At 41.8% G+C, this 144179-nt stretch overlaps 1 protein-coding gene across 1 annotated transcript; it reads left to right on the top strand.

The window, feature by feature from the left end:
* Positions 1 to 29526: 29526 nt before the first annotated feature.
* Positions 29527 to 131676, top strand: CTDP1 (CTD phosphatase subunit 1). Its single transcript, XM_054985603.1, has 13 exons — positions 29527 to 29991; positions 43887 to 43970; positions 45011 to 45104; positions 46091 to 46219; positions 51986 to 52136; positions 69653 to 69743; positions 71974 to 72140; positions 73754 to 74824; positions 76033 to 76174; positions 82034 to 82264; positions 98396 to 98558; positions 116090 to 116259; positions 130676 to 131676. Exons 1-13 carry the CDS (start codon positions 29690 to 29692, stop codon positions 130815 to 130817), a joined length of 2937 nt encoding a protein of 978 aa, XP_054841578.1. The 5' UTR covers positions 29527 to 29689; the 3' UTR covers positions 130818 to 131676.
* Positions 131677 to 144179: the final 12503 nt, after the last annotated feature.

Genomic DNA, 144179 nt, shown 5'->3' with positions numbered 1-144179 from the left:
CAGCTCTGCTTATAATATTTATGATGACCTAGCTGTTAGCAAGATCTGTTGTCTGTGGGTGCACTCTAAGTTGTGGTTTCAGCTCTGAAATTGGTTGATTGTGTTTTTTAAAGAGAGAAGGAGGAGGGGAGAAAACACACATTTAATAGCAAGTTTTATGAACCGAAACATAAAAATGACAAACCATATTTGCACTGTTGTACATATACTTTCCTTAAGCACCAAATGTTCATTTTATTAATGATAATGTTTAGGAGTTACTTACATGCTTATGGTCTCTTCTCCTTAATTATAAAGCATTGCAGAATTGCAAGTTTCATTGATTCCGAACAAAGGAAATGCTTTTGTGCTGGACAAATTAGAGAAGACAATTCTGAGAAAGTCTATCCTAACCACATACTCACTCTTGGGCTAAACTGGAGCGGCTCAAGTCATAGTGTGAAGGCAGATGATCTGCACCTGGATGAATTAAGACCAGGTGTTATTTGCATTTCTGTCACTGCAAAAATAATTTTGAACACTTCATTATTGTCACTTTGCTAGGCATGCAGAGCCTTTAGGGTCCCACAGATGAAAATAAGGATGCAATTGTAACAGATCCAGAGGAGTTAGCCGTGTTAGTCTGTAGTAGCAAAATAGAAAAGAGTCCAGTAGCACCTTTAAGACTAACCAACTTTACTGTCGCATAAGCTTTCAAGAACCACAGTTCTCTTTGTCAGATGCATGGAGGGTATGAGGAACTAACAAAAGAACACCACTGGTTGTCACCTATAGTTCCCAGCTCAAGCCCATCTAACGTATCATCAGTGATCTACAACACGTCCTGGAAAACGATGCCTCTCTCTCACAAGCCCTGGGTGGAAGACCTCTCCTTGCCTACAGACAGCCCCCCGGCCTTAAACAATTTCTCACTAACAGCCATGAACCAGCTGACTGAGTCACCAACACAGGTACCAGACACTGCAACAGACCCAGATGCCAACTCTGCCCTCTTATCTACCCAGAAAATACTATTACAGGACCCAATGGCATCAACTACACTATCTCTGGCTCTTACAGCTCTCCAATGTGATATATGCCCTCATGTGCCAAAAATGTCCATCTACTCTGTACATTGGACAAACCAGCCAACCTCTGCGCAAAAGAATAAATGGACACAAACTTGACATTAAAAATGGCAACATCCAGAAACCAGTGGGAGAACACTTCAGTCTACTAGGACATTCCATCAAGGACTTAAAGGTCACCATAGTTCAACAGAAACCTTTCAAAAACAAAATCCAACTAGAAGCTGCTGAATTGGAATTCATATGTAAATTTGACTCAGTCAAACTTGGATTGAATAGAGACTATGAACGGTTATCTCATTATCAGAAGTAACTGATCCTATTATCAGAAGCTACTGATTGCATCTATTCCCCCTCCCCTCACCACCTATTATATCTGACGAAGAGAACAATGCAATTGTCCTACATTATAAAGAGCTTAAATTATACTTCAGGTGTTATTCACACGCTGCAATCCTAAAAACACTTTCCTGGGAGTCATGTTCCTGAAACTTACATCCAAGTGGACCTTCTTAAGATTGCTCTCACAACCCTCCGTCTTGTGGCAATGGTATTAGATTGCTGCCTGTGCTAGTTCCTTGCATGTGCTCAGCTGGTCCTATGAAGCCGCTACGTGTGAGACTGAGCTTTTGGCATGCCACAGAAAACAACCCAAAATCTAGAGAGCCAATGTGTGTTCTGTGCAGTGCTTTTGTGACAAACATACTAACAAAAAACAGCACCATTGTCTAATATGGTGCGCTCGAAGGTATTTTCCACTGATGCAATGGTTTTGAGATATTTTACAAAGCAGATCCACAAATGAATAGGAATCACTTGCCATTAATGTTAGAATAAAAAGTTATCAGCGTACTTTGCCAGTATATTTTGACCTTTTTACTTCATTTATGCCTAGGGTACACAATACAACTCAAACAGTAAGGTGGGCAATACATGAGCTTGACTGGAGCTCAGTGGGACACACTGTAAATTCATTTTGACGTTTTCAGCTATGAACCCCAAGGTGTATTTTTAAGACATGCTAATGCCTGGCTTTGCAAAAGAGATCTTTGTTTTTTGCTGTGACTTCTTCAGAAGAACGGGCCCATTTTGGTTCCCTAAGCAGCTGCGTCTTGTAGCTAGAGAGCTGTTCCCAAGGACCTCTTGCAATGTCACAGGAAAGCAACATCATGCTGGTTCAGTGGCACCTCTCAAAATATTGCTGCCACCAGGAAACTTCTTAGCTTGTTAGTGAAGCTGTGCTCGTTCTGCCCATCAATCTACTAATAGGCTACTTTCAGGAAAATTTGTTCTCCCAAATATCAGTAATTGTAATGTATTGTAAAGCTACTTTGGATTGAATTGTAAAGGTACTTTGCGGACCCAGGATGTTATATAAACTGTAAATCTGCATCTATATAAATAACTGGTTTCTCTCTGTGGCCCATATTTGATCAGGATTTCATCCAACAACTGGGATTTTCCTTTTCTGAAGCAGAAGTGTATTGCTTGGCTCTCTGGCTCCTTTTGTTTCATCTATTGAGACCCTAATTTCACAAATGGTGAGTGTAATTTCCAGGCCACAAGCAGGGACTTTCCTAGTCTGTGTGCGCTACGCATCTCTTACAATTTCTTTAAGAGGATGATATGCTTAAAAGTAGATGAAAATAAGCACAGCTGGATGGACCCTACTTCCCCCTTTTCAACTTAGAAATCCCCTCTCATATTTTTAAGTAGAACATGCATGACTATGGAATGCATATGTCCTTATTGTCTTCAAAAGGAAGACTCATTTTTTAAAAAATAATGGCAAACAGCAATGATCAACCTCTCCCATTAGTCACCGATACTGACTTCTTGTTTCTGATCTGGGCACAGTGACCAGTCTGGTGCTGACAGAGTGAGATTTCCACAAAATAAGGTGAATGACCAGGTTTTGTACTGTATTTAGTACTGAACATTTACAGCCCAGAAATGAGTAATAGCCGAGGAGGAGGGACCTCATCTGAGAGACACATCATCTGAGATTATAATAACCAGGGCTTTTTTTCAGGGGGAACGCAGGGGAACGGAGTTCCGGAACCTCTTGAAAATGGTCACATGGCTGGTGGCCCCGCCCCCTGATCTCCAGACAGAGGGGAGTTGAGATTGCCCTCCACGCCACTCAGCGGCATGGAGGGCAATCTCAACTCCCCTCTGTCTGGAGATCAGGGGGCGGGGCCACCAGTCATGTGACCATTTTCTCCGAGGGCAACCCACTGAGTTCCACCACCTCTTTTCCCAGAAAGAAAGCCCTGATAATAACGTTAGGGTACAATGTATGCTTCAGTGTCTTTTTCTACAGTAGAAATAATTTAAAGGTGGTTTTCAAAATTGGCCTGCCCCGTGCATCTGTTTATTGAACAGGAAAATACTGTGGCAAGAAATCTGCAGAATTTTAATAAATGTGCTAAGATTGTAGAAGCAGCGGGGGTGGGGTCTTCTCGGTTTCTCACTGTCACCAAAGAGGCAGCATTTTAAACCTCACAATACAGTTTCTCTTTCCTCTGGAAAAAGAGAGTGGAAACTACTTTAGCAAGGCAGAAGAGTACCAGGGATGCATTCACAGAATATCTACGGCAAGCAATAGACTATGGTAGATTAATTCAACTTGGTTTGGGATTGTTGTTACTGGGAATTGGAAAGATGCAGAGATTTCTTTTGTGCCTTGTTCATAAAGTTCAGGAGAACCTGAAGTTGAGTGACAACAGTGGGCAAATGACATGGTTTAATAGACAGTGGATAGATCCCCTGAAATGTTTGTTTGGTCCTTTGATTCTGATAAGAATCCTATAAGTTTTGCCCTAAGATCTCAGATCTTAGCATTTTACCTCCTCATTTTAAAGGATTTACTTGTTATTTTGAACATTTGGGGCTTAGCAATACCAGTGTTTAACCTAGCTGAGTTTAGTTGGAGCGATGGGCATTGTTGACTATAATCACAAAAATTCTGGCCTTGATAATGGCAAAATCTGTTAGCTTGGATACTGTCTTCTAACTTACCCTGTGTTGGCAATGTGGCCCTTTGCATGGAGCAAGAAAGCCTCAGAACAAGGGAACTGGTGGACAGAAATTTGGGGTTCTCTTTTCAGCTTTAGTGATTTGATTGGAGTAATATTCTTGGGAATACTAGGATCAGCCCACATTTTATGTTTTACAAAGTATGTTCACAATTTTTTTTGAAGTAAAACATAAAATGGAGTCTATCTTATCTAAATGGATCAGATCCACAAGTCTGCCAGATGTAGGAATAATTTCAGTGACTTCCCAAATATGTAAATAAAATGTACAACAGTCTGAGAGGAAATAGGCTTGGTAAATCCCACATCTATCAGAAAGTCAAAGCTGTACATTACCAATTCATACATTCATCTAACTCAGAGATCCACAGCAACTCCAGTGTTTTCACGGAAATTCTTCATAGACTAGATTTGTCCATGAAGTGTGTATGCACTTCTGTGAGGACAAAAAAAGGTATTATTTGGATCCAGGTATCTGGACTACCATATATATTTAGTATTCTGAATATCAGGATCCAAAACTACTGATTTAGTATTCAGATCTGGATTTTGTTTGGCAATCTGAATATATTTGGCTCCATTATTCCTTATGGAGGAAATTACCTGGGGGATGAGCAGGTGCTTTTTTGTGCAAGCTCCATGAAAATTGCAGACAACCTACTCTTTCCTGTCCACTAAAAATTACCAAAGTTTCAAAAAGATTGAGCCAATTCTATGGGACACTGAACAAACTACACCTACCATTCTCCATTGTTCTCTGTATTGGGAAATTTTAAGCTGGCTTTCTGGCAAAAAAAACCCATAACCAAACACACAGGGGCAAGCAATGGTCAAAGGTCTAGTCCCAATGCAAGCTTAACCAAGAAGGCCTGATCAAACCAACCTCAAACCAGAGAATCCCAGCAGAACCAAAGTGAAGCAAGGGACACTGTTACAAGCTAACAGAACTAGTGTCACTCACAGAAGCCAGGCAGAACCTAGGGCCAATGTGGTAACACCACAGAACAGAACCCAATACCAACATCAAACATACAGCAGAACCACCAACATAGCACAAACTCTGGCAATAGCAAGCAAACACACACAGTAGTATCTTAGTATAAGATCCCTCTCAAGGAACACCCGTCAGAGGGAGGGGTAACCTAAGTTCTCCTCTCTCTGCAGCCTGCAGCCTTACACTGTCACTCACTGTTTCCAGTTTGTGGTTGTGGATTATATTATTAAAATGATTCATTTTCTTGGGAAACATTATTGATAACCGATGAGAAGTACTATTGCAAAAATGTCAATATAATCATCAAACAAGTGACTTTGCTGATCCAGGCTGGGAATGGGATCCCATCACATTCTAGGCAGTAGGATTCCTGCCTTCATAGTGCAACATTTTTGCTTCCTCTTTCCAGCTGCAGCCCCAAATGCCTACCAAAATGCAGTACCTAGAAGATGGGGAACAAGCATGAGGAAAGAGCTGGAGATTTGCTGCAAGAGGGGGAAACTGGCAAAAGTCACACATACACTGCACTTGAGCTTGCAGATCTGTTTGATGGGATCCAATCCCCATAGTATCCAGAAAAAGTTAAGCATGCTTAAATCTCATAGACTTCAATGCAGTTTAAGGGCATTTAATTTACTATGCATTTCACTTACTGGCTGAAACACACAGTCCAGTTTATCATATTTAAGTCCATCTGTTTCTGAATAGACATTAACAAAGGTAACTGTGTGCAGGAATGTTGTTGTAATCTATTTTAAAGAAAAGGTCCGGTTCCATAACCCATGCTTGTAAATCATCTGTTTTCTTATTGAATGCAACATTATCGACAGGAGTCAGGGGTTAGTAAGCAAGACATGATTGGGGCACTGGATTTGGTTTTTAAAGAAAATGTTCCATCCTCTTCCCAGATGTAGAATATAACAGTACAGAATTTCACATCTAGACATTTGTAAGACAGCAAAAATTTACTTCTTCATTCACTGAATGTGAATATGTACATCTTATACCACACAGGAAACTGCATTCATTATATGGTTGGTTAGCTCTTGGCCATGCTGACTCAGACTGTATAAGAAAATAATGATTGCCCAAGGAGACAAAAATTTTAACTGCATTCTGCTAAATGGGTGGGGGAACCAGGTTCTTCCTATCTCATCTTATGTGATTTGAAATTTTTATTCCTGTAGTGTTTATTGGTCCTGACATGGATGGCCATAGCTAGTCTGATCTTGTTAGCTCTTGGAAGCTAAGTAGGGTTGGCGCTGGTTAGTACTTGGATAGGAGACCACCAAGGAAGGCCAGGATTACTATGCAGAGGCAGACAATGGCAAACCATCTCTGTTAGTCTCTTGCCTTGAAAACTCCAGCAGGGGTCACCATAAGTTGGCTGCAGATTGACTGCATTTTACACACACAGTGTTTATTGGGAAATGTAGAGAGTCCAGAAATACCAATATTTATGTGTTGACTGTTAAATAGCTGTGATTGCACCACAAATCAGAGATACCTTGTCCAGAATTTTGTGGCTTCATTAAAATCCTAAGTAACTCAAATGTCATCTTAAAAAAACACTTTTACATTGATATTCGTTAGGGCCATGTGAGACATTATAAGAGAACACAAGATTCACCGTTTTTCCTTCATAACAGTAACCAGGGATGCATTTGCATAGGATAATTAGTGGGAACGAGGGAGATATTTAACCTTTCCCTCACCTACTGTCTCCTGCAAATGTTTCCTCAAACAATTTTTTCCCTCAGTAGAGGTCCAATAGCAAACATGAGTCTGAGGAGACTTTGGCAAAGCTCTTCTGAAAGGATCTCAGGTTGCTCACTCAAATTTCCTCCTCTTTCAGTTTGTGTACTCAGGAGGAGGGAGTGTGATACATTGGCTTCGATCCCAATCTCCCTTTCTTCTTGTGGTAGGTACTTCCACTCACAGAAGAGAGGGAGGATGATTTTTACTGATTTCCCTCTTTCATAAAAGTTCCCTACTTCAACCTCCATGAAGTTCCTGGGGGTCTACTGACCCACGGAGGCAATTTTAGGGGTTCTAGAAGGCTGCAGGGAGAGATGAGAAAGTCGCTGTTTATGCTGAGCACATCTGTTCATGCTGCAGAGGATTAATTTGTTTGTGAAACCTATTTTTAATGTTTTAACAAATAAATCCTGTTTCTGATCCTTGCCTCCTTTTGCACAGAAGTCATGTTTGTGTATGATAATAGATGCACACTAGCCAAATGCACATAAATAGATTTAAAACAATGCTGACTTCCATAATGGGTGGCTGTTCAGGTAAGCCCCTTGTTTGGTCACAGCGGTATTCAAGATTTTTGCCTTTGGTGTGAAGATGATTATCAGGTTTCTTATGGCCCAGATCAGCCCAGTACTAACCCTATTCGTGTGTGTATAACTCCACCTAGTGCTGTGTAGCCATCAAATGAATTCCCAAAGTATTTCCTGGCCCATCAGCACTCCAGCATTCTCTTGCCATGCGTCAGGTGAACACACCCAAGGCAAGCTGCAGAGGACTTTGGACTCCATCTTGGACCTAGGCAACCGTGGCAGGAGTGGGGTGGTGATACAAGCCTCCTGTTGGACCCAGGCATATGATGCACAAGTCTAGAAGGCAAAGATGGGTGTAAGTACTGCCTCCTCCAACATACCACCATCTGCCAATTGGGCGCTACAAAAAGCTGCTTGGGCAGTGAACTGTCCCTGATTGTAACAAGATGACAGCAGCTCAGTATACCTGAGGCAGCATGCTGGGACAAGACAGCTGTGGTTTTCAAAAGCTTATGCTACAATAAAGTTGGTTAGTCTTAAAGGTGCTACTGAACACTTTACTATTTTGCAACTACAGACTAACACGGCTAACTCCTCTGGATCTATCAACATGAGATAGTGACCCATGCTGAGATTGCACTCTAGGATATCATATTATGTGGCCACGGTAAACAACAAGAAATGAATAGATCCTTCCAACCATGTGTAAGGCCCAGTAAGTGGAGTAACAACAGTACTGAACATTAAAAAGGGGGGTTGAAACTTCTGCTGTAACATTGGAAACTGGTTTAGCTACTTTTAAAGGAAGAGCCATGACATACACAATGGATATAGAATTTAATCCAACCCAATAAATACAGGTTTAAACTTCCAGGCATTTATTGTGGAAGGTCTACTCACTAGCCAATATATGCTGTGCCAAATACAGTTAGGTGTTCATTTATAACATAAATGAAACTAAACTATAAAAATCTATACAAGGATGTAATGGATTTCCACTTAGATTCTAAGCCTAAAACAAATGACAACTAAACAATCATTTACTTTGCTCTGCAGGTATGTTTGGAATTGAATGGTGATATAAAAAAATCAGATCTAGGAAGAAGACAAGGAAGATCTGCACATTGGGGCTGACTTATGCCTGTACATAAGAAGAAAGATGAGCCAATGATAGGGAAAGGGAATGAAGCTATTAGTGAATTGTCAAGGGAAAAGAAATACAGGATAATAGGTCATGGGAATGGGGACTAAAAGGTAATAGTTAAGACTAAGAAGAAATTGAAGCATTTCCTTCTAAAGATTTTTGGTGAAACCACTGGATAGAAAAGTTCACAATACATCAGAAGTGAAAACTCTTACTACATTGTGGGTTGCATAAGAAAGCAGCAGATAACCTTGACTGCCAGTTCCAAATATATATAATCAGGAGTCAATTCAATGCAACTCCCAATAGCCATGCTGACAACTTGGTGACAAACATGTTTGGCAGGTGACATACCATTTTCAACAGCCAAGGTCACTAGTTGTGAGCCAAGCCTTGGATCAGTTCATCTCTCTTTCCCTGTTCTTTCCCCAACACAAGCCCCATGCTCAGCAGCTTTGATTTGTGCAGGTGGTTTTATTTCCTTCTGCTTCTGGGCTACTCTCGCATCTACACATTCAATCTATTGCACCCCAAGACCATGGCTGGGTCAGGTTATGATGCTGGGGGTGCAGGCTGGAAGACTTTTAACTCCTGTGGAGTTGTGCAAACGCTCTAGAAAAATGATGTTTAAACTTTTTGACGACTGTCAGACAGACTCAGAAGAACACCAAATAGTAAAACTTTTTCAAACATACAGCGTTTGTCTGAATAATACATTTTTCCTTCATTGAAGCAACTGGCAATGGTAATGCAGAAGTAGTGGTTAATGTGCATTATATACAACCACCTGTCTAAGCAGGAAGTAACTCCAGCAGTCAGGTCTGAGCTGTTCATGAGCAACTTCAACTGCCCACCAAATAATAATCTCCCTGCTCACAATGGGTGAGTAGAACTTGACCAGAACCAACAGGTGCTGAAGCATTTTTATTACCAATCCACGAAACTAGTATTTGTTGCTGTTTAAATCTTCTTTGGTTGGACTCTTAGGAGCAGTTCTACAGGCTTAATGGTCCTTAACACTAGCAGAACAGAATACTAACAGAAGACCATAGGCGATTTTTGCCAATTTCACCCGTCCACTACAGTCCCTCCTTCTGGCCTTCATGCTTTTTGTGATAATCACCTGGCCCCTAAGAACAGACATTCAAAGGGCTTGAAGGGCTGCAGAGAGAAGGGGAAGGCAGGAAAGTCTCATTCCACAAGCTTCATTCCATTCGCAATACTTTAGATGCAACCCCTTGATGTTTCCATAAAATGCTGATGAAGGACTCAAAGGAGCATATTTCCTTTTTTCTCTCTGCATCATTCCAGTTAATAACGTGCGTTTTAAGCATCATGCAAAGTGAAACAAATTTATATAATCAGCATTGTACTCAAACTGCACACATCTGAGAAAAGCAAGATATAATGGGTACAAATGTAAAACTACTTAAGATGGCACTGCAAGAGTGGCCACTAATTAAGACACATTTGTACTCATGTAGCTATCTGTAGTTCATGTGCTGTGGCCTGTGGGGAACGTCATGGAACTTCATAAATAATTATTATTTCAGTGGTGGGGGAATTGTACAGATACCAGGATTTAAAACATATGCATATATAAAGTTTGCCAAACTTGAAGGAAGGTAAATGTAGTACAATATCAATAGCCATTTTCTCATCAGTTTGAATAGCTTTTCTTTCAGTCTGAACCACAGTCTGTTTAAGGTGAAGACTTAAACTGCTTTTCATTTCAAGTGTTTCTTGTCAAGACAGAGGCTTAATCTTGCATTGTGGGTGTGTAGGCTAGTAATAGCTGGTTGCAATCTGTTGCTAATTTTCACAGATGAAACTTAATTATACTCAGTAGGTATAGAAAGTTTTTTTTAAGCACTTCATATAAATTACATGAGTAATGAACCAGAGATTGTTTTCCACCACACAAAACCAGAACTCTCAATTGATTAAAATTCATCATGCTCTCTTAAAATTAGGCCAACATCAAGAGCATATTTCGGCTCTCCCTGAACTAACTTGCAGGTTTCTTATACTGCATATCTATGAAATTTAGCTTCTTCATTACATTCATCAGAAAGCTTAATACTGAGATTTCAAACATTCGCTGTGCTGGAGTCAATTGATGTATGACATCAGACAGCTCAGGGCTTAGCGTGCCCGAAGAGTAATCCTTGTCATCTCCATCAGCAAAGGGTCCTATGTCTGCAAATATTCCATACATATTTAGTCTATCTAGGATAAATATCTAGGATAGCAGCCTGCGGCTAAAATGTGACTGTATTTAACAATCTGATCCTATACATATTTCCTCGGAAGTAAATCCCACTGAAATAAGTGGAATAGTCCCAAGTTACGGTTCATAGGACTGCAGCCTTCAGAAGCAAATAGTATGCCCACTTAAGTTGGGTACAAGTTCCTTTGAGTTCAGTGGGGGTTACTTCTGAGTAAATACGCACAGGATCAAGATGATAGTCTCATTAATTTTAATGGGATTTAAGGATGATCATTGTTGTAGTCTGCCATACTTCTACATATGCTTAAGTTCCAGAGAACAGGAAGCACTTGTGATTAGGCCCTGGGTTGGAGCCAATATTTTTGTGGCTTTCAATTGTGCTTGTGCATGGTGTCATGCTCATCACCCTGGCCTAGCCATTGACCTGTATACATTTGAGTTTTTTTCAACCTCATCCTTTTTTTATAACATGCTTTCCCCTCATCACTTGGAAGATTTTTAAGAAAAATAAACTGCAACTTAAAAGTTGTTAAAAGAGTATTTAAAGTCTTCCTGTAATGGAAATACACCCTTACCGTTTTGAAACAGCTATCAGTGGTGGTGGTGATTTCACAGTTTACTTTTAAGAATGAATGGCATTTATTTGTATGTAACTCCAAATGGAAACCACTGGGAGAGATGTGCCCTGTCATGGGGGTGCTCTGTCTTGAAGCTGCATGTGCTACCTGACACATTTTAAAATGACTTTGTGGCTGGTGGTGCAAAGGTGACAAAGCAAATGGGAAGCTCTTCCCGTGATTTCTTGCTCTGCGTACCTGAAAAGTCATTTTGCTCTGATGCGTTCCCCAATGCTAATCACTTGTTACCTTGTTTTCCTTTCTCTATAGGGATGGATTGGCCCAGTCTTCCTTGGATTCATGTGCTAACTACACATTTCTCAATTCTGCAATAGATTTTCCTAGGCTGCCTGAATATACCTTACTGTAAGAAGCATGAAGGTCACTACTTGGATCACTCGTATTTCTTCCTCATCTACAGAATAATCTGCTAGCAAATAAGACCAACACTAGTCTATATTGAAAAATTCTAATTCTATCTTTGTCCTATTCATGCAGCATTGTTTGTTCACTCTGCTTCCTCCATCTCTTTAGCTTTAACAATCTAACTATAACTGAAAATTTGTGAAATCTTCCAGCATGCCCCTTCTCTCTCTTTTCTAAAGGCCTGTCTTGCTTCTATTTTCTCATACAAACTGATATAGTGACTCTTCTAATATCCACATGAAGTATAAGTGATCACTTTACAGGAGTTCAAAAAGCAAAAAAAACTGACAGGAAATCAGAAACTTGGAGAGGAAGTATCATATTTGGTACTATCAGTACAATTCCAAGGCTACTCTCTAAACTTCTGAGGGTTGCATCTAATTCCCCAAGTGGTGTGACATGGAGATACAACCAGTGTAATCCTGAAATATCACAGAGTAGCCCTTGCCAATGCTGTGCCAGAAATGAGTAGAGCTGGGAGGCGGGAGGCTTGTGACATGGAAGCTTTATAGGTGATTTTAGACCAGTCACATGCTGTCAGCATCACTGCCTTATAAGGTTGCTATAAAGATAAAATGGAGGGGGACATATGATACTGATTTGGGTCTCCATTCAGGAGAAAAGCAGTGTACAAGTATCTAAACAAAATAAATCAGCAGAGGGATGACCGCAAGGGAAGGTGCAAAGCAAAATTATTGGAGTCTGAGGCAGCCAACTGATTTGTGTGGCCCATTCAGTAACTGACAGTGCAAATCTCAGCTAGCCTAAGACTCCTTTTGATAGGATTTGGCTCCTTCTCTCCTGCTTCCCACAGGTTTTTTTCCACAGGGAGCTGCTCGTGAGTAGAGATGAGCACGAACCGGAAAAAAACAAACCATGCGGTTCGCGGTTCATCAAATTTCACGAACCTGCCCCTGGTTTGCAAACCTGTTCGTTTGGTTCGTGAAAACGTCACATCCGGGTCAGCAAATCATCACTTCCGGGTCAGCAGAAGGTCACTTCTGGGCCAGAGAAGTTCACTTCTAGGTCAGCAGAAGGTCTGCAGGAAGTCCATCCCTTGTTGCCTAGGAAACTGATTGATTGGCACCAGGCTGTCTGCAGTGACGAACCAAAAAATGAACCAAATGAACCAGCCTAAAAGTTCGTGATGGTTCCTCAGAAATGGGATCTGATGAACTGTGGTTCACGAACCACGAACCGGCCTGGTTCATACTTCATTTGGGTTCATATTTCAGTTCATGCCCATCTCTACTTGTGAGAAGACAGGAATACTTTCTGTGATGGTTCTGCTGTACATTTTTATTGCTGACGTGTGTCACCTTGCCTTGCCTTGCTTTGCCAAAGACTGCTTCTCAGGGCATTCTCTCTCCTCCAACACCATGAGCCTGAACATTTGCCTGTGAGAGGTCCTCGGTTTTCCGTGGGAGTTTCCTCTGCCATGACAGTGGAGGCGTCTGTGGTATGGTTGAGTGACCATGCTTCCTTCCTTTTATCAAAAGCGTATGTGTTCACAAGAGGGGGCTCAAGCCCCCCGCTACTGAGCTCCCAGCAGTGTGGTAGGCCTCGGGCTTCTATAGAGCACATCACAATCCTACAGAGGCTGGATCCCCAGTCCCCTTAACTGCCCTCCTACAGTGCTCTGTAGCAGTCTTGATCCCAAAAGTCACGTGAGCTCCAGGCTTCAGAAATCTTTCATAGAGCCACACAGTTCCTAAATCTTTTAAGGATTGTTTTATATAGGCACCTTCATGATGGGGAATATTATAGCCTGGCCCTTTTTAAAATGTACCCCCTAGATCAATACTGTTCACTACTGTTTTTATAGTTTTCAATCTAATGTTAATAGCATGAACACAGTTACACAAATGCAAGGCAGAAAACTCATCTTGCATTGCCATCCTGTGGTAAAGGATAGAAAATACAGTTTCTAGAAGAGTCGAGAAAATTTAGACAGCCAAGGGTACATCCTGATTTTAACTGCCAAGCACCTCTGTGCCTCCTATGTCTGCAGGACATTTTAGAAGTCAAGAAACCTCAAGATCATGGCCTAAAAAAAACATTTTTCTTCTGTCTCCTACCCTTTTTAACACCCAGCCTGATGAAGAGTTCTGTAAAATTCAGAAGCTCACAATCATGTTCTCTGTCATTTGGGTTGGTCTTCATGAGAGGCATTATACATGTTTTGGCTCTGAATTGTTCTTTGACCCAACAAGGTTACCTGAAACCTCCAACACCAGTGTATTGTAGTGACTAGAATGTCAGACTAGTTGCTGGGAGACCCCGGTTTGAATCCTATTTTGCCATGGAAGCTTGCTGGGTGACCTTGTGCTATGGTTGCCAGCTCCAGGTTAGGAAATTCCTGGAGCTTTGCAGGTGGTGCCTAGAGAGTGCAAGGTTTGGGGAAGGGAGGGAGTTCAGCAAGGTACAATGCCATAGAATCCATCCTCCAAAGCAGCCATTTTTTCCAAAGGAACTAATCTCTGTAGTCTGGAAATAAATTGTAGTTAAGGTTGATTTCCAGGCGCTGCCTGAAGATTGGCAACCCTACCTTGGGCCAGTCACACACACAGCCTAACTTTCTCAGAGGATTCTTGTGAGGATTAAATAGAAGAGAGGAAAATAATATAAGCTACTTTTAGTCCCCATTGAGGACTAAATGAAGGAGCAGGGTGTAAATGAAATAAATAAATGAACGAATAAATGAAATAAATAAAGAAATATGGAGTGACTAATTTTTATAGTCTACTTTATCAGGTGCATGAAATGTACTAGGCTAATGACAATATTTATTTGTTTATATATACACATACATTTATATTCCGCCTTTCTCACTGAGACTCAAGGGTGATTACACAGTATGAGACAACAGGATCAGCAGTTATGAAATTCCATAACGCAAGGTAATAGAATATGGGACTGCAGAAATTTCAAAAACATTCATAAATCCAGTACAGAGATTGAGATACAATGAGAAGATATGTCAAGCGAACAATGCCTAAAGACAGTGGAAATGGAAAGAACGTTATGATAGCACAATGTAAAGTATTATAATTATTAAAAAAAACTATTGGTTGGATCCAAAGGTTTCATTCCACGAAGAATGTAGCCTTCTGCTAACTCAAGGAGATTTTCACCAGTGGAAGTTTCCACTGATAGCAGAACCGAACCTCAGATTCAACCCCATTTTATTTACTTTCTGGCAATGAGAGCACATGAACCTTGGGATGGATTTAAGCTGCAGGGTGTTCTGCCAGGAGCAACTAACCACGGCAGTCGATGTCCATGAAATAACTTGCTGCAGCCAGCTTTTGTTTGACCGGTAAGTTACTATGTGTAGTAATGTGGTCATTTGTAACTACTTGCCAAACTGTAGGGATAATTTTCTACTGTTCTGCTACCCTAGATTTCTGAATGAGGCACAGATGTAGGGGAACATTCTCCTTGATACATGGCTTGAAGTTACAGATGACCAGCTTATGGCATGCTGTGGTCAGTCATCCTTTGGTAAACAGACCTTTGTATTCATACAGCGTTAACTTGATACCTTCTCATGGCTTTTGTTCTTCAGTTGTGTGCCTTATGTGCACACATTGGTACACATACTTCTGTTAAATCTAATTTATGAGGCACCATCAAAGTGCATTTTTTAACTGAGCAAAACTTATATGTTTTCTATTAGGAGGAAAGTTTGCAATATATGAATGAGTCATTTCTTAGAGAACAGAGACTCATTGAAATTTCTGCTTCATACTACATATGCTTGCATTGTCTGACTGGCAACCCCTCTTCTCCTCCCCTCCCCTTCCAAGTTCTCATGCTTGATAATGTTAAAGCAAACTGCAACTCCAATTGGCACTGATCCTTCCCTGATCCTTAACAGAGAGAATGAATTAAAACATTTATATACTACTTTTCTGTTGTACACTTAAAGTGGTTTCCTTCCAGCTTGTCTCCCACAACATTCAGGAGCAACCAGTAAAATAATTGGTCATATATCTGGGAGACAAAAAAAAGTCCCACAACAGAATAGCACCCTGTGTTAACAATCCAGAGTGAACCCATAGTGTTTATTTGTTTAATTCATTTATATCCTGACCTTCTCCCCGATGGGTGCCCAAAGTATCTTACACTGATCTCTTCTCCTCCATTTTATCCTCACAACAACCCTGTGAGGTAGGCTAGGCCAAAAGTGTTTGACTGGCCCAAGTTCATCCAGCAAGCTTTTATTACTGAGTGGAGATTCAAATCTGGATCACCCAGATTTTAGTCTGTCATGCTAACCACTACACCACATTCATGTGGAAGGCCGCAAAGTGGGAACAAAGGCAGTGGCCATCTAGAAGCTGGAGTGCATGCAGAGAGACCTTCTGTTCTGGAAAAGGCAATTTGCAACTCTGATTATGGGATGGATGATGGTATTTGTGGATAGTCTTTTCAGATTCCCCCCCCCCCATGTGTAGGTTGTAAGGTGTAATTGCCCAGATGATAAGATAAGGTCACTTAGAGGAAGGATTGCTCCACAACATTCTTCTGAACTACAGCAAGAAGAGAAAAATCTGGGTTACATTCTAAAAAGAAATTGTTATGGCTTTGATAATGGCACCTAGCTGCTGTGTTAATGAGCTTTTGTGGGTGATCATTTAATCAGAAAACACCCTCCTGCCACACATCCAATCCCCTAATATTAGTGTTTCTGTCACATCAATGCAGAATGAGAACACTGCCTTTCCTCCCTCTTGATGAGCTATAATTTTTAACATCATGTCTAATCATGTCTGGTGCTGGCATTTGTCCGTGCTCATCTCATTGAACAGAATGTGCATCTATATCATTCGTCTTGAAAAATGAAACTCTTGTTTATCCTTTCCTCAGTTGCTAATGAACATCCTGTCATCAGCCTCGTTTCCTCTTGGGCTAAGAACAGATGTGTTTTCTATATAGTCCTCTGTTCTCTCTTTCAGCACAATGGCCTTGATCAGAGCTGTTCTGGCTTTCTTCACATCTTTTTTAGAACTGTAACTTCTCTCTGATTAAAGGCCTGTTCCTTGTTCCAGACCACAGACCCTTTTCTTTTCATCCCCATAATTTCTTTTTTTCAAAACTTTCCAAACATTGTTTCTCAAAACCCTTCTCCACACAACCCTCCCTACTGTTTCTGGTATCTCAAGCAAATCTCTAACTTCATCTTTTGGTACTGCTTTTAATCTTATCCACCTTTTGGCAAAACATATTCTATCATTTTGCATTACAATAGAGCCTACCTTATTATGTCAAATTCAATTAGCCAAAGAGGCTGATTTTGAATTCACTGTGTGCCCTGTTTCTCTGTCCTCCACACCATGTAGCCAAATATATTTGATGTGCAAATATGTGCCTAAACTTATTTTATGCTCTGCACATTATTCTGAGAAAAAACAGCTGTACTCTATATGGTTTCACAATGTTCTACTCAAGCCTTTTAATTATTTGCTCATTCATGTTTAAATTTACAGTCAACCTTACATGAAAGAATCAGAACTTTCTGTTTCCATTCACTGTCTTGTTCCTTAGGATAACTAAAGGCTATGAAGGATATCGTATGACTATTTTCCACAGTGGCCCCTGGCACCAATGCCTGTTCTACATACAAACTTGAAGCAATTCCAGTAATGCTGCCATCTTGTGGGGAGAGAAAACATACACACTACTGTTGGTACAGTGTTGTCATACAGTTGAAATGAGTGTATATTTGGGGGGATTTTAAATCCCTTCTCATCTTATTCCATTAATTATAACCTTTTAGAGTGCAATCCCAAACAGAGTTACATCCATTTAGAAGGCTGTAACTCAGTTTAGGACTGCAGTGTTAAATGAAGAGGTTAGTGATTAGGACAAGTCAAATAAGATCTCTGTATCAGTATAGTGTCAGACCCTGCGCTAAACTGGATGAGTGGCGTAACTGCTTGGAGCAACAGTCTGAGCCCCTAGTACCTTTGGATGTATATATTTGGTTGTTGTGGATTTTCCGGGCTGTATCGCCATCGTCTCGGCATTGTAGTTCCTGACGTTTCGCCAGCAGCTGTGACTGGCATCTTCAGAGGTGTAGGACTGAAAGACAGAGATCTCTCAGTGTCAAACACTACTTGGTAGTGTCAGTAGCAAGGTCTGACACTGAGAGATCTCTGTCTTTTGGTCCTACACCTCTGAAGATGCCAGTCACAGCTGCTGGCGAAATGTCAGGAACTACAATGCCAAGACCACAGTGATACAGCCCGGAAAATCCACAACAACCATTGTTCTCCGGTTGTGAAAGCCTTCGACAAGATATATATATTTGCTTACAAATACTTTGGAGAGATAAAATTATATATATAATTGTGAACCTGGCTATCATACAGATTGATAGATGTAAAGAATGGGGTCATGAATATACATAAGACAATTTTCTACAGACCTGGGAGAACCTCGGAGGTTTGTAGAAAAATCTGAAAAATGTATATGTTAACATCCAGTGATCGCATGATCTCAGTCATCATTCTTAGGAAGAGTAAAACAGCTTGCTGCCTGTTACCTGAGCCAGAGGCCCTTGCCATGCACACACTGTCTGTCACAACATGATTGCCTCTTGGAGCACTTCACACAGGAATGTGGGGAAGGTCTGAACCACTAGAGATATTGCCCAAGAAGACATGGTACGAAACAGGAATTGGAGAATCGTGCCTGCACCATCCCGTTGGCAATTCTGCCTCTTGGCATTATATTCACCTAGTGGAGACCAGCGAGTCAGAATTCCATCCCCCTTACTTCCTGGTGCTCTCTGTGATTACAAAACATTTCAGAACTTTTGAAATTCATTGGACAGACAAACATGAATTGATTTTGCATAGCAATATTTACTGATATATTTATTGATATATTTATTGTATTTATTGAATGTATTGTATTGCACTTTTGCACTTTAACACATTCTAAATATATCAATTGAATAGTTTTTGACTGCACTTTATATCCCTGCTGTTCTTTAGTCTACCTTGTTTAACAGGGATATCCCCTAGTGTTTTTCCTATGCACACACCACAGCATGAGCCACTGGGCTGAGGCGGTGGCATTGGGATGGAGGTAAAGGAACTGTCACCACTGCTTCCCCACTGCTGGAATTACAATAAAACACCAAGTAGCAACCCTCTTCCTCAAAATTGCTTGCAGCCTGAATGTGTTATGTGCAGTCAAGTCACTTCCAACTTATAGCGACCCTATGAACAAAACACATCTAGAACGTCCTATCACGAACAGCCTTGCTCAGATCTTACAAACTGGAGGATGTGGCTTCCTTTGTTGAGTCAAGGCATCTCATTTCAGGTCTTCTGCTTTTCCTACTGCCTTCAACTTGTCCTAGCAATGCTGACTTTTCCAGTGAGTGTTGTCTTCTCACGACATGACTGAAGTATGGCAGCTTCAGTTTTGTCATGTCAGTTTCTAGGGAGAATTTAGGTTTCATTTGATCTAGAACCTACTTATCTGTCTTTTTGACCATCTATGGTATCCATAAAACTCTCTTCCAGCACCACATTTCAAATGAATCAACTTTCTTCCTGTCAGCTTTCTTCACTGTCCAACTTTCACATCCATACATAGTAAGGGGGAACACCATAGTATGGATTATCTTATTCTTGGTCCCCAGAGACACATCCTTATCCTTAAGGATCTTTTCCAGTTTCTTCATGGCTGCTTTTCCAAGTCTCAATTTCCTTCTGATTTTTTGGGTGCAGTCTCCCTTTTGGTTGATGATTGAGCCAAGGAACAGAAAATCTTGAACAATTTCAATTATTTCATTGTCAAGCTGTGCAATTCCTCAGTAGACATTACTTTTGTCTTCTTGATATTCAGTTGTAATCCTGCTTTGGCACTTTCTCCTTTAATCTTCATTGGTATTCTTTTCAAGTCTTCACTATTTTCTGTAAGTAATGTGATATCATCAAACTGTTAATGTTCCTTCCACCAATTTTCATTCCAGCTTCTTCAAAATCGAATCCAGCTTTCTTTATTATATGTTCTGCATACAGGTTGAACAGATAGGGAGATAATATAAATCCTTGTCTGACACGTTTGCCAGTTGAAAATTATTCTGTTTCTCCATATTCTGTTCTAACAGTAGCCTTGTATCCAGAGTATAGGTTGCACATCAAAATAATCAGATGTTGTGGCACACTTATTTCTTTTACCACTATCCATAGCTTTTCATGATCCGCATAGTCAAAAGCTTTGCTGTAATCTATAAAACAGAGGCTGATTTTCTTCTGAAATTCACTGGTATGCTACATTGGTGGTGGAGAATGCCTTCAAGTCATAGCTGACTTATGGCAACCCCTAGTGGGATTTTCAAGGCAAGAGACTAACAGAGGTGGTTTGTCATTGCCTGCCTCTGCAACCCTGGTCTTTGTTGGAGATCTCCCATCCACTTACTAACTGAGGTCTACCCTGCTTAGTTTCTGAGACCTGACCAGATCAGGCTTGTCTAGGCTATCCATGTCAGAACAGTACACTACACCATATATTTGCAATGTGATCTCTTGTGCCTCTTCCTTTTCTGAATACAGCTTGAACCTCTGGCATTTCTCGTTCCATATATGGTAAGAGTCTTTGTTGTAGAATTTTAAGCATCACTTTGCTTGCTTGGGAAATTAATGTGATGGCCTAACAGTTGCTGCACTCTTTGGCATACCCTTTTTTCAGAACTGGAATGTAGATTGAGTGTTTCCAGTTTTTGGGCCATTGTTTTATTTTCCCTATTTGTTGACATATTCTTGTTAAGACTTTGATGGACTCAGTTTCTGTAGCTTGAAAGAGCTCTGTTGGTATACCATCCACTCCTGATTCATCTGCAGCCTAGACCCCATTAAAAGACCTGGCAAATAAAATGGCCTTGCACCACCTCCTAAAAGCATCTAAGATTTGTGGTACCAAATGCTAAAATTAATTATGGATTATGAAAAGCATTTTCTTTTGTCTGTCCTGAGTCTGCTGCTCTCCATCACTTCCAATTGGTAATTCTCTTCTAATATTATGGCAATCAAGAACAAGTTCTCTATTGAATTTCTCCACAACATAAATAGTTTTATAAATCTATCATGTTCCACAGTCATCTTTTCTCTAAACTGCTCCGAACCCCAAAATGCTTTTGCCCTTTTTCACAAAGAAAGAGCACCAATCCCTTCATCTTTTTGGCTGCCGCATTCTACACTTTTTCCAGCTTTGCTGAACATTTTTGTGTTCTCCATTTTTCATAGTAAATAGCTGTGTTCCCTGGGTTTATTAGGAGATTTTTTCCTAGGGTTTTATAACCTATTTAAACTTCCAGATCTGATCTCTAACCACACTATGATACCACTTCAAGCAGTGGTCAATAAGATGGGCTAGAACAAGCCATCCACACTTGACAGTTTGTGGATATTGTTCTTACCTTACTATATGATATTCATGAGTTTTAATATTTACTAGTCTCATATCCTTAAAAACATTTAACGGGAAGATTTCCCAAAACTATAATGAGCACATATGCCTTCATTCATAACATACAGTTAAATATGTGGGTGTGACAAGAAGGCTAGAGAAAATACATTTCTTGATGCAAGCCATCTGCTGTTACCAAACACTGTCAAATATTCTGTTCCATTACAATGGCACATGTCAAACCATGTTGGACTAAATAACTCTAGCTTGATCATGAACAATATTTATTAGTATTGATGTATTACAGTATTACTATGTATTACAATATTTATAAATCATCTCTCACGGAAGAGACTCGAGTTGATATACAAAGCAAAATATAGCATACAGTAAAATATATAAAACCTATCAACATTACAAACAATAAACAATAATGACACCTCAATCAAGACATAAACAATCAGGGGCCATCAAAAGTTAGCTTAAACAGAACCAAAAAACAGACTGCAAGAGGGCAGGCTGTACCTCCAAGAGAAGGCTGTTCCAGAACAGAAAATACACTAGAATAGGTTGATGTCGTATGTACCTCCCTAAATGAAGAGACTGATAGGAGAAATTGAGAGAGGAATTTAAGTTGCACAGAGGTAAATACTGAGAGAGGCACTCCTTCATATGTGTGGGTCCCAGGTCATGACAAGGAAACCTCATCTAGGAATGTCAATGCAGTCCCTCTGGGAAAATATCACTTTTACTGATTAAAATCAACTTAATCTTGAATAGGGTTAGTTTCAGCTTGTTCCTTCAAGAGCTTCTTGGCCACAGCATCAAACCACTGGCCAACGACAGAGACAGCTGCATCTTTTGGCTTAGTCAAAGAAATATAGTCATGAGCGTCACCAATATATTAAAGACAATCAGTTCCAACGTTCTGAAAATCTTCCTGAGCAGACATATGTAAATATTAAGTAGGATGGGGGAAGAGAACAGAATCTTGGGGTACCCCAGCTGTCAACTTCTCTGGGTCTGACTTTTTTTTAACCATAACTTTGTATTTATAATTACATAAGAAAGAACAAAACCACACCTACACACCCCTTTCACATGGTTAATATGATAAAAGGGCAAAATCTATCCAGTCATGTTTCATATCAGAAATTTTCCTGAAATTAAGAAATTGAGTCCTGGGAGAGAGCCTCCAGGACTGGAGAAAATTGATGCTACCTTTTCTCTAGCAACCATCCTCAGCATTATTAAATATTTCACTTGGGCATCCTTTATGGCACTAATTACAAAGAGGCATAAGTGCAACAAAGGATCTAATTGCAAACAGCTTTGGCTTTCATGAGCTTATTTGCTGCTGAGCTAGTAATTTAGCAGGAGTTGGTTTTATTGGGGCTTGAGAAGAAAGTTTACATTGTTAAATTTCATGTATTGTTTGTGGTTTTTCTCTAATTTTATTCCTTTTATTTATACCTTTCATCTAAGTGTCTCTCCCTATATATGTAAAGCCTTTGTCGATCAATTCTGTTCCCCAAAAGCACAGCCTTGATACCATGGCTGTATTATTATGTGTTCCCAGATGCAACTATACTGGGATGAGATATAACTAGTGCTGCTGCAAGCAATAAAAGCACAGATCACCATCTAGGGAGCTATGTATGGTCAGTCTGAATAATGTGAAGATGGAATTAACAGCCTATGGCAAACTCTTATTCAGTTTATTTAGCAACATCTATGTCATAGATAAGAGAGGGGAGGGGGCATGGGGTATAGCCCGATCTTATCAGATCTTGGAAGCTAAGCAGGGTCAGTACTTGCATGGGAGACCACCAATGAAGACTCTGCAGAGGAATGCAATGGCCACCTACCTCTGTTTCTCACTTACCTTGCAAGACCCTATCTGGGGGCAGCAGAAGTTGGTTGCAACTTGACAGCACAGATAACAAGAGATATTGGATCCCCTTCCTGGAACAGTCAGTCCATACAATTGAATTTAAACATAATTTTAAGTATGTGTCTTTTGGGTATAGTTTGAAGGCCTAGACAAAGATTTTATACTTGGGAATGTTCATACAACCCATTCTGATTTTAAAAAAACAACAACTACAATTTGAACAAGTTGGGGAACAGAAATTACTCCTCAGTACGTGAGTAGGGGTATAGAGATGAAACTCTACAATTTTTGTTTCCATGCTGCTAATAATTTAAGATGTGTGAGATGGTTCCGTGTATTGTAATTGCTGTTTCTATTAATGATTGTTTTACTGATGATTTAATATGTTAGCTGCTTTGGACAAATATTCCCATTGGGGAAAGTGACCTATAAACTGGAACACACACACACGAAGCTGCCTAATACTTCAGACCATGGGTTCATCTAGGTCAGTATTGCCTACTCAGACTGGCAGAGGCTCTCCAAAACCTCAGGCTGAGGTCCTTCCCATCCCCTGTTACCTGATCCTTTTCTGAGGAGACGACAAGGATTGAATATGGAACCTTCTACATACCAAGCAGATGCTTTTCTACTGAGCCACAGCCCCTCCCCAAATGATACTAATTAAAAAAATTATAATAATTATCTCAGGCAGGGCTTTTTTTCAGCTGGAACGCAGTGGAATGGAGTTCTGGAACCTCTTGAAAATGGCCACATGGCTGGTGGCCCTGCCCCCTGATCTCCAGACAGAGGGGAGTTGAGATTGCCCTCTGCGCCGCTTGGCGGCGCAGAGGGCAATCTGAACTCCCCTCTGTCTGGAGATCAGGGGACGGGCCACCAGCCATGTGGCCATTTTCTTCTAGGGCAACCCACTGAGTTCCACCACCTCTTTTCCCAGAAAAAAACCCCTGATCTCAGGTAAGTATATAATGAGTGCAAATGGAATGGGTTTGTGTTTGGATGATCATTGTCCTTCCCCTTGTTCACTTTCCTTGTCTAATTTAGAAGGAAAGTATTTGGGATATGTTCATATTAGACCATTAGGGAGCTTCAAGAAGAGCTCCATTAGTTGCCACTTGGCCTAGACAGCATTCTAACATTACAGTGAAAAAATTCTAATCATAATAAAAAATCCAGGCAATAGGTTTAATCAGCTTGAAATCTGGCACAGAGAATTACATGTGTATTAATAAAGCTGTGTATTAATAAAGTTAAGCTAGTCAACGTTCCCAGTATTATTCATTGTTTGTGGTTATGTGCATATGTGTAGACATTGAATTTTATTCCTCTCTCCTTCCTGTTGCACAATTGCTCTGTTGTGCATTAATATGATTTTGCAATAGCGTTTTCTTCAACAGATACATATTTTCAGCTGTGATTTTTTAAAAATTCAGTTTGGATGAAATATTCAGGGATTGTACAATTCACCTAGTTATGTCTGCCAAATGTCAGGCAGAGAAGAGTCCTAGTTTTAGAGGCAACTAAAACAAAGGCTCAAAAAATTTAAAATGTTTGACTTCTGTTACTGTACTATCAAATGTAGTGGATGCAACAATTCAGCAAGCAATTGGAGAAGTGAAACAGAACTGAAGTTTTGCTTGGACATTCTCTTTAGTTATTGCTGAGATGGGGAAGTACTGAATCCATCAGGCAGAAATTCATGAGGAGTGTATGCAAAACTTTTGAGAAAATTGCATGTATTGAATTTTTGCCTGGACACATCCCCCAATATCAATGTCTACGCAAAAAACCAAGACTAACAGCCCAATCCGGGGTGGGGGGAGCAGGGGTGCAGAAAGAGCACAGGGCGTGGACCAAGGGTTATGCCATTGTATCCTGAACTTACATGAGTGTTATCCCCCCCAACAATGGTGCCCGGTTCTGACGTCGCTCCACCAGAGCCCCCTGCTGGCGCCCAGCCACCACAGATGGGTGTAAGTATAAGTGCAGCATAAGTCCCCGTGCCAGTGCCCAGGGGGGTGGTCCAGAGGGTGGGGTCCAGTTAGTCAGCTCCCTAAGCCATTCTGGGCCTGGGAACACCCCCCACAGCACCAGAAAGTTATGCCACAAAAAACAGTGACATAGCCCATAGTCACCCATAGATGCCGACTACTGTGGGGACCAATCCACTGGCACCCCTGCCCTAACAGCCAATCAGTCCCCCTCACACCCTATATAACCTCTGGCTGAGGTGCCCATGGCACCAGGTACATAGGGATGCAGTGAGAGGCCCTGCCCAAGAACCCCTGCCCAAGAGCCAGTGCCCAGGGGGGCGGTCCAGGGGGTGGGGTGCGATTTTGTTGGCTCCCTAAGCCATTCCAGGCCTGGGAACACCCCCTGCAGCGGCAGAAAGTTATGGAAAAACAGTGGCATAGCCCGTAGTCGCCCAATTTATGTGAGAAACTCGCTTGCCCCCCCCCCCAAGCAGCCTGGAAAAGCACAAGATGCCGACTACTGTTGGGACCAATCCACTGGCGCCCCCACCCTGACAGCCAATCGGTCCCCCACACACCCTACATAACCTCCAGCTGGGGTGGCCATGGCACCAGGTACATAGAGGTGTGGCCAGAGGCCCTGCCCAAGAGCCTCCTGCCATGGGGATTTAGCTCACAAGGCAGGAGAGGGTGCACATGGAGGCAGGGCCAGTGGGGAGGATGTGTGGCTTCTGCCTGTGTGCCAGTGCAGCCCATGCCTGCCACGGATGCTGTTGCCCAGGGAGCCACGCTCAACTCAGTCATTCGGGGGGGGGGGGCTTCCAGCAGCCCACTTGGGGCTCCATTCAGACTCCCTCAGCCGGGTTCCCCCTCTGACAGAGGACAGAGTGCGGCTGTCGGTCTAGGTGACTGGGTGCTTGCTCTCATAACTCCCCCACGATGGTGGGCACACAATTTTTTTACTGTCTCCCTCACAGGATCAGAGCTCCAAGCAGCCACACAGCAGTGGAACATCTTGATGGAAACAGGAGCACTTTCTTGTCAGAGGGGCATCCAGCACCTGTTTGCTGACAGGGTCTGTGATGATGGAGGCGCCACCACCCCTGGTGAGGGACTCCCAGGACATAGTAGACTGGGCTGCGGCTTGCGCAGTGCCCTGCCCCTTGCTATGCATGTGTCTGTTTCCCTTCCAGGCAGGTGGCGATCTATCAGGGAGGCCGAGGAGATCCGTCCCAGTTATCATACAATACCAGCTCATGGAGTCGTTCCCCGGGTAGCCCATGACTCGACCCCACACTGGAGAAGGCAGCATGAGGGATGGCTCTTCTGGCTCCAACTTCCATGCCACCAGGCACAACTCCCAACCCAGATGGGGCAGTGAGGCACACTCTTCCCTTTTGGCTGATCAATAAAGTCTGTGTCGAACAATGACTCCCTCCCTGTCTGTTTGCTTGCTGGTGCATGACAGAAGCACCTGCTCCCGCTTCCCCGTCGGTCTGCCCTTTCACACATTCCAGCAAATGGTCTCTGGCCCTGGGATGGTATGGACAGAGTGGTCCCAAGAGGCTGCCTTTGTGTGGCTCTGCTGTCAAGAGGAGCAGATGTCAAGTGGCACCTTGGAGGCTCAATCCTGTCCAGCTTCCCTCCCCTCTTTCCCCCTCGACTTAACTGCAGGCAGTGGGATGAGACTTGGGTGTCTTGTTTGTATGTATATGTGCCACAGAGGACACTCATTCTCTGGTGTCGAGGGGCCGTCATCCTGGTGATGCAGCATGGCTCTTGAGGTCCACCACACGTTCTCCTCCTCCTCACATCTGTTTAATGCAGTGATACGTTTCAAAGGAGCTGGTCGATGGGCAATTGTTGCTCCCATCACATCCAATGAGCCTTCCAGCCTCTCCCATGGGTTCTAATAGGCATTCCTGTAATTTGTCTCAGAACCTGCCCCTCAGCCACCTCTAAAGAGCTGCCCCTTCAAGACTTGGGGGCCTGCTCCTGAGTGCTGAGGACTTGGGTGTGAACCTTGCTGGGTCCTACAGCCTTTCTGGTCTTACTGTTCAAGAGGGGGGTCATGTTTCTTGGGGCAGTGGCAGCAGGGAAGAGGTTTGCAAACTAACAGTACTTCAGCCACCAGCCTGGCTCTTGTCAGAAATGGGGATTGGGCAAGCAGGTGGATGTGGCAAGTCCAATCACCCAGGTGTGGCAATGGGGAGTGGCAAGCCCGATTGCAGCAATCTCCCTCCCTGATCACCTGCTCTCTGCAGGGCAGGGGAGTAGCCCTGACAGTTGGCGAGGGGACAAGCAGCCCAGCCCATGGACTGGCTAAGCTTTCCCCTGCCACTCATGGTGTTGTCAACTGCAACTGCCCTCCAATTGGCAGATTCTGCTGGTGTTGCCAGGGCAACTGGCGAGCATTCTCTCCTGGCTGTGCCTTGCCACCCTGACTCCTGGCAAGCCACAGCTCCCACCCTGTCCCCTGGGGGGGGGCACCTGCCGCTCAACCACACACCCTCCTCCATCCAGGCACCCCAATGCAGGTGCCGTGGCCATAGGGGTTTGTGGTGCCCAGCAGCCTGCTCCCTTGCAGGGTGTGTATGTGTCACCAGGCAGCAGAGATTGCAGCCTGCCCATTGGCTGCACCATTTCTTTTCCCTTGCTTGCCTATCAGGGAGGCAGTGCAGCCATTGGAGGGTGCTGGAGTTGTCAGGGGAACGCTGTTGTGGGATGTCTCAGCGGCAGCCTCGCTATGCCTTGCTGGGCTCAGCTGCCAGCTTCTCTCTCCAGCCAGAGTTGTTGGGGAGCCAATAAGTGGCACCACTGCTATGCTGGCATGCGAGCACATGTGCAGAGCCAGCCCTTTGTACTGGGCTGCCCATTAGTCTGAGAGAATGGATAGAGTGGGGTGTATTAAGTATTTGATATAGTATTTGAGTCATTTATCTTATGCAAACCTTTCACTTAATAATTGAAGTTTTACAATAAATAATCCTGTAGTGCCCCCAAATTTCTCTAAGGTTAGATTCTTTAATTCTAGCAATGCAGGGGAAGGAAGGAAGCTTGACGTTTTTGAATGGTTTGTTCTTCATAGTGATTCTTACATATCACTAGTGATTATGCCAAAGATCATAATTACGTGGTTTGTAATATGAATTTGCCCAGCTCATACTACTTAGTATATGATACTCACCCCCAAAGTAGTTTTCCAACTCAAAATGTAAAAGATAAGATTCTGTTCACATGTCAACTTCTTGCAGTTCAGGTAATCAAAGCTTTAAAGTCACATGTACAGAATGACTTAGTCTGGAATAAATTCTTGTAGATGTCTGTGAATTGCCAGACCATCTGACCAAACTGAGTATTTTATCAGAGTCAATACTATCATATGTGCCTTGCAAACATTTTATGTGGATGTTGCCCACATCCCTCCATATATCATCTTTCCTGTTGTTAATTGTATTTATTTGGTGGATTGAATTCCCAGTTGCTCAGTGCTGGGAACACCAAATGCCTGGAGATGTATCAATATGATAAGCTGTGCTAATGGTATGAGCCAGAAAAAAAGTTTTGCCAAAAAATTTACAAACACCAAGATTATTCTGAATTGACCAGGGAATTTGCATTCTCTGAAGTAGAAATACTGTTTTATAGTTACAACAAAAATGAACTTATAGTTAGGTTTTGTCTTCTACAGTATGGGACACTAGAAATAGGGCTGTCATCCTCCAGGTGAAGCCTGGAGTTGTCCTGGAATTACAACGGATATCCAGACTACAGAGCTCAATTCCTCTGGGGAAAATGGCTGCCCTCCAAACCCCTCCTCAAATTCCATACTCCAGGCTACGCCAGAGTGCACTTCCACACATTTACTCAATGGTATGTCCCACTGAGGTGCATGTATCTCTGAGGCATGCAAGGGGTTTCAGTTTTCATGTTCCTGCACTCACTACAATAGCTGAGTTCCAATCCTGCCCATGGAATTGGATCCAACCACCCTTTCTTCTAGTGAAAAAGGAAGGAAGGTCCCCCTCTGACTACATGAGGTAGAGACACCCAAGACTTTAAAAATGACCAAAAACCCCGTTACTAGACCAATTTTTTTTTCAATACTAGTTTCGCATAACTCGAGTAGTCAGATGCATGCTGGGACTTGTAGTCACCATGCGGTATTTTTTTTGCAGATGGATCCCACAATCCCCAGCGTGCGCGCAATGCTCTGCAAAAAAACGGGGGAGGCGTGGCTATCAATTTTTCCTCCTCCGAGCTGGAGCGGGAAGAGCGCGCAAGAGGCTACCTTGTCTCTGGGCGGGCTGATTTCGGGTGGCTGCCCCTTTAAGACTGCTCCGGCAAGGGAGAGGGAGGGGGCAAAGAAAGGTTGCCTTGCGCCTGCGCACCGGATCCTTGACCTCGCGTTCAGTCGGCGCGGCTCGTGACTACTTCTTGTTGTTATTTTTTTTTTTTGAAGGTGGTAGTTTGGTGGTGGGGGAGGGGAAGAACGTTTTGCGGCCAGTTCTCAAGACCGAGCCGGTGGCGGCGCCATAGCGACCTGCCCCAGCACGGGCCCGGCCTGGGAGTGAGCCCCAGCCGCCGCGGCCATGGAGGAAACGCGAACAGCCGCCGCCGCCTCGGGAGGGGACGGCCCCGCTGCCGAAGTGACGGAGGTTCGGGTGGGCGGCCCGCAGCCGCTGCGGATCCTGGAGTGGAAAGTGTCGGCTGGGGCGGCGGTGAAAATCGGGTCGGTGTTGGCGGTTTGCGCGCCGATTCCGGGCCCGACCCGGCCCGGCGCCTCCTCGACCGAAACCGGACCTTCGCGGCCAGCCGAGCGAAAGGTGAAGGCGGAACGGCCCGGAGTGGTGCGAGAGCTCTGCGCTCAGCGCGGACAGGTTATCCCGCCCGGGTAAGGAAGGAGGCGGGAAGGGGAAGGCAAGGCGGCCGCTGGGGTGGGGAGGCGGCCGGCAGCGGAGGGCCAGACCGGGCCCTGGAAGTCGCCTCCTTCGGGTGGGTCACGCTCGAGGCTTCGAGCCGTCTCCCGCCGTTGCGAGGGCCTCTGGCAGGAGCCGCTCTTCCCCTCGCCAGAGCGCAGAGTGCGGCAGATGAGGCGGCGAGAAGCAGCCCGTCCTTCCCCGCCCTCTTGCGCTGCGGCGCCCGTGACAGCAGAAGCCCCGCTCCTCCTCCTCCGCCGCCTGCTCCTCCTTTTTCCTTCCCCCAGTTACGGAGAGCGGAGCAGGCGGGCTTTGGGGTGGCCCTAGGCGGGTCGGCCAGCCTGCCTGCGGCCGGCGACCGAGCAAATATTTCTTCAGCCTTAGTGTGTGAACAGACAGTGCAGGGGACCGATGCCTAATGCCAGAAGAGAGAATCTGGAGAGGGGGTGCGCTTTGGTTACGTGCTAGCTTCCTTCCCGTGCAAACAAGCAAGCATCTCTCTGACGATGCAGCTTCCTGACCAGTTGGAAACTTTGGAACCCCCTTTTTTTTCATGGAAGAAGGGGGAGGAGTTGGCTGCTTAAAAATTACCTGGTAGCACAAATGGCTGTATAGTCCTGGATTTTTCCTTTCTTTGTACTTCTTTTTTGGTTGCCCCATTGCAATATGTATTTCTGCGTAGCATTTTAACTTCTTCTGTGTATTAAGGACAACACGTTATTGCATGGATGGTGCAGACAAACCCGGTTACACATGCAGCAGGATGAGGCACAAATGATGTAGTAGAGAGTTGAGGGGTTATGGTGATCTGCTCTTTTTTAGACAGGGGTTGAGCATTTTCATTTCTCAGAGTTCCCTCACGTTATTTGCCTGTAAGCCTGAAAAGCTCACACAGCAGGCAAAGAAAGTTTTCTTCCTCATACATGGTTTCATTTGCAAGGACTTTTTAAGTGAGGGAGTGTTAAAATGTGACTCTAACCACTTGCTGTCTGAAATAGCAGAATTCCACCACTTTATGATGCTGCATTTGTGAACCAGTGCAGCAGCAGCAACAACAACAACATGAATTACTGCACTAGAAAAGTGGGTATGTTATAAATTATATTCTGCTAATCAAAGGCCTGTCAGTGTTACAGGACATATTTACAGTCAGTTGTAATCTACTGGCCCTTCATTTGCACAATGACCTCTCTAACTTCCCTGATGTAATTGGCTCATCTTTTGTGGTGTCATAGGAGGCTCTGGAAAGCCCATTGGTTAGGTCTCCTCTGGTTGCAATTGACTTTACTGCTTTGATGTCCCAGAAGGTCTGGTTAGTTATAAGCCAGGCAGTACAAGTAAAGAAAGAATTAGAAGATCCACAGGCTTTCAAGTTGCACCTTTCTAAAGGGACCTGGATACAGCAGTCAGATGTTGTTTATGGTATGAGTATCATTTGCTAACAAACTGCGCTGCTAGTCCTATTAGTCCAAATAAAAGATTATTAAAATAATAGTCATATCACTAGGTAGTGTTATGCAGAGTAATATAAACAACAAAGACATAATCCTTGCCCTGAAGTGCATTCAGTAGGGAAGGAATGGGGATGACTAGCCCCATAACAAGCAGTGGTATGAAGTATCGAATTATTTGTTAAGCTGCCGAGTATTTTAGAAAGGAAGTGTCACAGGATTGGAAGTTCTGAAATTAAATATGGTCGATCCCACCACTTAATCTGAGGGCTGTTTGTAAAGTGTAAATCCTGTCAGAATGCCCAAGAACCACATTATATTATTTATTGTACAACAACAACAAAACCCAGACATTTTTGGAAAAACTGAAATATATGTAATACTTATGTCCTATCAAGTCTAAACTACTTTTACAAATTTGCAACATAAAATACATTATATAACTTACTTAGCACATAAAATTATATTATTTGGCGTATTTGTGGAGTTTAGAACTATAAGTATCTTCATTTTCTATAAGAAAAATTGCAAGTATACCCAGTACTTGAGGGAGTTACAAACTTCTGCACTCTAAGCCAGCGTAGCGTAACTTTTGACATCTGATGGTAGGAAAAATAAAAGTTGACGATATAAAACGTATTCTGTAGTAAACAAAAGAAAATGTATATTTGACCAGAGTAGATCTACCAGCATATTTTGATATTAAACTAAACATTGAAAACACTGAACTCTTTAATGTATTGTTAAACAAAATATAGGGAGCAATCCAGAATCCTAGTCAGGTCCATTCAATGGGGCTTTCAGGAACGTATTGTTAGGATTGCACTGATACTGTATTAATTGTTGCAAAAATAATTTTATTGAACAAAAAATGTTCTTGAAAATGTTGTATAATTTTTATATTGCTTCCCCAAATTTTCCATTGGAAAAACCACTCAGATGAAAAACCTTGCTTTAAGGAGCATTTTACTCATTTTGAAAGAGAAAACCTTTCATTTGAGTTTTTTTCAATGGTCTTCCAATGTTTCCACTGTAAAGTGTTTTTTTTTAATTATCAAGGAAAGAAATGTTTTCTCAGTTTTTCCTGTTTTCCCCTCAGCCCTTCACATCTCTACTCAGTACACTAATTTACAACAGTTTTCTGCCTTAACAATAAAAAAATGTAATTTGTGTTGGCAGAAACGGTTTATTTTGCCTTCTATAGTGCCATTTTATTTTTAACAATTAGAGATTAAATCTATGCACCAGGCTTATTAATATAGGCCAATCAAAATAATACTTGGCTCCATCTGCAGAGGTCTTTAACAAAAGTAATGTTTGTTAATTTAATTCAGTCTGCGCAAAAAAAAACTTTTGTGAGAGGTAAACTGTTATATACATAAATAGATTCTGAAATGATGAGTGTGATGTGATTGTCAGAAAGGGCAGGAAGTGGTCTGTGCTGGATACCCTGTTGCCTTTGTGGATCAGGCTACACTGTTTCATGCATGTAGAGGAGTCTTTCTTCAAACTGGCAGTTTATTCCACAGCTAGCTGTATCATTGAGGGATTACTGACCTGGAACAACTGTTGTCCATCTGCAAATCCCCTCCTCCACGTAGAACCCTTACCAGTGAATTGGCTGTCTTTCTATGTTTGAGCTTAGTTTTTGTGGTGGATCCCCAAATACTACCTTTGAGCAGGAATGCATGTGATCTGTTACGAACTTTTGTGCATTTTCTCAGAATTCTGGATTACTGTCTTCTGTGTAGTCTTTGTACGGCAGTCTAGTGCAGTAAGCAGGGCAGCCATCCTGTGTATTTATGGGCATCTTAAATAGTGTTCTGTCTATGTTTTTATTTCCCAATTTAGAACAAGACCCAATTTAGAACAGGAATTGTATTTCTGTGAGGTGAAACGGAAATGACTTCTTAGCTAGCACTTCAAAGAGGCTTTTTACCCCAGACAGGATGTAATTTCCTTGATCTTATGGCACCAAGTAATTATCACTTTTTGCAGTTCTTTCTTTACTTTGAGAGGCTAGCAGATCCTTTACTGAAAATCAGTGTCAGTGTTGACGGCAATCTACTGGAAAATTCTGCTCATAGCTTACTGAAATGAACAGCAACAGTGGGACAGTGTGATAGTAATGTGTATAGTGCATTTATGAGTACTATTACTTTTGGAGAGCTTATGCAAGAAAACTTTCCAAAGTATTATGCCCATATTGGATATCGGTTTCAAGTGAATGGTTTTTGGGATCAGTGAAACTAATATGAGCTAGCAGTGTCTTTCAGCAGGTATGAAATAATAATTAGCAATTATATTTAACTATAAAAGAAATTTTAGTAAGCACACAAATATCCAAAAGAGACAATCAAGTAGGAAAATAGAATAAAAACAGCCTCCATGTTCTTTAGTTAGCGTATGGTAGCTGCACAGTATGTTAATAATCTCACCAATGTTAATTAATGCATCAGAATTTTACTGTTTTTCCATGGTGTATAGAGGTTGAGAAAATATAAATGACATTTTATGTGCTTTATGAGACATTGTCTTGTATTTTTTTTCATCTTTGAGTATCTGTACTGAAAGCCTCTGTTTCTGTCTCTTTTACTAGAATTTTCAGGTCTCTGTTTCCACTCTATTATAGTTTTTGTACAGTGAGGGTGGAGTTGTTTGCCTGTGTATAAAGGCTGTTCTGATTATTTATAATTGTGAGTCACATTGAAATTCTGATGACACAAACTGTCTATAAACTGTACAAAAATCTAGAAACTCTTTGCCATAATGCCTTGATGCTTTCATGTTTTAATTTGAAAGTGCAGTTACCAATATTTGTTCCCAGAAACACTTTCTTTTAAGTGTTTTTAGCTTTTTTTGAAAGTGTATGAAATTATTGGCTGTATTTCAGTGAAATGTCCGTGATTTTGGGAGAAGAACTATGCTTCAATATTGGGGTGGGAAATCTCTGAAAAGTGATAGAAAACCTTGCCTCTGACATCCTATGATATTAGTATTGTTAGAGGATAGTTCTTTTTTTATACATGTCACCTGGATAGCCGAGGCAAGCCTAATCTCATCAGATCTCAGAAGCTAAGCAAGGTTGGTCCTGGTTGTTGTGGGTTTTCCGGGCTGTATTGCCGTGGTCTTGGCATTGTAGTTCCTGACGTTTCGCCAGCAGCTGTGGCTGGCATCTTCAGAGGTGTAGCACCAAAAGACAGAGATCTCTCAGTGTCACAGTGTGGAAAAGATGTTGGCAGGTCATTTGTATCTACGAGGGGTGGGGTTGAGCTGAGTCGTCCTGTAAGAGTTTCCCAGGGTGTGGAATGCTAATGGCGGGAGGCTTCACTGTATCCTGAGGAGGTTCTTTTGCATATGGATTGGTGCTTGATGTGCTAATCTTCTCTACAGGGCTATTAACGGGTATAGAGTGTTTTGTTAGCCTGGTGTTTTTCAGAATTGGAAACCATGCTCTGTTCATTCTTAAGGTTTCTTCTTTCCTGTTGAAGTTTTGCTTATGCTTGTGGATTTCAATGGTTTCCCTGTGCAGTCTGACAAAGTAGTTGGAAGTGTTGTCCAGTATTTTGGTGTCCTGGAATAAGATACTGTGCCCTGTTTGAGTTAGGCTATGTTCAGCCACTGCTGATTTTTCAGGTTGTCCAAGTCTGCAGTGTCTTTCATGTTCTTTTATTCTTGTCTGGATGCTACGCTTTGTGGTCCCGATGTAAACTTGTCCACAGCTGCAGGGTATCCGGTATACTCCTGCAGAGGTGAGGGGGTCTCTACTGTCTTTTGCTGATCGGAGCATCTGTTGTATTTTTCGGGTGGGTCTGAATACTGCTTGAAGGTTATGCTTTTTCTTAAGCTTTCCCATCTGATCAGTAATTCCTTTGATATATGGCAAAAACACTTTTCCTGTAGGAGACTGTTTTTCCTTGGTTGTTTTTTTTTTTATAAAAATTTTTATTGGATTAGACACATATAAAATTTATTACAATCACATTCCCTTAAATTTTCCAATTCTAACCCCCTCCCTTTCCCCCCCCTTTTGTTGACTTCCAACAGTTTTCCAACCCCTTGTCTATTCTCCCTCTACTCATTTCAAACTTATTGTACTTATTATAATATACTTTCAAACTCTTCTAAGCTTTTCTATAGTAACATAGTGCTATCTCTAATTTCCTTCCCAAATGGGTAAAAGTATGACAATCTTAACTTACCTTTTCCAATAATAGTAATAATAATCATTTTGGTATTCTGTACTCTATCTTACTCTTTCTAAGTACTTCAGAATGGGACAAAAATTTGTCCCTCTTTATGCATAACTTCACATACTTCTATAAACATTGCATACATTTATTATAAATCAATCAACTTGACTTATACTCTATGTGTTACTTTTTACTTTCTTTTACATGTCTTGTCCTTTTTGATTAACTAATTTCTCCATTGTAAAACTACACAACAAACAATTCATGTACACATTCAACAAAGGTCTGTCAATTAGACCTATATTATGTATGCTAATGTATATTAATTCTCCATTGTACAGTTATCTGCTTACTTAAAAAAAATTAATTAAATTCTATCCTTATAATCCTTATAATAGTAACACTATTGATACCCAACTATTCATACTAATCAAATAAAATAATTGCTTAGAGTTTTTTCCACTTTACTCTCTCCCCCCGGTATAGTCACTCCCCTCTCCTTTTGTTATATTTCAGTAATTATCAAACTGCCACAGTCCTCCCACCTCCCATTTTTTCACCAGATATCGTTTCAGCCTCTCCCAGTCCGTGTTAAACTGTCCCGGGTCAAGGTCTCTCAATTTTCTTGTCATTTTATCCATCTCCGCCATGTACAGCAATTTGTAAATCCAGTCCTCAATAGTTGGCACTTCTTGTACTTTCCATTTCTGCGCATATAAGAGTCTAGCTGCTGCTGTCATGTAAAATAGCAATGTCCTGTGTTGTGCTGGAATATCTTCCATTCCCAAGTTCAGTAGCAGGAGTTCTGGGTTCTTATTAACTTGAAATTGTAAAATCTCACTCATTACTCTTATTATTGCCCCCCAGTACTGCCTAGCTACCTCACAAGTCCACCACATGTGATACAGAGATCCCTCATGCTTTTTACATTTCCAGCATTTATTAGATGTATTCGAGTTCCCTAGCGCAATTTTCTTTGGTGTCAAATACCAACGATAAATCATTTTGTAGAGATTCTCTTTAATACTGGTACATGTCGTAATCTTCAGTGTATTTTTCCACAAATATTCCCACGCCTCCATTGTTATTTCTTTATTAAAATTTATAGCCCACTTCACCATTTGCACTTTAACTACTTCATCTTCTGTATACCATTTTAACAGTACTTTGTATATCTTAGAGATTTCCTTTTTTTCTTCTTGTAGAATTGCTTTCTCTAAATCTGAGTTCTCCATTCTTATCCCTCCCTTCGCACAATCCGAATAGTAAAGATCTCTAACTTGTCTATATTGAAACCAGTCATAATTTGGAGACAACTCTTGTTGCGTCCTTATTCTTATTTTAGCAAGTTCTATTCGCGTTATCTCCTTGTACGTTAAGCACTGTTGTTCATTATCAACCGTTCTCGGATCTATTACTTCATATGGAACCACCCAGGAGGGGATTCCTTCTTGCAGGTAGTCTTTGTACTTCTTCCAAGTTGAGAAGAGGCTTCTCCGAATATAATGGTGCAAAAACATAGAATCTGCTTTTACTTTGTCATACCATAAGTATGCATGCCATCCAAATAATTTTTTATATCCCTCTAAGGCCAGCAGTTTGCGATTTTTCAGCTTCATCCAATCTTTCAACCATAGCAAACAAATTGCATCGTAATAAAGTCTCAAATTGGGCAATTGCATTCCACCTCTTTCCTTTGCATCCTGTAATACTTTCATTTTCACTCGAGGCTTCCTGCCTACCCACACAAACTCCAATATTTTCCTCTGCCATTTGTCAAAATGCTTAGAGTCCCTAATGATTGGTATTGTCTGTAACAGAAACATCACTCTTGGCAACACATTCATCTTAACTACTGCAATTCTTCCCAACCATGACAAGTTCAGTCTATTCCATTTAATCCTGCTCTATTTGAGTCCATAATTTCTCATAATTATTCTTGAATAGATCTATATTTTTTGCAGTCAGTTCAACTCCCAGATATTTCACCTTATTTGTTACTTCACAATCTATTAGTTCCATCAATTGCTGCTGTTTTAGCTTAGTCATATTTTTGCATAATATCTTTGATTTCTTTTTGTTTACATAAAAACCTGCTAAGTCTCCAAATTCTTTAATTTTTTCTATTACCTTAGGCATGTTTTCAATTGGATCTTCCACAATTAACATTATATCATCTGCAAATGCTCTGACCTTGTAGGAAAAGTCTTTTATCTTTATTCCACGGATTGCATTGTCTTCTCGAATCTGTATCATTAAAATTTCCAAAACCAAAATAAACAACAGTGGAGACAACGGGCAACCTTGTCTAGTACCTTTGCCAATAGTCAGTTTTTTAGTCAACTCGTCATTCACCACAATTGCTGCACTCTGGTCTCTGTAAATTTCTTTCACTGCTCTTATGAATCTTTCTCCCATTTGTAGCTGTTCCATAGTGGCAAACATAAAGTCCCAGTTCAAATTGTCAAATGCTTTTTCAGCATCTACAAAGAAGAAACCAACCTCCTTATCACAACGCCTATCATAGTATTCAATAGCATTTATAACTGTCCTTCGGTTGTCTCTGATTTGTCTGTTTGGTAAAAAACCTGCTTGTTCTTCCCCAATAACTTCGGAAAGCCATCCCTTTAGTCTCTCTGCCAAGACCTTCGCAAAGATCTTGTAATCATTGTTAAGTAAGGAAATAGGTCTATAGTTTTTAACATTAGTCAAGTCCTGTCCTTCTTTAGGGATCAATGATATATTAGCTTCACTCCAGGTATCTGGAATTCTTTGATCTCTCAAAACACCATTGATCACTTCTTTTAGAAATGATGCCAGCTCATTGACCATTACCTTGTAAAATTTAGCTGTAAGTCCGTCAGGTCCTGGCGCCTTCCCCAAATTTGTCGACTGTATTGCTTTCCTTATCTCTTCCTCTGTTACTTCACTGTTCAATTTAGCTCTCCAATCGTCCGAAATTACTGGAAGCTTAATTTTCCCCAAATATGTCGCTATTGAATCTTTATTCACTTCTTTTTTGTCATACAATTTAGCATAAAATTTATAGAAAGCTCTACTTATAGCAGTCTGTTCCAGATGCACTTTATTGTCCTCACATATTTTATTAATTGTCTTTTTCTCCTTTCTCTTCTTCAATTGCCATGCCAGGTATTTCCCAGGTTTATTTGCACCTTCAAACAACTTTTGATTCATTCTTTTAAGATTCCATTCCAATTCTTTATTATTCATTGCCGTCAGCTGCTCTTGAAGGATTTTAATATCTTGATAGATTTTCTTTTTCCCTGGTCTTTTCTTTAATTGTATTTCTTTTGCTTTTATTTTTTCCATAATCTCCTGTCTCTTCTCCTCTCTTTTCTTTCGAGCTCTTCCATTTAATTCCATTAGTATGCCTCTGATTACTGCTTTATATGTATCCCATACCTTGTTGGTTGGTACTTCTCGATTCATGTTATACTGTATGAAGAATTTAGTTTCCTTTCTCAACATCTCCATATTTTCTCCTTCTTGTAACAAGTCCTCATTTATTCTCCATCCTTTCCTCTTAATTCTTTCTCCAAACTTCCACATTACTGGGTTATGATCTGAGCCTACCATGGGCATTATTTCTACATCCTTAGTCCAAAGCACTAAGTCCTTTGAGGCCCAGATCATATCGATTCGTGATAGGGTAGAATGCCTTGCGGAGAAAAATGTATGTCTACCTGTGGGATTCTGCATTCTCCACACATCTTCCAGAGTTTCCTGTTGCATTAATGCAAAAAAAGTCTTTGGTAATAGTCCTCTTTTCTTTTGTGCAGTTACTGATTTTTTATCTTGTTCTAAATTTGTAACTCCATTGAAGTCTCCTGCAAGGATTATCTGATCATAAGAGAGTTCATCTAAATGCTTCCTTAAATCCTCAAAGAAGCTCTCTTTTGCTCCATTTGGTGCATAAATTCCAATCACCAACACTTTCTTTAAATTCCATGTACATTCCACTGCTATAAATCTGGCTTCCGCATCTCTAATCATTAGCTTTGGCTGTAGCTCCTCTCTTATGTATAATACCACTCCCCTTTTTTTTCTTTTTTGAGGCCGCTACAAACTCATTGCCCAACTTGCCCAATTTAAGATATTTTACATCCTGATTTCTAATATGGGTCTCTTGCAAGCACACAATATCACATTTTTGTTTTAATAGCCAGTGGAAAATACTTTTTCTCTTATTAGGTGAATTAAGTCCATTTACATTCCAAGATAGTACTTTACACTCCATATTCATAGCCTTGTTGTTGGTAAGTCTTTTTCATTGTCTCTCATAAACTTTTCCATCTCAAATTCAGATCTGATGCGCTTTTTCACTCCTCCGAATTCGAAGGATATCCCCTCCGGTAATTCCCATCTGTATCTTACTTTCATGTCCTTCAAATTCTGAACTAAGACTTTGTATTTTTTCCGATCAAGCAGCACCGATCTGGGTAACTCTTTCATGATGATAACCGTCTTGCCATCAACTATCAATGGATCTTGAAACTGCTTACTCACTATCATTTCTCTTGAATTCCTTGTCGTAAATTGCACAATCACATCCCTTGGTAGTTTCCTCTGGGTCGCCAATCTGGAATTTATTCGATACACCACATCAAGGATAGCCACAACCTCCTCCTCCTCCTTTCCCAGGTATTCAGCTAACACCTCTGTAACCTGTTCTTGTGCTGTCTTTCCATCTATTTCCGGCAAACCTCGAAACCTCAGCTGCTTCTCCATGTACTTACTCTCCGCCACTGCCATCCTTCCCCTCATTGCTCTCATATCCGTTCGTTGCGTCTCTGTAAGATTCTCCACCACCTTCTCGACTACATTGACTTTTTGCTGCGCTGCTTGCAAGTCATTTTGTATTGTTTCCATTCCCTTCTTTACTTCTGCCAATTCATTTTTTACTGTCTCTTTAACATCTTTGACTTCCCTCACCAACTCCTGTTTTGTCTCCTTCAATTCCTTTAACATTTCCAGAAATTTTTTATCCAGGTTCTCAATAGCCGTTTGCCACTCTTTTTTCGACATCGTGGGGATTGATTTACCTCGCTCCCACGAGTCTGCACGTTTCCTTAGCTCCGTGGCGTTTAAATTTATGTCCCTCTAAATTAATTTGATTGTCCCGATTCTTAAAAAAAGCAAAGGATGTTTCAAGAAGTCCAAAATGTCGGGCGTCTTTTCTCTATGGTTTTTCTGTAGTCTTTTTGCAATCCAAGATGTCCTACTTCCTCTCCTGTTGAAGTCAAAGTCCTTCCCTTTTCAAAAATGGCGATTCCCTTCTTCCTGTCTCCAATAAGGGTCGTCTCCAGCAGCTCTATCACTGTGACGCACTTCCTGTTTCCCGTCTCTCCACTGCAGCTCTCGCGATGATAGAAATTTTCTCACAGCCTGCTATCACTCTCTGACCACAGGTATGAAAAACAATTGTCCAGTTTCTTTAATAGCTTCATTTAACTTAGTCCTTTTTCTAAACTATTTCTTGCCGAGTCTTCCCCTCATTATATTCCGTCTGTTGCAGTTTAAAGTTTCACTTTAAAAGTTCGTTACTTTAAGCAATCCATCCCAATTCGAGAGATAGTGATCTTTACCTTTTCAAGCGTCTTTCTGGGTTGTAATCACTGCTTCGATCTCAATTTCTTTTCCACCTACTTTTCCTCTGTTGAAGCTTGGGCATGTAGGTCTTATGCCAGCCGCACTGGCCCCGGTTCTGCCGCAGAGATTTTAGCCGACCTGTCTTAGGGTGGGACCTCAAGGGACGAGAGAGAATCCTTAGCGCAGAACCCCCCCTCGCCCGAGATCGACGCGCCCTGAGGTCTTTGAGCGTTCTTTACCAGTTCTCCGCCTGAGAGCAGGTGGCCGGGGGCTATTTGTGCCCCTCTGGCCGCTGAAACGGCAGCCCGGTCAGCTCTGCACTTAGAGCTGCGTTAGACCTCCATGGATCCCAAACCGGAAGTCCCTTTTTCCTTGGTTGTTTGATTCATCCTGGGTTTGATTGCTCTTCGGATTTCATTTCTGGAGTAGCCATTTGCCTGAAGTGCATGGTTTAGATGATTAATTTCCTCATTGAGAAAGTGCGGCTCACATATCCGTCTTGCACGATCCACTAATGTTTTCATTATGCCTCTTTTCTGTCGGGGGTGGTGATTGGAATTTTTGTGTAAGTGCCGATCAGTGTGAGTTGGTTTCCTGTAGACCTTGTGACCTAACTGAAAGTTTGCTTTGCGGATGACCAAGGTATCCAGACCTGCCAACATCTTTTCCACACTGTGACACTGAGAGATCTCTGTCTTTTGGTTGCTACACCTCTGAAGATGCCAGCCACAGCTGCTGGCGAAACGTCAGGAACTACAATGCCAAGACCACGGCAATACAGCCCGGAAAACCCACAACAACCATTGTTCTCCGGCCGTGAAAGCCTTCGACAATACAAGGTTGGCCCTGGTTAGAAATTGGATGGGAGACCTCCAAGGAAGACCAGGGTGGTAGAGGCAGGCAATGGCAAACCACCTCTGTTAGTCTGTTGCCCTGAAAACTACACTGCAGGTTGCCATAAGTCAGCTATGACTTGACGCATTCTGCACCATCAGTGGGCAATAATTGCATCAGTCAGGAGTGGTGTTGGTGGGTTATTAAACAGTACGTGAACTTTGATATCATGTGTGTCTGGAGCTTTGTATGTAATCAAAGAGGCTAGTAAACTGTCAATCTGAATTTTAAAAATCCTGAGTGGAAATTGGATGAACAAATTGGATTGTTTCAGTTAATGCTGTGCTAGTGGTATGCAGTAAAGTTTGAGTTGGTCTGCTTAATTTCAGTCCTTTTCCATCATGCACTATTGTATTCAGTAACATACAACTATTCATAGGGCTTTTGTCTTGGTCTACATGGCAAATGTTTCCAATGTGTGCTTGTTCAATATGTTAACAAACTCCCATGTGCTGCCATATTCATACTTAGCGCAAATGTCATGCCAGATGTTAACTATAGTTTTGGGATTGAGAACAAATTCAGGATTATCCCCCTTCCTCCCCCTCTCTCTCACACACACATAATTTAGACATGTGACTTCAAATTGCCCTTAAGCAAAGTTGGGTATTATGTTTGCATGGATTCATGGTTTTGTTAAATCTAACATGTGTGCACTACTAGTTCTAGTTCACAATACTGGATTAAATACCATAAGTATCATAAATTAATGGCATAAATAAAGGTCTTGTCTTCCAAAGTTCCTTTGTGCAACTTTTCATAATACTGAAAACAAATGTACCATGTAAACTTGAATCTGTTTTGGTTAAAAATAACCATAACCACTACACTCAGGCCTTCCATGTCCGTGAAGTGCCTAATAATTATATATAAATTAAAATACAATATAATAAAGCTACACATACCCCATGTAAAAATTGTTTAAAGCCTTTTTCAGGATTGGTATGATAGCCCCAGAGAGTGATTGGACTGCAGTGTTTTGTGCCAGCTGAAGCTTCTGTATCATTTTTAAGGGCGTTGTGGCTAAATCATGTCTGCTGAGGAAAGCCCGCCAGCTACCTTTCCAAATTAACATGGGCAAAGGCATTTCATGTCACGTTGTCACTCACTAATGCTTTATTTCAGCAATGTTTTCATCTCTTGTGTTCAGATTTATGTTTGTTTTCAAATTTCTGCAACCCATACCCCTATTGTATTTGTTCATTTAATGTTCTAGCTGTTGTTCATATTGACTTGTCCTGTGTAATCCACCTTGGGTCTCAGTGAGAAAGACAGACTATAAATAATATTATTACTATTATTGATGATGATGATGTCCAGCTGGGAATCTAAAAGTGCTTCCAAGCTGTGAACCTGCTCCTTTAAAGAGGGGGTGACCCCATCGAAAAAAAAGCCTGTCCTTGTATTTTTTCCATCAGTTCCCTGGTGAAGAAGGGAGGGTTCACTTTGACCACAAAAAGGGAATGCTGTGGATCATAGGACCTGCAAAGACTAAATGTATATTAGATTTAGATATGAACTTGATACTGAGAACACTCTCAGTCTCAGAACACTTAGGTTCCAAATAAGGCTGTAGTGAGGAGGAGAATTAAGTGACAGAGAGTGAAAAAGCTAGCAGCATCTGTTTGTTGGAGAAGTGGATAGACTGTAGTTTGCCCATGCTATGTCAGTGGTGCATTGCAATCAATTTTGCCATAAATCAAGTTTTAATTTTCTTTTCAGAGGCATTCTGGTGAGGTTGGAAGGATGCAGCCATCCTGTTGTTATGAAAGGATTGTGTGCAGAATGTGGACAGGATTTAACACAGTAAGTATCACTGTGAGGGGTTAAGTTTCTACTGCTTGTGCTTAGGTAAACCTGAGAATTGGAAGCATAGTGAAATTTGAATCAAGACCAATCATATCCATTTCTTAGCTAGTGTGGACCAGTGTGGTATAGTGGTTAGTGACAGGCTAGTACTAGAGGATCTCAGTCTAAATCTTTACATAGTCGTCATGATACTCATGGGATGACACCGGGGCTGTCTCTCTGTCTAAGCTATTTCACAGTCCTGTAGAAAGGACAAAATGGAGAAGTGGGGGAGGACATCTACACTGCCCTGACCTCTTTGGAGAAAGAATAGTATAAAATATAATGAAATAAAAATATTAATAGAAATTTAGGCATAAGGGGTCAGGATGGAACATGTTGCAAAACAAAAACATGCAACAATTTGAGAATAGACAGCGGACATTTTGACATGTCATGAAATGCTTGAAGAAGGCAAAAAATCTGGCAAATGTAAATTCACATATATTGGCCATACCAAGTTACTGGGGTGAGAAACAAAAATATAAAATATGAACCCACCTGGTTGATGTAGTGCTTGTTTTTTTATGCGTGATATGAAAAGTATCCACATTTGGCAAAGTACAAGCATGATATCGTATATAGCACTGATGTGCGCTAATTTAAAAGGCAGGATTTTATAAGAGTAAATGCAGAAACAAACCTTGTTTGCAGCTTCCTGCATTTATTGTGGAGATTCAAGACATTCAAACAGTTGTCATTCACAACTGATGATGCTGTACATGAATTTTCAAGTTTAATTTTGAACATTTTTTGGCAAATAGTGAAATGTACATTAGTTTTAAGAGTGCAATCTGTGCAGTCATTCAGTTCTCAGTTTTGAATATTTTTATGCCTGTACCTAAGGAACTAAATATGTACACTTACCTTTTGTTATAATACAGTTATTCCATGTGAAACTTCATGCCACTATACATTAGTTTTCCCTGTTAGCTTACTGGGACTGTTACTACTGAAATGTGTCTAACATTTTTTTCTTATATTTCCTCTGTTTTTAGATTACGAAGCAAGAATGGTAAACAGAATATGCCAGTATCCACAGCAACTGTATCAATGGTTCATAGTGTCCCAGAACTGATGGTTAGCTCTGAGGCAAGTACTCTCCCACTCTTTTTTCCGATTTTTGAATATTCAGCAGATTTCATTAAAGAAATCACTTCACTATGCACACACATGCTTTAACCAAGTTTCAAGTAGCCCACTATTTTAACTGCATAGATTCTCAGTGTGCATATGTTTTTGATGAGGTTTGTTAACATATCTTTTGTAGTTAAAACTGTTCAGTTTCTTTCAAACTGATGTTGGCTCAAAAAGAATTCTGTGACAGTGCTGTCCGGTTCAAGTGGCTTTTCTTTTATGTTATTATCGATAGGCTAAATAGAACAGTAGATACATTGTTAAACTGAATTACAGCAAAGCAAGTAGAACAAGGATCCAGCATCTTAAGCCACTTTATTTGCTGTAATGATGGTAACAGAAGACAGAAGTATTGTATTATTCCTGTTGAAAACGGCCTGCCATTTGAGTTAAAACGAGGGGGGGGGGAGACTCAAATTGCAAAATCATTCCTTCTGTATAACTAAAATGTTACAGCTAGGATGACTAGCCAGTATATTGGTGTAGGTGGAAAAACAGGGGCTATGACAAGTGTTTTACCCTTTCTCTTCTGAAGATTGCATGTTCTGAAGATGTAGTCATGTAAAAAGACCTTTTACTGTCCATTTGCATGTGGTATCTGCCACATAGAAGAGACAGAAGTAAAGCACATTCTGAAATTACACAGAATATTCATGCTAATGTTGTAGCTATGGTATACATAAAATTATTTGACTTTAGGAGTTTTAAGTATGAGAGTCCTAAAATATAGTTCCCATTGTCTCTAGAGTGTCTCAGGGGTTCCTCAGTATCTCTGGAAGAAGCTATTTAAAGCTTAATTCTAGTAACCTCTGCCCTTCAATGTATACTTTTTTACCTTAAGTTAGTGTCCATGTTTCTGGTTTGTTCATTTTCCATACTAAATTTTTATTTTGGGTGTTCTCCAAGCACGTTTATTAACATGTCAATCTCTTTATTTGTAGCAAGCAGAACAGTTAGGAAGAGAAGACCAGGAGCGTCTGCGCCGAAACCGAAAACTAGTGCTAATGGTAGACTTGGACCAGACATTAATTCATACCACAGAACAGCACTGCCAACAGATGTCTAACAAAGTAAAGCAACATTTTTGGGTTTTCAAAAATTATTATTGGATCAGATTTTAATGAGCTTAGTACTATTTAAAATAGCAAATATGCCTTACCCTTGTATGATTTTATTATTTTTGACTCAAGTTCCATTACAAACTATTAAAACACCAGTAAAATAAATTATAAAACTACATAACATCAAATAACCAAGATTAAGAGAGAGAGAGAGAGAGTGCCCGTGTGATGTAGTGGCTAGAGTGATAGACTAGTATCTGGTTGACCTAGGTTTGATTCCCTACTCTGCCATGTTTTTTTTTTTTTTATTATTATTTTTTCAATATCTAACATACAACTACTACATACATACATACCCTACAAAACAGTAACTACAAAAGACTACAATAACACAAGGGATAGGAAAGAGGAAAGAAAAAAGAGAGAGGGAGGGAGGGGTGGAAAAAAGGGGAAGGTACCCTACAAACACTAAACACTAAACACTACATTTCTGTTTTCCCTTCATACTGCCATTATTCAAAAGTTAAAGCTTTATATTATATTGATGGAGTGGTTGACCTTACTAAATGCAAATTACAATTTAATTTCAAGTTAAATTTTTCTTCCCCTCCTGGGTCCCGGACGGAGTTCTCTCTGCGCAACTGCAGCCGCATTGCTCGTTTCCTCCCCCTCCCCCTCAGACTTCTCCTTTTCGTCTTGCTTGGTGCACTGGAATTCTGGGTTCCTGTCCTCAAAATCCCTTAGTTGATCTTCTGATAATATCTTAAAGGCTTGATCTTTATGGGTGAACCAGATTCCTTCCGGAAATAACCATTTGTACTTTATTCCACGTTCTCTCAGAAGAGCTGCGAACTTTTTATACTTAAAACGTCTTTTCCGGACTAGAAATGGGACGTCTTTCAATATCTTAATTTTGTTGCCCAAGAAGTCCAAATCCGCATTGTATGAATTGTATAGGATAGTGTCCCGGATCCTCTTAGATGAAAAATCGATGATGATCTCGCGCGGCAACTGACGCTTCATTGCATACTTTGAAGTAGCCCGACGGGCTTCCAAAATGGCGCTTTTAACTTCTTCTTTAGTTGCCCTCGCGGGTGTCGCCAATAGTTCCGAGACAAGACCCCGTAAGTCCTCGTTTTCCTCCTCTTTCACATTCTGGAGGCGCAAAATTGTCTGTGTTCGTTCCACTTGTAGCCCGATCAACTGATTCTCCACCAGTTTAAGCTCTTTATTCGTAGCCTTCACGAGTGACGCACTTTCCCGAGCAGACTTCTCTGCCCCCCCCGCTGCTTCCTTGATGGTTTTCACTTCGCTCTCAATTAAGCCGACCCTTTGATCTGTTTCATTCAGCTTGTCAACAAAGGGTTTTATAGCTTCACCAACCGCCCTCCGTACAATTTCCTCCAACGATTCTCCCTTTAAGGCAGCCGAAACTGACTTGCCAAGGGCAGGACTTTGTTTCTTTGTTGCCATTTTGGGGGGGGGGGCGCGCCAACCAAATTTTGAGACTCAGCAAAGGGGAAGAGTGAGCCCTCTTGGCTTCAGATCTCACCTCTCCTTCACGTACGCTTGTAATAACAGAAGGAATTCGCTTACTTGTAGGCTCTCGCCTAATTCTGCTCTTTGCCGTTTCTCATGGCCCGGCAGCACTCGAGGCGCCGCGCACGTCCGCCGGCCTCCGTAGGGACAAACGGGCAATTAACCCCCCGCATTGATTCCAGGGGGCTCTTCCCGCAGCGTCCCAGACCCAGCCTCCCTCACTGGGAGTTTTGGGGGCTAATCTTCGCAGATCAGCCGCCCGGACAGGGTGCTCGGCCGCTTCCTCTCGAGCCAGCGAAGAGGAGCGTCCGACATGGCGGAGAAAACGAAACCGAATCGATTCCCTACTCTGCCATGGAAGGTCACCAGGTGACCTTGGGCAAGTCGCACACACTTAGTCAGAACATTCCATTGCTGATTAAAGAGTAGCAGTTCTGAAGCAGAGAAACTTCAAAGAAAAATTATTAATCTGAAATTGCTGACATTGAGTTAATTTGCAAATTTGGAATAATGGATCTCCAAGGTTGAATTGGGACACAGTTTTTTTAAAAAGAATTTTATTTAAAGAAAAGAAAATAAAGTAAGTGCATAGTATAAAAGTTATGCAGATTCTAAATTAGACATTAAATTAAAAGTTATACAATCTTATACAACCAATAAGCATATAAACAGTACAGTTATAATAGTTTCAGGAGTAAAGCAAACAATACATATTTGTTTTCCATAAGCCTAAATACTTCACATTTCTCCTTCTCTCTCCTTCCCTCTCTCCCTCTAAGCTTCTATATCAATTAGTTTAGCCTAAGTAATCAAAGAAATCCTTCCATTTTTTTCATGGTCTATTTTGTAAGTAGGTAGTCCATTTGACCATTGAAGCTTATTCGTGAATCTTGTCTCTCCACTCTGGGAGAACAGAACAAGCATCATTTTTCCATTTTCCTGCAAATAGTACTCTTGCTGCTGTTACCATATAACAGAAGAGATCTCCTTGTTCGTTTTTTATGTTCGTTGGTAAAATATTTAAGAGCATACTTTTCGGATTTAATTCAAATCTGAGTTTGAGGATCACTATGATAAGAGCACATAGAGTATGCTCACCGATATATTTGGGTTTAACATTGCCACAATCCCTTCCAGCTTATTTTAATTTCTTGACAGTTCCACATTAGCGACGATTATTTATGTTAACCAGATTGAATGCCATTCATTCCATCAGGAGAGTTGCTGGGACGCTTAAATAAGGTTCCCTATTCTGAGCGACTCTGCCAATGTGGCTCTGGCCAGATAGACGCTCTTCAACACTGTCTGTTTGAATGTAATATTCTAAACGTGGCAAGAGACAGATGGATTAAGCCCTATATCCAAGACTCAGGAAGTATAGAGGACAATTTGAGGCTCCTTTTAGCAGGGGTGGATTTTAATACCACTTTAGCAGTAGCCAAGTTCCTCTCCCAATCGGTTAAGGAAAAGAACTTATTAAATTTTTAATATTATACAAATTATATATTAAAAGACTTTTTCCTATTTTAACTCTAATTCTAGACTTTTTTCCTATTTTAACTCAGAGCCGAATAGGTTGTATGAGCAGTATCATTAAAGTAAGTAAAGAGGATCTTTTGCATCTCTTCATGTGTTTTTATCCAGTATTTTCATGATTCCTTATAAGTCCACTACATAGGGTAAAATGTTGCATCCATATTCTGACATTTCCAACAATGTCCACTGTAACACTTAACTAATCCTTGCTATATTTTGGGAGTAATGTACCATCTAAAGAACATTTTATTCCAGTTTTCTCTCAGTAACTGGCAGCCTGTAAATTTTATTTCCTTAGTCCATAAGTTTTCCTGCAAGTCTATCGGAATAGTTTCCGCAAAATTTTGCATCCATTTTATCATACAAGTTTTGACTTGCTCCATTTCTGTATGGTATTGCAGTAGTATTTTATAAATCTTCCTCCAAAGATGCAACAAGTCTCCAGATATTAATAGTTCGTATTGTGATTTTGCTCTCAGCCTGCTGCCTTCTTTGAGAGTTTGATCCTTAAATCTTGATACTATTTGATGATAAGTCAGCCAAGCAATGTTAGAATGGTTAGAACCCAAACAGGTTTCTCCATTCCTGTTAGCCTTAATTCTGGACTATTCGTTGTCACTGCAAAAGGAGGGGCTTATCTTCCTCCTCCCTTAAGGTTCACTTAGCAGCAGTATCAGCCTTTCACAATTGGATAGATGGCAAGACTGTCTTTTCACACCACATCTCTAAACAGTTTCTGAAAGGCATACACAATATCTTTCTCCCACGGATGCTCCTGGTTCCCCAGTGGAGTTTAACTTTGGTTCTTTCACGACTCATGCTGTTCCCATTCAGACTCATGGCTTCTTGTCCCTGTCTTTATTATCCTGGAAAATAAAGCCCTCCTAGTAGCTGTCACCTCAGCAAGGCGAGTGGGGGAACTTACAGCTCTACATGTCGAGCCTGGTTCACTCAGTTCTTCCCTGAGAAGGTTGTTTTACATACCAGCCTAGAATTCCTTCCGAAGCTGACATCTGTGTTTCATTTACAAAAAGGGTTACGATGGCTGTCTTTTTTCCAAATCCATTATCTGATTCAGAACGTACTCTGCACAAATTGGATATTAAGAGAACTTTACTGTACAATTTACACAGAACAAAAGGTTTCAGCAAATCGAAAGCTCTTTTTGTCTGTTATTTTGGCCACTGCAAGGGCCTCGCTGCAAAATAGCTACAAAACAGCTAATGTTTCCTGCCCAGTGACAATTAAAGCACACCCCACCAGGATGCAGGCTTCATCGATTGCATTCCTCCAAGGTGTACCTCTGCAGGGCATCTGTTAAGCTGCCACATGGTCTTCAATTGATACCTTCATGAAACATTATGGTGTTGATATCAATTTGAGAAAAGAGTCAGCAGTTGGAACAGTGGTGCTGCATTCTCTGACTGATACACTCACACACCTCTCGATTGCTGAGTAGCTCTCTAATACTCCCAGTGTGAGACTGTGCAGAAGAACGATGACGAAAACAGGGTTGCACTTACCTGTAACTGTTTGTTGAATTTTTTCTGTGCAGGCACACATTCCTTTCCTCTTGGCCCACTGTGTCTTTACATTTTATCTCTTGACTCCAGCGGCTCAGGAGAACTGAGGGAAAAGGGGGCACTTTGTCTTACAACCTGGGTTTTTGGCAGGGAAACCTATGCACATGCAGAGTAGAGACTGAGTGCCCCCTTATAGATTTTAAGAGCTGAGAGGGGGCATTAAAGCTTTTCTCCTGCACTGTTTTCCAATTTCATTTGCTTACCTTAGCTGCAGTTTGCTCTGCTCTGTAATATACGGAGGTAGCCTGTACATGAAGGGTTAGGGTAGCATTTTGGGGTGTGCGCATGCCCTTATGGTTGAGGGAAAGGATGCAGGGAAGCTTAACCTGCCCCTTACTGCCCCACAGCTCTAATGCAGTTCTTCCCTCTCAATAGCCGTTTACCTTTAAAAAGCAATTGGGAGAGTTATTCACGGACTTCTAGTTTGCCCCTCAGCCTCACTGGATTTTGTGCTGTTGTCTGCCACAGTCTTTCAGGATAACAAAGGTTCTGGCTCTTGTGGTAGAGCATCTGCACAGGCACCAGAGCTCTCCAGGAACCTTTTTCTGGATTCCCTCCATAACAGCATTTGATATGGTGAGAAAGCATAACTGGGTGTCCTTAACATGTGGACGTCTTTGGATCACAGCTGCAGTCTGTTTTATATGTGGTTATGTGAATCTTTCCTGTTACAGCCCATGAATATTACCTGGATATCTTTGGGTCCTGGGTTTCCTGGGAGAAAGGAGGGTATATAAAATACGTTGAAGAAATGTATCTTATTTAAATATATTTTAAGTATTCTTCACTAAATTTATTTTGTTAATTGTCAAACAAGTGAAATTTCTGATAAACAGTGGCTTATTTTGAGTCATGTTGTAATACTATGTTTAAAATAAAAAACCAAATGTCAGGGCCACACAACCCCTCCTATGAAATATATGGTTTGTATTTGTAAATCTGTATGCAAATTGTTAGTGGTTACCTGTTTTATACACTTAACAATATCAGTATGTGGTTGTAAATTAAAATGTATTGTGTTGGAACACATATGTAAGCTGAGGTAAGAATGAGTCTGTGTGTTTTTAATTGGGTGAGAATTCTGTAAGACTTATGGAAACTTTTTCTTCTGTCTTAGGGAATATTTCACTTTCAGTTAGGGAGAGGAGAACCTATGTTGCATACACGGTTGCGTCCTCATTGCAAGGAGTTCCTAGAGAAGATTGCCAAGCTGTATGAATTACATGTTTTCACCTTTGGTAGCAGACTTTATGCACATACTATTGCAGGTGAGTTACACAATATGGAACTCTTCTATATCTTACCTATATTTATTTATTACATTACTCAGGCTATTTCCAAATTACTTTTCAGTTCTGTTTGCACAAAGATCAAGAAATAATTACAGAGTAATGGTCAACATTGATATATACTAATGTTCAACAGTACTGCTGTATTAAAAGATGTAGGCATTGGTAAGACATAACTAGGTATCCATCCCTTTATGAAAGATGTAGTCTCGGTATCTGTTGACTAAGGTCTGCATTGCCCTAAGGACAGGAATTAGTGGCGTAAATATAATTTCTGAAGGAGAAAATACCAATAACCTTGCTGATGCTCTGTGTCCACAATTATGTATGTTTATGTCTGTCTTACAGAGTTGGGATTCAATGTTTTCATTTTGAAAGCATTCTTATTCCAATACATGCCAGTATTTTCTGATCGCTCTTGATTTTGAATAGTTGATTGCACTCCATTCTGAGTTTTTGTAACTGGAAAAATGTGGGAACATCTAGTAGTCAGCTATTCTCATTCCCTTTCATCCTCTTGTGAGAATTGCATTTACTAAAAAACTACTACTAGCCCTACAGCAGATAGTCCTAGTTGATCTGATGAAAAGTATTTTTTTTAGCCATGCGTGTATTAGAGTGTATATTTTATAATAAGGGAAGGTAGATCAGAAAACCCATGGAGTAGGGCTGAAAACAGACAGAAGGAACTTTTCTAGACCTGGCCGCAGGCCATTGAGTGCTATGCCTGCAATTTTAACAGAATACTGACTGAGATCTTCGTGATGGGGGGGGGGGTCAATAGGTAATTTCAAGCAATATTGCCTCAAGTAGTTTCAGACAACATGGGGTGGGACTCAGACTAATCAAAATAAAAGATGGGAGGTAAAGAAATAACCAGTGAAAAGGTAGAGAAGGAGTAATGGGCAGTGAGTATGCATGGGAGGAGCAGAAAAAGGTGGGAGAGAAGGTGCTGCCAGGGCAAGTAAAAATGGAAGGGAGGGAGGCTGAGTACAGGGACAGGGTAGATGGAACAAAGAGAAAGAAGCAAGGAAATGAGAGCAGCTGTAGGGGGCCTCCAGGAGGAATGAAAAAGGAAAAATTGAGATAATGTGTGGCACTCAGAGGAGGGGAGAATGAGGGCCCTGCCCCAGTGAGGTCCCCTGCACATATTTTGTAAGAGTCTATGGAGAAGGTCTGAGATATTCTTCTCTTACTGTCAGAAGCCAGTAGAGAGAAGTGGTACCCTACAATCCCAACTGCACCCCTAGATTTGTAGATCTTCTCCTGGAGGTGCTTGAGGCTCCCCATTAAGAATCATTGCTATAGGAGAGTTGATTTTAGCCACACAATAGTAACATGCTGTAACTGCTTTAGTAGTATGCCTACACTTTGCACACTGGATGGCAGTATTATATATAGAAATGAGTCAGCGTGACTCCTTAATTTGATAGCCATAGAGACAGTTTTCTGTTAGATTCTAAAATCATTTACTTTTTATTTGTCTCTTTAATGTTAACCGTTCTGAATAAAATAATGGATTAAAGTAAAACAAAGATTAAAGTTGCATTAAAAGTGTTTTAAATGTGTATTTTTAAAAGAAAATGTTTCCCAAGCTCTTAAAAAAACCTAAAACCCAGCTGAGATTTAGAGGAGTTTTAGAAGATAGGAGTGAAGAAATTAGGGATAAGATGGTTGCAGAATTATCTAACTTCCTGGATTCAGAGAGAGATATACTGGACACAGAAATTGATTCTGTCTGTAGGATAAATTCTAGATGTGCATCAGTTGACAAAGTACCAAGAGATATCCTGATTAAATTTGTGAAGAAAGCTACTAGGGATGTTGTGTTGCTAAAGCACTCCAAAGAAAGGTTTAAAATAGAAGACAAAGAGATCGTTGTTATGAAGGAGATCCCATTGGGCATATTAAGAAAAAGAAAAGATTATGCATTTCTTACACAGATACTGAGACGGAAGAAAATTACCTTCAGGTGGGAGAACCTAGAAGGAGTGAGCTTTAGATTCCAGCAGAAGAGACACAGAATAAACACAGTGCAGAAAGCAAGAGAATTTTTGGAGAAATTTATGCCAGAATAGAAAGTCCTCAATCCAAGGGGAGAAATACAGAAGGAAGACAATGAAGGGGGCAAAGACAATTTAAGTTTGGACATTTCTAATATTTAGCTCAGTGTGAGTTGTAAGTGCTTATCATGAAATATAAATGGGCTTAATATCCCACAGAAAAGAAGATCTTTTATTTGAAAAAACAAAAATTGGACATTGTTTTTTTCTACAAGAAACACACATTACAAAAAAGGATTATAAATTCAAAAGAACCTTGGTCAAGAATTTATAGCAGCTAGTAATAAAAAGAAAAATGGTGTCGTATTGTATATAAATCAACAATTGAAACCAGAAGTAAGAATAATAAACAATCTGGGGAGGTTTGTGGGGGTGGAAATCACTCTAGATGGTGAAAAAAAATTGTTGTTAGGGGTATATGCACCAGTTGAGGAAAAAGTGAAATTTTATGGTTATTTGATGGAAAAATTATTAGATTTACAATACACCAATTGGTGGCTGATGGGTGATTGGAACGGAATGACACCATCACAAATGGATAGGAAAACAGAAAAAAGTGTGAAAGATTCACAAGGGAAGTTGCCAAAGATATGTTTTGAGTTATTTCAATATCTGGGGGTGATTGATGTGCAGAGAATGAAAAATGGCAATGTAAGAGAACTCATGTACTCTTCAGAAAGACATACATCATTTTCAAAGTTAGATATGTTTTGGATCTCAGGTAATTTGCTTGCAAAAGTAGGGAAGTTTGAGATTCTACCAAAGTCGTTTTCTGATCACAATCCAATTATGATAGTTTTAAAGAGGAAAATGGGTAGGTATAGATGGAGGCTTAACAAAGCTCTTTTGCAGAAGGAAAGTGTGATATCAGAATGTAAAATAAAATTAAAAGAATACTTTGAATTGAATTTAAATAAGGGCACAGACTTAAGTGTAATCTGGGGTGGTAGTAAGGCATACATGTGGGGTCAATTTATACAATTGAATGCCTGGCATAAGAAAGTAAGACAAGAAAAAGAACCCAGTTAGAAAAAGAAATTAAAACGAAAGAGGAGGAACTTACAAAAACACCAGGTAATAAAACATTGCTAAGTCAAATGAAAATGTTACAACAGCAGTTGTCAATATTAACGGTAAATCAGATGGAGAAAAATTTGAAATTCGTAAAATAGAGACATTTCGAACAAGCTAATAAACCGGGAAGATGGCTAGTGTACAGGCTAAGAAAAGAAAAAGAAAGAACATTAATTGTAAAACTACAAGAAAAAGTTAGAATAGTCACTGAAAATAAAGACATACAAAAAGTTGTATTTCAATATTTCTCTTCGTTATTTAAGAAACAAAGAGGTATCCCAAAGGAAACTAGAAAATTATCTGAAGAACCAAAATTTGCCACGGATATCGGAAGAACAAAGAGCTATGATGAAGAATCCGCTTACCATAAACGAAGTGGTAGATGCAATTAAAAATTTAAAAAGAGGGAAAACACCTGGTCCAGATGGACTGACAGCAATTTACTATAAGTTATTTCAAGATGAGATATTGTTACCTATCCAACCGACAATTAATGCAGTTATAAAGGAGGGGAAGATCCCAGAGACGTGGAGAGAAGCTAAATATCACTTTGATCCCAAAAGAAGGTTTAGACCCTAGTGAAGTGAAAAACTATAGGCCCATATCACTTCTAAATAATTATTACAAGTTATTTGCCACAATATTGGCCAGAAGACTGAAGTTGGTCTTACAATAATTTATTAAAGAGATTTTTACCGAAAAGACAAATAAAAGACAATATGCATTTGCAGACGACCTGGTCTTCACCCTAAAAAATCCCCTAGAGGGAATACAGGTATTAATGTATAAACTAAAGGAATTTGATGAAGTAGCAGGTTTTAAAATTAATAAAGGAAAAACAAAGATGCTAACAATGAATATGCAGGAAAATGAGAAAAGCCAGCTGATGGAAAAAATAGGATTTATAATTGAAAAAATGGTTAAATACTTAGGGGTAATACTGACAAATAAAAATACGATGTTCCAAAACAACTATGTCAGGGTATGGAATGAAATTAAAAAAGACCTAGAAAGATGGGAGAAATTACAACTATCATTGTTAGGAAGAATTTCTGTTATTAAAATTAATGTTCTGTCAAGACTGTTGTTTTTGTTTCAAACAATCCCAATTTTAAGATCCGATAAACAGAGTTGGCAAAGAGATATAATGAAGTTTATATGGCAAAGGAAAAAACCAAGTATTAAACCAAAGCTTTTACAAGATGCAAAGGAAAGAGGTGAATTGGGGCTGCCGGATCTAAAACTATATTATGCAGCTGCCTGTTTAGTTTGGTTAAAGGACTGGATAAAGTTAAAGAATAGGAGACTCCTGGAATTAGAAGGACATGACCTAAGATATGGGTGGCATGGATACCTGTGGTACGATAAGGTCAAAGTAAATGTAGATTTTTAAGAACCATATCATACGTCAAGCCCTGATACGAATTTGGAATAAATTCAAGGCAAGAATAACAATAAAACACCATTATGGCTTTCACCACACAAGGCATTATTTAGAAGAGAAATAGTATGTAAAGATAAGTGGTTAACATACTTCGATCTATGTAATTTTTCACAAGGAGAGACAAAAATGCATTTTAGAGAGGAAAGAGAAAGGCTTTGACTGTCAGTGGTTTGCGTATATGCAACTATGAGAAAGGTTTAAAAATGACCTTAAAATGTATGGTATGGAGGAAACTACTAGTACATTTGAAAAAGACTTATGTAAAAAAGATTACTTAATATCTAGAATGTATAAATTTATGCTAAAACTTAAACTAGAAGAACAAGTGAAGGACCGTATGGTTAAATGGGCTAAAAATTTTGGATATAATATCCATATGGAGCAATGGGAGAAAATGTGGAATTATGGTCTAAAATTTACATTATGTTATAACTTGAAAGAAAACTTCTATAAAATGATATATAGGTGGTACATGACCCCACAAAAATTAGCTAAGATGTTTAAGGGGGTGTCAAACAAATGTTGGAAGTGTCAAAAAAATGAGGGTTCGTTCTACTATATGTGGTGGTCCTGCCCAGTTGCTAAAAAGTATTGGAAATAAATACATCTAACAATGCAAAAAATATAAAGAGCAACCTACAACTAAAGCCAGAGATGTGTCTATTGAGTTTAGTGGATATTTCAATAGAAAATGAGTTTGGAATTTTGATTAGATATATGACAACGGCTGCAAGAATAATTTATGCACAATATTGGAAATCGAATAAATTCCCAACAGTAGATGATTGGCTAATAAAGATGTTGGAGATTGTGGAAATGGCAAAATTAATGGAACTGCTGAGGGACAAAACGACAGCAAATTTTGTGAAGATGTGGAAACTTTCATGGACTTTCTGTATATAAAAGAGAAGTCAGAACTAGGGCTGTGCACGGGCAGGGAGATTCGGTATCCCCCTTCAGAATACCCCCGGAGATCGCTTCAGTATGCTCCGTGAAGATTTGGAGCATACTGAAGCGAGGGGGGGGAACTCCCCACCACCACCCACCACCCTCCCTGGGGCAACCCCTCCACCCCCCACCCAATCCTGGGGAGATCCCTCCAACCCCCACCCACTTACCTAGCGGCGGAAGGGTTATCAGCTGGGCGGCAGGCTGCCGCTGCCGCCATGGCGGCAGCAGCACAAGGCTGTGCGGCCTGGAGCCAGCCGGCTCCTCTGCCACCGCCCGAGCCTGCGGGGTGGTGGGGAAGGCTGGAGCCTTCTCCTCCGGCCCTTCCTGCCCCTCAAATGGCTGTGGTGCACTGGCACCGTGGTGGCCATTGGAGGGACAGGAAGGGCTTTCTCTGCCTCCTCTGGCCCTTTCTGCCCCTCAAAAGCAGCTTTCCCTCCTTCACACTCTCTCTCGCATGCACGCACGCACAAACACACGAGTCATGAATGAAAATAAAGCAACAGAATGAATTCAAAGCAGCTTATCCTCCTTTGGAGAGCCAGCCCCAGTAGCCTGGCTTGCACTCACTCACTACCAAGATTCTAATTCAAGATTTCAAAACAAACTCAAATCTAAAAACAGATCTTGTAAAAAGTCTGCCTGCCTCAGTTTTACTTTAGACCTCTCCACTGCAGTTCTCCCCATGAGGGTGGAGGGAGACTATTACATGGATTTGCCAACATTTGATAGGAGATATTAGTATCATGAATTCTAGGGATAATGACAGAGGGAGTAAGGTCAGGTTCATCAGTGCCCTAAGAATTTTTCCTTCCTTTCCGAGCAACTTGAATGACGGCATTCCAGAGGGAGAAGCCTTCTTGAGAGTGTTTAATTTTTTCACTAAGAGACACAAGGGGACATTGTTGACGTAAAACAATTCAGGGTGGGAGAAGCTGGCTGTTCTAACATGTGTAAAGTTAACAGGACCTTATTCTGTTGTTTAGCTTTGCTTTGTTTCTAGGGTCCTTAAGGTTCTGGTGGCTGTCGTGTCATACCTGAGGACCCAAGGCATGTATGCTTATTTGCATTTGGACAATATCCAAGCTCCTTTCCCAGGCACAAGAAACCCTGTATATGACATTCAGACTGATTAACCATAGTATCCCACTAGACTACTTGTCTTATTTGGGAATAGGAGGTTCAAGATCTGGTTGTTAGTAACAAAACCACTGGGAAATGTTTCTGCAGATCTGAAATGAAATGTCAACAATATTTGGATGTCCCATCACTCTATTTATGCTTTTCATATAATCTAGAATCCAGTGGATATGCTAAATAAGTCTGAAGTGGTAATGGGATAGATGAGAGATAATAAACTCTAGTTCAGCCCAGGCAAGACAAGAGGTACTGTTAATAGCTGGTTCAGCTGATTGAGGAGATGGTATTCAGTTTGTTTTTTGATTAAATTGCACTAGTCCATGAAGGATCAAGTGTGTAACTTGAGCTGTTAGATCTGGCCCATGCATTGGAGGCCCAAACAGTATCTGATAGAAAGTGTCTACTACCAATGTAAGTTGATGCACCATGTTGTATTCCTGTACAGTGAAGCCCCTCAAAAGCAAAACTAACAACCAGCTGCAGTATCTCCTGTATAGGCATAGCTTGCTAAAGTCCTGTACATGGGATTATCTGCAACTGGTTAAGAATATGGCAACTAGGATATTAACCAGGAACTTTTAACTCTGATCAGTTCAAAGTAGTGTTAACAACATCTTCCCATTTGTAGGGAAATGGACTAGAGGTACAGCACTATGAAGTCTACAGGGCTTCAAGTAGCAGATGGCCAAATCATCTTCATCAAGGTCTCCACCTTCATGAGCTAAAGAGAATGGCTTTGTTAGCACTTCTAGGTCTATGCATTGTTAACCTACTTTACAAACCTGTGGTAGTAATCAACTATTGTGGTATGATATAGCACAGTCACAGTTTTAAAAAATAAGATTTGAAAATGTCTTTATATTAATAAAAATTATAATTCTTGTTTGTACAGAAATATGCATATCCAACGTATGTATTAACCACATTTTAAATCTTTTAAAGAGTTTGTGAGCAACAGGGAGTTGATTTATTACCATGTAGCTATAAATTAGCTCTGTCTGTGGATGTTATTGTGGTGGATGGGGATTGGTTTTAGGATATACTTGAGCCATTTGTAGGTTGTTAGTAACAATTTTACAAGATCAGTTCAGTTTGAAAGAACTGAAACTTAATGTGCAAACAGTTTCACAAATTAAGTAGCTAGTTGTCATAGTAACTCATGATGAAGATTGAAGTGATCTCTTCAGCCAAATAAGATTTGGGTTTTTTTCTCCAACACAGTTCTGCAGGTTTAACAAAAACAGCATTGAAGTTTTGGACTGTGAAAAGATTAATTTCTGTAAAATATAAAGCTAAATAAAATGTGTAAAGGTTTCCACTTGAAGTATAACTGACCTGCAGTACATTTCTGGTGATTTTTTTTAAACATACAAAAATTACCTACAAAGGCTTAAATTTTATGCAGCGCAAGCTGACATGTTCTACATAAACAGCTACTTTCTCCAGTCCCCTCTCCTGCTGCAGTATTCCCCCCCCCCCGATATTGTGCTCTTGTGGGCCAGTGGGCTTCCAGCAGCTTCGCAGGGGTCCCGCCATCACCACCATAGGAGTCTGCTGAGCCCCCTGAAATTCTGCTGTTGTGTGGGGGGAAGGGAAATGGGAGGGGTGCAAATGCTTTCCATCAATAGAAAATGTATATAGTGTTCAAGTCAGTTATGACAGTGAGGGTGTGTTTATTAATGAATCAACACCAAGTAACCAGAACAATCAAAATGTGGAGCTGTTTTCTGTGTGTTCTGATCTTTGCAAACCTGAAAAATACCTTGGATTGGATCCCTATGTGCTGTCCCACTGGCTCATGATGACTCTTATGGTACCATACTGGTATTTTCATTGGAGGAACAAGGGAACATTTTGCCCATTTTTTTCTCCCACTGTGGATCCCCACGTCACCCTCATGCTGTTTGTGAGGGTGTCCTGACCTCCAAAAGCAAGAGCAGAATTTTGGGGTGCTTAGTGGATTGCATCAGGAGGTGGGAAAGTCCAGTTCCACAAGTTTTAGTGTGTCCATAGTACTTGGTCTCCAACCCTAATCATTCTTTGTATACAAATAGTGTTACGATGAAATAGCACGTGGTAGAATGCAGTACGGAAACAAGATAATTTTTGGAAGTAAGCATAAAAAAATCAATAGTTTTAACATACCTTGAGGAATGGAGCGTTCCTTGCCAAATCTATTTATAATGCCATATGTACTGTGTTTCTTACACTATCGAAGAAATATCGGGTTACAGTAAATCATAGTTTTAAGTTTGTGGTGCTAATTAAGAGGGGCAAATGTATTACAATTTGGTTTAAGTTAATAAGCCCTTGTCCTAGACAGTTGTCAACAGTGCTTTGAGAACCACTTTAATTTCAGGTATTCAGGCTTTAGGACAAATTGTGTTGGTTCTTGTTACAACCCCTTTTCCGTCCTGGGTTAGATTTTGCCTTTAACCCTCTTTTTACACCTTCTGGGTAGATTGCTGCTACCAGGAATTCGAATCGAATTGAATACCTTTATTGGCATAACAGGACATATATATGCACCGTCAGCAAGGAGACAAAAAGAAACATCCCTTGCCCCATCACTTGAACCATTCCTCCTCTTTGAGGCACAACAAAGAAGTTTAGCCACAGACTCAATGATATCAGGGTTATGTGTGGATAGTAAAAGACGTGTCTTACTGTCATCTGATTGACCTTCATGATTTTGAAGCAAAGGTTCTAGATAAACGGCACAAATGGCACAATACAATAAGCAGTACAGGAGAACATGTTCAGTACTTTCTATATCCCGCAAGCCACAGGCACAATACCTTGTGGAGTAAGGAATTTTCTTAAACCTCCCATGCAGTACTGCAGAAGGAAGAACATTAAAGCGCGCTAACATAAATACTCTCCGGAGGTAAGGGGAAGTCAAACAAGAAAAGTACTCTGCCAAAGACCCATTAGAGGAAATCTCCCATCTCAGAGGGGAGTATCTACCAGAGGCGAGGCTCCTAAGTTCTTGCATCTCAATATCTACAAGTCTTTGTTTAATCAAAGCAAATGCAGAACTCTTGGAAAGAAAAACTAATTCGTCAAGGCAAAGCCCAATTACAGTGACACCCCCCCCCCCCATCAGCAAACCATGCAGAAGACTGGGGTTTGGTTAGCATGTATGCAATAAGACTATTGGGGCTGCTCCTGAAGTGCAAGTGCAGCCAGAATTTAATTGTTAGAATCTAGGCTTTTGTCTCTAGGCATCTTTGGTTGGTCTCCAAACATATAGCTGCATAGGGCACACATGATGGCAGCCCTAAAATTGTCCTTAGAAAATTAGATTGTATTCGTTCGACTTCTTTATTAAAGGCTGTGATCTATATTGGAATGCCATAGAGCAGTTTAGCACCGATTTTATGCTTAAACACTTTAAGGGCTGCTGGGATATATTGATTTCCCTTAGTGTAGAAAAAGCGAGTAATCGCTAATGCATTGCTGTTCACAGATTTTATCACTTCTTTTTTGTGAGTTTCCCAACTAGCTCTATAGTGGAAATAGACTCCTAGGTATCTAAAACCTTTGATCTGTTCAATCACTTCGTGTCTTATATTCCAGTTAACCGGTTTCCAGGTTTTCCCAAAAGCCATGATTTTGGATTTATTAAAATTTAAAGTGGAATATTGTTGAATATTGTTCTTTTTAGACTACTGTTCAATTCACAGTAGTCCAAAAAGAAAGATAACATCCTTTTTATTCCTGTTTCCGAGACAGACAGGAGCACCGCATCATCTGCATACAAAAGCAGCAGTACATGCATCATTCCTAGTTTTGGATTGTGATCATCACTTTCTTCATACCAGGAATTATATTCCAAAATAGTTAATTTAAATTTTCCCTTTAATAACGTGGATAGGAATGGGATATAGGAATAACATATACCCTGGTATGAACAAAAAAAACCCAAAATAAACTTTTATATTTCACACTATTACTTAAGCTTGATGGTTTCAAAGATAGTTATCGGTTCTTAAAGTTTCCTTACATAGGCTCAGTCACACAGATACATATATATATAACTTTCTCAGGTGCACACGCAGTTTGCCTGCTTCAGATAGATCACTCACTCACTCACTCACTCACTCACTCACTCACTCACTCACACTCAAATATACATAGACTTTCTCAGGCACACACACAGTTTGCCTACTTTGGACAGAATGAATGTTCTCTCACAGGCACACACAGTTCAGGCTTCCTCATAAGTTGCCTAACTGAACTAGAATGAGAATCTTCTCAGGCTTCCACACAGGTTGTATTTCTCTCAGAAATACATAGATACTCTCAGGCTGCACACAGCTTGCCTGTCTAAACCAGAGCGCAGAATGAATCTTTTCTCTCCACTCAGTATTTAAAAACTGCCGTTTACTCCACCTCTAGAGCACTGCTACTGTCCAATCAGATTTCACTCCAGTCATACTTCTCAACGCCACCCACACTCAGTCATCAACCAGTCATCTCACTCACCCCTCTCTTTCACCCCCCCTTCATCTGATCACACCAAGCATTTAAAGAAACACGCGTTTAAAATCATTGCAGTTCTCTTTTGTCTTTTAATATAATTCACCTTTACATCATTGTCATAGGTTTAGAAGTAATAGTAATGACTGTGAATGAGATGAGTGGTTTAAACTATGAGACCTGTGTGTCTGTGAAAAGTGATAGAATAAATCAATTATTCAACTGTTAATTGAATCTTTGACTGCTGATTAACTAGGTTCTCTTAAGCGCTTTCATATGGTGATTAAGAGTCTGTTACCCATTTAATATCGGTTTGGCTGCTAATTTCCTAAGGAATATTGGTATTCTCAAATGTAATTCAAAGTTGAAGATATGTCCTACACAGTTGTTGACAACTCACTATTTTGTAGAATATAGATCTCATTTGAATGTGAGCCCAGTAGCTAGGTGACCTGTCCCTCTCAAGTGGCTTATGCTCTAGTTTTTCCTAAGGTGACAACCCAACATAGCATTGTACATGTGATTTTTATGACTGTTCTTTTTTCCTTATGAATTTATATCCTAATTACACCATAGGTTTTGGCCAGTTATATAGAGTTACTTTAAGTATGGGAATAGATCCAGTGGTCTTTACATCTTCTGGATGTCAGACGGTCATTGCTTTATTGGAATAGTTCTTTGTAAAATCAGCCTACAAGGCTTTCTAGCCTGCTCTTTGAGGTGTAGTTTTCAATGTCTGCTTTCTTCCATAGGGAGGATTGTGAGCCAGTAATTTAGAATACAGAGATGACCTCTCATGGAAAGATTGCCATTTGTATTCTCAAAAGAACTACAGGTGTATAGTGGAGTATACCTAGTATTGTTGTTAGCAAGTTATTCTGAACCATCTCAGACTTAGTTTTGGTATGTTCTCCTACTCTGGCTGGCAAATATTTGTCTTCAGAATCTCAAAAAGGTAACTTCCCTTCTACCATACTGTCTTCAGAATGAAAGCTTATAACATCTTGATAAAATTATCCTCTTTAAATTTAGCAGATTGCAGATAACTTTTCCAGCTGCCTAATGCAGACATTTGCCTTCATTGTGATACTTTCGTATTGGTTCACTCTCCTGCTGAGATTTTTGTTTTTAAATGTTACTTGCTTAGTTTTTGCATAGTTGATCTGGAGATTGGTAACTCCTTATGTGACCTGGAGGTCTTGGGCTTTGATTTACAAACAAGAATGTAAGTGGAAGTTGATAGTAGCTCAGGGCTGGCTCAAGTTTGTTTCTGAAGCACTCTGGCAGGATCCAAGGAGGGTAGTAGAGGAAGCTTCTTTGCTTTTCAGATTTGTCCAAAGTGGGCTGCAGATCCACGAATGCTGTCCCAAGCTGTATTGCATTGTCAGGCTGCTTTTGGCCAGCAGCTGTAAAATTGAAGGAAACAGAGCATAAGAAAGAAACCTTGTATATAGTTACATTGTATATAGTATTGTTATTTGGTTATTGGTTGTGTTTTGGTTACCAATTGTTTCTTGTTAATCTGTGCTATCTTGTAATTAATTGTATGCATTTTATTAATAAAATTTTGTTTAATTTAAAAAAAGAAAAGAAACCTTGGATAAGCCAAGCATATTCTTCGCTCTTGTCTAAAGGTCCTCAGTCCCTTCTGTCTAGCTGGTTCTCAGATTTCCTGAACTTCAACTGAAACCAAATATCTTTTATAGCCCTCAAATGCCTGTTAATTGTCAGCAGTCTTCCCAGTTTCCATCTGGCCACTTCAGTGGATTCCCTAGTTTGTATTCTGAAATAAAATAAATTTTGTGCAGCACCTGCCTTTCTCTTTTGGTGTTTCACTGCCCTTTGAATTTTCTATCCCGATAAGGCGAGGTTTCCTGTTTGGTAAGTTGTCATTAGGGTATGCACCAAAAAAAGATTTGGGTGTCCTGTTTTGAGTTTACTGAAGAGGGGGGGAAATTCAGGTAAACCCAAAGCCCAAAGCGGCAAGCCGCTTAACTTCTTTGGGATTATTAGGTAAAATTCAGCCAGAGTTTCCAATGGGAAACGCCATTCCTGGCTATCTGGGGGCCTAGGGATGCATTTTCTTACCAAATAATTCCAAATTTTCAGGGGACCCTCTACTAAGTTTCCTTTCATGATTACCCAAGTTTCAGGGAGATTGGTCTTTTGGGGGGCATGTTATGCCCCCCAAAGTACCCCTATCCACCACCAATCTCCATTATTCCCTATGGAGAAAATCGGAGGGAGTTCCTAGGTGTCTGGGGGAGGCATTTTGCAAGCAAAATGTACCAAACCTGCAGGGGACCCTACTCTCACAACCACCCAAGTTTCAGGGAGATTGTACTTTGGGGGGCCATGTTACAGCCTCCAAAGAAGGTGCCCCATCTAGTGCCAATCTCCATTATTCCCTATGGGGAAAATGGGGGGAGTTCCTAGGTGGCTGGGGGTGGCGTTTGGCAAGCAAAGTACATCAAATTTGCAGGGGATATACACCTACCTGTCCTCTCACAACTACCAAAGTTTCAGGGAGATTGGACTTCGGGGGGCATATTACAACCCCTCAAAGAATGTGCCCCTATCCTCCAATTTAAATCCTTGCAGCATTTTAAAAAAGGTACTCTACTTCCAGTGAATCTCCATTAGCTGGATGGAGAGCTGCTGCAGGATTGGCTGCTCTCAGATTCACCCCTCCCTTCCCAGATCCCCCTCCTTCTTCCCTCTTCTTGACTCACTTTACTCCAACCCCTTCCACCCCCCCCCCATCGGCCATAGGGAATAATGGAGATCGGCGGTGGATAGGGGCACCTTATTTGAGGGACCATAACATTGCCCCCCGAAGTCGAATATCCTTGAAATGGGTCATCATGAGAGGACAGGTAGGTGTATGTCTCCTGCAAATTTGGTTCATTTTGCTTGCAAAATGCTACCCCCAGCCACCTAGGAATCCCTCCCCTATTTTCTCCATAGAGAATAATAGAGATCGGCAATTCATAAGGGCACCTACTTTAGAGGGCATAACATGGCTCCCCGAAGTCCAAGCTTCCTGAAACTTGGGTGGACATGAAAGTAGGATAAGCAGAGGGTCCCCTGCAGGTTTGGTACATTTTGATTGCAAAATGCCACCCCCAGCCACCTAGGATGCCCCCATTTTCCCCATAGAGAATAATGGAGATCAGCAGTGGATAGGGGCACCTTATTTGGGGGGCCATAACATGGCCCCCCAAAGTACAATCACCCTGAAACTTGGGTGGTTGTGAAAGTAGGATTAGTAGAGGGTCCCCTGTAGGTTTGGTTCATTTTGATTGCAAAATGCCACCCCCAGCCACCTAGAAACCCCACTAACCACAGAAGCACTTTCCTCTTGCCATTCTTTAGGAATGGCAAGGGGAAAACTGCTTCCCTGCTACCTGAAGCTTAACAAAGCATTCTGAAATGCTTCGGTAAGCTTAGCTTCAGCATTCCCAAATCACTTCAGCAATGCTGAGGCTGATTTGGGAATGCCACAACATCCCAAATTGGGCCTGATTTGAGTTAAAAACCCGGATCCCAAACCGGAAGCGCACATCCCTAGTTGTCATGGATGGGCAGCATGGAGAGAAGGCAGAGTGAAGTAGTGCCATTAGAAAGAACCATCAATAGTTTACTGTAGCTGTGGTGGTTAAGATTTGTGTTGGTCTGTGCTTCCATCTCTGTGCAGAAGACCAAGAGGGTTGCTACCACACAAAATGAGATTTCATCATGTGCCACACAGTTAACAAGCCAAGAACAATGCATACTTTAGAATCCCAGTTTACTACCCCACTGTTTGTTGGACAGCCTCTACTGAAGCATTACAGTAAACCTGAGTATACTTTAACCATTACTTATAAGCTGTTTTTTTAAGGTCTGACTGCAGCCAGTGCATATAGCTAATTTCTTTCAGTGAACAAAAAGGAATATGTTTCATTGCCCATTAAGTAACTAACAAGGCTGTTGCTGATCTACCTATTCGTTCTAATGTAAGAAATGTAAACTGTCCAGAAAAGAGAGGAACTCTTAGAAAACTTTGGTTCCTAAATTCATTGTATAAATTATATAATTTAACAATAAATGAATAAAATTATATTTTCCAAAGTCTGTTCTAAACCAATACTTGTTTGGTTAGAATGGCTTGTTTTCCCCACTGATTGGCCTTCCAAATATGGGGTGCTCACATCCACTGAAAATAATTATCACATTTGATAACTTTTTTCTATTAATCCTAAATGTCTGATTATGCCCGTAGGTCAGTAACTGACAACCAGAAATCTTGCAACTAGTAGGCCATTGTCAGATCCATCTAGCTGATATATACGCACAGTGGCCTGTTACTATTGCTAAAGGTTTCTGGTTATGATTAGAGTAAAATCTGCAGAAAAAACAAATCGCAGTTTTGAGGCTTGTTATCAATGGAAGGAAGAAGAGTGTCTCCAAATCTTTAGCTATACTTAGTCTGCCGACTGATCCTGTTGGCACACATAACTTGGTGTTGCTTATGTAGATAGCAGGCTATGTATGTAAGTCTTTAATCACTGTAACTTTATTTAAGATATTTACTCTTATTTTCCAAACAAAGTAATAATTCCATTTTGATAAGCCTGTTCATCTTTCTAAGTTTAAATGGTGATGGTTCTCTCTAGCTAATTCTTTCAATTCATTATGCCTAGGTACTGCAAGGGTCTCACAACAGGGATGATCCTACATGAATTTGCTGAAATTCTTAAGCATAGTCGGGTGAGTTAAGGTTGAACTTCTATCCTTAACTCTCAAATTTTCTTGCTTTCATGGGTTTTAAGTTATTCCTGTAACACATTTGACATTTTTGTCCTACATGCTTCAGTTTTAATAAGTGACCAGTGAACTCAGGGGCTGAATCCTTGAAGCCTCTTATATGGACTTTTAGAATGTGTTACGCAGTCATGCCTGAACAACCATGCCCTCTTGTTGAATTGGTCTCTGTGTTTGAAAATTAAATCTTTTCAATACAGCAAAGGTACTGTTATGAAACAGCTTCATGACATATTTGGCGATGTTTGTTTAAAAAGCAAGTTTACACTGATCATCTCCAGGATATGTACTAATACTGGTTCATGCATCTTGTGCTGACAGAGCTGAGTGCAGCTTACCAGGCATGTCTGGTAGCTCAGTAGTCTGGCTGATTTTACACATTGCCTCAGATTTCAAAAATCAGAGGATATCAAGGAACCAGGCAAGCCAAAGTAAGTTATTATATATAAATTGTGGAATAATATTTTATTTTGGCCTGTCACGTTACTGATAATCTTATGTTTGTAATCCTAGGTAAAGTAAAACCAAGTGGCTTATCAAACTGCCATATATGATAGGCAGGCTATGTTCCATGTGGGACACAAGTTGTGCAGGCTTGTATTATACAATTGAAAACCTCATTTTTCCCCAAAAAGTTTTGATAAACCTGCTGTTTTATGTATGAAACAAAGCCACCAAGAAATTACTTTCATAATTCCTGTAGGAGAATACCTGCTATATGAATTGCTTGTAACACTTCATAAGTAGCTTTCTCAAGACCAAGGAACAATTGGCATATGCTTTTTAAAAAAAACTTATTTCAGGATTACATAGTGATATGTACAGGTCTTACAAGTATAACTTAAAACCTGCAAATGCAAGAAATCTTGTTTAGTTTCCCCCTTAATTTGCCCATTTTGCTTAAGCATTGTAGCATATTTTCCACTGCTTTGACTATCTGCAATCCAAGGCATAATGTTGAATAGAAAAGGAAAGCAGCCCAGTCCTGAGATTTGCTATGGAAACATGTGAGTGTGTAAGGTGGGATACTACTAGTAGCTTTGCCAATGCACTACTTCAAAGCATGATATTAATCAGTCTGTCTTAAAGATCTGGTTGAACAGCTGTAATGGTTAAACTTGTAGTTTGTACCTGACAAAATCACAGTGCGATCCTAAAAAGAGTAACTCTTAGACTGGAGTAACTCTGCTTACGATTGCATTGTTATACTACCAAACATATTTAATTATCATGTTCCAAGTTATGTTGACCAATATAGATGTAATTTGGAAATAGTATGGTTGTTTCTTAATACAAATAATGTTTCTTGTGTGTGTGTGTGTGTGTGTGTGTGTGTGAGAGAGAGAGAGAGAGAGAGAGAGAGAGAGAGAGAGAGAGAGAGAGAGAGAGAGAGAGAGAGGAGAGTCCCATTCATATTTCAGTTTAAAGTATTGGCATGATCATTTGAGATTCCTAAGAGAATGGCATATAGTGTGAAGAATCTTAGAGAATAAAAACATTTGAAAGATTCTAATTTCAGACTGTTTTCCCTTTAAAAGGGTTCTTGGATCCTGAAAAGAAGCTTTTTTCTCATCGAATATTGTCGAGGGACGAATGTATTGATCCATACTCTAAAACTGGGAACCTTAGGTATGTATTGAGAGAGGGAGTGTTTATAAGTAATATGAAAAGCTTACTGCTAGCCACGGCTGACCTCTTGGTTTTACCTACTGGCCATATGAGCATATAGTGAAAGATCTGGTGCTGATTTTTAGCAAAAAAAAATAAAATCAGCTTTTCCCAGTCTCCCTGCATTGAGGTAATAGTTTTTCTGTAAGAAAGACAGAATAAACTTTCTGTTTGCAAATTTCAAAGCAAATAACAATCACGCCTTTGTTCAGTCATTCCCTTTAAGTACTTGTTTGGGGTCTCCCACCCTTTTGAGCTTGCAGGCAACTTTGTAATTCTGACACAAGTTGGTAGGTGCAACACAAAAATGGCTGCCACGAGAGGTAGAGCAAACCATAAAATGTTAGGGAGTGAGGTCATGCATAGTTGCACATGTAACTCTTCAACTTCCGTCAGAAACTGACTGTTTAACCGAATGCCCTTTAAAATGAACATACCATTTAAAAATATTTTCTTGTATACATCTTCAGTTATGCACTGAAAATCCTTTGACTATGATGGTAGCTGCTGCCAAAGTAACTTTTTAAAAATCTGCATGGCCAATCAGAAGTCCTGCCGCTTTCAAAAAACGCTTGGTAGCACCAGAAAATGTGTTGGCAGACACCATGTTGGGACCCCTGTCCTAGAGGTTCATTGAGTATTCGGTTCAGAGGCACAGTTACATGTATGCATCTCATGTGAGGGAGATGTATGCAGCTGCCTATAAAGAAGGAGGTTGTGAAAAGCAGTTGAAGTTCTGAACATAGCAATCACAGAATCGTGTCCTTTAATGTATCGGTGAGTTGACCAAACTATCCTTTGGTGTGAGAACTTATTCTGGAATGGTTTATTTGTCTGAATCATCCTGGCATATGGTAAAGAGGATGTTACCATGTATCAAGTGCAGATATGTAGTAGGATGGTAAAATGGTGGCCCATTAGTCCATATGGATTGACTGTTTCTATGAATACAGGTTTTTAAAAGCTGTTTCTGTAAAATAAGTATTTTGAATAGAGTATTCACACCACTTGTTAAGCTTTATTAGTGTTACAGGCCAAACTAGAACTTGTGATCCTTATGCCAGGGTGGTGAAGGAGATATTCAAAGCTCAGCATAGAAAGGTAGGTACTAGGGCTGAACTCATTCACCTGCCAATTTTTTTCTCTTTTAGAGGATATTACTTCTGGTCTTAGGGCCTCAGTAGGCTAAAAGTAACTTCTAAAAACCAAAAATGGATTCCAGGAGCTTATTTTAGCTCTGATCATCTACCCACACTACGTTTTAAATCTTCCCCTGTCCACTTTTTAGGAATTTAGCTCAAGCTAGTGTAGTACTCTCTACAGCTAGTATTACCTGAGAACTTTGCCCACTGGACTGGTGGTTTCAGGTGCTACATAAGCATGTATGTGCCAGAACATGTGAGAAACTTCCTTACCTGGTCATAACAGTTGTTTTTAGTAGGTTCAATATTCAGGAGACGTCCTAAACTCAGATAACTTCAGAATCCTCTGATTGAACATTACCTTCTTACGTAGTGGGATCAGTTGAGCAGAAGCTCGTGAGTAGAGATGGGTACGAATTGGAAAAAAATGAACTCTGCAGTTCGTGATTCGTCGCATTTCATGAACCACAAACTTCCATGAACCTGCCCTGGTTTGCGAACTGGTTCGTTTGGATTGTGAAAACATCACACCCAGGTCAGCAAATCGTCACTTCCGGGCCAGCAGAAGGTCTGCAGGAACATCCCCTATTGCCTAGGAAACTGATCAACGAACCAGCCCAGTTCATCACGAACTTTGGTTCGTATTTCAGTTCATGCCCATCTCTACTCATGAGCTCAAAGGCTGCTGTGGTGTCTCTACATATGGAGGTGGAAATAACGTCTGGGCAGGGTAGAACTCTATTGGATAGGTGTGATTCATAACTGCTTTTATTATCTGAACTGAAGAGCTTAAATCGTTTTTTCAATTTTTTGTTACATAACTTATATTAGGGTGCCTTCTCTTCTCAGTGTCAAAAAGGCTTCATATTATGATGATGATAAAATTGCTAAGTAAGTTGCTCTGAGAGGCCAAACTAATAGTATTAAGGGATTTCATAGGTCAATTTCAAATTACTCTCTTTTTTCACCTATGCTTAGTTGATGTGTCTTAATAGAAATATTATTAAATAACAATCTAATTAGTCTTGTACTGATTCTTCTGTTTCTAGAAATTTATTCCCTTGTGGAGATTCCATGGTTTGCATTATTGATGACCGAGAGGATGTTTGGAAATTTGCACCTAATTTGATAACTGTGAAGAAATATGTATACTTTCAGGGCACAGAAGATATTAATGCACCACCTGGATCAAGGGAAGCTCAAACAAGAAAGAAAGGTATTTCTTTGTGCGCATGTGTGTATACATTTACATTTGCAATATTATGTTGTCTAGGCCATAGTAGGTTGGGATTCCTTTTCAGCCAGTATATCTGGAGGGCAGATTGTACTGTAAATGTCCGAAGTATACAAAGGAAGTTTTATGGTTTTAAATGGCGAAGAGTTAATCAATAGTTTCATACCTCTGTCAAAAATTTCCAAGCTACATTATTATACAGCATTTGTAAAATTTTGAGAAATACATACTGCCTTAAAATGTGTCTCTGTGGTTCTGCCTCTGTGGTTCCAACTGAGATTCCAGCAGTGGCAAAGGCCTCGGATGCAGAGAAGGGAGGGGCTTAACTGAACCTGTTCCTCCTCCTTTCTTCCTAAGTCTCTCCTCTGCAGCCTGGAGAAGATAAGAAACCTCTTTCCTGGCTTGCCGTTTGGCCCCTTATATGGGCCAAGCTTAATTACATACATGCCCAACAGCCTTCCCTGACCTGTTGCCCATTGCCTGATAACCTGGCTAGTCTGGTCTAGCTGCAGCTGCTGTTGGCAGCTCCTCAAAGACGTATGGGAGCTATGCATTGCCAGGTCTGGCGATGCCAGCCTTCTGCTGTCGGGGCAGCCCTAGGAGCAGTTGGCAACCTGAAGTCGGGGCCAGAGTCATGGCGACCTGCTGCAACCAGGGTAAGTCTGGGAGAAGGTAGAGTCTCGGACAATGATTTTGATAGAAGCTATTTTTGTGGAAGCTTTGTTTACTTCTAAAACATCTAGCATTTTGTAGTGTAATATGATGGACATGACTAATTCCAGCTCTTCCTCTTCTGAGGAACAGCCAATGAGAGCTGGCAGAAGGCTGGGACTGGAGTCAGTTGGAATTTATTAATGCAGTTAGTGAGAGGAAAGAGAGGGTTTTGGAGCTGCTGAGGAGTAGCAGAGAGAATAGCTGGCTGTTGACACTTGGTAACTTACATTATAACCATTCACTGTTATAAGAGTGTGGGGTTATATGTGCATCTCTTTAATACCAACATTTCTTTGTGTTTTAAATCATTTGCTCCAGTGATCAACAACTTGTAAATAAAAGTGACTCTTTTTTCTGTTTTTACCCCGACTGACTTGAAGCTGTAGGCTGAGGGGAAATAAAACACCCACAGGAATATCAAGCATTCTGGTCACAATAAATGGGCCTAATTTGACTAAATGGTGGCAGTACATAGAAGGAGTAATCATTGAACTCCCTTTCCCCAGTAGCCATAAGCAGTAGCTGGGTGAGAGGTACTGAATATAGGGAGCTGGCTGCCAGTCTGGTGGAGCCTCTGGGAAGAGGAGAGAAAGGACCTGATGTGGATTTGGGCCAGGAAACTCTACCTGATAAATAGAGGTTAGACAGATGGTGTATTGTGACTGGCTTTAACTGCCTGTGATGCCCAAACCTGGTTTTGATAGGTGACAGTGTGAAAAGTGGTCAGATATAATTTCACCTTTTGTTATCTAAATTAGCATAACTGAATTAAGCTGCTTTAGTTTTAGAGGGGTGAAAGATAGGCTTCTAGTCTCTTTGTCCCAAAGCATTTTAGTTCGTTTTTAAACACAGATTATTGAATTTATCTCTTTTTAATTTAGCAAATCATTCCTCAAAGCTAACTGAAGCATCTGATGCAACGGTAGTAACAAAAGATTCTGAAGAAGTAAAGAATGTTGAAAATGTAGAAGAGCAAAGTAATGGTATTAGAAAATCAGCAAAGGAAGTAAATGGCAATAACTCTGTCTGCGATGAGCCATCATCCTGGGATTTAAGTTTTAATGATAAAGTTAAAGAAGGAGACTGCTTAGAAGATCCTGGTCACATAGCAAATGTTACTGACACAAATGAACTGATAAGTGCCAAGGAATCTCATGTGTCTTCAGAAAATGATAGGACAGTTGTAGTCAAGCAGCAGATTCATGACAACTCAAAAAATTGCTTGGACTTTGAATTGTCTAGTGATAGTGAAAGTGACAGTGGGTTGGATGCTAGGAAATCAACGTCCTCTTCTGCCTCAGACAGTGAAAATGAAGGGAAAAGAAGCTGGAGAAAATCAAAGAAAACTATACAGGAAGAAAGTACGTTTCTCCTGGGAACTGAAACTAATGCAGAAAAGGATGGACAGATGAATTATTCTGGAGACTCAGCATCCTCAGCTAACAACAATCTCCATCCCAAAACATTTGATTTAGAAGTACATGAAGAGAGTGAACAAGATAGTCTTTGTAGTCTAGGAAATGGATGTGTTGACAAGAAGGAGGCCGAGACAGAGTCCCAGAATAGTGAACAATCTGGGATAACTGTGGGAGAATCTTTAGATCAGAGTATGGAAGAAGAGGAAGAAGATGATACAGATGATGATGATCATCTAATATATCTTGAAGAGATTCTTGTTCGAGTGCATACAGATTATTATTCAAAGTATGACAAATATGTAACAAAAGAAATTGATGAAGTTCCAGATATAAGAAAAATAGTGCCAGAACTGAAACAAAAAGTATTGTCAGGTGTTACTGTATTATTTAGTGGACTGTATCCTACAAATTTTCCCGTAGAAAAGACTCGTGAGCATTATCATGCTACCACACTTGGAGCCAACATTGCAAAAAATCTAGTATTGAATGATGATGATCCCAATAAGCCAACCCACCTTATTGCAGCTAGAGCTGGTAAGTGCAATGTTGAGTGGACTTAAACTATGAGAGAAACATTTACAAGTAGTGGTGTGCTCCCCCAAAAGATTCGGGGGGGGGGAAACCTGGAATTACAAGAACCCTGAAGCGGCAAGCTGCTTCGGGAATCTGGTATTTAGCTCACTTTGGCATGCTCCATAAAGATTCGGAGCATACTGAAGTCAGGGGGAGCAAACTCCCCACCCACCCTCCCCACTTACCTAGCTGGCAGAGAGAGGGGAGGCTGGGCGGCGGGAGGGTGCCACTGCGGCGGCGGCACTCACAAGGCTGGAACGGCCTGGAGTGGGCTCCTCTTCCACCACGCTGTTGTCTGCGGGGGCCGCAGTGGCCAACTGGGCGGAGGAGAAGGCTGGAGCCGCCGCCTCCAGCCCTTCCTGCCCCTCAAATGGCTGTTGTGGTGGCTATTTGAGGGGCAGAAAGAGCTTCCTCTGCCTCATTTGCCGCTGTGGTTGCCATTTAAGGAGCAGGAAGGGTCTTCACCTCCTCTGCCATCGCTGCGGCTCGCGGGATGGCCCAGAGCTGGCTCCTCTGCTGTTGCGCCGACACCTGTAGGGCCCGCAGTGGCCAGCTTGGCAGCGGGGAAATCTGGAGCCGCCACCTCCAGCCCTTGCTGCCCCTCAAATGGCCGTGGTGGAAGGGCCTCCCCTGCCTCGTTCGCTGCTGGCTGGAGGGAGGAGGGGAGAGTTTAAAGGGTAAAACGCCCCCTGCACCGTTTGCAAACAGCACGGGGAACATTTTTCCCTTTAACCCCCCCCCCCCCGCAGGCATGGAAGGCCCTTTAAATTTCAGCTGGCCGGCGGGCCCCAAAGTGACCCGAATTGCTTCGGGAAGCTTTGATTTGGGTATCCCAAATCGCTGGCCCCAATTTGGAAAACCCGAATCTACAGATCAGAAACCCGAAGTGCACACCCCTATTTACAAGTAATGGTTTTTATTGATATGTGGTGATCTGTAGCTTATGGTAATGCAGTAAGCCTATAGATTTGTGATTCAAAGATTTCTGCATGAGTATTTTAAAAGAACTGTTGAATGAACTGATAGTCTTTCAAGCATCCTATATAATCTATCTTTTAATTATTTCATTTTTGCATCTTACTTGCCTCATCATCTATAACTTGCATCCATGGACTAATTTATGGCTAACTTCTTCTACTGAGAATGTTAATGTTTGATTGTTTAAATAGGTACAGAAAAAGTCAGGCAAGCTGAGAACTGTAAAAATCTCCATATTGTAAATCCAGACTGGTTATGGAGCTGCTTGGAGCGTTGGGACAAAGTAGAAGAACAACTCTTCCCTTTGAAGGATGATTACCTGAAAACAAAAAGGTAAAACATAGCTAATTTAAATGATGCAAACTCTAGTTTTCCATAAACTTAGCTCATTGATTAAGCTAGTAAAAATGAATCAGATCAATATCCACTTAATGTGGATTTGGAATTCTCTTGGAATAGCGAGAATACAGAAAAATATATAAAACACAATAAAGAAATATGAAGTATGGGAAGGTTGTTTTCTTCTCAGAATCCCCATGAATTTGATCTTCAAAACAATTTCTACATTCAGTAGAATGTAGTACTGTCCCATGAAATAATCTCACTAATTATGAGCAAAATAGAAAAGAGTCCAGTAGCACCTTTAAAACTAACCAACTTTACTGTAGCTTAAGCTTTCGAGAATCACAGTTCTCTTCTTCAGATGCAACTAATTATGAGAGCTCTGCATAGGAGGCTTTGGCTGGAATCTCCAGTAAATGGTAAAAATCCTTCCTCAGGACCATTTTTGTGCAGGTGGGATGGTGCTGCTAAGCTTTGCTTCCAAAAATTCAGTTGGCAAAGGAGTGTTGGTATTAAGGCTCGCAAGGGAAAAGGAGCCAGGAGAAAAGCTGTAGGAGCATTCAGCTCTCTTGCATTTGTTTAAACATTCATAGGATCAGGGCCTGGCAGTTAGATGCCATACCATGTTATATACATGTTACATACAGCTGGACCTTGGATTGGATCCAGCCTGCCTTTCCATTTCCCATTTCCCCTCCTTTTTTCAGCCTCCGTCCCACATGGCTTTGTCCATACATGTCCTGTGATCCCTAGCATAGTTTTTACAGTGTTTAAAAAGGACCCTCACTTTTTCACCAGTGGAAAAAGCTGGTTAGATCCAACCCATTGAATCTCAGAGTTCTATATTATGAAATGATGGAATGTTTCTTGTGAAATGTCAGTTTGTATATTATAATGCATTGTGTTTTTAAAAGGTCATGGTATGGAACCTTCAAATAAGATCCATAATTTCAATAACGTGAACTCATGTGCACATTTTCTATGGATATAATAAATGGTGTTTTGTTCTCAATGTAAACAACATATTTTGTTTGATGCAGTCTAAAATCTGATGACTGAGACTGAATTCTTCTGTGATAATTGCTATTCCAGCATTTATCTCCAAATATAGAATTCTCTGGAGATAATGAAAGCATCTAGCATGCAGATTTATGTTTATGTGGATGTGGAATATGTAGTTTAGTCTACACAGTATTTAATTATCTGCAAGCAAATCTTAATAGAAATTACAGTGACTGCATGTACTTGACTAAAAGCTAACAATAAGGCAGAACTAGTAAAATAACAGGGCAGTAGTAAGCATCTGATCTTTTTCACTTGAAGAGATGAAGACACTGGGACATTTGGGTACTCTTCTTCCCATGATCCCAGGAGACAGGAAGCAGGTCACTCACTTCCATCTCCATTGGGGAGAGAGTACCCACCCACCTTCAGTTTTTTCTTCCTGACTCCTTTGCAAGCGCAAGATTCCTAGAGAGCTCTGCAATTTTTCTTTCTCCTTGAGCTCTCAAATTGGTTTCTTTTTGTCGCTGTTTCTTCCCTGTTCTCTGTTGCTAGCCAAAAAGAAAAAATATTCTTCTGTCTTGCCCCCCCCAATCTGTCCCTTGCAGGCCACTCCTTCACATGGAGGAGTGGCCTCCGCTGCCTCAGCAGCAGAAGCCTCGAATGCAGTGGCATGCTCATTCCAAGAGACCAAGCAACTCATTCCCCAGCAGGACAAGAAAACTCTCACTCTTCCCAAGGAAGAGCCACTTGCTCAGGCTCAGAAAAGCACTTGGGTTTCTTGGCACAAAAGGCCAGACGTGATAAGGGGCTCTGTATAACGAGGAGCAGATTTCTGCAGTGGGGAGCAGTAAGCAGGCAGGGGCTCTATGCACTTTTGCAGAACTGAATGAAGAGGATGCTTTCTCTTGTGCTCCTGCTTATAGGCTTGGATGGACCAGTAAAATCTGCATTTCTGCATGCTAGATCAGCAGTGGGAGGAGCAGCAAGCTCCACAAGAAAAAGACTTCACCGAATATCCTGCTTTCTGTCTCCCATTCCCCCAGAGGTCCTCCCAAATGACAGGCTCTGCAAAGAGGTGCAGAGCAGTTTGTTTCTATTATATCTGGCCCTGCTGGGTCTGTAGGAAAGCACTCCATGGGCCACCAAGTCATCCTTTTCTTCCTAGAGCTGAGAGAAGCATTCCTCCGCCTTTATCTCTGGGCACTCAGATCAGGATTCGGGGTGTAGGGGGGATTTTAGGGCGAGGATGACCCCCTTTCCTGCACACACATGGAGATGCAACATTCAAACTTTTATTTCAGTGGAAGAACTTCCCCATGATGATGATGATGATGATGATGATGATGATGATGATGATGATGATGATGATGAAGAAACGTCAGGAACTACAATGCCAAGACCATGGCTATACAGCCCAGAAAATCCACACATCGTTCTCCGGCCGTGAAAGCCTTCGACAATATAACTTACCCTTGCTTCTCTATAAAGTGCTCAAGCTCTGTGTCCCTAAAGCAGAGCAGTTCTCAGACTCAAAAGACGGCTATGACAGAGGATGTGGAGGTCCTGTCTGATGCTAAGGAACTAGAGATGGTTTTCTTTTTCCTTTGTTTCTTCACCTCAGAAATTAATGAGGATTAGGCCATTCCAGTCAGCCAGAGATGCCATATAGACCATTTCAGAAAGCTATGCTTCTAAGACGTAACAGGTACTTTCAAGTCCTCATGGTGGATGCCCCTGTGGGAAGTGTGGCTTCCAGCCTAGACCTACCCAGGGAAGGCAAGTGATCTTTAAAGGACTCTTCTGACTATAAAAGTGATGCCTCTCTCCATGGATCCCACAAAGCAACAGCTTTATCTATAAAGGCTTCAGCAGCCATTTCCCTCATAGTCAGACCATTTGTCCTTCAGTTAATTGTTCAGGGAATATCCAGACTTGACTAACCATCAGTCTGCTTACCTCCACAGACAAGAGCATTTTGCTTCATTTCAGATGCCAGCCTGGACTCTATAAAGTTTTCAGCCAGAGCCATCGTGTTACGACCCTTTCTTTCTCTTGGGTAGATTTGGTCTTTAAGCCTTTTATTCTTGTCCCCTTTTTAGTAGATTGCTGCCACCCAGAATTAAATTCCAGAATAATTTACATTTCTCCTTTTAGTAATGTGCCCAAGGGTCAGGCTTTTTCGTGGTACTGTGTGGCCCTGAGGATAGGAATGGGATATAGGAATGACAGATACTCTAGAATATTTTTTTAAAAAAAGTAAACTTTTATTTTTATAAGAAGCGTATCGGTTTCATATTTCCAAAACTTGATGGTTTCAAAAGAGTAGTTCTCAATTCTTAAAGTTACTTTACTTAAACCCAGACACACAGATCTTATCTCAGGCTTCACATACAGTTTGCCTGCTTTTGATATTAATTTCTCTCTCAGTTACAAGTAAGACCTTTTCTCAGGTGCACACACAGTTTGCCTGCTTTCTCCTGACTTAATGTTCTTTCACAAACACACAGTTCAGGCTTCCACACAGGTTATATTTCTCTTAGATGACATACACAAGCTCAGGCTGCACACAGTTTGCCTGTTTTCTCCTGACTAAATATTTATCTCAGAACTGCTTAAAAAAACTAAGGCTGCACACAGCTTGCCTCTCTTTCCCTGACTGAATCTTTTTTCTCCACTCTCAGTCTTAAACTTCCTTCGCTCCACCCACACTTTCAGTCATCAACCAATCATATCACTCACTCATCCCTCTCTTTCACCCTCACTTTTCATCTATACCACAGCAAGCATTTAAAGACACATACACACATTTACTTAAAATCATTGCACATGGTTTCTGCAGTCATAGCCTGCATGAATCTGCAGTTCAAGATCCAGACCAGCAATGCTACCACAAAGACCAACTTAGCCACTTGGCCTTTTTCTAGGTGGTAAATTTTTTTGCACAAGCCTCAGTGAGATCTTAGTGGAGACAAAGGATAAGAAGAAGGCCATGCCTTTTTGAAGCATGAGAAAAGGACCAGAAATCCAAGCGTTACAGCTCCATGGCCTTTTCAGTGTCACTGGTCCTTTCCCTAATTTCCTAATGGCTACAAAATGTCTTCCAGATCCAGGCAAAGATACAGGCCTGCCAGTCAACCCTGTTCCTCTGGCCAAAACCCCACCCCAAGTAAGTCAAACAAGTGTCAACAGTCCAACTGACTTCAGATGGTTGCCGGTGAGAGAGCAATTGCTACTCTTTGCCCAGATCTGTTGAATTAATCTCAACCCATTAGACAGGATACTGGCTCCAGAAAAGCTACAGTGAACCATTCACCTATTGAAGATGGGAGCAGTCAGACCAGTTCCATCACATCTAAAAAGCAAAGATGTTTACTTAGTCTTTTTCACAGAGCCAGAACTCAATGGGTTAGAGGCACTGGAAATTTAAGATTATCGTAGACACAGTTTTACCAGAGGGGTTCTTTACAGCCATAGATCTCACAGAAGTGTACCTTCACATCCCCATCCTTCTTGCCCACAGACATTTTGTAAGATTCACCTGTTGAGACCTTCATTTCCTATTGAAGGCAATGCTATTTGTGCTCCCTGTTTACAAAGATGATGGTAGTGCTGGTGGCGGATCTCTGAGTGAAAAGCATTCACATCTGCCCTTATCTAAATGACCTTCTCCTAAGGTCTCTAATCAATATCAAGACCCTGTGAGACCTGTTAACAGTCCATCATCTGGAAGGCTACAGTTTTCTGATAAATCATTTGAAGAGCCAGCTTATTCCATTGAACACTTGGATGCCCAGATAGACTCAGCACAATGCAAGCTATTCCTTCCTGCAGAGAAAAGCAGGGACATTAGGGCAGCAGTCAAGTTTCTTGTGTTGCTGGAGCATGGTTGGCAGGTGCCTCTGCAGTATCAGGTTCTCCCGATTCCCTGGCTTTGGCTCTTATTCTAAGTCAGATGGAGTTATGACAGATTGCCAACCTCAATGTCCTTGTCTGAATGGACAACACAATAACAGAAGCCCACCAACTGCGATTCTCCTGTTTTGGGCCGAGATTAATCTCTCTATGGACAGAATACATAAATGACTCAGTGTACATGTGCACTGACTTAGTCACAGTTATCTGGATGCTGGGGAGTAGGCACTGAATAGCCAAGTGTTTGGGGCTGCAGCAGGATAGGGGAGGTGAGAGAGTCACACTCTGCTGGCAGAAATCCTTTTACAGGCAGAAATGTTGGGCTGGATCTAAGCAGATCCCCCCCCATCAAATTAACCCTATTTTATTCTATGAGACCCATTCTGCCTACAGTTGCAAAATTTGGATAAGGAACCCAGATTCATTACATAATGATAGATTGAGTGATAAAATTCTTGTCAATTGTGGCACAAAGCTCAATAATTTTTTTGAGAATATTTATATTATGAATTTGCTTTTCTACATGTCTTTATAGTATGTCTTATATTACCTTATTTTACAAAAACATTTCTCTTAAGATATTTGTTAGCTGTTTCTCCCAAAATCTTACAGCAAAACATAAAGCATAGTAAATTAATTAGTAAACCTGTTATCAATAAATTAGAGAAAGCAACTCCATAGAATACCATTAAAACAGTTTGACAAGAAATAGTTTAAAAAATAGCTGAAAGCGAGATAAACTAGCATAATTCATTAAAGATGTTTAAACAGAAGGGGAAAAGCAAAGATCAAAGCTGAAGAAACTGTGCAGCTGATCTGTAGTTGAAAGTTCCAACCAGTTACTGTATTCTGTGTGTGTATTTTCTTAATTCAGAATGAAAAATGTGTGCAGCTAATTGTTAACTTAAAATGTCTAAATATTTAATTTACCAGAGACGACAGCCCTGCCATGTTTCCAGACATTCAGAGTGCTTTCCAGACTGCTCTTTTTCATCCAACTCCCATCCATCCAAAGTGTCAACCTGGTCCTGAAGTTCGGCTTTATGATCCTAACACTGGAAAACTAATTAGGAAAGGATCTCAGAATTCAAGTCAGTCTCTCTATATTCAGGCACCAGCTCCTCCCCTCACTCTACCAGTCCATGGGGAGCATTCTTCTTTCAGGTACATGAAACTATAGCTTGGCTTCATAAATGATTTGTGTGGCAAGATTTTTCCCCCCATACTCAAAAGAAATCTTGTTTTAGTTACCTTTTGGGGAAAGCTGAAATACCATGGAATGTCACAGTTCTGTTGCTAATGGGTTTTTTTAATTAATAGCAGATTACATACAGAAAAATCAAAAATACATTCTAGTTTCACATTTATTTTCTAGAACAAAATTCTGCATATGAATTTCAGCTTTACACAAGCAAGATAAAATAATGTGGACTTTTGTCTTTGAAATAAAATTCAGCAAGCATTTTTTTCTTTTTGGTAATAGTAATAATACTCATTTTATTTCAAGACAGGATTCCAAAATGATCATCTGATAGCATTTGAATTTCCTATTATAAATTATGATTTCATTTTCAAAATTAGAAAAAATATATATAAAAATAATTTAGCTGCAAATCAAATTATATTTGGGAATTGGATGGAAATTGGATTGTTTACATTATGAAGAATTGATGGGGTAGTACTGAATGGGATGAGAAACGATTTATTGGGTGGGGGTGGTTGGTTTTTACACTCTGCCCATAGGATAAATTGTGATTTTTTTTAATTGGTACTGGCCACTAGGATTAGTATGGATTTTGAATGGATAGATTATTTATGGAGATTTATGTATTCAACCTTGATTGATTGATTGATTGATTGATTACTGGCCCAAATGATTAACGGTATGCTGGAAAATCCCGGAGTTGCAAAGTTCTAGTGGCTGGAGGAATTAGAGTGAGTCAGAGGGTGGTGGACAAAGACAGTGGCCGGTATGGGGCCAGGATCCCAGTCCTCTGGGGACGAAGGAGGTATGGTGGTGGGATGCACGCTAGGATGAGAAGGACATGGAGATATGGTAGGGCTCGGTGTCCTTCGTAACCTTCTCATCCTGAGAAATGCTGGATGTGGAGTTAGGAAATTTAACCCCCCTTCAACAGTGATGTTGTGCCACACTAGGTCTATAAATAATAAAACCAGAACGCTGCATGATTATTTTGCAGCGAATGATATGAATCTGGTGTGCATGACTGAGACCTGGGTAAGGGAGGGTGAAACAGTCGCCTTGAAAGAACTGATCCCCTCCGGGTTCTCAGTCCTCCATCAGTCCCGAATGGGAGGCTGGAGGGGAGGGGTGGCGATTTTTGTCTGAGAGTCGTTTTCGTTCAAGCCACTTCCCGCCCAGAAGATCTCTGGCATTGATTGTGTGGGCCTAGTGTGGGATGTCAAGGAGAGTTTGGCTATCTGTGTGGTGTACCGACTGCCTAGCGTACCAGCAGATACCCTGTCGCATCTGCTGGAGGCAGTAACAGGGTGGGCTTTGGAGTACCCAAGACTTGTGGTGTTGGCAGACTTCAATGTCCATGCTGATGATGCTGCCTCTATTTGGGCTGCCGACCTAGTGTCTTCCATGGCCGCACTGGGACTGTCCCAGTTTGTATTGACTCCCACACACCAAGCAGGACACACGCTAGATTGGATCTTTGAGATGGGGATAAATGTGGGTCTGGAAGTAGTTGAGCAGGTGCCATGGTCAGACCACTCAGTTTTGAAGGCCCGGCTGGATATCCCCCCCCCCTTGCAAGGACGGCGAGCTTATTTATGCTTGCCCGTGAAGACTCATGGATCATATTGGTTTCCAGAATGCTCTGCGGGATCCAATACTCCCTGGCAGTTTGTTAGATGAGCTGGTGGAAGACTGGTAAGTCCGTCTCTCCAAAGCCATCGACAAAATCATCCCCTGTTGCCCGCCCCCGCACCAGACTAGCTCTCTGGTACACTGAGGAGCTATGACGGATTAAGTGGGAACTAAGACAGCTTGAAAGAGTGTGGCAATGATCTCGCGATGAAGAAGCAAGAACATCTTACAGGACGTTTATGAAAGCCTATGAGATGGTGGTGAAAGCTACAAAGAAGGATTTCTAGGCAGCTTCCATTGCGTCAGCTAGCTCACGCCCAGCAAAATTATTTAATGTGGTTTGGTCTTTGGTCTCCCTGTTGGGGGGAGACTCTCAAATTTTAAATTCGAATATTAGCTGTGAGGCTTTTGCAAGCTTTTTTGCTGACAAAATCTTGTCTCTCTGCCACGACTTGCCAGCAACAGTATGTGAACTAGAGCCCCCTTGGCCGTCTACTGGGCCAATATTAGATCAATTCAGCCCACTCTCTGGAGATGAGATTGACAGGACCCTGTGAGCAGTGAGACCTACCACGTGCTCCTTGGACCCGTGCCTGCCATGGCTGGTGAAGGCCAGTGTGGATGGGCTACGGACTGCCTTGGAGGCCATTGTCAACATGTCTTTGAACTCTGGGATCTTTCCTGGAGCATTAAAGAAAGCTGTGGTTAGGCCTCTACTGAAGAAACCATCTTTGGACTCCACTGACCCAGTCAACTACTGCCCACTTTTGAATCTTCCGTTTCTGGGTAAGGTGATTGAGCGGGCAGTGGTGGAGCAGCTGCAGGGTTTCCTGAATGATTCCTCATCCCTAGATCCCTTCTAGTCCAGCTTCCGCCCAGGTCACGGGACGGAGACGTTGCTGATCACCCTCACTGATGATCTCCGCAGGCAGCTGGATCATGGCGGATCGGCGCTGCTGATATTTTTGGAGTTGTCAGCAGCGTTCAACACAGTCAATCATGATCTATTGACCCACCGCCTTGCCAATGTAGGGATACGAGGGACTGCCTTACAGTGGCTCGTCTCCTTTCTACACGGTCAGGGACAGAGGGTGGTGCTTGGGAGAAATTGTCATCCTGCCACCCATTGGTGTGCAGTGTCCCTCAGGGGGATGATACCCTCCCCACTATTGTTCAATGTTTATATGCGCCCCCTCACCCAGTTGGTGCGGAGTTTCGGACTTGGGTGTCATCAATATGCCGATGACACCCAATTATATCTGATGATGGATGGCCGGCCCAACTCTGCCCTGGATGTTTTGGAGCATGTCTTTGAAGCTGTGACTGGGTGATTGAAACAGAGTAGGTTGAAACTAAATCCCGCAAAGACAGAGGTCCTGCATGTGGATCTGGGATCCATGGGTACAGGACTCTGGCTCCCCGCTCTTGATGGAGCACCGCTTGCGAGAGTGAGGAGCCTGGGGGTGATCTTGGATGCCTCCTTGACTATGGAGGCACAGATCGCAGCAATTGTCCGGTCTTCATTTTTCCATCTGAGACAAGCCTGGCAGCTTGTCCCCTACCTGTCAACCCATAACCTAACAGCAGAGATCCAAGCAACGGTTACCTCCAGATTAGAATACTGCAACTTGCTTTATGCAGGGCTTCTTTTGGGCTTGATCCGGAGATTACAGCTGGTTCAAAATGTAGCTGCATGGGTGATCACAAGAGTCCCAATAGGGGAACATATAACACCTATTTTAAGCCAGCTGCATTGGCTACCAGTTGAGTACTGGGACCGGTTCAGGGTTTGGTGCTGACCTATAAAGCCCTATGCGGACTGGATCCAGCATATCTGCAAGACCTCCTCTCCCTATATATACCCCAGAGGACACTTTGTTCTACGCACAAAAAACTTTTGGTGGTCCCCGGTCCTAGGGAGGCTCGCCTGGCCTCGACCAGAGCCAGGGCCTTTTCGGTCCTGGCACCGGCCTGGTGCAACTCTCTGTTTGATTAACCCAGGGCCCGGCAGGATTTATTATCCTTCCACTGGTCCTGTAAGACAGAGATGTTCTGCCAGGCATATGGCGGAGGCTAGGCTGGGCCCCCACTGGCCATACTTGACTTGACTTGAAAAGATCTGTCTACCACCCTATATATATCTATAGATATGGATATATGGGCCATGTCTGAAATGAAGCAACTCTTCCATTGCCATCTGAAGAGAAGTTTTTATTGTATGTAGTGTTTTAAATTTTATTGTAATGTTTTTATCTGCTTTTATGTGTTTTTATGTAAATTAAAATGTGCTCCGCCCTGAGCCCGCTCAGTGGGGAGGGCGGACTAAAAATCTAATATAATAAATAAATAATAAAAATTTCCTTAGCCAGTTGTTTCTTTGAATCAGACTTCAAATTTGAGCAAATTTATTGCTCATTTTGAAGGACACAACTACGTGCTTTAAAAGTACTCTGCAGAATACTGCATTTAATGGCTCAGGATACAGAATTAATGGAGGAAGATTACGCCCTCCAGGTCTTCTGCCACCTACAGATTTGAGGTTTTCTTTGTCTGATTGGAAACTCTATCCACCCTTCTTGCAAAAGTGGGTAAATTTACCCTGTTTGGCTTCTGCTCACTCAGAACAAGTGTGTTATTTATTTCTTTAATCTTCAATACCAACTACCGCAATATCTCCAGTACCAACTACAACCAAACATACTTCCTTAATGATAGGCTCAAGCTTTCAGTTAAACTCTAATTTGCCATGATGTTCATCCTTCAGCAACTTGGAATTTGTTTCTTCTCTACAAGCTAGGGTTCTAAACTATAACTTAATCCTCTGCTATTGAGCACAGCAGCAAACAAGCTCCGTGCCAATCTCAGACAAACCTTGCTTGTTTGAGATATCTGAATGCTGCTTGTAGTTTCTTGAAAGCAGGTTGTGAGTTTCACAATTCTAGAGACTGGTTTTTGATAGTTGATGGAGAGTGCCCCCAAGTTATAGCTGACTTATGGTGACCCCTGATGGAGTTTTCATTGCAAGAGACTAACAGAGGAGGCTTGCCATTGCCTGGCTTTGCAACCCTGGTCTTCGTTGGCGGTTTCCCATCCAATTTCTAACCAAGGCTGACCCTACAGCTTCTGAGACCTGACGAGCTCAGACTTGCCTGGACTATCCAGGTCAAAACTTTCAGTAGTTACTAATTTATAGATTTTCAAAAGGAGAGTCTGTCTCAGCTTGCCTCTGTGTAATCTGTGTTTGTGTGTATGTTTGCCCACGGCTCAGAACTAATTAGTCTGCTATAAGCTTCCTTCATATTAAAACTGCAGATGGTATTAGCAGTGGATCTTTTAAATATCTTTTTCTTCCTTATAGTTTGCTTTGCATTTTTAACATCCTGACTTAAAAAGAATTCTGTGAACTCAAAAGCTTACATAGTATACATGGTGAATCCAGAGATGGTCTTTATAAAGGGGGTTTTTTTGGTTACATGAATTACCATTAAGGTTATAAAACTCTTATATATTGGGAAGAACACTTAAAGCCTATGATGGTTTTTAGAATCCAGCACAAGAGGGCAGCCATTCACCTTTTACTGATGCTTGGACTTCACCTCTATGCTTCAAGGCCCTGCTTGGCTCAGATATGCCATGTACAGACTTTTTGTTGATAGGCCACCAGAAACTCTTTAGATCATAATTACAGAATATTAGAGCTGTCCTGGATCTCTAGCTGTGATGTAATGTTTTACTGGTATATTTTTACGTACATTTATAAACTGGAGATTCAGAAGCAATGTATGGCAAAGTGGGAAGAACAGAACTGGCTCATTTCACCCCCTCACGCTCAACTTTTACAGAAGCCACAGTATTATACTTTCTGTTTTGTTTGTGTTGCAGCTGCCTCTTAAGACCGGTCTGTAAGGTCAGGATTTTGAGAAATGGAAGCTTACATTAGGATTCAGGTCTAATAACCTTTATGCTTTGTCCATTATTTTGTCTTGAAATACTTGGTGCCTTCCTTTACAAGCATCTTTCCTTCCAACAAAACCAGATTGTAACAGCATTGAACCTGGCCGATTTTTTGCATTACTCTACTACTAGTTCTAGATATCTAATTAAAAATTGCCAATTTTCTTTTTTATACCTTATGTTCACAAAATGTTACGGCACAGTTAATTTTACCATTTGCAAAGTATCATAAACTTTTAACAGCCATTCTTTCTTATTAGAAAGTATTTAGGTCTTCCAGTGCCTAGTTAAAATAATTCTTGTGGTCTGAATGTATGTCAGCCAACATTCAAACTAAATATTGTTTTATACATTTTTTTTAAAGAGTGGCTTAATTATGGTGTTGTACAGTGATTCACATTCTTTCTACAAGACTAGCATGAATTTCTCATTGCTCCATAAGGCTGGGATATAAAAAGGCGTATGTATGCCCAGAGTAGAACCTTTCCTATAGCCAGAGCTTTTACTTCCTGATTTCATTGATAAACAGACAAATTGTCAATTTTTAAAAAATGCTTGAATCAACAGTATTGAAGTCTACACTGGGGTGTATGATCCAGGATTTGAGGGGAAAGTTTGGTTTGGGTGAAATTTGCTACTTTGACATGATTCTCTGGTTTGATGTTGGTCATTGGTCCCCTTGCTTCACTTTAGTTCTGGTGGGGATTCCATTCTCTTGCTTCAGTTTGGTTTAGGTAGAATTCTCTGTTTTGGGATGGTTCTGTAGTTTGACATTGGTCTTGCTACACTTTGGTTCTGGTGGGGATTCCATTCTCTTGCTTCAGTTGGGTTTTGCTGGGCTTTCTCTGAGTTGAGCTTGTATTTGGCAATGTGCCTCTCTGGCCAGTGATAGCCTTACTCCTGTGTGTTTCTTCCTGGGAGCCAGCTTGGAAACTTTCTCACCATAGGAAACCATGGAGAGTGGCTGGGGGCACCTTGTTCAAGGGCCCATAGAACTGGAACCTGGGGTCCATCCTTCCTAAAACTAGGGGGGGGGGATCTTTAGTGAATAGTCAGGAGTAGGTTCCCTGCAAATTTGGTGGAGTTTGCCTGATAAATGAACCGCTTCCAGCTCCCCATATACCCCCCCCATATAGGTTTTCCCATAAAAAATAATGGCTGAATCCTGATCTTGCTGTCCTGTATTACAGAATCTAACCAGGATCTCAGGAAACCTGGATTTTTTGGTTTCACTGAAACCTGGATCTGGATTTCCTGGGGTGAGGGTGAGTGAGTGAGTGCGAGCACGCGTATGCACACCCCTCTAGTCTGCCCTACAACTCTGTAAGAATTAAGCTTTCCTGAAGAACAAGAACTACTCTCAAAGCAGGAATTTGTAAATCCTTCCTGTCAGTGATCCCCAATGTAGTATCCGCTAATGTGTATCCTGATACCTTCTTGCTTCTTGACTCTTTGGAATAAATTAGAACATGGCAGTGGGGAGGTGAGCTTTTGGTCACTTCCTACTATTTGACTGGCTATGTAGGTACATCATAGCTCTCTGCCCTGGGTATAGCAGTTTTTCTGTGAGTCAATTCTCCTTTTTTTTGTAGAAACTGAAACCAGACAGTTGCTCTTCCCCAAAACAAATAGTTGATTCTGACTTTCCTTTGCCTCCTTGGAGCAGGGTGCAGTTCAGAAAAGACTAGAAAGTATCAGTTACCGTGGGCAGGGAACACCTGTTCAGGAACTTGACTTCTTTCACCAGTGGAGCGGTGCATGCATCAGCCATATCAAGCCCAAGAATTAGCCTACCTACGTCTCATACTCAAACTTGCAAATTATGAAGAAGCTCTGACTTGGCACAGTGTGCTGGTAGTGACCCTTCTGATTGACTGCCTTTTCTCAAAATACCACAAATACCCTGCATGTTCAGCAAGTTTGGAAACCTTTGCCTTGGGGACTGAGGAGATGTGTGTCTGTTGTTCCCCCTTTAATTGTTGTAGCGCCTGTCCTTTTCATCTCAAATTTGAGATGAAAGGCAGTTTTCTGAGATAAAGAAAAAGAAAGGCAGTTTTCTGAAATAAAAAAACAAACAAGGAGTACCATTGTAAGTGTAGAAGTAAGCAGGCAACCATGTTTTTTCCTTGTGAGGTTAGACAGTGTGCACTACCATTGATGTGACTTATGGTCACACACAGTCCCTTCTTGGCTGTATTCCAAATGTATCAGGTCCTGTAACTTTTTGCTATAAACCAGATTTTTGTTTCTAACAGACGTAGCTGCTTTTTAGTACTGTAGTGCTTACTACATCACCCCAGATAAATTCAGATTCTGTAACGGATTTGTCTGAGCCAACATCCTCAGTACCTCCCCCTCCCCCCACAACCCTCTTTCATCAGGTTCTGCCAATTTTCTGTCATCAACCACAATGACCTGGAACAACCATTCATTATTTTTACTAAAAGTAATGCACTGAAGTCTTGGATCAGTAGCATGGCAATGTTGTGTGACTTGCACTGCTATGTAATCAAAGATCTAGAGTGTTGTACAGAGACTGTGACAGGACCTGATACATTTGGAATACAGCCAAGAAGGGACTGTGTGTGACCATATAGTGCATGAGGCTCCTTTTATAGAGCCCGGTGCTCTCTTTCAGGTACCCTATCCCTATGCCATCAGTTTTGTTAGCATTGTTGAAGCTCTAAAATTCTCATTAAGAGAGGCCAGCCTGGATCCTAGATACTTCCAAGCAAGTGGGAATCAATGCAAGGCCCATGCTGAGGCTTCTGTCCAGCTTCCTGAAACTGATACTTTTTTTTAAAAAAACCCCTAAGAGTATACATTACTTTTTATTTATTGCAGTTCTAGAGTGCTTCACTGCAAAATCAGTCCCAAAGGTCTGTCTGTATCTTTTTGGTTGGTTTTAAAGACAGGGACTGCAGCATTCTTTAGATATTCTTAATGGCAAGACAATTCACAAAACCTAAAAATAGAGATTGTCTTTGTTTTCTCATCCATTATGAAAGTTCCTTAAGAGAATCATTGACCGTCTGCTACTCAACCTTGCTTGTGGAGTGTTAGTGGAATCTGTTCGTAGTACACATGGCATTGGCTGTGATTCTCTCCCTCCCTACTTCCTTGAGCTAAAATACCTGTGCCATATGAAAAATACTCAGAAGTGATTAGTGGCAGTTAGTGTTATGAGACATGAAGCCTCCCTGTCAGTTACCTGCACAGATCCATTTTACAGGATCCCTGAAATCCAGTTGTAACAGTCCACACTTTTAGAAAAAAAGTATCTGGAGAGAAGGAGGGGAGGCATGCTGACAGTTTTCAGTTGGACAAAAAGCATGCATTTTCTTAGACTTGTGCTTCCTCTGCCTGCAACCATCCAACAAATAATCTTAATGAAACATATCAGTTTCATCAGATAAAATTGCAAAAGTAGAATTCCTGAATCAATAGCTTTGCAGAAAACAAAAATACCACATCATGTCAAATGCCTGAATTCTGTTGGCAGATGGATGAGATTTTCACTGATTCCTGTCTCCTACTGTAGAACCACATAGCACAACTGGCACTATTCATGGGGTCCCCTAGAAACTGAGGGCAGTGAGTTTGAAAGGCACAGTGGGGTAGAATAGGAGGCGGGAGAGGTTAAAAAATTCTGATTGATGAGGAGAGTTCTGTTTGCAGTTCACTGAACACAGTTCAGTCATCAGAGGCTTTCTCTGTAACAGAACTTGGTTTTAGAATCTCATCAGTGAAAAAATGATTTCACAAAATGAGGTACAGCTTATAATTGAAACATTTATCCAGTAAATGTGGAAGAACCAGGTTTTGTTTTGCTTTGTAAAGTAATTCTCTTTAGTTGGATGCAGGGACTTGCTGCTTATATTGTCTTAGTATAGGAGAATCCCTAATTAATGCATGAATGGCTGAGAGGGACAAATAATTCATCATTCTCTACATCCTGATGTTTGCTATAAAGGTGTGGCTTATGCTGTAAAATTACTAACCATTAAAATTCTACTTAATGCCAAGAGATGACAGTCCTTTCTTACTACTGAAAAGGGTATTGACTAGAGGTACGATTTCCTTGAGTGTGAATTTGAAAATAGTTTCTAGAACTCTTACTGAAATCTTATCTTCTAACCCCCAACAATTCAACAGCAAAATCGAGATATCCAAGCCTATCTATTTTCCTAGTTTTGTGGTAAGTCTTAAATCTAAAGAAAACACTATAGGGGTTTTAAAAAACCCAAAATAATAGAAGCTGAGATGGAAAAAAAAATGATTTTTTTCTCGTCTCATGCAGAAAGTCAATAAGGAGTTTCCAGTTAACAAGGAAAGTAGACCATGTTTTATCTCTGATCAGAGCTGTAAGTTTAGCCATCTCCGCTAACTCCATCATTTTCACAATCTAGTCATCCATTGAAGGCAATACTGTACTTTTCCATTTTTGTGCATATTAAAAGCCTAGCTGCCATTGTCAAATATAGAAATAGAATACCATGTTTATTTTCCAACTGTGTCTCCATTAGTCCCAACAAAAAGGCTTCTAGTTTAAATTGTATGTTGATCTTCAAAATTTTCTGTGTCATCATATGAATTTGTGACCCAAAACTTTTTGCTTTAAGACATTTGTTTGACATACCTTTACTGATTTTCGCTAATTTATTAGGAGACACATTTATTATTTTGCTAATTTATTAGGAGTCACATACCACCAATACAGAATTTAAGCCCCTTTACCCACATATTTTCTCACTGGTCCATTTCTATATTATGCTCAAGAATTTTGTCCCATTTTACCATATAGTTTTTCACACATTCTTCTTTCGTTTCAAATTTCAACAAAAGTTTTGTCAGCGCCGGGCGGGTCCGTGTGGGCTGGTGGCAGGGCGTTGGCCATCCTGGCACTCCTAGGCGGGTCTGACCTCACTTCCCCTGTCACAGGCTGCCTGCTCGGCCCCTGTCACTCGACCTTCCGCCCTGGTGAAGGCTCCCCTCAAGGCCTCGGGCTGCGCCGGGGGAGGGGTGGCAGCCCCTCTCCCTCCTTGCCCCAGGAGTGGGTCTCTTAACTTCAGGGACCTTCCTCCTGTCTCTCCTCCCTGGCCTTGAATCAGAGCCCTCTTTAAATACCCTCCCCCTATCACCAGCCCCGCCCCACCTCCCAAGTCCCTGCCCCCAGGGCGAGGCCCACCACCTGGGCCAGGTGTGGCCACTTTGCTAACCCCCCCATGCTGCCAGAGCCAGCTCCTCCCGCCCTGTTATCCTCTGAGCTCTGCCTCCCCGTCTGCGCATCGTGGGGCGTCTCTGTTGGTGGGCGGGGTCGGAGCTCTTCTGAGGATGTGCTTGCCTCTCGGCGTGCTGGGCCCTGCCGCTGCTGCCAGCGCTCGCCGCCCGCTCTCAGGCAGCAGCGTTCCGGGTGGGTGGGACCAGGCCGCGGCGGGGCCTGGCGGCATGCAAGGCTCTTTCCCCGAGCCACCTCACCAGGCTTGGGCAGCTCCATCATCTCTCGGCCGCTGGGGCTCTTCCGGTGGTTGCGGGACGCGCTTCTCCCCCCCCCACGCTTTTCAGCGCTGCTGGCCCCCAGGTGAGTTGTTGTGGGGGCTCCAGGGGCAGCGGGCTCATCCTAGGGGAGCCCGGTCGTCCAGGGGATGGTGGAGCCCTCCCCGAACAAGTTTACATTTTGGAAATAACGTATTCATCATTTGTACAAAGCTCTTTTTCAAACTCTGTCTTATCGTAGTCAAAGCTCCATAATTTTTTATCTGATTTAAACCTTTCTAGCAATTGTGCATAGAAGAACTATTGACATTTATAGCCTTTCGCTATTAGATCTTCCCTTGTCTTCAATTTACAGTCTCCTTGTGAGAATTCTAATAAATCTCCATACATCAGCCATCTCTGTTTACAATCATCAAACTATTACTTAGTATACTAGGAACTTCATATGGACTTGGTGTGGTTCTTGATCAGTTTCTCTTTGTATGTGAATCTGGTTAGAGTGCACTCAACCACTCCTGGTGCCCCTGATCCCAAGTTGGAGATCATTGAGGGCCCGGATGAAGTGGCACTGGATGTGATCAAAGCTAATCTCTTTTCCTCCTTTTCCTCCTTTCTCCTTATGAGCAGGATAAAATGAATAATAATTATCTGCAGGTAAACTTGGGGAAATTAAAGTAGAAACCTAGCAGTGACAACTCGCATTCCTGTTGAAATTTTTTCCACCCCACTTCAGACTTTCAACTCAGGGAATTTTAAGAGCATCAATGCAGTATTCTCTCACCCCCCCCCCCCGCCCCGAACCTGAGATTATAATCCAATGGTGGGAGAGTTCTATCAAGTTGGTTGCCCTGAACATTGCAGGGGTAAGGGGCCCAAATTTAAATTCCTGAAGTTGAACTTTTTCTACGCGAGCACTCCATTATTTTGCTCCAGGAAACTTGGCGCCTTGAAAGTTGCTCCCTTACAGGATATTTGCCATATTGTCTAAAAGCGCAAAAAGGGATGAGAGGGGGAGCACCGTACAGCTGGCCTTGCCTGCTTGGTTTGTAATGGGTTGCTCCAGGTTTTCGAACTTCCTCCTCTGGCACTTGCAGTATACCTTGAGCTCCCAGAACTGTCGTTTGTTGTAGTGTCAACTTACCTCCCCCCTTTTTCAAATAATGATAGGCCAAAACCTTGTTGGGTTAGTCTGGGGAACTTTTTAAGTTTTTTAAGTCGATCTTAAGGCTAACTTAATAATTGCTAGGGATTTAATGCATGTATTGGCACTCAAGATGAGGATTGGTTGTTGAAAGGAGAGATGGAAAATATAGATCCTTTGGTAATAGGTTGCCCATTTTTATGATAAAAGCTCTAAAGACCGTAAGATCAACAAGTTAGGACTGAAGTTGCTGAATTTAATATTGGAACATGATCTGTTAGTGCTCAATGGCTGAAGGGGAGTGGATAAATTTAGAGACTATATGTTTTTCTCCCCTCAAGGGAGTAGCTTGATTGATTATTTTCTTATTTCCCATGCACTACTCACTGTTGCTGCTAATTTACAGGTGGTGCCTTATCTCAGCAGCGACTACCTACTGGTTACACTTTTCTTGGTGGGCTTGTCAGGGGAATATTTCCAGAATATTGGTCTGAGGGCCCAGAACACAGACTGGTCCAATGGAATAGAGGTGGAAGGAAAAGTGGCTGGTTTTTTAGATTCCTTATATCTTTCAAAATGTATTATACATCAGGAAGCTTCCTCGGAATTCCTTCTGAAAATTCTGGACAAGGTTGTGGGACTATTGAACCCAACCAGGGCCTTTTTTCAACAGGAACGCGGGGGAACGGAGTTCCGGAACCTCTTGAAAATGTTCACATGGCTGGTGGCCCCGCCCCCTGATCTCCAGACAGAGGGGAGTTTAGATTGCCCTCTGCACCGCTGGGCGGCGCAGAGGGCAATCTAAACTCCCCTCTGTCTGGAGATCAGGGGGCGGGGCCACCAGCCATGTGACAATTTTCTCCGAGGGCAACCCACTGAGTTCCACCACCTCTTTTCCCAGAAAAAAAGCCCTGAACCCAACCCTTTCTAGATACTTATGGGTGAACAAGAAACAACTTTTGCCAGACAGTAATAGTAACTGGTTTGATATCCCAGGCACTGCAAATGTTGTAGCAGAAACAAATCGCTTGGGAAGTTTTGCTTTGGGATGCCCAAACCAGCTCAGCAATGATTGGGCCAGTTCAGGAACCCCAAATCAGGCCCAATTCGGGTTAAAAACCCAAATTGCACACCCCTGCTGCGTAGAGGGGGCCATCAGTGATGTGTTTTGGCTCCTTTTTAATTGAATTTATATATGAATGATTTGTTTGTAAAGTTAAAATCACCTGACCATCACTCTCCTTCCCTAGCCAGTGTTGAAATTCCTGTATTGTTACATGCTGACAGTACTCTCCTCCTCTCCCCACACTCCTGTTGGCATCCAGCATTTACTCAAATTCTTTTTTCAATACTGTACTGGAGGAAAATTGGAAATCAATAATAATAAGTCTAAGGTTCTGATTTGTACTAAGTGACAGTTACCTCCAATTTATAACTGGAAAATTAATGGGCAAAAGTTAGAACAAGTTAACAAAAACAACGATATTCAACTTATATACTGCTCTTCAGGCAACTTAACACCCACTCAGTGGTTTACAAAGTATGCTATTATTATCCCCACAACAAACACCCTGTGAGGTGGGTGGGGCTGAGAGAGCTCCGGGAAGCTGTGACTGACCCAAGGTCACCCAGTTGGCTTCAAGTGGAGGAGTGGGGAATCAGACCCAATTCTCAAGATTAGAATTCCACTGTTCTTAACCACTAAACCAAACAAATCTGATACTTAGGAATACTTTTTCAATATAACATCATGGAAACAACATATTGAGGAGGCCCAACAGCTGTTTGAATGACTAGTGCAATAACCTGATTTTTCTTTTCTAAAGGAGGCCAGTATATATCTGCAGCACTCTCAATATATAACTTTAATTTGGGGGCTCAGTTCTTATATGGCGCTCAATTTAGATTTCTGGTTGCCACGATCAGCTTGATATCTTTTCTGCTAGATTCCTTTGAATAATCACGGGAGCAACACATTGTGTGGCAGGAACTGTACTGAGACATGAATTAGGTGTGTACTCCCTAGAGGCAAGCACCTGGGCATCTGCTTCCAGATTTTGGCTCAAGCTAATTCATGTCTCTCCGGGATTGGGTGGGCTCATTTTACTGAGAATGGATGCCTTTAAAACAATCTGGCAGAAATTGGTAACCTTCCGTCTGGATTGGCTGGGGATTTCTCCTAACGATATTGATTGTCTCACTCTGACTTTTACTAGAAATTTGATTTTGAGATGTCTTTATGATTTAGATAACCTCAGTACTAAAATTCGGGCCCATAAAGTTTGTTCTCTCTCCTCGGGACTGACATATTGAAAAACTAGCCCAGCATATTTCGACTACCTGACGGTCCCTAAATATTGATGAGCCTTTATGCTGACTGGTTTTAATTCAGTCCCAACGGTGGAAATGTCTGGCTGTTTTGGAAGGATTCCATCAGCCCCGTGGCACAGAGTAGTAAGCTGTAGTACTGCAGTCAGAGCTCTGCTCACAACCTGAGTTCGATCCTGGTGGAAGCCGGGTTCAGGTAGCTGGCTCAAGGTTGACTCAGCCTTCCATCCTTCCAAGGTCGGTAAAATGAGTACCCAGTTTCCTGCGAGTAAAGTGTAGATGACTGGGGAAGGCAATGGCAAACAACCCCATAAAAAGTCTGCCAAGAAAACGTCGTGATGCGACGTCCTCCTGTGGGTCAGCAATGACTTGGTGCTTGCACAGGGAACTACCTTGACCTTTTTTTTACCATTAGCAGATAAGACTCTGTAACTGTGCTCCATTGTCTACTGGACTGTCCAGAATTCCATAGGTATAGAACTACGTTTGTTTCTCCCTTTTTAAAGGATCTAATTTGTGTCCCAGTTCAACATAATGTCACAGACTTTATTGGCTGGAAGTGATTATAACACTACTTTGGCAGTAGCCAAATTTTTCTCCTGTGTAATTAAATCTGACAGATAGCCAGATCTGGACAACCCGGTGTTTTAGCTGTAAGGGTTATATTTGTCACTATTATTTGTTGCTATTATTATTATTATTTATATTATTATTATTATTATTGCTTTATTTTTTCATTGCTGATGCTCAAGTCTAGTCGCAAGAGCAGAGAGAATAAAATAAAGATTTCTTACTGTGCTTGCAGTTTTGCTTTGATATAAGAGATGGCAGAGGATATCTCTATATGCCCAAAGTTGTATCAAAGCTGCTGATCTGCAGCTTTATGTGGAGTGGAGTCTTGCCATATGTTAAAGAACGTTGTTGAACTAAGGCTGTTCAATATTCGATTTTAGTTACATTTTATTCAAAGTATTTTCTGTATTCTTTACCTTACAATTTGCCATGTATCATCCAAAAGATAAAGTGGGTCTAAATTTATGTTATACTTTATGGTCATGTAGTTTTACTATGCTATGGAAAAATTGGGTCCACTACTTTAGAAAAGCCATAGGCTTTGTTTTTGAAACTCACAGGTATAAGGGAGGAAACCCATAACACACAAACTCTTCAGAATATCCTGTGAAGATTTTTGTTCTGAGTTTTGAATCCCCTAGCTTTTAAATCTGGGTCTACTTCAAAAGTGGGCAGGTTCACAGACTTTGCTTGTTCTGACCTTGGTGGAATAAATTATAAGGGGAGAATCATGGGTGAATTATTCAGCTTGCATATCTAATTGACAAAGCAATGACTTTCCATTCTGAGCTCTTTTGAAGTGCTTATGTGTGAGAAGAAAATCCCAGTTGCGTAGTATGATTAATAAAGGTAATCCTTTTTACCCATCAACTAGTTTTGAAATGGTTCTGTATTCCATGTTGAATCTGATCATTTCTATTTAATTTGAAACAGCGTTTTGTAATTCAAGGTTTTTGAAACTTTTCAGAGTTGTTCAGCCACATCAGCAACAGCTTTTTGATGAAGAGGAGATGCCTGCAAGTGACAATGAAGAAGTAGGTCCATCTAAACGGAAACGCCAGCCAAGTATGTCTGAGACAATGCCTCTGTACACTCTGTGTAAAGAGGATTTAGAAAGTATGGATAAAGAGGTGAGCTACAGAGTAATTTGTTTGCATGCTGCATTTGTTCTGTGATAAAGCACTAACCACATCCCTCTAGGTTATGGGAAGACATCACATAATGGTTAAATGCCAGGCTGATTGCTGGACAGCACCATTGCTTTAAGGATACATCAGTAGCTTTTTAGCTTCTAGTGGCAAAGGATTGTCTAAAGACGTTCCAGATGGCACTTTGCTTTCATGAGGTTTGCACTGTTCTTGCGTGCCTTGTAGGAGAATTTAAAATCAAACAGGTGGCATTTTTTGGAGTTTTTCTTTTTGTTCCAGGATTGTTAATGTGCAGATTCCGGAAATCTTAGAAAAACTGATGTGTAAATTTTTTTTAAAAAGGAACCCCCTCCCCCAAATATTATAGATTATTAGTAATCTGTATACTAATTTCACCCTAAAAGGGTGAAAACAATGCTTAATTTTGTGTGTATGCTAAAGTAGGAAACAAATTTTATATATAAAATATTCACAACACACGTAATGCATAACTACCTGCATGGCCTGGGGCATTTTGTGTGTTTATAGGCATGTTCTAGAGGCAATAGACAGCATGGTAAACTTTTATTGATTATTAGCACCGGTATTGGGGTGATTAATCAGCCTGTCCTGTCTTGATAAATACGGTTGGATTTCATTTCAACACATTCTAACGTTTGCTGTTGAGATTTAATTTTAACTAATGTAAAGAAGTGGATATAAATTTTCTTGAGCCTTCTTATTCCTGAATTTAAATTTGGAAAGCTTTGAATAGTTTCATATTGTCTTTTGTTTGTTAGGATTCTCCAGTCTATGGCATACTTGTGTAGTTCATGCTTAATAATACCAGTTCTTATTGTTTTAGAATAGCCTACTGTTATATCTCAAGCAGATCTTTTTATATAACAGTATTTCTGAGCTGAACAATCCATGTATTATCATTCCATTTTTGTGACATTGGGATTAATACTTTAATGCTGTTTTGATTTCTTAATATATTTAATAATATGCTTAATATACTTGGCTTGTAAAAAATAAACCTGCTTCATTCTTTTTATAATGCATTTTTAAAATTTCATTGTCTTATGTGGATGGAGTGAGGAGGAATGCCTTTCCTTTTCTTTCATGCTCCTTTGATCCAATTATCTTGAGCAACAGAAAAGGAGTCTTTATTTCTGTAAGGAAAATATAGTGGTGAGATACTTGGCCCTAGCCAGTGTAGTCGTAGGTCTCTATCCATCAACAGATAGGGTAATATTATCTTTTGATACAGTGGAAGATAATTTAGTTAAAATAGGGGCAATCCATAATTTGCAATAAAATTTATAATGGGGGCATTCCAATATCATTTTGGATAGTCAGCCTTTTCCAAAATACATTGGCAGAGTCTATCGGAGTAGGGTAAATTATGATATCTCCCATATAGAACTGCTGAGGGAGCAGTGTTCAGGTGTGCGAGTATAAATGCTCTACAATAATGAGGAACTATTAGGGGTTTAGTGTAGACTGAAATGGTTGGAGGTGGAAGGATGCCAAAGAACTGGGTGGAGCATATTCTCTGAGCTTGTATAACTGAGCTAGAGTAATCTAGATCTGTTATGCATTTCTTGATAATTAGTAAACATTCACTTCTCCTGAGTCTCAATATATCATCCCTTGGTAGGCCAAGACTAGATAGTTTCTTGTCTAGTTCTTGCATTCAGCGAGAGTAGAATTGGTCTTGATTTAGCTCATAAAGCAGACCTTCCTTCTTAGTCGAGAAAAGGACCTTTAGCCTGTGTTTAAATGCAAGCAACCATGCTTTGGCTGTCAGACTGTGGCTAGATAAGGCTCTCACTACAGGTTTCCCTTTAGAAGCAAACACGAGTCCATTGTTTGAATAAGGAAACTTTACTGCAGAAAAGGTCCATTATAGTCCACTGTCCTGAATAGGAGACTCAGGATGGTACATGATCATTGTTACCAATGAAGGGCAAAGCATGAGGTACAGAGTAACAATAGCCATCTGGATTTGCCTCCCCCCACAGTTCTCAAAACAACATCTCTCAGTCCTGGGAAGCTGCTCTCCTTCAAGGCCAATGCTTGGTGGAACGGTGTTAGACAAAACAGTCTCCTCCGGTGGGAATGCTGCCTGGGAACTGGTGCACCTGGGAAGAAAACACTTAAACACTAGAAGCATTAGAAAATGGAGTCAGTACAGTTTAGATATCCACTGGACCTGACATTCTGCCCCCCTTAAAACAGATCCCCCCCTGGTTTATATGGGTAGCGAGTATGAAAAGCTTTGGTTAATCTAGGAGCATGAACATGTACAGAGTTCACCCACTCATCATAACCAGAATCAAAGTCCTTCCATCTAATGAGGTAAAAAAGCTGATTTCGTTTGAGTTTAGAGTCCAAAATTTGTTGTACCTCATAGTGTATTTGGTCGTCAATTAAAGTTGGAATGGGTGGAGCTTTGATGTGCCATTTGTCATCGGTGGGAGCTCTCTTTAAAAGACTGACATGGAACGTATCATGAACATGGCGTAAGTTCTTAGGCAAAGTTACCGCAACAGTCACTTTATTTATTACTTTGCGCACAGGGAAAGGTCCCAGGAATTTTAGAGCGAGTTTGCGGCTTGTCTGAGCTAGTTTCAGGTTCTTTGTGGAAATATACACATGATCTCCAGGTTGTAAATCCCATTCGGCCACACGATGGCGATCTGCGTACTTTTTGTAATCCAGTTTGGCTTTTTCAAGATGTTTCTTAATAAGCGTCCATTGTTGCGCCGCCTCCCCCCACCACGAAGATACATCTGGCAAATTAGAGGAATGGAGAGGGGGAGTGTCCAACGGGAAGGGATTGAAGTGAGCTCCGTAGACAATTTTGAAAGGGGCCTCTCCAGTTGAAGCGTGTACACTGTTGTTATAGGAGAATTCGGCCAGAGGGAGAAGGTCCACCCAATTATCTTGTTGGAAATTAATGTAGCAACGAAGAAATTGTTCTAGTATCTGGTTTGTTTTTTCGGATTGTCCGTCGGTTTGTGGGTGGTGGCTTGAGCTGATGCCTTGCTCAATATTCAACATTCTCAAAAGCTCCCGCCAGAAGTTGGCAACAAACTGTCCGCCGCGATCCGAAATCACCTTGGACGGAAAAGAATGTAATTTTACGATGTTTTAAAAATAAATCTGCTAGTTTTCGAGCGGTGGGTATAGCAGTACAGGGGATAAAATGAGCTTGTTTGGAGAACAGATCTACCACGACTAAAATGCAATTATGTCCTTTTGAAATAGGTAGATCAGTGATAAAGTCCATAGATATTATTTCCCAAGGTTTGTTGGGCGTTTCCAACGGTTGAAGGAGACCCGGAGGTTTTCCTTTCCTGGTTTTTGCGCTGAGGCAAATGGGGCAGGAACTAACATATTGGGAAATGTCTTTGCGCGTGCCCGGCCACCAGAACTGCCTTTGGATTAGATGCAATGTTTTCAGATACCCATAATGACCAGCAGTGGGAGCATCATGACAGCGCTGCAAGACCTCCAGCCTGAGGCTGTCTGGGACATAAAACTTGCTTCCAGCTAGCCAATCCCCCTGTGGGGATTGGACCAGTTTGTTTCGCGGAGCCTTATCCCCCTCCTTTTCCACCTCAGCTTTAAGTTTCGATTTCCACTCCTGGTTGGCCGGGAGGGGCTGTTTGGCTCGACTGCGAGTAGTCACCACGCCCCCAAGTTGCGTAGGCGAGAAGACCGTGTCGACAGTCTCCTCCCGTTTGCTCTTGTGTTGGGGCATGCGCGATAGGGCGTCCGCCAAAAAGTTAGTTTTGCCCGGGAGATAATTTAGAGTGAAGTTGAATTTGGAAAAGAATTCCGCCCATCGCAATTGCTTGGCATTCAGTCTACGTGGGCTTCGGAGGGCCTCCAGATTTTTATGATCTGTCCAGACCTCGAAGGGGTATTGCGCCCCCTCCAGCCAATGTCTCCAATTAGTAAGGGCCGCTTTTACTGCAAAAGCTTCCTTCTCCCACACATTCCAATTCCTTTCTGCCTCCGAAAATTTTCTAGACAAGAACGCACAAGGCCGCAACTTTCCATCCTCCCCCTTCTTCAGTAAAACTCCCCCTATTGCCGTATCGCTGGCGTCGACTTGCACTACGAAAGGGGACTGTTCGTTGGGGTGGGAGAGGATGGGTTCCGTTACAAATTGTTTTTTCAGGCATCCGAAAGCAGTTTGGCAATCGGAGGTCCATGGTAGTTTGGAGGCGGGTTTTTTAGCTTGGTCCCCTTTATCTTTTGTTTTCAACAATTCTGTTAAGGGGAGCGTGATTCGGGCGAAATTTGCTATAAAGTCTCTATAGAAGTTGGCAAAACCCAGGAAGGATTGTAGTTCTTTACGGGTGGTGGGTGTTTGCCATTCTTGAATCGCTTGTATTTTGGTTGGATCCATTTTTAAACCCTCTTGGGAGATGCAATACCCAAGGTAAGTGAGTTCGGTTTTATGGAATTCACATTTGGACAACTTGATGGGCAGTTTATTATTCATCAAGGTGGCCAGGACCTTTTGTACCATTTGAATATGTTCTTCCTCTGTGTCTGAATAAATTAAGACATCATCAAGGTACACCACCACCCCTTTGTACAGAAATTCGTGCAGAACTTCGTTTATCATGGACATAAATACAGACGGGGCTCCCGTCAATCCAAAAGGCATAACTAGGTATTCATATTGTCCAAGGGGCGTATTAAATGCGGTTTTCCACTCATCCCCTGCCTTGATACGGACGTGGAAGTAAGCATCTTTTAAGTCTAATTTTGTAAAGATCTTACCTTGGGCCACGACGTTGAGAAGGTCTCGGATGAGTGGTATAGGATAGGCGTTGTTGGTGGACACTGCATTGAGTCCTCGAAAGTCCGTGCACAGTCGTAGTCCCCCATCCTTTTTTTTTCACAAAAAGAACCGGAGCGGCGTGGGGGCTGTTGGCTGGGCGGATGAACCCTCGTTGGAGGTTGGTGTCGATAAATTTCCGGAGCTCTTCTCGTTCATGGAGACTCATGGGATATAGTCGTCCTTTGGGCAGTGAGGCTCCGGGTAAAATTTCCACCGCACAGTCCGTTCGTCGGTGCGGGGGTAGAGTATCAGCTTCCTCCTCGGAAAAAGCGTTTAGAAAAGGCCAATACGGTTCGGGTATTTGGTTGATTTCTTCTTGAGTAAGAAGGGCCTTTTCAGTGTAAGTTGGATCATTGCCCCAGTTTTGGTTCCAACGGTGATTTTTGCAGTTGGCATGACTGAAGGTGATGCATCCTTGGGCCCAGTCTATGTAGGGATTGTGATCACATAGCCACTTGCTGCCTAGAATTAACGGGTATTTGGCAGTGGAGCTAATGACAAAAGACCTCTTTTCCCAATGTTGTCCCATGCCTGTGATCACTGGGATGGTCTCAGTGGTAACAGGGTTCATATTGGTGCCATCCATTTGTTCAAAGATTACTGGATTTTGTAATTCCCGAGTTGGTAAGACTAGTCCATTGACTAGAGCTGGGGCGATGATGTCTCTCGAACAGCCCGAGTCGATAAGGGCTTGCACTCGGATGTGCCTTTTTCTCTCTGGGTTGATTAGAGTCACTGGCATGAATAAGATGGACCCGGGCGGCCGGTTCCGTGCAGGAACGGGCTTGGGGCGGATCTGTCATTTGGGTCCTTTTACGACAGATCCATCTCGTTTCCCGACTGGGGGCTTTCTGGATTGACTTCTGCGTTTGGGGAAGCGGGGTCGTATTCCATAACTTCTTCCGCTTCTAGCCCTCTCTCTGAGGCGGGCCTTTGGGAAGCGCCGCAGCCTCTGTTCGCTCGTGGTGCGGGAATCGGGCGTTGGAGAGTAGGAAATGGAGCAAGGGTTGGGCGCAGTAGTTGAAGCGGAGGTCTTTGCACAGGCCGGTAGGGGCATTGTGCTGCAAAGTGACCGGCTTGTCCGCATTGCAAACACAGCCCTTGTTGCCATCTAGCATCTCTCGCTCCACGGGTGGCGTACCCAGCTCCCCGTCCTCCCTTCTGTAAAGTCAAGGGTCTTCTTTGTCCCGTTTGTTGTTGTTGTTCAACCAAACGGACTTCCAAAATGCGATTCTCAACTTCGCATGCAAGTTGGATCCAGCCTAACAACGTAGGGGGATTGTCCTGCATGAGGGCTCTGTCCAAAAGTCTCGGGTTTAGTCCTTGCTTGAACAGAATGATTTTGGTGGACTCCTCACACCTAGGGCATTTGGCAGCCAATTGTCGGAATTTCGTGATATAGTCTCTCGCCGACATGCTGCCCTGTTTAATGGCTTGCAATTCTGTTCGGGCCCTAGTTTCCTCTAGGGGGTCTTCATATTGCGCTCGAATAGCATCCACCAACCCCTGGAGAGTATTAAGTTCCGGGGCCCCGATATTGTATAGTCCTACATACCAGTCCGCTGCTTTGCCTTGTAAGCGGGAGCCGAGATGTTCAATTTGACTGGCCTCGCTGCCGAAGAGGTGTCCCCACCGGTTGAAGAATTGCACGACTTGCACTAGGAAAAATCCCAGTTTGGAGGGATCCCCATCAAAAGTAGCTTCCAGTTTCACCCAACCCATAGGGAGGTCTTGCCTCAGAGCCGGTGCTGGGTAGAAGTCCATCGGAAGCATCACTGGTACTTGAGGTACGGGGGGACCCGGTTGTGGTAGCGGTGCGGGTTGCGCTGGCGGCGGCATCACCGGTTGAGCCGGGGGTGGCGGCCTCGGCTGGGCTGGCGGTGGTGCTCTCGGCTGGGCTGGCGGTGGTGCTCTTGGCTGGGCCGGTGGCTGCAGTCGTGGTCGGGCAGGCGGCTGCAATCTCGGTCGGGCTGGTGGTGGCAATACAGGAGGTGCTGGCAGTAGCGGTTGAGGTGGAGGTGGCCGGGGCGGCTGGTTAATGACCGGCCGCTGAGGGGCGGGTTGGTGGGGTCGTAGCGGTGAAGGCCCCACCGGTTGGTTCGGAGGTGGTATTACGGGCTGCTCAAGTGGCAAACGTATCGGTTGCTGCAAAGGAGTTAGTTGCGGTCGAAGCGGGAGGGGCCGCAGCGGCGAAGGCCTGATGGGTGGTGGGCCGCGCGGGCTTGCCCCTCTCGGCGTCGTGTCTCCGGGACGCAAAGGCTGGTCTTGTGGCGTCGGGGCGCTCGGGGTTTGTTGAATGGGAACCACTTCTAGCGGTCGTTGCGGTAATTCCTCCTCAGAAGGGGCCGGAGGTTCTTCCGTCTGATCCGGCCGAACTGTCGTTGGAGAAGCGGGAGGGGGTATCACTGTCGTTTCGGTTGGACGGGTTGGCCTTTCTTCCCCCTCTCTAGGCTCCTCCACTGGAGTCTCTTCGGGAGATGGATCCCCGTCCGATTTAGGGGGTTCCGTCGGAGTCTCCCCAGGTGCCTCAGCTGGAGTATCCCCGCGCGGCGGGGTTTCGTCTTTTCTAGGGAGTTCCGCGGGCGACTCTCCCGGTTCTCCAGGATAGTATTCCTCCTCTCCCGAAGGCAGCGGCTGCTGCGGGGCGTCCTCCACTGGATAGGACATGACACTTTGGAGGGTGGCAATTTGTACCGCCATTTCTTCAGGCGAGATTCTCTCCCCTGCCCCCATCGCTGAGATTAGGTGAATGGCATGAGCCAAACTTTCCTCCATATCAATCAGCCTAGCTTCCAACTGTTGCATTCGGCTAGGACCCGGTTGCCCCATCACGGAACCTCCCTCGGTTGTACTCACCGGGGAAAACGGCCCCCAAGGCGGAGGATCTCCTTGATCGACTCGCGATCTCGCTGCTAGAATTCCTTTGGCTAGGCCCGTCACTGCCAAGATGCCGGAATCTACAGCATGGGTGCGACTTTGCATTTGCACCCAACTTTGTTCAGGAACTTCCGTTGGCTCTTTCCATGGAGCAAGTTCCGAATAATCCCAACTCAGGGCGCCGCGGCGAGATGTGTTCCCGGCCGTCTGTTCGGCCATCCTGTTCCAAAACAGCCACGGTTGGCTGCTATCCAGCTCAGGGACAGTCTCTAGGCTTCGGCGTCCGTCCATCGAAACTCTTGGATGTAGTCCTCCGGCCCGGCGCTCTCGCGTTTCTCGGGGTCTGGCTCCCCACTCCGACGGGGTGGGTAGCGAGATCAAGGGGAGAGCGGTAGCCGTCGGCCTTGTCCCCTCACTGCTGAGGTCGATGAGAGGCGGTGTAGACGTCAAAGCTCCAGCCCCGGCTGGCACATGAGATTCTTGGGGTTGCGCTGTTTGACTGTCGGGGGACGCATACGGATCGAACAAAGGATCCCTGTCCGGGACTACCTTGGATTCCGCTGGGCCCGACTCAGGCATGATTGGTAACAAAATGTCAGACTGTGGCTAGATAAGGCTCTCACTACAGGTTTCCCTTTAGAAGCAAACACGAGTCCATTGTTTGAATAAGGAAACTTTACTGCAGAAAAGGTCCATTATAGTCCACTGTCCTGAATAGGAGACTCAGGATGGTACATGATCATTGTTACCAATGAAGGGCAAAGCATGAGGTACAGAGTAACAATAGCCATCTGGATTTGCCTCCCCCCACAGTTCTCAAAACAACATCTCTCAGTCCTGGGAAGCTGCTCTCCTTCAAGGCCAATGCTTGGTGGAACGGTGTTAGACAAAACAGTCTCCTCCGGTGGGAATGCTGCCTGGGAACTGGTGCACCTGGGAAGAAAACACTTAAACACTAGAAGCATTAGAAAATGGAGTCAGTACAGTTTAGATATCCACTGGACCTGACATTGGCTTCATTAGAGCCCTGGCCCAATTATAATCTTAAGACTATCCCAGCTGTATATTTTGGGGTTCCTGTAATACATCTCAGAAAACAGCAGTGTGGGTGATATAGGTTCTCATTTACTCGAGAATCCATATTGAAGCTGTGGAATGATTTTCATATTGAAAATCCCTTATGTAGTAGGGAGTGAGGATGAGTGTATAAATGATGTACTGATAAATAAAACAGGAGTCTAGTAGCACCTCTAAAGACTTAACAAACTTTATTTCAGCATCAACCTTCACAGTATAGTGACCTTTGACTCATGAAAAATTATGCTTGAATATGTTTTGTTAGTCTATAAGATGCCTTAGGACTCTAGGTTTATTTTGCTGGTACAGATTAATACAGCTACCACTGTGGAATTATTGTAGTGATAAATGTAATCCAGATGTCCTTTGTGGGCCAATACCTGGGCTAAGGTTAATATTGGCTACTGCCGTCCTCTTCCTCCAAAGATTATTGGAATTCCACCATGAAAGATGTACCTTTAAAAAGCAGGCTGGCTAGCTCACTTGTCCATGCTGATAAGCAAACATTGGGCAAGCAGGAAATCTTCAGATTGTAACACCAGATATGGCTGACACTTTGCCATTGAAATGGAAGAATCTCCTGGTCTCTATCAGACTTTAGAAGACTCACTGACATTTCACCCTATACATTGACATGCTTGCAGCTGCACCTGCAGGGCAGCATTTCCCCCTGTTAATTGAAGATGTGGACACCACAGCTGATTCTTGAGTAGAGGCCTCCGTTGTGCAGAGTGAGGTTGAACAAACTGTTCTGCCCTAGGCTGGCAATCAGTAAAGCAGTCTGACCTAGGAAAGTATCTATAGACTGTCAGAACCATGGACAAATCACAGAGGCTAGATACAGGCTAGAAACGATCCTAGAATGTTGTTCCAGGAAAGACCTGAGGAAGTCTGAAAGCTTAAGGAAACTTTAGGGAGGTTAATTTCTCAAACCCTTCCTCTCTGAAAGGATTGCTAGAAATGAAAGAGCCTGCATCTAGCCCCTATGATACATGAAGGACAGGGAATGCAACCCCCTCAAAATTAAGAGAACCCTGAAAAACTCATATGATTTTTTTTCTTTTGAAATGCACTAACATGGCACTTACTAATTGCTTTAGCATTGCATGGTGTTGCTTGTAGAAAACTGTCATATTTTTAGTTCCATAAACATGCCCAGGGCTTTTTTTCAGTGGGAACTAGGTGGAATGGAGTTCCGGAACCTCTTGAAAATGGTCACATGGCTGGTGGCCGCGCCCCCTGATCTCCAGACAGAGGGGAGTTTAGATTGCCCTCTGCACCACAGCAGCGGCGCGGAGGGCAATCTAAACTCCCCTCCGTCTGGAGATCAGGGGGCGGGGCCACCAGCCATGTGACCATTTTCTCTGAGGGCAACCCACTGAGTTCCACCATCTCTTTTCCCAGAAAAAAAGCCCTGAACATGCCTATTAATACACTTTTAGATGCTAAATTATAAATGGTGCATTTTATGTTGTTAAAGCAGCAAAATAGGTTTGGGTTTGATAGATGGTAAGTAAGTATTGCATATATTTCAATCCCCCCCCCAAATTTCTACCTTTTTTTCTAGGAAAAAAACTGTTCCCATGGCTTCAAAACTTCCAAACATTTTACATCTCTAGCCATCTGGTAAGGCTGGGATACCTTCTGAATTAGGACTAGCAAATTTTAAGATTAGGGAAGAGCTGCTGGTAGAAAATAAAGTGTGGAACTACTCCTTAGCATATGAATGGTACAGAATGTTGATTTTTTTCTGTCTTGTTTTATTAGTACAGGCTTTGTTTTGTATTTATGTGTTAAAATTGCTTGTTCTGGAGACTAATGCTTTATTGCATTCTATCAACTCAGTATTTCTTACTTGCAGAAACTTTAAATCTTGTATAAGCAGTAACTAAAGAATACGTCAGTTTATGGAATTCAAGTTACTCTGATTTCATCTCCCACCCCTTGCTGCAAGAAATCCAAGGTCTCTTGGTTCAAAGGTTTTTTATTGAAAGATTATATTCAAAGTACAGGTGTCCACAAGTAATCCAAAGGCATGAAAGCTTCTGGCTGACAGTGAAGCTTTGTTGAGAATGACGTGTTAGTTACAAAAAGCAATATATCAAAACCTCCCTCTATTTCCCCCCCATTGCCCGGCTACAGTCGATGCCTGGGAAGGTGAGGGATGCTCCTCCAAGGTCGATGTCTAGTCCCGGTAGATAAGGCCTCCCTGCGTCCCTGGGAACACAGCTGTGAACCTGTGGACAGAAAACACTGGAAAACTACAGCATGAGAAAGCATCTGCAAAACAATATGGAGTTACTGTGGATAGCAGGCCTGACAGAATAATTGGACTCTGCATAGACTTTTTTTTTAATAAATAAGTTGAAGCCCCAGTGCTACTGAGAAACTGCAAGCAACCTATAATTTGATGATGAATAACTTTCTGCTTTGTGCTGTTAACAGTGGAATAAGAATTATCCACAAATGGTCATCTATACAGACCCTCAAGCGTTTTTACAGCAATATGTTAGTTCTAATAACAATAATCAGATGTTCTGCTTCAGCACTTTGTTCACATGTGGTGGATGTTTCAGTTGAAGTTATTTTCCTGCTGCAGTCCAGATGACTGCAATGTGACAGTGAGTGCAGGATTGTCCTGAGGCAAATACTTACCTGCCTTTTCTTAGGGGATGCCTCATTTCTGAAGATCAGAATTGGGAGTGAAGGAGTTTGCCATGATATGGACATTCGCTAAGCTGGAATCGAAAAGAATAGCTGAAGTAAAAGGCAAACAAAAAGAAGGGATATTCTGTTTAAGCCTTGTTAGATCACTTTATTTGTTCATTTAATCAAATTTATACCCTGCCCTCCCTGCGAATGGGCTCAGGGCGGCTAACAACAAAGGAAAATATCACACATTAAAACCGTATTAAAATATCTAAAACACAAATATTTAAAAGCTAAATACAATACAAGAAAACTGGCACCATGAACAATACAGGCTACAATAAATATCTAAAAAAGAAGATAGGTCATCCTGTATTTTACCAGACTTCAGTGTGCTGATACTTCTTCTAGTTAGGATCCATTCTCCAGTGTCAAATATTCTTTTTGTTCACTATCTCCCTCTGGAAATCAAAGTTGCCTCATTTTTTAAAAATAAAGTTACTTTTTCGTGCAAGTTCTGTCAAGCTTGAGCAAAAATTATACCAGCTGTAGGAAGCTGGGGCAGTAATATAGGAGGATTATGTTTCCAAAGATAAGGATCTCTTTTCCCTGGTTTGAGAATGTGTCATGCAACCTATGATAAATCTGAAAAATAGAAAGCAGTGTAGTTCATGTAGAAATAAATATAACATTGACAATCAATCCTTGATTCTAAAATCCAAGTAGGACAAGGTCAAACAAAACAGGAAGATATCTTCTGTGACATTTTAATAACACTGCGGTATATTTACAATTGAGTATACAGAAAAACTTGCATGAAAATGTTCCATATTTTCTGTTAACTGTGCTTCAGTATGGATAGACATAATTTCTCTGATATGTAGGAAGAGATCACTGTGTTTGCACTTCATCTGTTATATTTACATAAGAAAGTTTTTATATGAAGTTTGTTGACATTCTTCTTGGGTTTCAACTCTAGATCTATAGATTGGCTTATCTTCATGAAGAGAGATCAGGTTGAATTTATTGTGAAGATTTAGGTAGATAAATCTTAGATAAATAAGATATTTCTGTAAGCACCCAGCCATCAGTTCAACTATGAATTTATACACTATAATAGACTAGTGTTTCTATATTTATTCTACAACCATAGTTCTATAAAACTATATTACATAGTTTATATAAAATGTTTTTATATCAAATGTTGTGCAAGGTGAATTCCTATAAGCACAAATATTAAGGCAAAATTACCCTAAAGGAGGATCTTTATAGGTGATATGCGGATAGCCCTATGCTTCAAGAAAAGTTGTATTATTTCATCTGTGACAATTTATACAAAACTAATGGATACTCACTCTGCTTCTCAAATGTTGCAAGATATCTGCACAATTTTTTGTACCGAAATAATGTAGTAAGGTTTAAGAGGAGGAGGATTTTGTGCCTAAGTGCTAGCTTCAGTGCCTTCCAAATTGAAGCTCTGCATAGATATAAAGCCCATCAGTGTGAACACACAGATGATCACTCAAAGAAAATGGCATTGGGGGGGGGTGACCTTGGAATATTTGTTCAAGATTCCACCTTTAAGATGGCAGAACAGTTCAGTTGCTTCATAGCCTAAGAATGTATACAAACAGTAAGAAGCAGCTCTACATAAACAAGAAGACATTGTTATCTTTTATTCATAAATAAATTCACTTCTGGGAGGTGTAAAGTCTTGTCTATTCATTTCTGCACTTGCATTTTAAGTGGCTGGAGTACTGGAGGAATACATTAGGCGCCAGTATGTCCTGTAATTAGTTTATAAAGACCTAAGTTATGCATGCTAACATTCAAATCTCTTTATAATAAATACTGAATATGTTGTTATTCTACTCTGACCTGGATAGCACAGGCAAGACCTATCTCAGAAGCTAAGCAGGATCAGCCTTGGTTAGTAATTGGATGGGAGACCTCCAAGGAAGACCAGGGTCACTATGTGGAGGCAGGCAATAGCAACCCACCTCTGTTAATCTCTTTCCTTGAAAAACCCAGCAGGGATTGCTATGAGTTGAATACAACTTAACAGTGTTTTCCACTACCACCAGTTATATTCTAGAGATGAAGGACAGAAAACGTAGAAATTTACAGTTTCATGCAGCGAATACACTTTCTGCTCCTGAAAACTTCCTTTTCTCGGATGGGCTGAACCTGGCATGCGGTCTGTGAAACTCCGAACCCGGGCACGAAACGGCTGGAAAAATGTGTTTGTTCTGTAAATACACGTTCCCACGGAACCCATGTTTCGGTGCAAACAAACCAGCCATTCCGTACGGAATTTTGTTCCGTGGTTCATTTCGTGCTCATCTCTAATGATAAGTAAGCAGAAATTACTAACCGAGCATGAAGCATTCTGCTATAAAACTGTGTTCTGTAACTTGGTAGTAGCTCAGTATGAATTGAGATAAAACCGTGAAGCAATTTTCACATACTGGCCAGGATCCAGTGTGGTGTTTCAGTGGATGTGAGGACATGTGCCCACAGAGCACAGTTGGGCTGCCATGGTGCCCAAGAGTAGCGTTTGCGGACATTTGGAGTTCCAGCAGAAGAGGGGAGGTGACAAAGCATACTCTGTGGGAGGATAGCCTTTTGCCCATGGAAATGATGTTCTGGACCCAAGCCTATTGTTATGTACCAGTAGGAAACAGTATTATAGATTCTTGCATGGAATAAGTCACTAATTAAATTATTTTTATGGTTATATTGTGAAGCAATAGTATAGTGAGCTTAGAATTATGGAAATTGGGGGAAAGACTAGAGCAGAGTTACCTGCTCTCAAGAAAAGTTTCAAAGTAGTGAAGAATCCCCAAAACGCCTCCTACTCTTACCTATAAAGGAGCGTCTACAGCAATGCCTCAAGGTGTGAACCTGCAAATCTTCTCAGGGAAAGTAAACTCCATGATCCATCATTGGCTAATGCAATGTAATAAATGTGTTATTGACTAACAGTACCTATGTCATCTTCATTGAATTTTGGTTTATTAACCCTTATCCAGACCATTACTGCCACCAGGCAATAGCCTCACTTGAAGCATGTGAAAAAGTAGAGTTGGTTGTCATCTACATGTTAGTGTCACCCTCCTCCATATTCCCTGACAGTATCCCCAAGTAGCTTTATTTTACCTGTCTTTTTCAACATCTCTGTAGGGTCCTGCATAATCGTACAGCTCAAAGCCATGGGTTCAAGTAGTTCCCAGTGATTGGTATAGATCAGCCAGATAGAAGCAAAACCACCAGAGCCTTGTTCCCTGCTAGCTTGTTCTAAAGGATACCATGTTGAATGGTATTGTAAGCAGGCAGGAGGATCAGCTGGAACACTCTCTCTAATCTTTTTGCCTGAGAAATGTCATATATCAGGGCAAGCCAGGAAGCTTCAGTTCTAAATATAGCCCTGAAGCTAGGTTGATATGGGTTATTTCAGTGCTGTGCCTAAAAAGGGTGACAGTTGCCTCTAAGCAATTCTTTAGGGTTCAGGGGAGACTTTTTCAGGAAGAGGTTTCGCAAACTGTCTCCATTCTCTCCTTTACCATTTACTGTCTCTTGGACAGTAGGTCATCTCTTTGGCTATGTTTAATAATCCAGTATGTGTAAGGGTTAAGCACCAGGTTTTTAGCTGGACTTCTCTGAGCAACTTGCTGCAGTTACTGAAATTCATGTGAGCAATTTTGACTCGACAGTGGTCTCATAACACTGAGAGAGCCTCAGCTGGTTCAACAGTTCAAAGTTGTGATGGATGCAAACAATTTTGATCTGCGAAATTACTTGCAAAAATGTCATAGTGAGCTACCATTTGTTCTGAGTTTGTATTAATCAGGGAAAGAATTAACCAGTCCCTTTACTAATTGGAATAGTTTGGCTGGGCAGCTTTTGCATGCAAAATTTTGGAGAAGGGAGCCTGCTTGCCATCACGGCCCCAGAGTAAGCAAAATAAGTTCCAACTTTTGTTTAATTATATTTATTTTGAGGGGGTTTTTTTCCACTTGCTCTCAAGATATCAGCCCTCTTCATGACCCCAACTCATCAGTAAACCGAAGAACTGAGTAAGGTCTGTGGAAATAAAGAGGGCACTTAACAGCGGTTGTCAATAGCCCAGAACATCTCCAGGCCCAGAAGTCAACCAGGATTTCTAAGGAAGTGTCAGTCAGTGGAGTTCACCCATGCAGCTCTCCATACATTTACTTGTGCAAGATCAGCATGTGCCAGTAAAATGTTTGTTCGAGTGCATATGTCGTTGTCTAATCATTCCCTTTCTCCCAGCAGAATCAATTTCCCCATACAAACTGTGTAAGAACCTATCAGAAAATCTTAAGCATAGCGATTCTTATTAATTGCATGAATGTCTTCTGTTGCTTTTAATTGCAGTGTTGTGTGTGTTAAATGATCTACAAAGTAGATTTTTCATGCTTGCTTAGTCACTTTGCATTACCAAACTAATCTAGTGCAATCTCTTTTTAACAAGTGATAATTAAAAAAAAATCCTTTAACTTGAAAGAAAAGGATGTCTTAGAAGTAGTAGAGGACAAACTTTTTAAAGAGCTTTGTCAGCCTTATCTCTGCCTTCAGCCTCAAGATAAAACAAAGCATAGCTGTTTGCTAGCTCCTGGGCTCCAGCCACGCTTATCTTCCCTTCTCCCCCTTCTCCCTTTTTCTTGAGTCATTTGCTATAACCTTGAGGTTTTAGCAGTAATTAAGAATTCTAATAGATGATTCTTTAGTACTTATTTTCAGTAGTTATCCAGTGAAAAGCCACGGTGATATGGATAGGATGTTTCTCATCTGTCACTTTCGAGAGCAAGCTTGTAGACATAATCTTCAGGCTTTTTGCTGCAGCCTTAGACTCCCTGCAAAAGCCACCCCTAAAGGTTGAGAAGTCTTTGGGAGCAACATGGGATGCTTGGGCAGGGGCTGTAACAGGAAAGGAAAATGGATATAAATTCCCTACGCGCACATTCTTGTACTAGCTTTCACTCAGTTCATATTCCCAATTCCCCTGTGCTGCATTGCAAGTTGTTTGGCTTGGGAGGGGGTGCAAGTGGAGAGAGCTACGGCAGGAAGGGGAAGGCATCAAAAACCTCTTTCATGAACTTGCTGCATTCATAGTGCTCAGGATCCATATATAGTAACAGAAACACTTTGACAAATTTTGCATGAAAATAAATGCATTAATTGAAATCTAAAGACTCTGTCTACAGATTCCTAGCTTTCTAGCATCAGTCCTGGTTTTCTAATACCTTAATTTAATTGCATTTATAAAAAGTTCTGCTTTTCTTTTCAAGCATCCTCAAAATGTTATATTGGTGAATATATTCTGACATTTTAATTTGTCAGGATTAAAGAATTTAATATTTGGCAGTTTATGCTTGGGGAATTGATTATGTATATTTTTTGTTTATTTTTGTATATATATTTGTATATTTCTTCCCAATAATAACAATTATAACAGCCACTGTTACAATTGTTATAGCAAACCCAGACCACCCACAAAGTAGGAGGTTTCATCATACTCAGAAAACTTTACAGTGTGTTGAAAAATATTACTTTAATGAACAGAAAAAGGAAGAAAAAAACCCTAAACAGTTTGAAGATACTGTAAGGGACATTAGATGTTGAGAAAAGTTGAGTCAGTGAAAGGGGGGGGGGTAACCTGCTGAAGCCCCACAGCCATGCAGGTGTGGGATGGGATTGAAGTTTCCAATTTTTTCCATGTCCTCAAACGCCTTTCACTGTGCATGTTTTTTTAAAAAAATATTGTGCTGTTGCATTGGTTTGGTTTTATTGTATGTTGCAAGCCATTTTTGCCCTAAAGAGTTTCAGAATAACATGTTCTCAATAAATTTTTCCTTTATGCTCTCCAGAGAGGAATGGAGTAAAGCTAGAATAAAAATAATAAAATATAATATTAAACATGTTTATTATTTAAAATGATAATAATGTTTAAATATCAAAGTTTAAAAGCTATTGTAAAGGACATTCATATTAACGGTTTAAATGACTGCTACATTGAACTGTTGTGTTGCTTGCTTGGCAGGTTGATGACATATTAGGAGAAGGCAGTGATGAAAGTGACAGTGAAAAAAAGAAAGCAGGAGAAGGAAAGAAAACTCAGAGTGATGCAGAAGAGACTCGAAATATTACAATAGAAGAGAGGCCTGTTTCAACAACATCAAGTGAAAGAAGTTTGACAGACAGTGTGCCCAGGTATGTGTTCTTTAGCTTGCACAGTTTAATATTGATGAGATCCATACATTTATTTCTTCCAGCAACCATCCCTTTAATGTGAGTACTTCATTGAATCATTTAGAAAACCTGTTTTGATAGACTGCCTTTTTGTGAATCCATCTTGTCGGTCAGTAAAACAACAGTCTGTGTGGAATTCTGTAACAGTCTTGCAGGTTGTTCCACACAGGTTCACTGCAAAGACCCAGGGAGTCACTCGGCCTCGCCTTTATTCTAGATTTCACCCATACTTTAAATCTTATTCTTATCAATTCATAAATAAGTTTTATTATTATGATCCAATATCAGAATTTGTCAGCATATGCAGTAATATATAATGAATACATTGATTACATATCTAAACATTTCTAGGGAATTAAACAATATACTCGAATAAAGTTGATAAAATATTGTTAACATTTCTTATAGTTGTGATATTCTGTCTTGCAAAATCCTGAAACCTTGGCAGTAGTTTTATTACAGCAATCAGCTAAGAGAGTGGAATAAAATTGATTACATCTGCCGGGATAGGCAGCAGTAATTGGTGTGATGTACTTTATTCGTATCTCCTGTTAATACGGGCATTGTAAAAGAACATGCTCAATTGTCCCTACCAGTCCAGATTGACAGGGGCAAAGACAATTTTACATATGGGATATGAACATATCTCCCCTCCAGAAGAGCAGAGGGGAGAACATTGAGTCATGCTAAAGTAAAAGCTCTGATGTTTCGGAAGTTCCAATGAGAAAAGGTAACTGAGCGGAGCAAAATTTTGTTTTCTATTTCTCACTGTCGGGACATACAAAACTCATGCTCTATCCACTTGTAGAGATGGGTCCCATAATATCTGTTTAGTAATTACTCTAGCTCCTTGGTAACCAAGGTACAGAAGAGATGTACTGGAAAAACCCAGTAGTGACAGTTTACATTCTATTGCTAAGACCCAGCTTGAGCGAAAACTATCCAAGAGGATTAAAGGAGTTATCCTGAGTGGGATAATTTTATTTTGAGCCATAGGCAAATGGCATAAACCCAGACCCAGGTTTCCAGTGAAACTAATCCCACCTGTAGCCTAAGCAAAACATTAAGAACACATCTTGGTACTCCTAATAAGGATCTTAAAATTTTTGATTGAACTGCTTCAAGTTTGGAATAGGGATACCTGCGCAACCGTACATAAGGTGAGATACCATCTTGCCCTGAAAAAAATCTTCAGAGCATTGAAAATGTAAGCTCCACCTTTAGTATGAAAAAATCTCAACTCTGCTAAGGCTGTTTTGTTTTTTTTGTTTTTTGGAGCGGATTCTGTAACCTGTGAAAGGTGAGCAGCCCATGAACCTGAAGATTGAAATGCAATTCCCAAATATCTGAACACACTGACTTGTTCAATCTTATATCCATCTATTTGCCACCTGTGCATCCTGGGTCTTTTGGCAAAGACAAGTACTTAGATGTTCCTCATTACAATAAGTTGAAAGTGCTCGGAGGGCTCTTCTCAGCCTTATCTTGGTGTATGACAGAATAGCTGTGTCATCTGCATATCATAAGAATGGATCTGTTCTCAACGATTGGGGGGTGAAAATCCAGATTAGATAGGGACTGTACCACGAATAATAAATTGAATGATAAGGGGCAAATAGGCATCCTTGTTTCACACCCCTTCTAACTGGCACCTTATAAGACAGGTGCCATTGAGGGTTGCATCTTACTGATAGTTGGTTGTCCTCATAAAGGGCACGTATAAGGGCCATCAATCTACAGTATATCGTAGATTCTTTGAGTTTTAACCAGAGTTTCTTGTGTGACATGCTATCAAACGCCATTTTGTAGTCGACAAATGCTGTGTACAATGCTTCTGATGGCCTGGCAGTATATTTCTCTACTAGATGTCACTAAATCAGACATTGGTCCATTGTAGAGCAGCCAGTTCTAAATCCAGCTTGTTTTTCTGTTAAAATGTTTTTCCTAGCTTATCAGTCACAAACCTTCCAATAGAGGTGTCTAGCATATAGTTTTCCCACCACACAAAGCAAACTAATAGGTTGATAGTTTAAAAAGTCTGTTCTTGCCCCTTGTATACTGGAATAATCTCTCTCCCAGATATATACAGGGTGACCCAGGCTCACACACAGTTTGCCTGACATATATAGAATTAGGTTCTCAGGCTTCCACACAGTTTGCCCGATTTAGCCAGAATCTTTTCTCTGAGACATCCAAAGACTAACTCAGACTCTCACACAGTTTGCCTTTCTCAGAGATACACACAGGTAAACTCTCAGGCTTCACACAGTTTGCTTGATTTGGCCAGAAAGCTTTCTCTCAGAAACACCCTCTGAAGCTCCACCACAATTTGCCTGACTTAACTAGAATGAACTCTTTCTCTCAATATTCACTGTCTAAAAACTGCAGTTCACTCCACCCCCTAGGATACAGCTACCATCCAATCAGGGCACACTCCATTCACCCATCCAGTTCCTCCTCCTCCTTTCCTAAGAGACCTGCATTTCAGCTCACATTAACAATTGTTAAAAGCCCCAAATTAGCAAGCAGAAATAAAATCCAAACTATTTAGACATGAAAGGTTACAGAACTTTACACTTCATAGAGCCATTTTGTTTTATTTAGAAAGGACAAAGGAATTTAGAAAATATGTCAGTTCATTTGTAGTCTATTCTGGTCCAAAGAAAGTTCTGAGAGTCTCTTCATAGTCTATATCCAGATGGATCATCTCCACCCTCAGGGTCTGTTATAATTTATCGCACATAGACTGTCCAATTAGAATTTGAGCATATTTCAGCAGATCATAAACATCATCAGCTGCCTTTTGGGCAGGGCTGTCCATCAGATGTGCTGTAACTTGGTTGTCTGCATCCACCTTCATTTCTCATTGCGCCATAGACGTTGACTCTGCCTCATTGACTTCTATTTTACAAGCCTCGGGGTTTGGCTGATTCCTCCATTAAGGTCAATTTGGCTGCCATTTCCACCCAGCATGACAACATAAATAGTAAATTTCTTTTTGCCCAGCCAGAATGCAAGTCCTTCCTTAGAGATCTAGCTAATCTATATCCTCCAGTGTCCAGGCCAATTCCTTGGTTCTTACCTCAATCATGCCACCTGGTCAATGCCATCTACGTTCATCAAACATTATGCCATTGACATGGACTCCAGATGGGACGCAGATGTAGGCAAAACAATCCTGAAAAGTCTTTTCCACAAAAGAGCTTCATGCCCCCTGGGTAAGTTAGCTCACTAATCACCCATGTGGGTCTCCACAGAAAATGTGATGATTAAAGCAGGATTGCACTTACCTATAACTGTTGTTTGTTGAGTGGTCTTCTGTGCAGGCAAACCTTCCTCTCTTCTTTCCTGCCATGAGCTGTTTTCCCTTACCTTCCTTCTGCACCAGTAGCTTAGAGAACTGAGGGAGAGAGTTGCTCGCCCCACCTTTTATAGCTGCTCCTGGGGGGAAAGCTCATGAAAAGGCTAGGCGAGCGTCTCATGCCTCTAGCAGCTTTGAAACATCTGCAGCAGAAGACCGCTCGATGAACAACAGTTACAGGTAAGTGCAACCCTGTTTTTCTTAAGCTTCTTCCTTCTCCAGATTACTACTCCACACAGTGGATTAAAATTTTAAGATAGAGCAGTGTTAGCATTCATATACATACATGCTTACTCAGAAACAGGTTCCAATGGGCCTTTGTCCTAGGTCAGTGATCATAAGGCTGCAGCTACAGTCACTTTCGCCAGTGGCCAAGTCACGTAAATAACTGCATGAAAGATGACTTCATTTTGAAGGCATAGTTTAAAGAAGTGCCACCCAACAAATATTTCAGTTTAACAAAGAAAATATAGGTGAATTTATTTATTTATTTACATTATTTATAGTCCACCTTTCTCACTGAGACTCAAGGCAGATTACATAGTATGAGTCAGTACAGTCAGTTTCAAAAACATTTCAATAAATAATGTAACTGGGTATGTAAATGCAAATTTGCAAAGCTTTAAAACTAGCAGGAATCAAATACAGAGTTGAAGAAATACTAATCAGAGCATGAGCAATTCAAAGACTGATATATTAAACAACATATAAACTATCCAGTAGGATCATACAACAGACCGTACATAGAAGTAAAGTCTGTAATCCCTAGCCCTTTAGCTATATGTATCTCTTTGGTCCACTTCCCTACAGTACAGTATTGTATAGTACAGCTTTTTACCACATGATGTTGCCCATAAACTGGTTTTCTAAAATTTTAAATGACATTAGCCATTTACTGTAAGAATTAAATGTTTCCTAGCTGGCATATAAATTGTATTAGATACCATTGGTGTAGAAATAGCATCTTGATTGAACAGAACTATGTTCCATGTTTTTTCCAGATCCCTAAATATAGTCCTGGCTGTCAGGGCAGTATTTTGACACCCAATACAGCTTCTAAGATAAAAACATAAAATTACTCCCTGAAGAAATTTCAAAATGTGGTGTGCTTGCATTAGGCAACAGTTCTTCTGACTGTCAGGATTGACCCAGACCACCAATTATCCTGAACACAAGAGCATGTGCACTTGTTAACAGTTCGGTGCTCTCTGCTGAAATCATCAGCACTTGCAAGATGTCATTTGATGTTGGTTTTCCACCTACAGAAATCTAATATGTCTGTAAGGGAAAGTGACAGATACACCTTCTGAAATATCCAGGGATTTAAAAATCTTCCTGCTACATAATTCACAAGTAGGATTCTTAATTTTAAAAATTAACATTGTTTACTTACTTTTCCAGGGAAAGAAATGTTCCACATTCCTAATAAAGTTAGGAAAACGTGTTTGAAGAAATATTCTGACACTTTTCAGAATAATAAAGCAGTTTTTTGCTTGAGCTTATATTAGGAATTGGAAGAGATACAGTACTATATTGTGGATGCTTATAGAGTTATCTTAAATTCGATCTACTGCTAATGTATAAAGTATGTGGATTTATCTTCCCGCTCAGTAACACCTAATGTGGCCTGGGGAGCTTCATCAAGGAGAGTGAATTGTATGAAATTGTTCCTTACCTCTTCTATTAGTGAAGGAAGCTCAGCCAAGTCAAGAGGGAGGGAGCTGGCTTTGTCCAACTTACTGCAGTTGGGTGTCATTTTGTCCATGAGGGTAACTCAGTGGCTAACACTGACTCTTTGGAGTCACATTGCTGCTAGGGGAAGGAAAATTCAGGAAGGTGTGTGTACAATTCATAGGATCCAGTCCCTTCTAATAGTGGATCTAGATGAGATCTAAAGATGCTTAGCAAATTATTCATTTCAATGAAAATTAATAAATCATGCAGTTACTGTAGTAAAAGCATGTTATACATAAAGCTTGTTCCTATAATTCTGGTTACAGTGTTAGTAAGGATTAGTGTCATAAAGATGAAGAGAGCTTTTAAAGACGAGATGCTCAGAGCTGTACCATCCTTTGGATGTTTATTAATGAAGAAAATCTCTGTCTTTACCCTTAGAATAATTTTATTTATGAGCCTGAGTGTTCAGTCCACTTCATCAGATGCTGAAATGAATTGAACAGCAGCTAGCCCACAAGTGCAATATACGAACAGAGCTTTGACTCTTGAAAGTTAATACCCTGAAAATCTTGTTGGTCTCTAAGGCACAACTGAACTTGAATCCTGCTGTTCTCCTGCAGACCAACAAGGCTACCTATCTGACACTAAGTCCAGTTGTCTTGCTTTTTAAAGTAATTTTCATTTTGGAATCTATTCTTCAATTTGGAAGCATTTTCATCATTTCTTCTACCATGTAGTTTTTTAATGAGAGAGGAATCCATAGTCTCTGTTCAGACCTTGGTTCATGCAGTTGAATTATTGTATCCGTTCTTTTTCTGCCATTCTATGTTGCATCCTTCCACCCACACTGGAGCTAGTTGAACTAGAACGCTGTGAAGGTTGAAATGTTCACCACAGGTTTGTGAATATTCCATTCATTTCAGTATATGACAAGTGGACACAGTTGTTCGTATATAGGAGTTTGTGTTTTTTGCATGCACTGCTACAAGTCCTTTTATGACTGCATTCGGTGTGATAGGATCTGTGTATTTTCCCCCTGATGTATATGGTATGAGAGCCTAGTGCAGATAGGGACTGTCTATGGTGTGTAAACATGCCAGAATAACTGATTGGGTTACATGGCTAATACATGAAGGGCACTAGGTAATTTTTTTGCATAGAGTTTTAGAAAATTAATCATGTTTAATTTGTTGTTGCGCATTAAAGCTACAAAGCAGAACATATAATTGAATTTAATAGATACAAATTTTACTCTTATTCTTATTAAAACAAATATTTAGTGTATAGAAAGTTGATGGCTCAAGAGGAACAGCAGTTTAGGGCAGAGATGTGAGGGCCGCCACAAAACTAGAGGGGGAAGGAGGGGTTCTCCGATGAATTTTTTCATTTTTCCAATGAAAAAAATAGGAAAACACTGAAAAAAAACCCCTATAAAATATTTTCTCTTTTGAAATTATATACATGTTTTACTACAAAGTGTTATATAAAGATTTGTGTAAGGCCAGTTTAAAGTGTTGGAATATTATATTGCAAATACATTCAGCATATTTTCAATAATATCTTTATTATCTCAATGTGACTAATTTTGTCCACAAATATGCTGTGATATGCGTGACACTCTTGAATAGTTCAACATTGTTATAAATTGTATCTAAGTATCCAAATATGCTACAAGTCCATTTATGGCTGAATGTTTCTGTACAATAATCCATTTCATTTGTTATAAAATTTGTGTTCCAACTTTCATCTTTTCTTTTTCTGACTCCTAGATGGCAAAAACTAACATTCAGGTGCTAAAGTTAAGGCTACAGCAGTTTGCAATTCTCTCTGTCTAGTATTGGATATATCCACAGTTTTGCTTATAAAAATCTAAGGCATTTAAACTTTAAACTTTCATAAATGTGCTAAATAGAATTTTAGATGTTAACTACGTTATAAATAGTACTTTTTTGTTAAAGCAGTACGATAAAGTCTAGACTGATAGGAAAGGAAGTATTGGACATTCCTTTATTTTTTCTTCCAAATTTTTTTTTGAAAAAAGGAGCGGACAAATTATTTTGCATGGTTTAAAAATTTTCGTTAGAAGGTTTGAATAAATGAATGAAAAGAACAAGTTAGATTAACTTAATGTGCTGTCTTACATATTTCTATGCCAAGGTGTTTATCCCAAGAGGCTACTTATGCATGTATCATCTAAAAGCCATTTCTTAGAAGACAAATGTCTTCCAGCACAACAGTATATTAACTTCACCAAGTCTGTTTTGTTTCCATTTTTCTTTCTATCACTTGACAGTTTTCATAGTTCCATAGAAAATTGATAGAAGACAAGCTCATACTTTTATGAATTACTGAGCACCAAGCTGAAAAACTTCAGTTTGGGCAAACTATTTTACATCTTGAAGAAGTAGTCTGAGGTCATTGTCCGGTATACGGCACTGCCCTCCTATAAAGTCCATACAACAAACATTGCACCAGTGTTTAATGTGACTCTCAAGTAACAACAAAAGAGAAGGCAATCCGCACAAGAACAAAAAAGTAGTTTCTTACATCAATTATCCAAAGATATTTCAGAAAGAATATATCAATCCTAAAAGTTGATTGCTCAAGTGTGTGTTAGAAGTTTAAATACTTTGTACCCTAGAAAAGTAAAAAAGAAGCTATTTTTATGGCATTACATTTTTATTACATGGGGTGGGCTCTGCTGCCAGAAGGAGCAGGTGTCCAGTAGCACCTTGGGGCCCTGTCCAGCTTCTCTTCCCCCTTCCCCCCCTCCCAGTGGAGTGGGAATTGTAGTGTGACCCTTGTATGTCTGGCAGGGCGGGTGGGGGCATGAGAACTCTCATTCTCTTGACAGACAGAGCTGATGGTGTCTGATAAGCCAGGCAGATGATCACTGCATGTGGGGGAAGGGAGGTTGCTGCCAGGAGGTGGGGGATGTGGAGCGACATCTTGGGATCTTGGGGGTTCCTCCTCCGGGAAGATGGACCACCCTCCTTTTTGCTGTTTGCGGAGACAGGGATAGACTTGGGATATCTGGCGTGGGGGGGGTGGATGACGGCCTCTGGATCAGTTGCTCTGATCCCGCGGGCCATCAGTCTACTCTGGGGGGCGTCACCCCAGGACTGGAGCATGGCTCTTGAGGTCCAGCCTGCCTTGTCCTTGCATCTTTGTGATGCAGGGATGTGTTCAATGGCGCCGCCGCAAGTCCGTGGGCATTTGTTGCTCCCATCGCCTCCAGTGGGCCTTCTGGCCTCTTGCATGGTTTCCAGTGGGCATTCTTGTCATTGAAAAACCTCCCCACCACCATCACCTGTTTCTCAGGGGCTGATCCAAAGTGCTGCAGGCTGCGAGTGCATCCCTCACCAGGTTCTGCCGCCTTTCTGGACTCGTTTTTCGGGGAGGGGGTGCATCTTCCTTGGGGCAGCAGCGGTGGTGGTGGTGGTGGTGGAGTTTGCAAGCAAGGGGTTTTTCTGCCGCCATCCTGCCCCTTGTTGGGAATGAGGATGAGCAGGTGGGTGAGCACCCCGTCTGCACTGTCAGTGTCCCACCTCCTGGGGCGGGGCTTCTCTCAGGGCAGGCGCCTTTGTTAGGGTGTGGCAAGCCCGATCGTGGGAGTCTCTCCCTTCAGGGCCGGGGCTTGGCAGCTGGGGACGGGAAATGTGTCTCAGGACGTGTTACACCTTCCCCTGCCACTCACGGCGCTGTCAGCTGCTGCCACCCTGCAATTGGTCAATCCTGGAAGCGTTGCCTGGGCAACAATGGCTCATTCACTCCTGGCTGTTCCTTGCCAGGCTTGGCTGGCTGGCCCAGCTCTCCTGTGAAAGTCTTTAGGAAGCAGACGAGTGGCACCGCATTTACACTGATGCACAGCCACAGGCACCGGCACCAGGCGGGGCTTTAGGATTACATTGTTAATCCTCATGTTTTATACAATATTCAGTAGTTTACAGTTCTCAGAAATGAAAAATCAGAATGAGTTTAGAATTTGGTGAAACCAGAACAAATGATATGTTCAAATACATGCCTACTTTTCCCCCTGAAAGTTCATATCCACATTAAAAAAACAGTAGAATGAGTATCCTGCAGTATTCCAAAAAAGGTTCACCAGATTGGAAACATATCTAATATTGTGTTCTTTGTTTTCCTTGGGGTACTCTAAAAGTGTCATTCAGTTGTTCATAACTAAAGTACATTAATCCTGACCACTGTATCATTTAATAGTGCTTTGGTTCAATATAAAAATGTCTGCTGCTGTACAAGTTACTCATTGTTATACGGGCCAAATCATACTGTAGGGATAACTAACTCCATGCACATATAACTAAGGATTTTTGTTAAAACAAGAAAAAGAAAATTATGCAACTAGTGAATAATAGAAAATATACACAAGAAAAAACTAGAATAAAACTTAGTGTGAAAAATATGAAACAAGGGGAAGAGGCTTACAGAAGGATAGAATAATACTTAATCAAATATAACTAAGTATAATTACTTATAATAAAAATAACATTACAAAATAATTCTGGGATGTTCTGTGTTGGGTTTGGGATGCGGGGAAGTGATTAGGGGATCAAAGTCACCTTATGTTGTATGTATTACAAAATGTGTAAATGCAAAAGAAGTAATGGGTATAATTATGCATCACGTGAAAGCCTATGATAGACTTGGATGGCTGCTTCCAGGGCAGGATGTTGCTTAATCCCTCTAGTTTATTTCTTGCTGCAATACCCCTGCTTCCTCCCAAAAAGCCTGCTTCTTCTTCGAATTCCAAATAGACGTATACCAGTTTTACTTAGCCATTTCTATACTCCAAATTAGGATGTGTATTTGTATAGTAACTAATCAGAAAATGAAATGAAAAATCCATTTTCATTAATGTCTTTTTAAAAATATTTACCCTCATTGAATAGTGTTTTCAACCTGGACACTTTAAATTTATTTTAAGCTGCTCTTTGTTTTTATGCTCTGGCTGGGTTTTTAATTAACAACTTATAATATGTTTTTATTATGTTTTATTGGTAAACCTTCTTGGGCAAGTTTCCTGGAGAGGCAGTGTAAACACTTTTTAAATAAATAACAAATTACATATTTTAGTATCAGTTAAAATGTATTCATTATTCCGGTGCCTAGCTTCTCTGGCTTGGAGTTAACAATATTCAAAGGCAAGGGGGGGGGCGTAATGTGAATGACATCCCCCGCCCTTAGTATACAGGTTGAGGCTACTGCACCCTGTGCATTTCTCACTCCTCTTAGCCCTAAGGTGCCTGATCTTTAATGATGTCAATGTGTGATGCTGGCAGATAGAGACTTTCCTTGCTTTTCAATCCCCAGAAGGATCATTCCACCTGGACAGTTTAGGCAGCTGCTGTGATGACAGATAAAGGAGGAATCATCCCTCCCTTCTCTTATGTCAGCAGATCTGCACTTGTGTAAGAGGAAGGCTGTTGGAGGGGGATGTGGGGAAAATCCCCACTTACGCATCATTGGATCCAAGCCATTGTCTCATATGTGTGAGCACAGAATCCAAAATGTTCCAATCATAAGACAATTCCTTGCTTCTCTGTGGTTTCCTTTTCCATTTCAATTAAGTGCATAAAATATGGTGCACATAGAAATCTTAAGCATTTCTTTGAAAGGCTAATGCTAATATTAATGTCACAGATATCTAGCCTTAATGCTTCATCTACATATTGTATACAGAGACATTCTGTGTAACTGTAGATACCTTTTTGTAAAGAAAATAGAAAAATGGCCAACTAAAAAGCCCTTAATTTTAAAAAATTTCTTAGGACAGTAGATTTCTTACTGAGATTTAAGGACATAATATTCGTAGGTGAAATAGATTTTATTTTCTGAAATGTCTTTAAAATAATATGGGTTGGATCCAAACTTTTCTGTCTGCCAACATAGGAGAAAGGTATTTTCAATACTCTTTTCTCCAAAATTATACCTGTGGTGCTCCTGGGAGTCTATACTTAAAAGGGGAGAAAATGTATTTGTTTCTACACATTGTACCACTAAGCAACTACAAATAATTTTCAAGGTACCATCTCTCTCTCTCTCTTTCTCTCTCTCTCTCTCTCTCTCTCTCTCTCTCTCTCTCTCTCTCTCTCTCACACACACACACACACACACACACACACACACAGAGTTCTGAAATGTGTCTATAATTTGTATATACTTTAGCAGCCTTTTCACACACTCAGCTCCCTACATTGACTTTTGCCACCAGTTTTACCACACTTGGCACAAAGGAAAAGAGATTAAGGTATGGAAAACAGAGATGCCCCAGGCCTTATTTTTCTCATTGGTTTATTTGTAAAGAGATTGTGTAGGACTCCTTAGTGTACATGGAGCTCTGGAGAAGAAATCTGTTCTAAGTGTTGTGCCAAGAGATGGGCAGGAAAATGGAAGCCTTTAAAAAGCCTCTGCTTCCCAAAGGGAATTTTTTTACCATCAGCCATTAAATCTAATACAACACATACTGCAACTATGGGAAAATTCCCATCAGCTACTGACTAACCAACCTCTATGAGGGAGTTAAAGGGTGTTAAGGCCAATTCACACTTTATGCAGCAGGCAAGATTGTTGCTAGAGTGTTAGGGTATTCAAGTATATACTGCAGGATTTGAAAGCAAGACCATGCCTATCTGCAGCTGTTCATTGCTCTTGAGTACATAACCCTCGTGTTTGTATACTCCCATTGAAGCATTGCAGTGTTTTCCAGGAGACAGAAAGAACAGCAGCAGTAAACTTGTCTGCTGTCAGTTGTACAAACTTGAGGGCAGGGCTGATCTAGAGATACTGTAAGCACCCTGATGGTTGTAACTGATATGCAAACTGACTTTCTTTGAAATGCCTGCTTTTTAGAATCAAGTCTAATTGATCACTTTGAAGATTAGCTTGCAAGAAATATTGCAAGCAGTTTTTCATCTGTACTAGTAACAGTATTCATCATGGCAACCAGTAACTTCTGATTATGCATTCTAAATTATTACTATATATCAGAAGCAGCCATGTTAAGTTATATGTGTTGGTTTTGTGCCTGTGCAGTTTTCAGCTGTCCTCCTCCTCCTTTTTTCCTTGTTCTTCACATCTAGGACAGCAGGATTTGGATCTAGTGGCACATTAGAGACCAGCAAGATTTTCATAGTATAAGCTTTCAAGAGTCAGAGCTCCCTTCTTTGGATACCATCTAGGACACTTTCATTTTTTCTATATAGTATGAAAGTGCATACCTCCTTGGCTAAGGATGAATTCAATTTCAGTTCATAGGCTGTGTTCCTCAAAACTAATACAATCAGAGAATGAGAGAGACCTCACATTTATAAGTCATTCACCATGTAATGTAAATGTACTTAATATGGTGCTCAATAGATGAGGGAGCCATAGGAAAACAGTATGAGAATACACAATGCCTTTTTTGCACAGTTGAGAACATATACAAACCATTTGTATTCAAACAGTTGTTTCATGTTCAGCTGTGTAAATGGTAACTTGCGGGCTGCTTGCAAGCCAAAATGCTGGATGGTTGAGCATCCTCTTCTAGCGAAGTGGCGGGAGGGTTTGATTTCACACAAGCCCTTTTCCCTAATACAGGCCCTATGATGCTTACCAAGGGTCTTCCAGTCTGTCTTGAAGACCGTTCATAAAGGGATGCTGGCAAAAAAGGAAGAAAATCCACCCCACTTTGGTTCATGGAATCCAACCCTAAGTTTTAATTAGCATTTACTGTTTGCAGTTACTTAGTGTGAGAACAAATATAATATAATTTCCCTTATTTATATCAGTTTACCAGTAATGTAGTTTATGTACAGCCTCTCTCTATTTCATTTTATGTTGGCAAGACAATAGACTAAAGTCTTTCTAGATTATACTTCAGAACATTATGTAGTACCACATGTACCTTGGCATCTGTGTGGTTCATTAATTAGCAATGATTGGATCCAGAACAATTCATACTCAAATTGCAAAACTGGTAGAGACAGCCTTCTGTAACCAGAATAACTGGGATCAGACACTGTCTTCAAAAGTCATATTAGTATTTTTACTGTAGCAGCTATCTTAGATTCAAATATTAGAGAATATTTGGCTTCAAGGATTTTTTTCAGGATTCAATTATGGAAATTAATTTTCAGTAAAGTCTGTGAATGCACTAGGGATAATGCGCTGTTGGCTCTTTGAGTATTGAACATTGCTGTAATATTTCTGGGGTATTAGAGTTGGAAATGTTAGAGAGAATGGTGAGCACTCTAATGGCATAAAGTTTTTTTCTTTGTTTGTTTGCCAGAGGACTTTTTAGTGTATGTTCATATAATCTTGAATAATGGCTTAGAAGTATTCAATTGGCCTAGCCACAGTTACACCTGTAAATCACTAATTTTCCTACTGTCTAGGAATAGCTAATGCTTATGCAGAGTAGCAGCATTAATTCAGATATACACAAATAACTACCATCTGAAATAAAAACAAAGAATCCTGATTTTTATCCTATGACTGCCTTCCACTAAGTGAAGAGAAAGGGAGCTATAGGATATAGCCTAAGGTCTGTTCCTTCGCTAAAGCTGATCTTATACTAATTGTGCAATGCAGGCCGAGGCCTGACAGTAGAATGAGAGCCAGTTTGGTGTTGTGGTTAAGAGCAGCAGGACTCTAATTTGGAGAACTGGGTTTGATCCTCCACTTCGAAGCTAGCTGGGTGACCTTGGGTCAGTCACTGCTCTTCCAGAGGTCTCTCAGACTCATCCACCTCACAGGGTGATTGTTGTGGAGATAATAATAACATACTTTGTAAACCGCTCTGAGTGGGTGTAAAGTTGTCCTGAAGGGTGGTATATAAGTTGAATGTTGAATATTAATGTTTTGATGCAAAATGTGTAGAAAGAGAGCCCCTTGAATGCAGAATAAATTATAGTCCATATGAAAGAAAAGGTTTTTTCCCCCATGTTTGAGACCTTCCAGTGTATTCAGTTACTGCAGGAGTTGCTTATGATAACTTTACAATCCCATTATATCCATCACTGGCAGCTGAGCTTATTAGTGGCAACTTTGGTGGGGAGCAGGTGTAAGAAGAACAAAGGCCTCCATCCCAAGTAGTGCTGGCAAATCCAGTGATATTCTTCCCACGCTTAGACGTTAAACAGCTTCTGGGAGTGAGAGAGAGAGAGCAAATGGAAGGTCTATGTAATGTTTGGCCTGAGAGGTATCAGTTTCCACTCCTGCATTCAACAACTGTGAATCTTTATTTTTTCATGCATGGGCTGTAAAAGTTTTACTACTTGGTTTCCTTTTCAAGATTAATTCTTTTAATATTTTAACCATGATTGTCCATTTTTGCAGGGGCCACAAGCGAAAGTTGGATGAAGATGATGCTGCCAGTGAATCAAGTAAAGGGTCCAGCAATGAAGATGAGGAGGGCAGCAGTTCAGAGGCAGATGAAATGGCAGCAGCACTGGAAGCCGAACTGAATGACTTCATGTGACCTACCTGTGCAAGGGAATGTGTAATTACGTGTTTCTTTTTGCAGTCACTCAGAATTCCAGTAGGCCCCTTGTGTCAGTACTCACAGAGGGCATTCCCCAACTTCACATATGGTGTATATTTTACAAAGCGACATAGGAGGAGGTGATGCATTATTTTACAGAAACTGAAATAGATGTTTTTAAGGTGTTTTACTCAAGGAAATATATACTTCTTTTTTTAAAAAAAAGTATTAAAGGGAGACTTGGTATGATATGCCAAAGACATGTTTTGAACTCTGCAAAACGTTATGAAAGAGAGTTGTACAAAGATTTGCAATTGAACATTTGAAGAATGTTGCCGTGATAGCTTTGGGTACCAAGCTTTGGAAAGAAAGACGGCCTAACAGATGTACTGCATGGAAGAAGTAAAGTGATCCTAATGGGACATGGTTTTTTCACAGCGAGATGTTATCAAATAAAGATTTTTTTAAAAAAATAAAAAACAATTTATATTTGTACAGGAACTGAGAATGTGATATGCAAGCTTTGTGAACTCTGCACTTGATCTGTCTGCCACATGCTTGTAAGAGAATATAAAATGATTGACTTCCATGTTTTTAAGTTACTTTGTGGATTAGTTTATCCTTTAGGATACATTTAGATTTTTAACTTTGCTTCTCTATAAGCTGCAGTTCTAGCACAGGTTTCTCTGTGCATTCTTGTACTGCCATAAAAATATTTATCCATTTTGTGTTGTTTTTGAAAGGAATGGCTGTTAGCTCATTCTAGATAGCATTTTATTTCTTTGAATGAACAGATGTAAAGTTTTTGTATATTCTATTTCATATTTGATCCACAAAACAGATTCTTTCATTTAATAAAAGTTCCTTTTATAAGCTCTGTTTTCTGTTTGAGTTGCAATGTTGATCTTTCTGTTTTGCTTCCATTAGATAAGCTGTACCTTTTTGAATGAAAATAATTAGTAGCATCTTTTGGCGTGAGACCAAAATGTGTTTGATATAAATTTCCACATTCCAGGCATCTGATAATCTAAGTTGTCAGGGAATACTTGTAAAGTAAAGCAGTTTGATCACAGGAATCTTATTTAAGTTGGACAGATGGTATATAATTGCTTCAGGGCCACTTTGGTGGAAGAGAACTTTGTATTATTAATTATACTGGTAAATCAGTTATAGGCTTTGTGTAATATGGTTGGTGCCCAGAAAGCTACTTACCCTCACACAATGTATTTGGACTAACTTATTGGAGTTTTTTTTACTCTTCTTTGAAGAATTTGTGATACAACACCACAGTTGCATGCTTGCCTATACATGAGGCAGTGGAAGATTATGCATATGTATCTGGAGAGTCCAACTACCTTTTCCTTTCAGTGATCAGTGTGAATGTTGGGTTCCAGGAATACTGCATTACTGTGGACCCTGAGATGCATCTTTTTAGTCTGAAAGGTTTTAGAACAAGATGGGAGAGAGAGAATCTATAGTTGCCATGAGGCAGTATGAATTTATTCACAAATGTATATTTATCCTGATCCAGACAGCTAGATAGACATTGTTTTCAAATGATTTTCTATAAGAGAAAGCACCTAACATAAGTCTCATCTTAAGATGTGAATTTTTGTACCGGCCTGCAGGTTCTCAGCACTGGTGCCGGGAGGCGGGCTCCAATACCCAGTCCAAGGCTGGGACTCCAGGGGCTAGGCAAGGCGTTCAGTCCAAGGATGGAGTTCTAGCAGGCAGGCTAGGCAAAGTCAGGCAGTCCAAGGTTAGAGTTCCAGCAGGCAGGCTAGGCAGGGTCAGGCAATCCAAGGTCAGGGTTCCAGCAGGCAGGCTAGGCAGGGTCAGGCAGTCCAAGGTCAGGCTTTCAGGAAACAGGCAAGGAAGGCAGAATAGCTTCACAGTGATTGTATGTGTTGCATCTACACCCAGCAACCTCTCTTGGCTGGTTTTATAGCCCCAGGACAAAGGGCTATGAGTGCAGCCAATTACTTGGGAAAGGATCCTGCACCTACTCTTTCTGATCATCAGAGAGCAGCTGGCGCCAGCTCAGGAGGCATGCACTTTGCCTCCTAGCCTGCAGTTCCCTTCTCAGCTTCCGTCTATGGTGCTGTAAGGGTGGAGGTGAAGCTGGAGGGCTGGGGCCAGCTAACTGAGTTTTACCTGTTGGATCAGAGCTAGAGGGTGTTGGCTCTGCCCCAGCTGTTGGTTGTGCCTGCTGGTCAGCTTCTGTTAGCTCCCCTTCTCCTGAGGAGTCCTTGGCTTCTGGTAGTTTAAGGCTGGCTGCACAGGGCTCCTCTTCCCCTGAAGAGTCCTCACTATTGCTGAGCCCTAGCGGACTCATGACACCATTCCCTTCCTCAGGGCCCCCCACTCTTGGTGGAGATGGACGAGGCTTTTGGGGATATGCTTGATGAAACTGCTGTATCAGAGCCGGTGCGTGTACATGTTCGGCTGGCTCCCAGGTCCAATCTTCGGGCCTGTAACCCTTCCAGTCTACGAGATACTGGAGCTGCCCATATCGCCTTCGGGAGTCTAGGATCTGGGCTACCTCATATTCCTCCTGCCCGTCCACCAAGATAGGTGGGGGAACTGGGGCCAGAGGGGATCTGCTGCTGTGGTGGGAACCAGGAGAGAGTGGTGGAACACAGGATGGATTTGGAGGCTGGCCAGGAGGCTCAGCCAATAAACCACAGGGTTGACTTGGTCCGTGACAGAGAAAAGTCCAATGAACCAGGCATCCAATTACTTGGAGGGGCTTTCGCTCCGGAGATACCATGTAGAGAGCCAGACATGATCCCCAACATTGCATTCTTTGCCGGGTTGCTGTTTCTGGTCTGCGTTTGCCTTGTAGGCCTGCTTGGCCTGCTGCAACTGCTCCCAGAGAACAGCGTGGAGCGCCCACAGCTCCCCCACAAAGTTGTTGGCAGATGGGAAAGCTGACTCTGGCATGGCCCTAGGCAGGAACTGGGGGTGAAACCCATAGTTGGCCAGAAAAGATGTTCCACGAGTGGAAGCATGCAGCGAGTTGTTGTAGGCAAACTCAGCCAAGGGCAGTAGGGCCGACCAGTGGTCCTGCTGGTGGTTCATGTAATACCTGAGGTATTGCTCCACGGTGACATTTGTTCTTTCCGTCTGCCCATCTGATTGGGGGTGATGAGTGGATGACAGATGGACTTGGGTCCCCAGTAGGGAGTAAAAAGCTCACTAAAAATGCAATGTAAATTGGTCTGGCAATCCATTCAGACGAAAGATACTCTGCAGGTACAGCTGGGTGGTAGTGCAAGCAGTGGGGAGGCCAGAGCAAGGGATAAAATGGGCCATTTTGGTTAAAAGGTCCACAGTTACTAGGATGCTGATGTTCCCCTTGGAACTGGGTTGGTCTGTAATAAAGTCCAGGGACACAGCTCGCCAGGGTCCTGAGGGTGTTGGCAGGGGGTGTAGTAGGCTACTACAGGTGCTGCAGCAGCGGCAACTGCTTGCAGTTGAAGCGCAGCCACAGCATTAGCTACTGCACCAGAGCTTGAAGCGCTTGGTTCTGGGCAGCCGAGCCGGCCAGGGGTGAAGCTGCACCATCCATGCCACTGCAACACAGTTTGGGTGGATGCAAACTGTACTGGCCTGCAGGTTCCCAGTACTGATGCCAGGAGGCAGGGTCCAACACCCAGTCCAAGGCTGGAACTTCAGGGGCTAGGCAAGGCGTGGTTGAGAAGCTGAGGAAGTTATTCCCCCCACCCCATCCAGGGCAATATTCTCCTTCAGAAGGAATCTTGAGACCTCTGAGCACCTTGGGAGTGCAGTGTTTGATCTACTACATAAAGGCAGACATCATAGATCCTAAGATAATTTTAAAGGACACAAAGAGGCACTCCAATTTCCTATATTCCATCACTGTAGACTTTTAAAATCTCAAAGCCTTTTTAAGTTGTACTGTCCCCACAGACTTTGGTAAGATGGGATAGGACAGAAAGAGGGCAGAATAACAGCTCTGTAGAATGAGGTATTGATCTTTCAGATGACTGTCGGAGCTATCCTTAGAATCCCTTATTCTCGTCCCAAAACCTAAGAAAAACCCAGTGTGTATCAGAGCACATAGACAAATATCAACACTGAATGTGAATTATACAATAATTTCTGCAGCATTTAGCACAACTAACAAAGTGATGTCATATTCAGTGTGATCAAACTGGGATTGTTGCTGCAGGATGGCTAGTGGATAATACAAAGTGAGCCCTTGTGTAGAACATATCATTAAAAAGACGAGGCAACCTGCATGTTTGTAGAAGTGGAAAAAGGTTTTCAATTGCCTAAAATGGCAATTTCAGTGCTAAACTGGAAAAATTTAGAATAGATAGCAAGTAAAGCTGATGAGGAGTATATGCCATGAAAAGATGCTAATTGCATGAAGACAGGCTTTAGAGTTCTTGACGTTTGGTTTAAATATACCAAGAAAAATGTTATCAACACAGAACCCTTAGTGCTTTCATAGGAACTACAACATAGGTTATAATGTTTCAAGTGGGTAATGCTGAATGTAAAAACAGTTTGTATGTTGGTGATATTTTGCCATTAGCAAAACACTGTTGTGTCTTAAGATCATTTGCCCATTATGGTAGGGTGTCTGGTTATCAAATTTTAAAAAACAAAATCTGAACTTTTGGGTATTGGTTTAAATTCACAAATGAAATGAGATATTCAAAATGTTTTTTTATATATATAAAAAGGGTAAAGATTACTGACCCACGGGGGGACATCACATCACGTTTTCTTGGCAGACTTTTTGTTACGGGGTGGTTTGCCATTGCCTTCCCCAGCCATCTACACTTTACCCCCAGGAAACTGGGTACTAATTTTACCTACCTCAGAAGGATGGAAGGCTGAGTCAACCTTGAGCTGGTTAATTGGACCTGGCTTCTGCCAGGATCGAACTCAGGTCATGAGCAGAGCTTGGACTGCAGTACTGCAGCTTATCACTCTGCGCCATGGGGCTCTCTGTATATGGCATGGTCCATAAAACCTGATAGATAACTTGGTGTAAAGCTAACTGCAAATCTGTACAAGTAAATTGCAAAGATCTACAGGCATAGTCTCGTATTAGATTTTTTTTCTTTGGCAAAGTTTCCATTTTTTTACCAAAAAAACCCCACTTTTATTTTAAGATGTTTATATTCATTGTGACAAACTAAATGACTAGCAAAAGTGTGTAGCAGGATAAAGAACCCAGAGTAGCTGAAATCTTTTGAAGTCAGTTATTAAAATAATAATGATTGATTACCACGTCACAGTTACAAACATTTATTATTAGTAGCACACTTCATTATTAGTCAAGATTATTTTGACAAACAAGGTAGCTTTTATATCAGGCACCCCTGCCATTTAAGTTGAAAAGGAAAACTCTGAAAAGAGACTACTAGCAATGTTTGTGGGAGATAAGAGTGCAAGGCTAATTCTTTAGTCTGTCATCAGGGTCTCTCTGTAGTCTCACCTTGGAATTGTGCATATGCAATTGAGTCGTGTAAGATTCTGGAGCTTGCTAGAGTGCTGTGCTAAGCAACTTTGTGCCTTCATAGAAGCCCCCTTTGGTCCAAGGTCATAGCTCAGTCATGCCTTAGTAAATAAATTATATTTGTAACCCTTCTGTTGCAGCTTGCTTCCACTTTTGTACTTCTGCATTCCATGAACTAAATCCTCTCAATCATTGGAGAAGAAGGTGTGTATCCTCCAGGATTCTGGTTGGGTCATTAAAACAATTACATAGTTCACCTGCTCTTTACATTGGCCTCTAGACTGCTTTCAACTTTACTTTCTGCAGATGACTACTTTCTGTAGTCCTGCTCTCTTGCACCAGTGCAGGTGTAACACACATGCTGAGGGTATTTGCATCGTACTGTGATATTGATCTTCTGACTATAAAGTACAGCAAGCAAAATTGTTGGGTTTGCCAGAAAATCTGAGCATAAATGGGCAATTAGTCTGACTGTTGTTGAAGGTGTCATGGTTTGAATATTTAGGTGTAGTTTTTCATTCCTCGGGGACTTGGCACACTCAAAGAATGAAGTTGGGAACCCCCAGAGAAATATCTCTACCCTGAAAAAAAAATTACACTAGAGGATGCCAATATGTCACTTCCGCTATCCGTGTCTTCACGGCCAGAGTTATTTGACAGCTGCTGTATGGCTCTCAGTTATGCATATATGCCAACTACAGATCCTTTGAAATTATTGAAACTAAATTTCTGAGAGCCATACTTGTGGTCCCCTGATGCCTTCCTAATGGAGTTTTATGTCTAGAAGTGGGTCTTATTTATCTGGAAGCTTGTGCATGGATATACAGGATTCATTACTGGCCGAAACTTTTTTTTCTGCTGTGGGTCTTGTACCTCTAACATTAATAGGCATCTTTCAGTCCAAACGGAAAAGATCCCTTTTGGAGAAATTACATTCTGTTAGATACTACTTTAGCAGCATAATAGCCTTGGGTTACTTAAAAGCTAAATCTGAAATCCAACAAAGAATTTGGAATATTGAACTTCAATACCATTTAAGTTCTGGGGCAAATTACCCTCATCTCCAGAACAAGAAATTCGTGTTTAGCTAATTTTATTGATTCCTAAATACAGGATAGCTTTCACTTTGGCCCGCCTTAATGTTCTTCCATCTCCTTTATTAGAAGGATGATACTATGGTATGCTGCTTCATAAGTGTTTTATGCTCTTGTGCTACTGGGGAAATTGAAACAGTCATGTGTTGCTGCGCTGCCCTTTCTATGAGAATCCCAGATGCAAATTTATCTCCCCTCCAAATAATTTCAGGAATATCAGAAGAATGGTATACCTCCTTCCTGTCAGATGATCTTGAGCCTGGAACCTTGGACAGAGCGGCTGAATGCTGAGCAACTGCCAGAGTCTACTGAGGTACAGTGCTTAGTTAGTATTATATATTTGTTATTTTAAAAATTATTTTATATTCTTTATGTAATGTATGTACTTTTCTGTAACTATTCTGTTTATGTATGTTTTATTTTGTTGGTCATTGCTTGTAAATAAAATCTATCACCTGCTCTTTGCTTCTGTGCAGTTGGTGGCATCTATTGTGTTGGCACATGTGCTAAGCTGATCTTTTAATTTTATTTATTAAAACATTTATATACTCCATCCAAAACAGGGCCCCCAAGGTGAACTGCAAAATTCATACATTATGTTCATTACTGTCAGACTCCATTTTTCTTCTTATGGTGAAACTATACTAGGCTCATAAAGGAAGCTCTTCAGACCAATTCTTCATCATGATGCAAGAAGTTGCCTGGGGAATTATGTGTCTTTCCCGGAAAAAACAACTTGGATGCAGTGTGTGAACATTCATGCATGAATACATGTTCTGCTGCCTTTCCTTTGGCTTTTGAATGTGATAAGTGCCACGAATAGCAGGTTGTGTAAAGTTTCACCTTTTTTTTTTACAATGTAAACACTTTTAGAAACAAGTTTTTTTCAGACATTGTGGGAGGAGAGAACTAAAATTCTCAAGAGGCCATGTAAGAACATGTATATGTGAACTGATGTGGATCGGGACAGCTCAGCCACTGAGATGCTGCCATAAGGCACAATTGCTAAGTAGTAAGTCTCAATTCAAAATGTCAAACTTTTACTTCTTTTCATAATGTGCCCCTTAACAATTAGATGCAGAAGACATGGGGTGGTGAGGCAGCTGCAGCAAAACAGTTTGTAATCATATTATCTTTATTTCCCTACAACAGCCAAACAGGGTGCTGAACATTCAACTACTTGAGAGCATAATGTAAGTTAAACCAGGATGTAAATGAGCATTCAAAGTCAAGAACCATCAACATGACATGTGAAAGGACAGAGAACCTACCTTGGTGGATAATGCTGATCTCAAGCTTGCAAGTCTGTAGGATTCTGATTCAGAGATACCATCAAATCCATTACCATGTTGGAGATTTTAGACCAGTCTTTCCGAGTGAGAATTTGAAGATGTTCGAAGGGAATCTAGTTGGGCCAAATTTTATTATTTATTTATTTATTTATTTATTTATTTCAAATTTGTATTCCGCCCTCCCCACAAGCGGGCTCAGGGCGGATACCAACATATTACCAAATTATCAGACTAGAGAGTAGTTAACTTGTGCTGCCAAGAAGCTATACTTGTCTGACAGTCCGAAGGTACTCAATAGTGGGAAGGGCTGTCAGTGGCATCAAGGACAGAATGTTAACCTAGATGCAGGAAGGGCCAGTGGGGAACAGCTCAAAGAGCTATGGAGGCAAATATGGAGCTGGATGGAATTCCCCCTCCCCGCTTGTCTGTGTGACTTGTGAGTACTTGGCTTTTATTGAATTTGAATCAAAATAATGTTTATTGCATGCAGCCAAAGGCCATCACAATAAAGCAAATAAAACACATAGGTAAAATATGAACAATAAACGATAAAACTGTAATGTTAGACACAAATAAAAGTGCATTAAAATGCTTTCACACCTTGGTTATACACAGGTGAATGAGTTTCAACAGTTAAGTGCAGCTCGAGCCCAGCTTTTCTTAGCTGCCAGGGCGAACTGTGCTATTCTATAAGAGATGTTTAGATCCAAATCAGGAAGAATGGGGGCTAGTTTTTCCACCACAGGAGAGGAGTCGGTGCCTTTTTAAATTTCCCAAAGAAATTTATTTCTGGGCTCTGTATACAAAAGGCAGAACAAAAGATAATATGGAAGGTCTTCAGGGACTGAAGCTCACAAATACAAAAATGGGCAGCAATCAGTATTTGTGTGTAACAACCGTTTATAATGGCTGTGACATGGTTTGAAACCTCAGGGACGTGAAAGCCATTCTAAGACTAGAAAAGGTGATTTTGGTCAAATAAGAGGCTCTGCCATGGTCCCTCTTGAATGACTTGAACCCGGGAGAAAATTTGGAACAGAGAGTCATACTTCAGTCCAACACAGTATCCATCTTAAAGATCCAGTGTCATATATTGAGACCAGGCAAAGGGACACCTGGAAAGTCATCCATCAGAGAATAAAGATGGAGGATATTGTTAAAGTCAGCTGCGCAAAAGGCATCTGAATGCAGCAGTGCATTGCTTTGCCTTAAGAGCGGACTAGTGGAAAGATTCCTTTGTTTTCTCCAGAATCTAAATAAGCCCAAGTGCATATGGACTCTGATAGAAGGTAACCCAAGTTCAGCCCGCACTAAAGCTGCTGGAGTGCTGCAAGGCAAAGTTAGAATTCTCTTTAAAAAGAGATTTTGGATTGGTTCCAGAGTTGAGGCAGATGTTCATTCCAACCCCAGATCTCTGCACCATACTGAAGCTGCACAATGGCCTTATACTGGAAGAGTTTCAAGGCCAGCTCAATCAAAAATCCTCCTTCTGAGACGTAAAATTTAAAGATGGCCCCAGTGGTTTTCAAAACTGAAAACTTGGCTTGCATTATATTTTTTCTTTTGCACTTAAGGAAAATTCCTTGCTTTAAATAAAATATCCTGTTACTCTGGAATTGCCAGTGTGTTGAGCCAGTGTTCTATTGTGATCGGAGTAATGTACTAAAATCTGGGAGAACTAGGTTCAAATCCCCATTCTGTCATGGATGCTTGGTGAGAGACCTTGGGCCAGCCACACTCTCAACCTAACCTACCTCACAGGGTTGTTACGAGAATAAAATTGAGGAGAGGAGAATAAAAAGCCATTTTGGATCACCACTGGGGAGAAAGGCAGGGTATAAGTTAAATAAATGTATAGGGAACTGTTTTTTAGTGGATACTGAGTTGACTGGCACCAAAATCCACAATTCATCTTCGTTCTTCTGTGCCTCCACACATGGGGACTGCGCAGGCGCAGGCCAGCCGCCGGAGAATTTTCTAGAGCTTCCATGGCTCCGAAGGGGCCGTTTGTCGCGCGCCTCAGCGACCGTCTTCCCGCCCAAACGGTCACGTGATCCTACAGCGACCAACGGCCCCTTCCCTCAGTTCTCTTCTTGCCGCCGCTTGGAGAGAACGTGAGCTTCGTTGCTCTGTGCTTTTTTGTGCTTCGTGCTTTATTCTGACTGATTGCTTGGCTTTTGACTTCGGACTTCGTGACCTCGACTATTCTTCGGATCTCGTTTTGGACTTTGTTGTGGACTCGGTAATTTGACTCGGACTGTTTTTGACCTTCCTTTTGCGTGCCCCTGAAGATGGCCTCAAAGGCTCTCTTCAAGCATTGTCTCCAATGCCACACGAAAATGGCCAAGACCGATGGCCATGAACTGTGCCTGTTCTGTTTGGGGGAGACCCATAATGTGACGGCCTGTAAGATTTGCCAGGGCTTCACCAGCAAGGCCCGGCAGGAGCGCAAGGCCCGACTGAACTCCTCCCTGTGGCAGAAGGTCATGTCCGGAGGCGCTCCGTTGCCCTCCTCCAAGGCCGGCCCAAGCCCCTCTGCCGAACGGCATTCCAGAGCTGGCTCAGTGGCCTCCGCGAGGTCGGGGTCGAAACCGCGTCCCCCGAGTACCTCGGCGTCGAGAGCGGCCTCTCCAGCGCAGGGACCGGTGCGGCCGCCCCGTAGCGCGTCATCTACCAGGTCGGATCCGAGACCTACGTCGGAACCGAGGATCCTGGTACCGAGTCCCCGATCGGAACCGACGTCCGGATCGGTTCCGATGAAGCCTAAGAGGTCGAAGCCGAGGTCCCCTTCGAAGGCGAGGAGCGCGTCGGTTCCGAGGTCTTCTTCGGAACCAGCGAAGAAGAAGAAGAAGACCAAGCATCATCGGTCGCCGCGTCCCGCTCCTCAGGAGGAGGTCATCGTGCTTCCTCACACGCCTTCCCCTCACCTGGGCTCCCCGGAGCCAGAAGACATCTCCGTGCAGGTGCCGGATCCGATGGCCTTCGAGACGGTGCCCGCGGAATTCTCGTCGGGGCCGGAGCCGAGCCCGCACCGTCGGAGCCGACCATCGCTTGCCCTTCGGTCGCCGAGGCTGAAACCGAGCCCATCTCCTCGTCGGAGCCGTCCGTCGCCTGTCCGTCCGTCTCCACCTCTGGTCGGTCGTGAGCGGCATGGTTCCGGGGACAGTGTCCGATCAGTCCGGTCCACTGCGTCCCGGCATCGGCAGGCTTCCTACCTCCCCTCGCCATACCGTTGCCAATGGGAGGGGGCACCTGCGGGCTTCTCCGTGTCGGAACCGAGGCCTTCGACATCGAGGTCGGCGTGGGCTCCCCCTCCGCTCCAGGTTCCGGAATCCCAGCTCGGTTCCGATGAGGAGGATGGGGAGAGCTTTGGCGGCTACCAGTCGGAGTCCTGGTCCGAACCATCGCCAGCTGAGGAGCTAGTGCCATCTGCGGACTCGCCATTCGAGGACCTCCGCATCTACGCCGACCAGATGGCAAGGATGGCCAAGGCTCTCGAGATGGACATCTCTTCGGCTGTTCCCCAGACCAAGGACAAGCTCCTCAAACGTATCTATGGGGATAATCCGGCGTACGTTGGCTTCCCCATGCTCGAGGGTATTGAGGAGATTGTGGAGAAGGTGTGGCAGGTGCCCTGTGATCAACCTCCAACGTCCAAGCGCATCGAGCAGCTTTACAAGATCAAGCAGGGCACCTGGCCGGCGTTGGTGAAACACCCTCCACCTTCCTCCTTGGTCACAGAGGAATTCAACCCCCGACGGTCGGGTCACTCCTCGGTGCCTGCCGATAAAGAGGGCAGAAAGCTTGATGCCATGGGCAGGCGACAGTACATCGTCGCTTCGCTGGGTCTGAGGATTGCCAACTACCAGACCATCATGGCAGGGTACCAGCTGTACCTCTGGGAGAAGTTGGCATCCTATACCCGGGACCTCCCTCCTGAGCAGAAGGCTGTGGTGTCCCTGCTGCAAACAGAGGCTGTCCGGCTGTCTAAACAGCAAATGAACGCTGGGAGCCACGCTGCTGACACTGCTGCTAGGGGGATGGCGTCGGCGGTGGTCCTCAGGCGCCACTCCTGGTTGCGGTCTACGGCCCTGTCCCAGGAGGTGCGTTCCAGGGTGGAGAGCATGCCCTTTGAAGGGGACTCGCTGTTCTCCAAATCGACCGACGAGACCCTGAAAAAGAAAAAAGAGGACAGGCAGACGGCGCGGTCCTTGGGTCTGGCTCCAGCGGACAAGCCCTCCTCCAGGTCACGGTACGCTCCCCGGTCCGGCCCTTACCACTACCAGGGCAGATACCAACAGCAGCGGCCGGGCTACCATCAGTATCCTGCCTACCAGCAGCGGCCTTACCCTCCCGCACAACAGCAGAGGAGGCGTCGGCCCTTCAAGCCTCGTCAGGCACAGCAACCGGCCCAGCAGAAAGACCAGCAGGGCGCCGGGAGGCAGTACTGACGGGTCGCGCCAGCCGTATCCCCGAACTTTTCGGACAGACTTAGTCCACTCCTCTCTGAGTGGGAGTCAATAACATCTGACTCATGGGTCTTAACTATTGTTGAACTGGGGTACGGGCTGGAGTTTGTTGAGCTGCCTAGATGCAGTTCACCCCTGACAGCTGTCAATAACACTATGGCCGAGCTGGATGCGGAGATCGTGTCGCTCTTGGCCAAGGGTGCTGTGGAAGAATTGCCCTATGGGGACTCTGTAAAGGGTTTCTTCTCTAGGTTCTTCCTGGTCCCTAAGAAGGATGGGGGCTTACGTCCCATTTTAGATCTGAGGGGCCTTAATGCCTTCCTCAAGGTGACCAAATTCAAGATGGTTACGTTGGCGGCTGTGATCGCCTTGCTGAAACAGGGGGATTGGTTTGCGGTTCTTGACTTAAAAGACGCATACTTTCACGTGGGCATACGGAAGGAGCACAGGAAATACCTGAGCTTTGTTTACCGGCAAAGGGTTTTCCGGTATAAGGTGCTCCCCTTTGGCCTGTCCACTGCCCCACGAGTGTTCACTAAATGTGTGGCCCCTGTGGTTTCCTTCCTACGGGAAGAAGGCTGTACCATCTTTCCGTACCTCGATGACTGGCTCATCGTGGCTGAATCGGAGTCTAGGCTGGTGCAGGACATTGACTTGGTACTTAGCACTTGCCAACGCCTGGGGCTCCTGGTGAACTTGGAGAAATCCAAATTGGTGCCCAGCTGCAAAGTGTCCTACATTGGCGCAATGTTAGACTCTGTGGAGGGTAAGGCCCTGCTCCCCTTGGAGAGGGCTCGGTCCCTAAGGGGTCTAGTGTCCATGTTTAAAAGGAACCGGTTCCAGTCTGTGCGCACTATCCAGTGCCTACTAGGGCATATGGCAGCGGCCACCTCTGTGGTGCCTTTCGCTAGGCTGCGTATGCGCCCTCTCCAGAACTGGTTTGTGCGGAGGTACGATGCTCTGCTGCACCCTCCGTCCCTCAAATTCTCTATCCCAAGGGTCGTCCT

Source organism: Eublepharis macularius, chromosome 7, assembly GCF_028583425.1.
Source record: "Eublepharis macularius isolate TG4126 chromosome 7, MPM_Emac_v1.0, whole genome shotgun sequence".
Lineage (NCBI taxonomy): Eukaryota > Metazoa > Chordata > Lepidosauria > Squamata > Eublepharidae > Eublepharis > Eublepharis macularius.
Note: the sequence above shows the minus strand (reverse complement) of the source record. Positions and strands in the feature narration are given on the sequence as shown.

Coding starts and splice junctions, on each gene's coding strand:
- CTDP1 (XM_054985603.1), top strand. CDS start 29,690: ATGGAGGAAACGCGAACAGCCGCCGCCGCCTCGGGAGGGGACGGCCCC. Junction 43,971..45,010: donor TGTGGACAGGATTTAACACA/GTAAGTATCACT, acceptor CTCTGTTTTTAG/ATTACGAAGCAAGAATGGTA. Junction 72,141..73,753: donor AGCTCAAACAAGAAAGAAAG/GTATTTCTTTGT, acceptor TTTTTAATTTAG/CAAATCATTCCTCAAAGCTA.